General features: G+C 40.2%; 3 protein-coding genes across 3 annotated transcripts; all 3 read left to right on the top strand.

Annotated features, from left to right (window-relative positions):
* Positions 1-42,242: 42,242 nt before the first annotated feature.
* Positions 42,243-73,599, top strand: LOC109435473 (fatty acid desaturase 2-like protein FADS2B). The gene is made up of 12 exons (XM_019713408.2): positions 42,243-42,835; positions 50,886-50,996; positions 54,402-54,599; positions 55,900-56,001; positions 60,938-61,063; positions 63,622-63,682; positions 66,369-66,445; positions 66,646-66,743; positions 67,729-67,825; positions 69,615-69,694; positions 71,612-71,737; positions 73,191-73,599. Exons 1-12 carry the CDS (start codon positions 42,515-42,517, stop codon positions 73,240-73,242), a joined length of 1,449 nt encoding a protein of 482 aa, XP_019568967.2. The 5' UTR covers positions 42,243-42,514; the 3' UTR covers positions 73,243-73,599.
* A 13,270-nt stretch (positions 73,600-86,869) lies between these two features.
* On the top strand, positions 86,870-87,886 carry LOC109435474 (putative olfactory receptor 5AK3). Its single transcript, XM_019713410.2, has one exon. It carries the CDS (start codon positions 86,957-86,959, stop codon positions 87,884-87,886), a length of 930 nt encoding a protein of 309 aa, XP_019568969.2. The 5' UTR covers positions 86,870-86,956.
* An 11,308-nt stretch (positions 87,887-99,194) lies between these two features.
* On the top strand, positions 99,195-100,175 carry LOC109435475 (putative olfactory receptor 5AK3). Its single transcript, XM_019713411.2, is given in 3 exon segments — positions 99,195-99,360; positions 99,363-99,507; positions 99,509-100,175. Coding segments are annotated over 3 exon segments (978 nt in total).
* Positions 100,176-144,179: the final 44,004 nt, after the last annotated feature.

A 144,179-nucleotide genomic window follows, 5' to 3' on the forward strand; every position in this document is an offset into this window, starting at 1 on the left:
TGCTTCTCTGCCAATATTTCAAAAACTTCATATTATCCACACGCAGTGTACTCACCTCCTTAAGGGTATCCTTTATGCATCTCCACAGGAAGATACACAGGAAATGATCTTCAGAGGAAACTATCATTTTCTAGAAGTAAAGAGGGACCATTCAACTCCCTCTTGCTGGTGTTAGCCTTTCCTGAGAGACAGGACTATCTAGGTACTTGGTGAAGGAGACAAGTCTCCCATCTTGAAGAGCCTGGGAGTAAACAGACACTCAAAGACCTGCACATTGATTCATGTACTGCACAGAATAAGGAACATTTTCTTGGGAGTTTTCAAATAATTTAGAGCCAGATCCCAAAAGAACTAAAATCTCAAGAGCTTACACCTGAAGGGACAAAATTAAAATGATCTCTCTGGCATCTGGACCAAGTTTTTATTTCTAGCATGTTTTTTTCTTAAAGAGAGGATTCTTTAAAAAAAAACAATGTAGGTTTGTTCCCTCTTTGGGATTCTCCTTCGCCAAAAGGGAGCCCTCTTTTCTATCAGTGGGGAGTGATGCATTGAGCAGCCAGAACCAGCTGGGATGAAGTAATTTGCTGCCTAGATTCTGGAGCCACACTGCCTGGGTGTAAATCTCAATCCCACAGTTTACTGGCTGTGTCACTTGGAGCAAGTTTCTACACCTCTCTGTGCCTCATTCTTTTAATCTGCAAAACAGAGAAGACAATAGCTTCTAGTTCACAGAGATGCTGGAAAGATTTAATGAAGTAATACATTTATAGGACTTCTAAGAGTGTCTAGCACAGAATCAGCACTCCTTAATGTCATTTATTATTATTAGGGATCTATAGCACAGCTGGGGAGATAATATCTAGACCTAAAAATAAACCAACAGTCCAAAGTAGCAACTGCTTATCTCGAGACAAAAATAAAAACCAATCACTTGACTCCAAAGGAAGGACAGATCACGATAAGTGGGAGTAGATGAGAAAAATTTCAAAGAAGGAATTGTCTGGAAAGACAAATTTTAGATAACTAAAGTCAGGAGACAAGGTATTCCAGGCAACACTGCTGAGGTGAACACATGCAAGCGACCAGGAAGAGAAGCACGGACATTTTGGGGATGGAAGGGTCACGTGAGAAAGAAGAAAGTGTAGAGTCTGATGACGTAGGTTGAGCTATCTCAACCACCACCATCTCCGAGAACCTTATTGTTTATCCTGCATAGTCACAGGATGTGGAGCACAGCATAGGGAATAGAGTCAGTGGGACTGTAACAGCTATATACGATGTCAGAGGGGTAGTAGATTGGGGGAGGGGTTATCACTCTGTGAGGGGTATAAATGTCTATTCTATTGTTTTGTACACCTAAAACTAATTTTTAAAAAAACAGCTGATATCTCATCTATCAATCCCCATAACATTTCATTGGTAGCTCATTTTTAACTCCTATTAAGTATCTATCTTAGGAGGTTTCCAGTAACTGATGTTGTCTAAGTATTTGTTGAATTAGTGAAAAATAAGCCCCCCATCTATAACTCATAGTGGTTCACATTTAGCAATTAGAATTATGTTATATACTTTTGATTAAAGATTCCAGGGAAAAGTATTTGTCCTTGTTATTCTTTTTAAAATCAATTAAAACCAATAAGAAAAAAACAAAAATACATTTATGAAAAAAGAAAATCATACTGTAAAACTAATAAAGGAAAAGTAATATGGAAATTAACAAGCAAGGCAAAAGTAGTCTATTAACAGAGAAAATTATTTTAAAAATTGTTCTTTATTACATTTATAAAAATAAAAACATCCATTCTGGAAACAGCAACGTTGAAAAAAAATAACAAAATTATGTCAGGTGATGGGAAGCTGGCTGAGCCCAGGAAAGAAAATTATATGAGACTTGTCATTCACATGAAACAAAACAAACAAAAAAGTGTGTAGGCACTACTTAAAACGATCATGGACATTGAAGACCTGTTTGAGAAAAATTTTTTTAAATAAAATTTTTAAATAAAGTACAACTTCAAAGTGTTCAGAGAGAAAATGATCAGTAAGACAGGAAGGAAGATCTAACATACAAATAACTGGTTATCTCTGAAGAAGAGAGATGTAATATGTAAAAAATTTTCTGAAACCTAAGATCTATATCTATGGAATAAATGAAATCATAATACCGTATCTTAACATTCCCAGCTGTTTATTTGAGTCATATTTGTAGTTTCTCCTGAACTTGGAACAGTAACTTAAAATAAGCCTTAGCCACATACTCATAGGGCATTCCTACCACATCATGAGATTGCCTCGCAAATTACCAGCAAGCAAAAAAAGGAAGTTTGAAATCAGATGTGATGTAGATGCCTGATCTCTGCACTGTACACCTGAAGCTAAAGCTGAACAATAATGAATGTCAACTGTAATTATATATATGTATATATATACACACACACACACACACACACACACACACACAAAGTGGAGTACAGCATTAGGAATAGAGACAGTGGAAATGTGATGGCTGTGTGTGACGTCAGAGGGGTAGTAGATGGGGGGCAGGACGTTATCACTGTGTGAGGGATATAAATGATAAATGTCTAACTATTACATTGTTTTATATACCCGAAACTAATTAAAAAAAAACGAAAAAGTAAATGCTTTAATAATACCCTAAAAAAAAAAAAGAGAAGAAAATCAGATGTTAGCTAAATTTCAAGTACTATAGAAAATGTGGTGGAGATGCTACTTCCCTTTGTTACATTAGTGAAAGTGACAGACTGCACTGTGCCTCACTCTTGTCACTTCAGTGCATGGCAGCCAGCTTTCACTGCTGCCACCTGCATTTACCTGAGGTCTTCTCTTCCCACTACTTACCCACCACCCAGGGAGCCGAAAGTGCCATAAAACAACAACAACAAAAAAGTTAATATGTTCCAGGAACAATTTGAACCAAAGACTGATTCAAAGAAATGGGGAAAATGAGGCAAAAGTGAATGAAGAACAGATGGAACAAAAGAAAATAAAAAACAAGATGGTAGATTTACGCCCAAGCATGTCAATAATCACTCTAAATGTAAATGTGCTAAATACCAATTAAAAAGTAAAATTTATGTTGTCATTTAAAAAAGCAAAATCAACAATATGCCTCCTAAGAGAAACCTACTTTAAATATGAAGACACAAATTGATTAATATTCAGAGGCTGGAGAATTATAACTTTGTTAATACTAATCTAAGGAGACCTGGTGCAGCTAGATTAGACTAAGTATATGTCAATGCAAAGAAAATTACCAGGGATAAACAAGATAATTCCATAATGATAAAGGGATCAATGTGTCAAGAAGCCATAATCCTAAACATCTATACACCTGATAACAGAGCTTCAAAATACATGAAGCAAACATTGATATAACTGTAAGGACAAATTAAAAATCCACAAATAAAGTATGGGATTTCAACACTGTTTTCTCAATGATTGATACAACATATTTGTTGAGAAAACATATTTGGTAGAATCACAGATGATTTTTACTGTCTTTTTTTTTTTCCTTAGGTATATTTTACAAAGATTTATAATAAGCATAATTACTTTTGTCCTTTAAAAATCAAAGTGAAAAGTTCTGAAGATAAGCTTTTGTCTAACTGCCTCCCCATCCCCACTGAATGATTGCTAAAGGACTTGTATCTCTCAACACAGACATCTGTGATTTGCTAAATGACTATTACAGAAAGTACAGTGTTTTCTACATAAATAAGCAGGGCTTCTCCAGTGTTTTAAGAGAGAAAGAATGGCCCTGGTTCCTGCTCAAGAGAAGACCAAAGGTCTTATAGCGGCAGGTGGGGGCAGACCTCTGCATGAATGACTGCGGACTACATTTAGACAAGAGAGAAGAGACAGAATAAATCTTCTTTCAAAACAAAAATGCTGTTCAAAGTCATGCTGCAGTGGAAAAGGATAGCAGGAGAGACTGTGGACCTCTCTGGACCCTGAGGAAGTATTCGTAGCATCAGCCATATTGGTGTGTAGAATGCAGGAGTTGTATATATGATGAGGGATAGAAAAACACTTGGGGTGCAATAGTGAGCCTCATATGCCTAACAGGAGGCTCAATGAAACTTATGTCCCCAGATGCACGAAGGTGGGCTCTGTAGTTACTCAGAATACCAGTCCTTCAAGCACCAGTTCAGTTTCCTGTTTCCTTTGGCATGAAGCTTCCCCTGTATCCAGGTATCCTCTGCCTGGGCACTGGGCTCCTTCATGTTTCAGCAGGACTCCTCTCATTGTGGACATCACAAGTACACATAAAAAACCATGTTTCAAGGCACAGTTCTGTACTGCATAGAATTCTCCTTGAGGTTGACCTCTATTGGAATAAGCTCTGTATCCCTCCTTCCTGTACTGCCGAGCACAAAAGAAGAACTTACATACGAGGGTATACGAGGTCTGACAATTAAGTTTGCGAATTTGTTGGCAATGATGTTGCTCACCTTTTTTTGATATCAGAGGGATTATTCATTATGAATTTGTACCAACTGGACAAACAGTTAACAAAGTTGACTATTTGGAAGTGCTGAAAAGGCTGTGTGAAAAAGTTAGATGACCTGAACTTTTCGCCAACAATTCATGGCTCTTGCATCACGACAATGCACCAGCTCCCATGGCACTGTCTGTGAGGGAGATTTTAGCCAGTAAACAAATAACTGTATTGGAACACCCTCCCTACTCACCTGATCTGGCCCCCATGACTTCTCTCTTTACCCGAAGATAAAGGAAATATTGAAAGGAAGACATTTTGGTGACATTCGGGACATCAAGGGTAATACGACGACAGTTCTGATGGCCATTCCAGAAAAAGTGTTTCAAAATTGCTTTGAACTGGTAGACTAGGCACTGGCGTCAGTGCATAGCTTCCCAAGGGGAGTACTTCGAAGGTGACCGTAGTGATATTCAGCAGTGAGGGATGTAGCACTTCTTCTAGGATGAGTTCGCAAACTTAATTATCCAACCTCGTGTATATTTTTTCAAGTGCCACCTTTAAAAACCAATGGCATATTAGTGTCAGTTGCACCAGGAAGAAAAGGCACCACTGTAAACAATGAAGGAGGTCAGGAATCAGCTAATCCAAGCTTTAGTGTCCTGGTCTATAAAATAGAAATAATCACAGAATCTGTTTCACAGGATTATAACAACGTCAAATGAGAAAACTCATGTAACAGTCTTAGCACATTGTCAAGCAGCAAGTTGCCAATAAACGTTAGCTATTATTATAATTAATTCATTAAGAAATAAGACTAGAAAAACCAGAGCTAGAAGAAATCTTTTAAGCATATGTTGTCTTAAATCGGAACTTCCTGAGATCAAACCCCAGCTCTGTCATTTACTGGATAGATTACTCGCTCTCTCTTTGCCGGTTTCCTCATTTCCAACTAGATGTAATTGTTTGATCTAAGTGACATAATACATCTAAAGTAGTTAATAAATGTCATTTTGTAAAGGCAACAAATATTTGGTAATCATGATCAATTTTCTGGCTATTCTGCAAATGAGGAAACCAACCACTACCCAAAGCAGTTGGGACTTGTCCAAGGTCACAGAGCAAGTTAGTGTCATTGTTGGAAATCGAATTCATGTCTCCTGACTCCCACCCCAGAGTAATAAACACATAAAATAGCCTACTAAGATCTCAAGACAAAAAGTCCTTACCGGAATGAGGCTAGATCGGGCTATTAAGAATTAAGAGTACACTGAAGCAGCCTTCAAAACCTGGGCAATGACAAGAAAAGACCAGTAGGTGGCAGTACATCCACATACAAAGAGGTGGCTGTATTAATAATCCGGTATGGTCAGATTCTTTTCCTCTCCCTGCTCAAAATCACACCAGAAAATCTAAACTCGACTATCAGTATCCTGACCACACCACAGTACGTACCTCCTTTGCCTGTGTAAGCTTTAGACATCCCGAATTATGAACTCCACTACCAGCTCAGAACAGACTTTTTCATAACGGTTTGTTCTGGAAATCCTTATTGTTAATTAATTGATTTGCTGAAGCAAAAACAACCTTTTAAGAACTTGAGGGGCATCATTGCATCTAAGATTTACCCATTAAATCATTCTAGTGTTTATCAAGTAGAAAATATTACCTTATGTTTTATAGGGGGCTCATGGGGGTAACATTAAGACGCCTCACTTCCACCCCCACAGCCCGTCTCCTCAAAAAAAAAAAATTTCAAAATAAAAGGAAATTAGGATTGCCCGTTCTGAGAGTAAAACTATAAGGGCGTGAAAAATAATTGAGAACAAAAATACATAAAGTCATTTTGAAAGATCTCTCCTGTTACATTGCACAGAGACAAGATTAAATTATTGCCTTATCTGATGATAGAACACAACCATCAGAAGAGGAGTTTGCCAGTAATGGAATCACCAAAACACACAAATGAAAAACTCTAAAAACAGAGGCTAAAGGTGCAAGTTTCTATCCAAACGTGTTAGATGGGACAAGGAACTCTGACATACCATTCTGGTGGCAGCGGAGCCAGATGCCACCAAATATGCAAGTTCTAGCCACAACCCCCGGCCCCATTTCCATATCCACCAAGCAAGCGCCCAGCTGCCATGAGGCACCTCACAGACACGCAGGTAGCTATCCCCCAGGTAGCCCAAACGAATGAGGCCCATGAGAGCCCACCGCCTATGAAACGAAATGCCTAGTGATAAAGTCATACACTGGTACTCTAACTTCATGTGTCTCTCTTGTGAGCTTTTGGGGGCTTTTAGGTATCATTCTTTTGTGATATTCTTTGGCTCAAGTTAGAAGCCATCTATCCAATTACCCTTGATACCAAGATTCTGTACTTGAAAACCGAACTAGATCCTGGATTAGACTAGAATTGTCCAAAGTAAGTACCGTGTTTCCCCGAAAATAAGACTTAGCCGGACGGACCATCAGCTCTAATGCATCTTTTGGAGCAAAAATTAATTTAAGACCTGGTATTATATTACATCCAGTCTTACATTATATTAAAATAAGACCGGGTAATATAATACCTGGTCTTATATTATATAAGACCCAGTCTTACCATGTTTCCCCAAAAATAAGACCTATGCAAACAATCAGCTCTAATGCGTCTTTCGGAGCAAAAATTAATATAAGACCCTGTCTTATTTTACTATAATATAAGACCAGGTCTATAATATAATATAATATAATATAATATAATATAATATAATATAATATAATATAATATAATACCAGGTCTTATATTAATTTTTGCTCCAAAAGACACATTAGAGCTGATTGTCCAGCTAGGTCTTATTTTCGGGGAAATATGGTTTTTTTTGTAAGATCTTTGGGTGACTACTCAGCTTCCTCTCATGAAACTTCAAGTCCTTAACTTGCAAACTTACTAAATCTTCTTTGGTGAATATGCAACTTATTTACACACATACTCTTAGTTTTCTCTTCTAAAGAGATGGAAATAAATGATCACTTGATGGCTATTAACTTGCCACTTAGTCGCTCTCTCCTGGCCGTATGGGCAATTGCACAATTGGATAATATCAGAAAGAATCCTAAGGTCAATTGGTGAAGTACATTCCAAAGAGAAGCAAAATTGGTGTAATATTGCTGTAGGGCAAATAAATTGACAACTGAAAACCCTGTTATAATTACACTTTTTTTTCCAATTCAAAGGTTATTTGTGTTAATCCTCCATGCCACAGCTCCTTCCTTCCTTTCATTGGCCAAGACAGTGAAAAGTGATTATCTCACTGATTTCACACAAAGAACTTGCTTTCCTAGTCAGCTATATTTGGGTGACTGATTTATTCATGGTCACATAAAATATTTAGCTGAAAAGCACTCCAGAGATTATAGAATCCAATTTCTTACTAAACAAACAAGAAAATGAAGGTCTCACACAAGCAGCGTGATTCATGGTCATGTAACTCTTTGGTGGCAGAGGTCCAGGCTGACCATAGGAGATACTGGTGCCATGTTAGAAATGACCTCAATAAAAATAATATTGAGGTTTCTGAGGGTGGAATTGATGCCAACTTAAACTGATCTTTCCAGGTTCCAAAGTGGACTTGTGGTCACAATAATCTACATGGCATCATTGGAAGTTTCCGCAAAAGTCCTTGGTGGCTCCATTTAAGAATCTATGCAAACACCTGATCATTTGACTTACCTACAGTCTGGCAATGTCTGACATGCCATGATTAAAGTAGCATTACTTTTGCTTAAGGTTTTATCCACCTGTTATATTTGGAATGCGAATGCACCTGGGAGATGCGTCACCAGTCAGTCAACATTCAGTAACTCTTCAAGGTGAAAGAACTCCTTTCTCTCTAAAGACCAATCTGTTAATTCATTGATTTCTTTGATGGTGCATTTAATGAGTACTGACTCCTCGGAGAGACTATGTGAAAAGTTGATGGAAATGAATAAGACAAGACAGTTGTCTTCACAGGTATCACAGCCTACTGGGGAGACAGGAATTTAATACGATGCGATGTTTCATAGCAGTTTTGTGAAACATGCTCTTGCTGCTGCTGAGGACGGGGAACTAATTTTGTTTAATGAGGATGGGGCAGAGGATAGGAAGGTTACCTGCAGCTATCCACAGTGTTGATGGGAGAATGTTAGAAAGAAATAGGAAGGCATTCTACGTCTAAGGGGATGGGGAAGAAGGAGTGTGGAGGGAAGAGGAGAACGCAGAATCAGGCACTGGGGTTATTCAAAGGCTGACCCCATCGATTGCCCATCTGACCTCATCTAGCTAAACCTAAGATTTCCTTAAGACATGAACTGTATCATATTCCAGAGTGAATACAGAATAACGTAAAGCATCAATTACACAGGGCCAGATCATTGAAATGACTCATGAGACTCCAGTTCAGCAGGAAAAAGAACATCAGAGAGGTCCGGGACCTCTGCACACAGCTCCCAGAGTCCTTCCTCAGTCACACAGGATATGCTTTGTATTTGAATCATGAACTACTGAGACACATGCAAGATAACTTGGGCTGAGGAGAGTCAGTCTTGTCACAGGGGTGCTCTTTATACCCCTTTAGTTGTATCCCCAAAATTAGGCGGCATGCCTAAGAGGTATAGAAGACACCAAGAGAGCATAACAGAAACCAGGGGCAAACCATCCATCTGTTTTTGTATCAACAAAGCTAATAAACTAGTACAGATGACCCACCTGGTCTCAGACGCCAACACAGGAATATCTGTCACTTCTTAGTTGACTTCATTCCAGTCTGGCCAAGGTTTAGCACCTGGAAAGGAGCATAGGATTGCAAGTGGTCATTTGAAATCAATCCTGTATTTACCACATTCCCTGCAGTTTCTCAAACCAGAAGAGGACAATTAAAGGTTAACTGGTTACAACAGTGATGGGGAAAACATCTTTTGGTTGTATCCCCACCCCTAATCCCTACATTCTCTCATTTCAAATATTTCCCTTTCAGCTATTATTTAGACTCAGAGATGCCTGAAGTCTTCTTGGCCACCAGCTGTAACTGAAACTGGTACCTGCTCTTCCTGCTGGGGCCAGACTTAGTTGCCACTAAATACATCCAATTCATGGCTGACCACTGTCTTCACTGTTGGTAGAGGTGCTGGGTCCCTTCTCCAGCCTCAATAACCATGCTGCTCTCAGGCACAAGGGGAAGAGTCACTGCTTCCTCCCTGCCAAAAATGAGACTTTTTGACTTTCTTCAATAGAGGTTAATCAAGTTAAGGCTAAATACTCTGGGCTTTGGCTGCTAATGTGGGTGTGCCCACGTATACGCTTTGGAGCCTCTGGTATGAATTCCTTTCTACTCAGATTGCTACAGTTCACAGGGGGAGCTTGGCAATGACTGAAAGAGAAAGGACTATGAGTCAAGGGTAGAACACAAAGCAGACAGTATAAACATGCACAAGTCCAGAAATGTCCTCTGTCTGTGAAGATTTGCAAGGTCCTCTCCAAAGAGCTATGGATGGACTCAAATCCATTAAAATCATTGCTTCTCTCAACGACTGACTCACTGTCCTAGAAACAGTGTTTATCAGGGTGGACTGTTACTAGGATTTAGACAAGTTAACAACATAGATCCTGACTTGAAAAACACTATAGCATGCCATTCTCCAACCACAAAGACAATAGTGCTTAGAAGCTCATAAGTAAGCAAGCTCAGTTTCTGATTGAGCAATATATACTTAAGATTTATTCACTAATGTCAGGAATTAACCCTATGCTAAGAGCAACTGTTAATTGACTCTAAACATTACTCAGCAACACGGGAAGCACATCTCACGTACAATAGGACACAGAAACGAGGAAGAAACTTGGGGAGCGCCCCAGAAAGTGGTGACGAGTAAATGTCATCCCCACCCCACAGCCAGCCCGGGTGCAGCAGGTTAGAGAATACATGTCCCTGGTTCCTTCCCAGTGGGGTACAGGAGGCCGTAAGGAGGATGGCCAGAGTCACACAGCGATTTACACTCACCCTCTCCCTGGGAACCCCAGAGCGCATGGATTAAATCCCAGTAGTTAGGGTTAGAGGAAGAGTCTGGTCTTGGCGACAGACACTAAATTCTATTCTAATGAATTTGCTCCAGATCAAAACTATTCCCCAGCCTCCAGGTTTTCCAAAATGAACTGTGATACCTTCAGCCAGGCTCCACCCAGCAGCAATTCCAGAATCCTCAAGGATAAAATGACATTTCAATAAAAGGCTAGAAAAGCAAGCTAGGTATTGACGTCACGCCACAGGAATACACAAAGATGGATCACAGTAACAGTGAGATAGACGAAAACTGTCATGTTTCTAGGTTTACAACCTTCTCTCCTCAACAATTTATTTTTTTTTTTAATTCTTCTAAAGTAGAAAACTGCGTGTCTCCTGGAAGTTATAAGTGCTAGGAAATGAGAGGAAAGGTGGAGAATATTTGCTTTGAATTGGAATTTGATAGACATTTGGTAAATGTGAAAAACAGTTCCTCCCTTTGAAGAGCTGAAAATTTTTTTGAAAAAGAAAAACAGGAAGGTGTTCACAAAAGACGTATGGATACCCAATAACACATGAAAAATGTGTTTAAACAAAATTGTATTAAAACAAAAAGCATCATGTTTGACCTACCAAAATGGCAAATGGCAGCAGGAGACTCAGGAAGGCGCCTCGGCCCCTGGGGCTCAGTCCCAGCTGTAAGCAGTTCACTCGTCTCACTGAACTTTTCTGCTGTGTTAATTTGTGGTGGATTTGCAGCTTCTACCCTCCCAACTAGAAACGTCCTCACAGGGAGGCTCCTGGTACAAGATTAACATGACCTTCATCTTTACACCAGTAGGGGAATAACGGAAGCTTATAAAAAGAAAAGATCGTTTGCAATTGCAACAAAATAAACTTAACCAAGGATGTGAAAGACCTATACGCTGAAAACTATAAGACATTTTTAAAAGAAATTGAAGAAGACACAAACAAATGGAAAGACATTCCGTGCTCATGGCTTGGAAGAATGAACACAATTAAAATGGCCGTATAACCCAAAGCAATATACAGATTTAATGCAATCCCCATCAAAATCCCAATAGCATTATTTAAAGAAATAGAACAACAACAAAAAAAAATCATCAGATTTGTATGGAACCACAAAAGACCCTGAATAGCCAAAGCAATTCTAAGAAAAAAGAACAATTTTGGAGGTATCACACTCCCTGACTTCAGCTTGTACTACAGGCCAACAGTAATCCAAACAGCATGGTACTGGCAGAAGAAAGGACACAGACCATTGGACTAGAACTGAGAACCCAGAAATAAATCCACATAAATATGGACAGATAATTTTCGACAAAGAAGCCAAAAACATACAATGGAAAAAAGACAGCCTCTTCAATAAATGGTGCTGGGAGAATTGGAAAACCACGTGCAAAAGAATGAAACTGGACTGCTATCTGTCACCAAGTATCAAAATTAACTCAAAAGGGATCAAAGACTTAAACATAGGACCTGAAACAATAAACTGCATAGAACAAAACATAAGTACTAAAGTTATAAACCTTGGGTTCAAAGAGGATTTTATGAATTTGACTCCAAAGGCAAGGGAAGTAAAAGCTAAAATAAATTAATGGGACTACATCAAACTAAAAAGCGTCTGCACAGTAAAAGAAACCATCGACAAAACAAAGAGGAAACCAACCAAATGGGAGAAGATAGTTGCAAACGATGCCTCTGATAAGGAGCTAATATCCAAAATATACAAGGAACTCATACAACTCAACAACAAAGAAACAATCTAATTAAAAAATGGGCAGAGGACCTGAATAGACATTTTTCCAAAGAGGACATACAAATGGAAAATAGACATATGAAAAAATGCTCAACATCACTAATCATCAGAGAAATGCAAATAAAAACCACAATGAGATATCACCTCACCCCAGTCAGAATGGCTATCATCAACAAGACAAATAGTAACAAGTGTTGGAGAGGCTGTGGAGAAAAGGGATACCCTCATACACTGTCAGTGGGAATGCAGACTGGTGCAGCCACTGTGGAAGGCAGTGTGGAGGTTCTTCAAAAAATTAGGAATAGAATTACCATATGACCCAGCCATTCCTCTCCTGGGTATCTACCAAAAAAATCTGAAAACATTTATCCATAAAGATATGTGTGCTCAGATGTTCATTGCAGCTTTATTTACAGTGGCCAAGACATGGAAACAAAAGTGTCCTTCAGTAGATGATTGGACAAAGAAAATGTAGCATATATACAGAATGGAATATTATTCTGCCATAAGAAAAGATGAAATAGTGCCATTTGCGACAACGTGGATGGATCTTGAGATTATTATGCTAAGCAAAAAAAGTCAGACAGAAAAAGTCAAGAACCATATGATTTCACTGATATGTGGGACATAAAACTGAAAACAAAGGAACAAAACAAACAAATGAAGAAACAAAAACTCATAGACACAGACAATAGTTTAGTGGTTACCAGAAGGTAAGGGGGGCGGGGGGTGGTAGACGAGGGTAAAAGGATCAAACATATGGTGATGGAAGGAGAACTGACTCTGGGTGGTGAACACACAATGGGATTTATAGATGATGTAACACAGAATTGTACACCTGAAACCTATGTAACTTTACTAACAATTGTCACCCCCAATAAACTTTAATTGAAAAAAAAACAATTAAAAAAGTAAAAGACCCATTGTCATTGGGGTTTGTGAGGATGAGTGCATCAGATTTTAAGGTTTACAGCTATTGGACACAAACCCCGAAAAGGGTATCACGGTCTTCAGGCGATCTGTTAGCCTTACTAGCTTACATGCAGCCCCCTTTCCTGGTCTTAGGTCATAATTTTTTGTCACACTCTCTGTCTAAGAGGATTCACTTAGCTAGTCAGTGAGCCTGGCCATCTGCCCATAATTTATGAAGCTGTGTTGTATTATAGTCATTGTGACTATTACAACTCACATAAAGGGATGAACTCCTTGGGGGGAGGAGGGGAAGGTGGGTGTAATTTAAAAAAAAAGTCAATGAAGAAAGCAATTTCCAGTATTGGAGATCGAAATGAAGAACCTGGGAAAGTGATGGTTCTCAAACTAAAAATAAAAGATTTGCTTGACTGTAGGAGTGGAAGATCAAGTTTACTAATAGCTTCCATGTCCTAGGTGATTGAGTCCAAATACTCCACGCAGAACTAGAAGAATGTAACAGAACTATTTCAGTAAGTGTTCCAAACAGTGAAAAAATGACTCATCAAGTGAGAGACAACAGTTCTGAAAGCTGAAAAGGTGGTGTATTTGTCGTGTGAATATAAACACAGGAAACAAATGCCTCTTGAAAGAAGCTCTTGAAAGTACTTAAGAGCAATGTCAGGAACTAACAAATTACACATTCTTAAATTATAAGTGATAGAGGTACCTGCCCACAGTTTACCATTGAGTAAAGTTCAGTAAGAGCCTTTTAGGAACTGTTTTTGATTGCTTCATATAAATTTAATTGAAGAAAGAACATTGACTTCCTTGTTTTGTTATTTTTGTGGGGTTTTTCCCTAAATTGAAAGGCTAAAGAGGCTCATCATGAAGGAGAGGAACCAGAATAAATTATCAATACAGATAAAATATACCTGTATTAGATGAAAATGCTTTGGCATTCTCAAAGATACCCAAGCAAAACGAGCTTCAGTGTTTAAAGCAGGTAAGGGCTGACTAATTCATCTTCTTTGGGGCAACGCAGCAGGCTTATTATTAAGCTTGTTCCACCACTAAAAAAAACCCGTGGCATTCAGAAACAACAATGAGAGCTTACTGTAGGCATATCGGCTGTACAAAAGAGAGATAGAGAGAGACAGAGCTAGAGATAGAGCTACAGAGAGAGAGAGAGAGAGAGAGAGAGAGACAGAGACAGAGACAGAGACAGAGACAAAGAGAGATAGCTCTACAGATAAATAAAAATAGAATGATAGAATGATAGATGATAGATAGATAGATGATAGATAGATAGATAGATCGATCGATCGATCGATATAGAGGGCGGCAGAGAGTGGGGGGAGAAAGGAGAGAATCTTGGATAATGCCATGTGGAATTTAGTAATATTATTTATTTCAGTAAAGATTACTTTTATCATATATTTAGAGAATTACTAATGTCCAAAGGAATCAAACCCTAATTGAAAAAATGGAGAACAGAACATTCTCAGAAAATGAAATATAAAGGCAACCCTAAACATATGAAAAGGCACTCATCCCTCTGGCAAAACAAAAAAATGCAAATTAAGACTATACACTGAAATAACATTTCTCATCTATTCAATTGGCAGGAATTCAAAAGTTTAACACTATACCAGCTACTGGGGGAGCTGTAGAGGAACAGGAACTGTCTACATTGCTGGTGAATATGTTTCCATCTCTAAGGAGAGCAACTTTGTAGTATCTATCAACATTATGAGTGCATTTACTCTTTGGCTTTGGTATTCTACTTCTGGAACTTTATCCAACAGGTACTCGTGTATGTGTACAAAATGACTTTTGTCAGTTATTCAGTGAAGTATTGTTTGCAATAGAAAATATTAGAAACTACCCAAATGTCCATCAGTGGAACCGATGGACTATATTGCAATGAAAAATGCAGAAGTGCTCTATATATTGATCTGGAAAGATGCCCAGTACGTATCAATAAAAACAAAGTGAAGAACTATGAACATACTATGTTACCTTCATATAAGAAAGAGGTGGGCGGGGGACTAACAAATACATTCATGCTTACATTTACATTAAAGAGACACTGGATACACTCAAAAAACTAATAGACGGTGTTACCAATATAAGGCCCTGGTGGGTGAAAAGGAGTAAATAGAATGAGAGGTAGAAAGGAGGTTTCTCAAGGTGTGTGGTATTGATTTATGATCTACATAAATACATACCCTATAAAATAAATAAAACCCAAAAAGGCTAAAAGAGTCAACTTAAATTTTTCAGTAAGTATTTGTTTTGTAGTTTATGTGGGACAATGTAAGGGACACAATGCAGAAACCCTTTCATGGCGGTCTTCGATCTCTGAGTGGTCCACGAACAGATTTCAAGGTGCCTGTAAAATGGTGAAATGGAATACAAAATGTTGGATCTCTTTGCATATGTGCATATGTCTAGGGGAATTGTCCACAGCTTTCATCAACTATTCAAAGGATCCCATGATCCAAAACAATGTGCTAAGTCAAAATTAGGGATCCATACAATTCTCTAGCCTTATTCTTCCTTAATGTTAAAATACAGTATAACTTGGTGTTACAAATATGAGTTCTGGATTCCAGAAACCTGGGATCACCATCACACCTCACCACTTACTAGTTGTGTGTCCCGGGGTAATTTATTCAAGCTTCCTGGCCTCAATTTTTTTATCTGCAATAGAAAGAAAATATTAAAGTCGACTTCAGGTTCTACTGTGAGGATGAAATTAAATAATGCATGCAAAGTGCTTAGCAAAATGCCAGACACATAATCAGAGTTCGAAAATATTGCCGAGTGTACGTAATCATTGAACTGAGTATTAGTGCTGTGATTACACTTTGGAAGGGAACAGAATATGCATCGAGTTTGGGTCATGATGAATTTGAGGTGCCTGCAGGATAACTAAGTGGAGATACCTGGCAGAAAATTGGATTTAAAAGCCTGGAATGCTGGGAAAGTTATGCTATGCTATTATATTTTTATGTGATTCTTTGTTTCTCTCCCTTGATCTCATCTAGTTTCATGGTCATATGCTGATGGCTCCCCAATTTACATGAGCAGCTTAGATTTCTTCCCTAAATTCAGACTCCAAATTACCTACTCAACAAATATTCTTGGATGCTTTATAAGCATCTCGAAATTAACATGTTCAAAAATGAACTCCTGATCATCCCCTCCTAACTGATCCACTTGCAGCCTTCCACGTCTTAATTAATAGTCTTTTCATGTTTCTAGTTACTCAAGCCCAAAAGTTGGCAGTCATTCTGATTTTCCTCCTCCTCCCCCACTCCCCATCCAAATCCATTCACCAACACTACTGCAAAATATATCCATATCCAATTATTTCCTACTCCCTTTCTTCTTACTACTTTGGTCCAAGCTACTCTGGTCCAAGCTCTGTCCCCAGAATTACTGTGTCAGCCTCCTAATTGGTTTCCCTGCTTCCACCTTCCCCCACTAGGGTAGCAGAGTAGACTCTCAGCCCAGCAACCAAGTGAGCCTTTAAGAAAAGAAATGAGACCAGCACTCTGCTCACGACCTCAATGGCTCCCGTCTCACCAGGAATTCAACCAAAAGTCCTTTCCATGCTCATGGCCCTCCCCCTTTCTTCCTCTTACCTCATTTGCAAATTTTCTTCTCTTGGCTCATTACTTTCCAGCCCCACCGACCTCCTTCCTGCCCCTCCAACATATACCAAAAACGGTCCTGCTTTCTACCTGGAATTCCAGATATCCATGTGACTCACGTGTCCACCTCCTTCAAATTTTTGCCCAAATGTCACCTCAGGGAGATGTTTTCTGACCAAACCAACTTAAATGGCAACCCCCACGGTCCCTCTGTCTTCCTTTACTGTAGTTATTTCTCTGCAACATTTGTTACCAGTTAACATATTATATGTTTCACTGATTTTACTTATATAACTAAGTGAAATATACAAGACAAGGGTGGAGCCTTGAGAACAGGGAAGACCACAGGGCCCTCCCTGCCAGCACAGTGTGTGTGTGTGTGTGTGTGTGTGTGTGTGTGTGTGTGTGTGTGTGTGTGTGTGGTTTTAGCAAAATGAGGTGAGGAGTTATTTTCCAACCACTTTGCCTAATGACACCGTCTTATCTGGACATTTCCAGGCCCTTCAATAGGAAATTTTCAGGTGCTCATTTTTTGGTTGATTACTTCCATTTCCCACTACAAGCATACAGACTGAATTAATGAGGTAAACAAGCTGGTAGATTTATATGCAACGTTACAAATGTTATGCAAGGAATCTTGAAAGATTCTGCTTTGCTTTTAACAACATAACAGAGAGAAGAGACCAGGTGACCACCAACTGAGGAAGCCAGCAGGTTGAAAAACATCTAGGTTGGTGGGAAAGTTCTGTAGAGACCAGGGAGGAGGAAGACAATGTACGTTCTCACATGTAAATCCAAGAGACACACCCCATTCAAGTCTCCTAAAGCCACTTCCCCATCCCTCAATTCAGTTGTGTTTCACGGGTTGAACTCAGTGTAATGGCCACTGCTACTCAGCAACATAAGGGCTCTTAAGCTGAAATCAGTTATAGAAACAAAATATTAAGATACAGAGTGTCTGCAAATCTGAGAGTCGTATGAATGGATACCCACCCCCCCATTTGAAATTTGCAATTCAACACCAACAGCCTGGATTTCTGTAGGGTTTCCTGATGGCTTGTGTGTCTGGGCCTTCTTTGTCAGGCTAGCCTCTCTCACCCTGAGGCATGGCATTCTTCCATTCTTTCTTTCATTCATTCATTCATTCATTCACTTCTCTTTCAATTTTTGTACTAAATTGGGGAAGCTGAGGCACAGCAAAAGGAGTCAATTTAGATAAAAGACAGGGTGCCAACCCTCAGAGCCACCAACTGTGCTCTGTGACTTTCCTGAATCTTTTTCCTTATCTGTAAAATAAGGATAATAGACCTACCTTTGAACTAGTAGTATTTGTATTAAATAAGATAATAAATATGAAAGACTGATGCATTTCAAAGTGCTCTGTAAACTTAAAGCATTGTTATTACGGCTACTAAAAAATACCATCAGTTCACTGCCCTCTGTACACTACTGGAGGCCGCGGATTTGAACGAGACCTATTCCCCACCTTGAGCTTTTTATACTCAAATGCAGCAATGCCTCTGGTTCACCTGGTTTACGCTCTGGGTTTCTGGCTTATCAGAAGTCAGTTTATTTCATGCTGGGAAGGAAAAAGTTGAGACTGAGAAAAATCACAAGGTTTGGTTTCAGTCTCTTACACTGAAATGAGTCACTTGATCCTCTACAATTCCTTGATCCGTGAAAGCAACCCCTGCACAAAATGCTGTTTTCTTGCACACCAAGTAGACAAGAAATATAACACACACACACGAACTGAAGTGAATATCGCAGAGAGCCAGTGCCTTCCAAACTAACGTCTTGGACATCTCTGTTATGCTCTGAAGTGCAAAGCAGAATCTTTCAAGATTCCTTGCATAACGTTTGTAACGTTGCATATAAATCTCCCAGCTTGTTTTCCTCATTAATTCAGTCTGTATCCTTGTAGCGGGAAATTGAAGTAATCAACCAAAAAATGAGCACCTGAAAATTTCCTATTGAAGGGCCTGGAAATGGCCAGATAAGACGGTGTCATTAGGCAAAGTGGTTAGAAAATAACTCCCCACTTGTGCTAAAACCACACACACACGAGTATGCATATATGTTATATTCACATAACAGTATAATATACATTTTAATAAGCATGAGGATAAGGGCCTCACAGATCCCACCGTGCTTGGATATGGGGAAAGGGCGCCCAAAGGAAGCAATATGTGAATTACAGAGAACTTAATTTACACCACGACACACATATTGTGTTTAAGTGTCTAACTCCTTTATGGCATTCTGAATATTTCTCTATGAAACCAGAAAATCAGAGTTATAAAATAACTATTTGCATGCAAAAAAACCTATATATGTATATATGTAATGCAGGGTCTCTGGTCCCGTTCCTGCTCCCGGCAGATGGACACAGAGTATGGTGAGGCCAAAAAGGAACACCAACGGAGCCATAGATAGGAGAGTCATACCACTATATTCTCGCTGGCGGCTGGTCGAGACACAAAAGCAAACATCCGCCAGTACCCCAACCAGGGGTCTTCCTGTACCACAGTCTCGCTGGCAGCCGGAAGACACACAGGAAGCAAACATCCACAAGATCCACTACATGGTGGTACGTTCCCAAGCAAACAGTCAAGTGGTCCGTCAAATCAGGGATAGAAGGCAATTCCCCATAGTCCACAGTCATTCACCAGGGCTGTACGTTGGCCTCACATGTGTGCCCTCTCCGCAGAGCGAGGGCTCCAAGTCCTCCCCAACCTGTGGGTGAGGGACGACCTTGACCTCACCCGCATCATCCACTGAGGACTCAGCAAAGCATTTCCTCCCAGGATTACAAATCCCGCATGTGGGCTGCCTCAGCAAGCACTTCCCAGCCCACACGGCAGCAATGACCCTCGCTTTCTCCAGCCCATGCTGGTGGGGGAAACAGCTATGTCTTCCCACCCCTCCACAGGGGTCCAGCTCTCCGGCAGATAGCGTTTCCTGCTCCCTGCGCAGCTCCTCACGGGTCTCCAGAAACAGAGCTTTCATATGTATAAGCTGCTCCATTACCGCTTTGGGGAATCTGGCCAGCATCATACCCTGCTCTCTGCGCCATGTGCAATGCAGTGTCTCTGCTCCTGCTCCCCACACAAGAACGCAGGACATGGTGAGGCCAAAAAGGAACACCCACGGGGCCACAGATAGGGGAGTCATACCACTATATTCTCGATGGCGGCTGGTCGAGACACAAAAGCAAACATCTACCAGTAACCCAACAAGGGGTTTTCCTGCACCCCAGTCTCGCTGGCATCCGGGCAAGACACAGGAAGTAGGATCAACAGGATCCACAATCTGCTGACCACTTCTCTGCCAACCAACCAACCAACCTGCAAGCTGCAATCCGCACCAGCTAGCACAGCCGTGCCAGTTATATTAGTGGCTAATGGCTAACTGGTACAGCTGATGGCCAAACCAGCACCTTTCCACGTGAGGCCAAGAGCCTGGAAACTGCTCTCTGGAACTCTGCCCCAAATATAGATAGATAGATAGATAGATAGATAGATAGATAGATAGATAGATAGATAGATAGATAGATGTATATATGTATGGTTGTTTTTCTCTACTGCTTTCATCCTCAATGTGACATCAAGTTCAAAAAAATTGCTTTCTTAAGTAGGAATAAAAAGAAAACACAGACTGGGTATTCTCTCCAGAGACTTTGCACAGAAGGAGATAGTTAGGCTCCTTCTCTCTGGTAAGATGCGTAATTATGAGCAATTATCTGACAGCGAGGTACAGCAGCTACATAAATGCTTTCACCTGAGCCTGCATCGTGGGGTGGGGTGGGGCACAGTTCTGGGGTTTCTGTATGTTTGGGAACAAAGTGAAACTGAGATTGTAATGAGCCTGAGAGAACACCAAAATTCTAATTAAATATGAAATGTGGGTCCAGGGAACAGGAGAATGGCCTTTCTTTTAGAAAGTCTTTCAATTTTCATTAATTCTTACTCCAAATGCTAGCCATCTAAGTCTTACTGGTAAGTTTAAACAAGGAAATATATTCTTACAAAGTATTGTTTGAATAACTTAAGTGGGGAGATAATACCCAACACAGCCTGATCCTTGATGTATAGCCCATGATAGAAATGACTCAAATCAATTGAGCCCCTTGCATTGGGTACAAACATTCATGCGTGCGTTCGTTCGTTCGTTCGTTCATTCGTTCGTTCGTTCGTTCATTCAAAAAATATGTCTTAGACATGAGTTATGGTTCTGGGTTCTTGGGACTTACTGTGATAGAAATAGACAAGCCCCTCTTCTTGTGATGTTTATAATAAAGGAGTCACAAAATGTCAAATAAACAAAGAAAAGAGAGAGAAAGAGAAGATTAGCTAATGAGAAGCTACAAGGAAATCAAAATAGAGCAATAGGCCAGAGGCTAATGAGTGAAGCAGGGACTGTATTACACAAAGCGGCCAGACAAGCCTTTTCTGAGGAGGAAATTGACGTTCAAGCTGGAGTTCTCCGAAGCCCAGGAGTAGGTAGCACGTCACACAGAAGGAACAGAAGCATCAATGACCTGAGTCAAGGATGAGCTTGATCTGTGTGAACAACTAAAAGAAAGCTCTAAGTAGATGCTGCCTTCGCCCCATTCTATAGATGAGAAAGTTGAGGCTCATGAAGTTTAAACAACTCGCCCAAAGTTACTTGACACATATTTCACCACTGCCGGGAATTTTTTTAAGTTTATTTTTACTTTTTAGAGAGGCAATTTATCTACATTTTATTGAAGCAGTATAAAAAGACATTCATTGGAAGTTTTCTCGCTTCCCCTTTTTCCCTGTCCACACCATCCCGTCCCTCATCCCTAGCACTAAAAGTGGTTTAGTTTTGCTTTCTTGGGTATTAGTTAAGTATTTATGCAAGTGAAAAGAAATCTTTATTCTGTTCCTGCTTCCTACAATACAATATGTTACATGACCTGTACTGTGCTTTCCTGTTTCACTTAAAAATATATCCAGGAGATCTTTCCATGACAGTACCTAGAGAGCTTCTCATTTTGCCGTCTACTCCTCCCTGGTAGAAGTGAAAAATAGTTTATGTGATCATTCTTCCATTGGTGGAAACCCAGGTCGTTTCTAGTTCTCTACTAGTACAAACCGTAAGTAACCTTGCGCATACTGCACTTTGTGTGGTGAACTCACTGGGTCATAGTAATTGATGAGTCAACATGTTGCCCTCTACCGGGATAATAGATTCCTACTCCCACTAGTACTTCACTGAATGTTTTCCTGAAGAATAATCAGAAGAGTGTTTTGTAAACTTTTGAATTTTTGCCCATCTGAGAGGTGAGAAATGTTATCTCTGTGTTGCTGCTAACTTCTGGCAGCTCTATTTAAAGAAATCACCCTTTTGTCTGGGACGTGAGTTGCAATTTTTTTTTTCAATTTGTCATTTGTCTTTTGATTTTTTACCTATGAGTTTGTGTGTGTGTGGGGGGGGTGCATGTGGGTGTGGGTGTTATTGTTGTTCATTTTTTATTTTGGTTTTGGGATTTTTTTTTTTTTTTGCTTGTTTTTTTGAGGTTTTTTCTTTTTTTTTGCCCCGTGGAAGATTTAATTTTGTTTTTTTATTATGTTTTTGTTCTTTAAGATGATCAAATTTATCAAACTTTTGCTATGGCATAGAGATGTTTGTGGCATAGTTACAAAGGTTCTCTCTAATTCAAGAGTATAAAAAAAAATCACCCACGTGTCTTCAACCAATATTTTGGTTTGTTTTTTTTTACGTTTATATCATCCAGGTATATCCAGAGTTTATCCTTGTTTGGTAACAAGGGATGGTTCTATCTTCCAAGAACTGTGACATGAATTCATTTGAGACTTTACTCTCTGGTCATACCCTAAAGTCAGGCAGTAGCCTCAAAAATAAATCTACCCAAACTCTAAAAATATGTATTCGACGCATTCAAAATTAGTTTAGTGGCAATAAGTGTCAGGGGTTTCTGCAGGGTTCTTGGCTGGCTATTTTGGAACATTCTGTTATTCTCCAGCTTGTTCTTAGGACTAGAGCCCAGTAAGTAGGGTGCGTAAAAGAAGTCACTAAAGATGAGACTGAACAACCGCCCCCGGCAGCCTTCCTTTTGTATAAAACATCGGCATGTGATGGGTCCCTGAGAGCCACCTTCACTTTCTATCAGAAAACCTGGGTTTTAGTCCTACCTTGGACCCCTCCAAGTCCTGAGATTCAGACAAGCCACTGCATTTCCCTTGGCCTTCGTTACCTCAACTATAGGAGGAGTTCAGACGCTTTTCTGTCTGATGTTCTTAATATTAGTAAGTTACTTATGGTCTACAACAGTCTGGCCAGAACTTGAATCCAGTGACATGTCTGCTATGTTGTCAAATTCTAAGTGTGGTGATAATAAAACAATAGGCATTTACTGCATACCAGACACTGACTGTTCTAAGCACTTTTCCTGTATGAAAATATTTAACCTTCTCAATAACACTGGGAGGTAGATACTGTCATTATTCTCATTCTGTAGATAAGGAAAGTGAGGCACAAAGTTTCAAAAGGCACCCAACACAAGAAAAAATGTGACAGAGGGAAAAGTGAGACAGAGGAGAAAATGAGAGCAGAAAGACATAGTGGTGATAACCCATTGTGATTAAAATAGCTTATGTTTGTAAATTTTTCAAAAACATATGATCATATGAGCACATTTCTGGGTCCTCCTCAGGGCCTTGGAAGGGACCAATCCAAGAGATGGGCTTCCAGGCAAATTTGCCTCTGTAGGAAGGATTCTTTGGAACTTATGTTTTTAGAGATTTAAATGATAAGAAAGAAGTGAATCACGCAAAAATATGGAAAAGGTGTATCTTTAGAAGAGTGAACCACTAGTGCAAAGGCTGATAGCAAGAATAGATTTGAGATGCTTCAGGCATTGAAAGAAAACCCCGTCTATGAAATGCCGGTTCACTAGCAGCTCCATCTTTCTCACAACTCAGGAGCACCAGGGTGGTAAGGAGCTCAGTGTGTAACTTCTGCCTAAAAACTCATGTATCACTATGATGAGCTTACAGGAACATCTGAGCTCACCTAATAATCTATAATGCCCACTTATTTCTGACAATGTCTCGTGGAGCCCCAGAGGTTGGAAGTTTACACAGAGGCTGAGCAAGCAAAGATTCAAGCTCCTCTCTCCAGCTTCCACCTCACCACTACATGTTTCGTATATCTGTTTCATATCTTGGGTTCCCCAAAAGGGTTTATTTGAACCAAGGGCTCTATCACTGGGAAGAACTGAATACTCACTGAACCCCAAGCCCGTCATTTGATCTGGGAGGACATGGAATCTCAGAAAGCATAAATGGCTAGCCCAAAGCCATGTGTAGAGAGGGACAGAGCCTTTGCAAGAACTCCAACCTCCTGATTCCCTTTCCAGGGCTCTTCCAGTATCCCATATTATACCCACTCCTAATCTCCAATAAACTCTTTCAGGTAGCGGCCATTGTCTTAAACCATAGCATAGTTAGAAGATGATTTTCATCGATTTATATTCTCTGCCTATCTTATGAGACAAAAATAGAGATCTACAGAACTTGCACAAGGAAAAAAATTCTCCATTTGCCAAAGCAGAAGCTAGGAAAGGAAAAATGAAACTTTTGCAGCTATAATTCTACTCATTGAAGCTTCCATGAGGAATATCACTTCTGGCATCTCCATAAAAGAGTTAAGGGATGATGCCTGTGTTTGCAATGAAATGGCTGGTTGCTGTCAGCTACCTCTCCCCTCCATTCCCACCACCCCTACCCGTTTTCAAGTCCTCGTTACCTCTCACCTCAAACCGTTTCACAAACCTTCTGATTGTTCTCTCCAGTCTTTCCCCATGCCAGTCTGCCCTCCACAGTCTTGCCCAATTCTTCATCTTTTCAGTAAAGCTCTTCTAAAAACACTCCCCTTCACATCATCTGAGGCTCTCCACTATATAAAATTGTAGAAATCCCAGACTCCCCAAGAATTCTAAGATCCAATCACCATGGCATTCAAAGCCTTTCACAATCCAACACTAACATTATAATTCCCATTTTACCTCTGAGTTCCTGCTTTCATTCATGCTGTGACCCAGAAACTCTGAGTGTTCTCAGTCCCACTCCGTACTCTATATTTTTGCAAATGTAGTCTCTGCTCCTCTTATTACCTCTGCCCGCATGTACTCCCCTGGCCACTGCCAGTGGAAAGCTTCTTTATCTTTCCTAGTCTCCTTCTGTGTTGTCTCCCTTAGGAAGTCTTCCTTGATCATGTCAAGAAAATGAGAATTCTTCCAACTTTCCTCACTCCCCACACTAAATTGTTTATACCACTTTCATGACAGTTTTAAGATGCCGCTTTGTGTTATCGTCATTTGTGAAATTATTTTGTTACCATTCTAGATTGTGAGGTCTCTAAGGGCAAAACTAATCAATTTATCTTTATATCTCCCAAAGGCTCTAATATGATGCCTGGGGTGCGGTGAGTGTCAGTACTATATTTGATGAAAGGAAAGTATCAACAGCTCCCGTTTAGAACCAGCCCATAGAGAACAGGTCAGAAGTTGAAGTGAGATTCCTTTATGAAATATCCAAAGGCTGTGTCCAAACAGAGAGGAAAGGTGGAGGGTCATTGCCCTGCAGCTTGACAATAAATAGGCATCCAATAAACTTAGTCATAGCTGAATGACACGGTGTCAAAATAGAAAGAGTTTCATCTATGAAGTCAGATGCAACCATGTCCAAATTCCAGCCCAGTCACTTCCCAGCTATGTGACATTGAGCAGGTTCTTGTTTATTCTGAATCTCACCTGCAAAATGAGGCTAAGGGTTAGGTGTGAAGCCTGTTTGAGACATTGCAATTCACATGTTGGAACCTAGTAGTCATGCGGTAAAAAGTAAAAACGACTACAAGAATCAGAAAATCAACTACCAAGCTGAATGCTTATCACTGAACATCATCCTTCAGAAGCAGGAGACTGCCATTTGCAGTAGCAAACACCTCTCAGAAAACAGAAATTTGGGTCTTTATCTTGTCATCTGAACAGTCTGTTAGCCCTTCAGAAAGCCCCTTTCTCCCTCCGTGAGAATTTGTTATGCAGGCTTTGCAATTATCATCAGATCTAAAGATGATGCAAATGACAGAGTGTCAACAGCACATCCAAATAAAACTAAAATGAGTGTATCTGGAGTGAAAGACATAAGGACACTTCTAATTATGCTGGGAGAGAGTAATCAGGGACGACACAAAATAAGTCACAAGGCTTAGCACTGCTAAGATGAGATGGGAGCTGGAAGTTTATTTTCACTGAGACGTGTGCCCATCCACCCTGCCTCCCACCATCATAGAGAACATATTGTCGACAGAGTAGCATGCGAACATCGCTGGGTCATAGTGAACCATTGACCTATTCATTCATTCTGTAATCAAGTACCGAGCACTAGTGAGTGCCAGGTTTGAGAAATGCAGGAATAAAAAAGGCATGATCCCTGCCCTCCAACAATTCACAGTGGAGGAAAGAGAAAACAACGATGACAGTGCAAACAAGAGGTGACAGAAGCTATAATCCCACTGTGGCCAAAGGACAGTGAGCCCACAAAGAAAGAGCTCCAACTTTATGAAGGTTGATCATGAAAAAACAAAAGTGCTGCTTAAACTGAGTTTTGAAGAATGAACATGAGTCCCTGCAAAGGCAGGATGCCGTACATATGCCAACGCACAGCGTCTTCTTGGTGACTCTACACACAGTCTAGTGCAGAAGCACAGAAAATATTAGGTTGGTGCAAAAGTAATTGTGGCTTTTGCAATTCTTTTTAACCTTTTAAACTGCAATGACTTTTGCACCAGCCTAACACAAGAGTAGCACATGGCAAACCACAGGTGGGTAGATAGCACACACTGTCCCTTTCTTGTGTATCTTCTAACAATCCCCAATGTAATGCTTGGCACATACATTCTCAGGAGAGAACATGTTATTAAACCTCACGTTATCTGTAGATTTAATTTCCCTATGTGATGAAGCAGAATCAGAAATATACTTGGTCTGTGGTCAGACAAGCAAGAGGACTGAAGAACTTACTACAGCTGGGAATTCAGACATAGCTTCTTTTTACGTTGCAGATGGAAGGAACCTTAGCCATTCGCCAATATATTGGTCCTCAATTTGGCACCCTCAACTACGCTGTGAAAGGTTTCATGCCATTTGTAAAAAGAAGGTGTATGTTAGAACGATGAACTTATTATGAAGTTCCTCCATGCCTTTTGGTACTCAAGTTTTGTGTTTGTGGTTTTGACCATCTTGACACCAAATGATCAGCTCAAGCGATAACTGTTCCCTTCTATTTCAGTAGTCTTTGGGATCCCCAGGTCCTCCAGTGTGAGAACAACTTTGTTTTGATACAATCTCTCAGTGCAAGATAAGGCTATGGGGACCCACAAAGGAGAACTGGCTTTATAACGCATTCAGCCTTAATTCAGCAAATTCAGCCTCCGATGCCTGGATCAATGTCTGCTGCATCACAGGTCAGCCGCCAGCCACCACTCCCATGGCTTTAAGGGTCTCTAAGTACAGATCCAAGTTTATAATTCACAATGGTGCAATTTGCCTTTATGAGTAGAGTTTCGGCTTCCAGTTTATCCTAACTGGTTCAGCGCCTCACCTCTCTGAGAGGCAAGCAGAGAGGGTCAGGATAAATGACTCCAGCTTAGGATAATAAAAATAGCTTTTTCAAAAATCCATACTCCCTGACCCTCTTATACTATAGAATTTGTGATTTCACACATATGAGGGGGATTTTTCTTATATTCTGATGGGATGGTATCATGAAACTTCTGACCCTAAATAAGTATTGCTTTTTTTGTTCATTGAAGGAAGGTAGTAATTGCTTCCCTATTAAGAAATTTTAAAAGCAGAGCAGTCAATCAATTTGTGCTGTGCTTTACATACATCTGATACTTAATAAGTAGTTTCTGAATGGATGATAAATGAATGTTACCTAAAACACCCATCTAATGCAATAAATAGTCTAATTTAGAACTGGGAGTTGATTGAACTACAGGGTGTGGCAATTCATGGAATTCTGAGAACCTGGCTCTTCAGCAAAATTACCCAGGGAGCTTTTGGAAAATGCAGACTCTGGAACCCCACCCCACACTAATTGAATCACAATGTTCACAGGCTGATACCCAGAATTCAACATTTACAAAAGCCCTTTAAGTAACTTTGATGATTATGTAATCTACCCAATGAACTCTTGCCATATTTTTCAGAGCAAATTATTTTAAGTTAATATGAAGGAATCAGCTGCCATAGTCAATTATAATCCTACCTGAGACATAAGAACTTCCAGCGTCAAGGTAACTAGGACCAGGTCTCCCTTTCCTTAGTCCAGCTATTTCCTGTGCTCAGGAGCCTCCTTATTCGTTTATTGAACAGATAAATGAATCTACCATGCTAGACCTGGGGATATAACAGTGAACACAGCATACATGGTCATTCTCTCATGGAGCCTGTAAATCTCAGTCACTTGAGTATCACAAGAGTTCTATCCAGGAAATCTTCCTGAATTTATAAACTTGACTTTTTTCTCACCCTTGCTACAGACAATCTTTTTGGCTTCCCAGTCCAAATGGTGGAAAGCAACCATTGTCAACAACTCTTAAATGTTTATCTCCTCCATTCAAGACAGTAGTCAATTCCAAAAGAAGCTCACTGGCTCAGGGCGGGTTGGGTAAGTCTCCTGGACCAGCCACTGTAGCCTGGAGGAGAGGGGTCCCATGACAGGGGAGTGGTTGCCCTAATGGAACTATATCATCAGAAAGAGGTTGGGGCAATTACACTAGCCAGAGATGATAGACAGACAATTTGATACATTTCAACCCCACTTCTCTGAGGGCAATTCATGCACCTCAGTGCTTAAATGCTGTGCCATTCATCTGTTTGCTGTCTGAATTTTGGCTCTGTTCAGATAATTAAGTGATTGTAGTCATTCTTTCATTATTCACTCATAAAGCATTTATTAGGCACCAACCTGGTCCTGGTCCTGAGGATAAGAAGAAGAAAGAAGCACAGTGTTATTTCTCTTGGAGCTCACAGTTTAGTGATGGAAGCAAACATTTAGACACATGATGATAATTTAGTGTGATGGAGTCATGTGTCAAGTACCTAGGAAACACAAGAAAAAGTAGAGAAATCGTCACAGATTTCCTTAAATGGGGCTTCATGGAGTTTTCTAGGTTAGGTTGAGTGAGGAGGCTCCCAAACAAAGCATACTATCAAAACAAAGATAAGGCCTGTGTAGCAGAAGCGAGTTTCATGGTTGACAGGTAAAGTCGTAGCTGTGGCTAGAAGATCAGTCACTTTGTAAGTGACTTACCAGCCCTAACACTTAGGAACTGTGTAAACTTGGGCAATTTGCTAAACCTATCTGTACTTATCTCATAGGATTTCTGTGAGAATTCTCTTTTCTAATGCATGTGAAGTGTTTAGAATAGCACTGGCATTTCTTGAGTGCTTAATAAATATTTTATTATTGTCATCATCATCATCATTATTACTTCAAACAAATGTGCTAGTACCGGGTATGTTTATTTTACTTGTAAGAGGAGAGCCCCGTTTGTTTATCATCATACCACACAGATTGTGATTTGGACGTGGCCCAGGGTAAAGAGTGGTAAGTTCAAAGATCACATGGATTAGGTTGCGGGCAAGGTCATACAGGATGAGCAGAGGAAGTTCCCATGTAACCTCGCTCCCCACACAACCACATGTTGCTTTTGAATAGTTTTATAGTCTGATCATGAGGTGCCAGTTCCACTTTGTTCAGTTAAAGACTCTAATTGACCACACCAGTCATTCAGCCCAGTTCCCACCAGGGAGGCTGTAAACCAGAATCCATCGACATTCTTCCAGAAGAATGTTCCAAAGCATGAGCCAGTCTTAACAACACCACACCACACCACATGGACAGTTACATTTCAACTTTAGAACTATTTCGTACATACTCTTAGGACATTGGTTCAAGGGATGACATCAACGCCCTCGTGGGTTTTGGTAGGAATTACAGAATTCTTTCTATTCCTTCCTCTCTTTTCTCTATCGCATCAATCAATTACCAGCAATAAGGACAGTAACATTTTGAACCAGAAAATCCATCCCAGAATCACAGTCTTTGCTAATTCTAGTTACATTTTCTCCTGGCTTGGCCGCGGACTCCAACTTTTTCAGGCTTGCTTCTTCTGTACAAATAATGCTCTTTCTGTTAAATCTGCCAGTCACTGTACAGGTGGTTGGAAATGCAAATATGCAAGTCATGGTCGGTGCCCCTTAGTAAGGGGTCTCTGTGTGATAGCAAAGTCAGACGATTAAAGATAGATCGCATACTACAATGTGGTAGGAAGCAACGCAAGGATGGCACAAAATAGATACTCAACAGTGCATGTTCAACAGATACGTTTATTTATTATACTGAATCATATGAAACTAATGATATTTGACTGGTTTGACATGCAAAAAATGGCACTTATTTATGATTCAATCCAATACAGAGTCTGATAGGATTAAGCATAGGGTTTTATGGGAGTTCAGTGAAATAGTTACACGGGCCAAGGAGCTGCCTTTTAAAAATTCAACTTTATTATTTTTCCTGGTTAAAAAAAAACAAAATATCAGAAGAAGGAATTCAGTTGTGCCATCTCCCTGCTTCCACTGCCACTCCTAACACCCAGTCCACCATCATCTCTGACCCGGACCTGCTCCAAGAGCTTCCCAACTGGTCTCTCCACTCACATTCTTCTCTGGTATCTTTCTACAAAGTGTCCAGGTGAGTGAGCTTTGAAACATCTCATCTCAGACCATGTTCTTCAGTTACTTAAAACCTCTCAATGGTGACCAGTTGTATTTGAAATAAAATCCAAACCCCATCAAGGTATGGTCTTGCATCTGTTACCTTTTTCCCTCTTCCCATGCCACTGTCCCACTCTTACTCAAAGGCTCCAGGACACAGGCTTCATTTTCAGTTCCTCCAATAAGTGTATATATATATATATATATATATATATATATATATATATATATATATATATATATATATACACACACACATATATACACATATATATGTGTGTATATATATCTGTGGATATATATATGTGAAATATATATAGATATAGATATATATAGATATATATATATGACTCAGGCCTCAAAGGAAGGATTTCTATTGGAATAAAAGAAAAAGTTATATAAATTTCAACTTCATGTCAAAATCTTATTAACTAGGAGTTGTTGTTTATGCCGTGCCAACAAAAAGCAAACAAGCATGCCATTTTTATTAATCTCATGGTACATTTTCCTGTAGACCTTTTGAATTATTGACGATAGAGCTACTTTCTCCCCTTTGTATTCTTCTCTTTGTTCCACTGCTTTTTGGTTTTGGTTGGGTTTCGTTTTCTACCCAGAATCAAAGGGACAAAGGGCATGTAATGAGCCCTGACCTGGTGATCTTGTCTTGTCCCACTCCACCTGTCTGACCTATGCTCTCATTTGGGCCTCTTTCTGACCTTTACACAGAAATCCTAGGCTGCCTAGACATCAGAGTTTTCATCACAGGTCCCTTGCATGCTGCCACATCATCTGTATCAGTGAGTATTTATGGAAAACAAGTATGGGTTCAACTCCAAACCATATGTGTGTGACCTATCAAAATATCTGAGCTAAGGACCTGCCAACTGAGAATTTTTAACTAAATGTCTTGGGGAGAGGAGAGGTGGATAAACATGCAAGAAACAATGGAATAATTGGCCCAGCAGATATTTAGCACCTACTATGTACATGCAAAGCCCCAGGATAGCCATCAAGGACTAAAATCTAAACGGAAAGATCAGCAACCATGGAGGAGAAGCACGAGTCTTGGTGTCAGAAGACTTCTGCTTGTGTTTTCATATTAACAAGGTTTGTGGATTTAGTGAAATGTCTTTCTGAACCTGTTTCTTCATCTATAAAGTGTCACCAACACCTACCTCCAAAAGCCACATGTGGGTGGGGAAGATTAAATGTAGGTGAAAGAGTTTTCTAAATTCCAAAATGCTTAGCTGTGATGATGATGATGAAGAAGACGAGGATGAAGATGATGGAGTGTTTGCTGCAGGCCAAGCACCGTGCTAAATATTTTAAATATATTATTTCAGTTCATCCTCGCCAACGTATCTGTGAATTAGATTCTATTAAAATCTCCATTTTATAGATGAGGCTGAGAGAGGCGACAAATTTTTCCCAAAGTCAGTGAGCCTGTTTAATTTTGAAACTTAGGTCTATCTAGCTCCATAGTGAATACGAAATTACCACGCTATATGACCAAACGAACACCCTTATCTTTGGGAAGTATTCTTATTAAAAGGTCACTGACCTTGGGCTATAGACCCTGTGAGCTGCCTGGGTCTATAATTTATTCCATGTATGACACTGGGGAAATCCCAACCTCATTGCATTTCACCTGTTAAATGAGGAGGTTGAACTCTCGGCTCTCGCTGGTTCATGACCTCTAGGTCACTTGACATTCTATGATCTTTGTTCTAGTTGATATGTCAGACAGAGTTCATTAGGTAATTAACAATCCCAGTCACCTTGGCTATATGCCAAATGAATGGAGCAGACTATAGCTAGCAGACGGGTTAAAGGAGAAATATCTCCAAGAGCTATAGCAGGTAGAGAGGGCTTTTTGGACAAAATGGGCCTGAACCATTCACTATTTTTCTCCATAGACACTATATACAAAGATTTTATTTTTACTTAACCTAATGTGATGGCATGGCCTAGCAAAGGCCAGCAATTACAACCCCTTCGGTAAAAAAGAGGAACCCTGTAAGCCCCAGAAAGAGTCAAGCAGGGAGACAAGTTGGGGACTGCATGCTTACTGCAGACCACCACAGTGTGAGGACAGCATTTTGTCATCAGCTATGAGTCAGCCAAAAGTTGTAGCCAACTGCCCAAGAGTTGTTCAGAGTTGAGTCGTCCATCCTCAATGGGGCTTATGGGAGCCTCCTTCATCCACCCCATCCTTGCCCTTGTGGAAATTATCGTAGAAGGTAGGAATTGCCTACCAGGGGTGATTTTGTCTCCCACTAAACAACTGGCAATATCTGAAGAGACGCTTTGAATGTCATGACTTGTCGGGAGAGGTGGAGGAAGATTCGTACTGACACCTAGCGAGAAGGTAGGAGCCAAGAACGCTAGTAAACATCCTACAAGGCTCAGGACAACTCCACCCACCCCCACTTCCCCTCCAACAAAAATAAATTATCTGGTCCAAAAGGTCAATAATGCTAAAGTTGAGAAACTCTGATATAAGGGAACAGCGATTACAGCAAAAGAAAAGACAGCTAACTCACTAAGGACAGCCACAAATAGAAGCATCTTATTTCTAGTCTCTCTTGCCTCCTCCAGTATCAGAGGTAATGGAGAGTCAAGTACCTTGAGTCACTAGGCCAACTTGCACAAGGTTTTTGGGGTCGTGTAGGAAAAGCTTTAAACTGAGTATGAAGTTGACTTTTTTAATAAATTTTTATTTTAAAATAATTTAAGACTCATGAGTACTAGAAAAACCATGAGTCCTTATTCAAAACATAAGTGTTGCAACATGTTTTGTTAGATGCTTTTTTGATATTGACTTACATTTCAACTATAATCCTATGTATCGCTCCTCATTACACATTCTCTTCACTTCTAGTTTCACTTTTTTAAACCTTTAAAACTCCACTTCCCCAGATTTCTTCTTTTACCACCTCCCTCAAATATACATAAGCCCGTCATAAGAGTCTTTGTGTGTGTGTGTGTTTTTTTGTTTGTTTTAAATCAATGGACCTTAATCTATTCCTATCACTATTCATTTTGCACTTTTTACCAATTATGCACAAAGAAAATCCTTTCAAGTTGACTTGTCCTTTTGACGTATCCTCATCAACTTTGAATACATCCTTACTTCCTGGCACAAAAAGATGTCTCAGGTTCACTTTCCCCGCTCCATCCCTTGAATCAGACACTTAGTTCATGTTAATAAGAAATTGTATTTAGAAGCTAAGATCTTGGAGTGATGTAAAAGTCTCCAAGAACTTGAATGTGTGTCTGTATCCAGAGAAGTCCTCAGGGTCTCAATTTGTCCAGAGAAGATCATAATATCTAATTCATATTAAACCTAATTCTAGGCCTCAAATGTTGGCAAGAATGCCCCAAATCAAGCAGCGTTAATGCTACCCCTTGCACCTATATAAGAACCTCAGGGTGTTCTTGGTACTGAGGGAAATAAAATGATAGAAGATGCCCCAGTTTCATTTGGTGGCAATCACCCTCATTATTGTAGATTGTTCTGCTACACAAAACTATTTTTTAGCAGTTAACATTTATTGGTTCTTCCACTCTTCCATGCTCTGAGCTAAATGCATTTTCTTACCCCTCATAACAACCCCATAAGAAAGGTACATAGTACCCCCACTTCCCACTCACTTGCTGTGTAATGTTGCCACGTAGCAGCCTACCTGTCTGTCCCCTCGTACCTGCCACTAAAGAAAGGAGAGTCTGTGAGACGGATCCTTTCAGGGATTTTACTTCACTTTTGTGCTTACACCTTATGTCTCCCTGTTTGGCCCCAAAGGATGGCTGGTTAGTCAATGACGGGTAAGATTCCCCACGGGGGGAACGACCTAAGCCAGACACAGTCACGTGGGGATCATCTGGAGAACTCACTGGGTTGATAGAGGTGGGCACAGCCCCCACCTTTCCCCGTCTAAGGAGAGCTTCTGCCTTTGTAGCTGCATTCCTTCCCACAACCTGCACAGGAAGAGATTCAATGGTGTGCTCTCCATCTATTCATATGCATAAAGGTTTGTCCCTTGGGGCGGTACATACATCCTGAGACTTAAGGGTCCAGCTGCCTGCAGGCAAGGGTGATTGGTTTGAATCAGTTTCCTAGTATAATGTATGGAATTCACAGATCTTGAGATTAACAAGCTTTACTTCATTTGTTAATCAATCAAATCTATGCGTTGGTTCGGGGCTCAGTCCTTGAGGCTGGAGTCCCTTGGCCCCGCTTGCTCTCTATTCTTGGCTACTGTATTTCTTACCCCTGAGCCGCCCTCCTCGCTTCCCACAACTCTTGTTGCACTGGACGCGACAATGTAACTTAGCACTAGTCACTTGCTGTCTCTGATTATCCATTTTCTCTTATAATGCAAGATGAAATTAGGCAGCTCTTCCAACTCTGACATTTGACTTATCTCTTTCTTTATTATGTATAAAACAAACAAACAAGAGACGGTAATAAAGGAGGTGGGAGGATTCCATCTTATAAATTGGTTCTATTTTTCTGGACTGACCCTATATGAACATTTATTGGCCTAAAATAACTCTGTTACTTGTTCAACATACTGTGATCTTCTCTGGACAAATTGGGACCATGAGGACTTCTCTGGATACAGACACACGTTCAAGTTCTTGGAGACTTTTTCATCACTCCAAGATCTTAGCTTCTAAATACAATTTCTTATTAACATGAACTAAGTATCTGATTCAAGGGAGGGAGCGGGGAAAGTGAACCTGAGACATCTTTTTGTGCCAGGAAGTAAGGATGTATTCAAAGTTGATGGGGATACGTCAAAAAGACAAGTCAACTTGAAAGGATTTTCTTTGGCCATAATTGGTAAAAAGTGCAAAATGAATAGTGATAGGAATAGATTAAGGTCCATTGATTTAAAACAAACAAAAAAAAAAAATCCGAAAAAAACCATGAGTCCTTACTCATAAAGACAGGTAGATAGATAAATGTCCTTCACATGCATGAAAGAGATAAAGCAAATGTGGTAAAATTTTGACAATTGGTGAATCCAGATCGTAGGTATATGAATATTCATTTCCCTATTCTTGCATCTTTAATGTAGATTTCAGATTATAAATATTTGTGTGTGGGGGGCGGCAATAATTGGACCAAGTGACTTAGTTTTTAAATGACTGTGAACTATGGGCTTCAAAAACTCTCTGGTAATAAAAAGTTTCATCTCTCTTTGAAACCAAGAGATGCAATGATCATTGATCAGTAAAATCTCACCCTGATCATCCATGCATCCTTTTTGAAATGTAATTAACTCTTTCACACAGACAGCCTTCACATTCCATTGCATTAGAACGCTAAATTTTGCCGTCCTGAATTCCTATGAAAGGTAAACTGTTTTGATATGATGCTTAGTATGTATTTAGTTAGTAAGTTTCTAATGCTAAGTTCATAGTAGAGGTGCTGAAAATGAGGCGGAAAGTGCTTGAATTCAAAACAACCAATAAATTTACTTTAATACATATTTTCAAAAAACCTGTCAACCTCCTACTCACATACTGTATGAATTACCATAGTGGATTTCTACCTTCGCACAGACATGTCTAGATTTTGCAGAGCAGCTGACTCTGGCCAATTAAATCAACCATATTCGATGTGAAAAACACAGAGCGAGGGAGGGAGGGAGGGAGGGAGGGAGGGAGGGAGGGAGGGAGGGAGGGAGGGAGGGAGGGAGAGACAGAGAGACAGAGAGACAGTGAGAGAGACTCATACACATGCACTTAGGGCAAGTACCATTGAGATCTTGAGAAACACAGGTTACTTTTCTTTACAACTGAAGAGACATGGTGAAAAGATATACTTTATTAATCTCTGAAAGGTCCACAGAAAGGCAGAAAAAAAGGAGAATGAAGAGAGAAGGAGGAAAAGAAAAGGATAGGGAGAGGTGGAGAAGGAAAGGAGCAGGACCCAGACGTCAGTTGTGGGACAGTGTCAGTTTCGATAAACGAGCACATTGTAATAATATTGACCTACACATTTGACCCCATGCATCCACAATGGGTACGTAGGAAGGGTGTATAAACACCTCTAAATGTGGCCTCCATGATCTTGATGCCAAGCGCCATTATGCAAGGTTCACCAAACCCGGGGACCATGGGCCGAGGTCTCATGAAACCACACGGTCAACCTACAGTATCTTCCAAAATTGAGATGAGATGACACTGGATATGACTGAGCAGGAAGCAAAATTTCCATGAAGTTTTAAAACAAAACTGCATTAACCAGTCACTTGAAGCATCACGACCAGGGTATGCATTTATTATCCTTGAATATTGGAGTCTTTAAGAGGAAAATTTCAAGAGGCCTTCTCTGTCTGCACCACTTGTGAGCTATCTGATTTCTGGCACAATATTTAATCTCTCTGAATCGGATTTCCCCAGCCTGAGAAATGGCGCTAATTACAAGCTAATGATAAAGATAACAACAATAATACTATTATGTTATTGTTGTATTAATGATAATAACAACTATTATATCAAGGTCACCGACAAACTGAAACTCAGTCCCATTCCCCTGGTCATTTGCTCGTGTATTTATCCCCTTGTTTAACAAATATTTAGTGAAGACCTAATCCTAGGCCCGTCTTTACAAATATAGTGATGAGCCAAACAGGCAAAATGTCTGCCCTCCTGGACCTTAGGATTTAATTTCCTACTCTGGCCTTTTGCCCTCCTCATCAATTCTTTGATTAAATCAACACAAAGTGTTGGGTGTCCGTCCACGTTTCCTTCTTAGGAACAGGCCTCCATTTCTCTTTTCTCGCCATGAAGTAACGGAGTGGCTGAGACCACAAGAATATATTGAGTCTGCGAGAACCTAAGGCCATGCTACCCCACTAGAATCCTGCCCAGGGCAGGACCAGGGCCAACCAGCTGTGTGCTGGGAGCATCTGTGACTAAAGCAGTCCTTCCTGAATGTCTGCGTTGAGATATTGAGATTCTTCAAAGCCAAAGCACCAGTAGATAATTGGGGGTGTTTCTCCAACGAGCTTTGTTGAAATGATAAAGCAGCACTTCAGAACAGTTGCCCTGGGGAAAATGGGCGTGTAGCTAGTTCATACAGTCACTCCACTCACACAGAGCCAGGGCGTGCCCCAAGCCAAATGAACCTTTCTGGAAAGCTGATGGATGATAGAAATAACTACATTCACAGGCACTTAGATAATGTCACTCCTCAAGGAGCTCAAAGCACTTGATAAACGGATAGGTAGGTGGATGGCGACTAACCATAGTGAGTCAACATTCTGCATGCTTCTGTAGTTAATAAGAATGGTTACATTTTTTCTGTCTGTGACACACTGGATCCAGTTCCCTTGAAGAATTTGGGAAATCTTGCACTCACTGTAAAATCGCAGTTATCATAATAACAGGTTTCTGCTGTAAAACCACACTTCTACTTCCATTATCTCTTATGAGCCTCACAGCCCTTCAAAAAACAGGCAGAATGGGTGCCATTCTACCCAATTTAATGGAGAAGGAAACTGAGGTGCAGAGAGGATAAGTGACTTCGATAAAGATGTTCAGCTTGTAAGAAGGAAAGAGCATAAAAGAGGAAAGACCCGTCCTGCTCACCCTCTGTGCTATTTTCGAAGAAATGCTTCTTTCTCCATTAGTAGAGTTTGAATCCTCAGGACCAAAAGGTGGCCTAGACTGGCATCCAAGCCTGTTAAAGAATTTCTTTTTAAAAGATTTTCATTTTTTCACCTGAAAGAGCAATGCTCTGGTTGTGAGGACATGACTATAGGATTGCATATAAGATGGGCCTTTTGTGCTGGTTTATGACATTGCAGAGCTGGAGAATGGTCACTCACTGATTTAAAAAAAAGACAAGGAGCCTGGAGGAGAGATTCGAAGTGGCAGAAGGTGGCTCAGAGAACCACACCCGTGACAGCTCAGCCTGTTTGCTCAGTCTGTGGTTTGTACTTTGGTACTTTTTCCCACTACTTTAGTTACTGAACTGATACAGGCTTGTCTCTTTTTTCTTGCCCATTTTGCTGCCTTCCCACTTTCTTTATGAAAACAGAATTATTGTAAAGATGTCCTGTGTGGCAATAGCAAGTGCTCCTCAGATATTTGCTCTGGTTGAATAACATGCTGACTTAGAGATAAGAGAATAATACCAGCAGCAAACATTTACAGAGACTTGAATACATGCCAGGTATTATCGTAAGCACTTTATATGAGTTAACACATGTAATCTGCACAAAAGAAAATCTATGAGGTATTCAGTATTATTAGCAGCATCCCTATTTTGGAAAAAAAAAAAAAAAACTCAGGTTAAAGTACTTGTCTAAGTTTATAGAGCTAAACGCAATAGCCCTGGATTTTGAATCCTGAAAGTCCGACTCTCAAAAAGAAACTAAATGCTTGGCGGGGCAGGGAGGGCATTTTGTTAATCTGTTTTGTTTTCAGCAGCAATCCATACAGAGAAAAGGACTTTTTGTTAATCTCTCATCTCCAGGTTATCCAACATGGCAGTTAGAAAATAATAAATTTTCTGTGAATCTTTGATAAATCATATAAAGAGAAGAAGGTCCTTGACAGCAGAATAAACGTCTATAAGCCCCTGATGAGTTTCAGGCTGAGGGGTGGGGCTGCAGGGATTCTGAAGGCCCTGTGTTTGGTCTAACCTGTCTGGCCCAGGGATACTATGTTTGGGGTGAGCGTGTGCAGTAAGCAGACATGGCTATATACATGCATTGCACGTACAGAAAATAGCTAGTAAGCCCCGCCTTGGGTGGAGATTGTAGTATTATAATGAGGAAAGTTCATGTAGAAGACATCAAGTGTCCTCTGGTCCATTTCAATTCATTTTCTAGTAGCTTTTCTTGTCTCTTCCTTCTGGCCTTGAAGGAAAACATCTCAGGCAAGCATCATTAGGAATCAATCAAACAAACTTAGCAAACGTTTAGGTAATCTAGTTCTTAACCCTTCCGTACCAGCTAGGTAGGCTACAATTTCTTTCACATTTATTCACCTCTTCTACCATTTTCTCTTCCACCCACCCCCTGCTCTGTCTCTCTCTTTCTCCCACACAATGGAGTAAAACAAGAAAGGAATCCACGGGAAGTCAGTTCCTCCTGAAAGAAGATAGAACAGAATGCCTACCCTAGAAAGTCCCAGATGTCGGCCCTTTGCTTTTGGGGTGGACAAAAGGTGGAATTAAAAGAGCCTCACCTTCCATAGTCAAACACTTTTGGTCTCTCCTCCTGGGCCTTAATAATGATGGTTGTTTTAATAACAACATTTCTTTAAAAACAAAATGAAGTGAGGCCCAGGGAGCTGAAAGAATAACTAACAGACACAGATGACTACATTCCAAAGCAAAAATAAAACACGGGCAATAACAACCATAACAGCTGCTACATCTATGCCATATGTCCAAGAATTAGTAACCAGGCTAGCTTTTTCCCATATATAATATAATTTATCTCCTTCACAAATTTATGAGTATAGTTTTTATTCATCCCATTTTCTAGAATAAGAACACTGAGGCACAGAGATAGTAAGAAGCTTGTGCAAGAATACTCAGCTTAGATATTTCTGGCTCCCAAGTTTATGTTATTTCCAGGATTGTAAACAGCCTCCTGGCTGCCAAAACAAAACAAGCACAAGTGTTTTAAAGGAATGTAGCTATTTTTATAAATCTATTTGATATCCAAACAGGCACAGACAGGAAACTAACAATTACAGAACCCCCAATACACCACCAAGTGTTTCCAATAACACCAATGGAAGGATGTGAAGGTCTTTAGCTATCTCCCCCAATGCGCGCACACACACACACACACACACACACACACACACACACACACTTCTCACCAGTGTGTCTGTATTATGTGATATAGCAAAATGACATTAGCTCAAGCTTACATAAAGTGCCAGCCAATTTCCCTAGACAAACCCCTTACCTTCCCCCGCAAATTTCCAAACTGCACACTGAAATTCTGGAACGATCTTGAATTTATGTACATAACTTACAAATACCAAATGTATATATGTTGGATTTATTAAACTCCCATACAGAAATTATGGGAACTACTGAGGGTTTTTGTACTATAACACTTGTGTTAATTTAGTGTAATCCTGAGAATTGTGTTTATTTTTTCATTTTACAGACAGAGAAATGAAAGCCCAAAGAAATAAGGTAATTCTACACCTAATAAATGGTAGAACTCAAATGTAATCCCAGATCCATCTAGCTCCAAAATCCATGCTTTTGCTTTCTTTCCTTGGTTTCCTATTTAAAAACAAAAACAAAAAACAACAACAACAACCCTGCTTTTTCTAAATTATGAAAGTAACCTGTATTCATTTCTAGAAAATTTGGGAAAGACCATAAAGAAGAAAGAAGAAAAAAATGTCAATAATGCTGTAATCCAAAGTGAACTAGTGCCAATATTTCAGCATTTTTCCTTCCAATTATATACCATTCAGTAAGCAGAATATTATCGACTAAATTATTTCACTTATTATATTGCAAACATCAGTCCATGCCATTAAAAATTATATAAAAACTTCATTTTAAATATCTGCATAATATTAAATATATACATAATAAATCAGCCCTCTTTATTGTTGAGACAATTAGGCCATTTCTGATTTTTAACAATTATAAATTGTACTGGAATAAAACCCTGAATACATAAATCTTGGGCTGATTTACTTAGGACTGATTTCCAAATATAAGAATGGGCTTTTTCATTATTTTATGTTACTGCTTTTTTTAACATTAAGACCCTCCCCCCTACCATCGCCGTCACCCAGAATCTCTTCTTCTGCCTCATTTTTAACCACTGAGTCAAGTTATTATCATATCTACATAGACCCCAGGTTCAGCAAACAGAGCAAAGAGGTGAGGACTTGGAATCAGAAAATCTGGGTTTACTTCTCACTGACAGAGCGACTGTAGCTCACCATACCTGAGGTCTTCAGCCAGTGTTTTAACACCTGAAAAATGGGACACCAAAAGTATCTCCCTCAAAAGATTAATGTGAGGATGAAATCAGATAAAGCATGTGCCCAAGGTTTTGTAAATCATCACGTGTTCTAGCAAACATCAGGTACCATTACCTTTAGGTGTGTTGACAGATTTAGACAGCTTTCAAAGGGAAATAAAAGAAGAAAACTGGTTTACCATTGAGCTGCCTCTTTGGTAAATCTAAACCTTTCTTTAAAAAAAAAAAAAAAAAAAAAAAGTCTTTTAGAACAGTTTAAAAGTCCTAGGGAGAAATAACAGCTGTCAAAAAGAACATTTCCCAAGTCCACCCAGCATTGATGTCATCCTGGGGATTTTGAAAGCTTCTGCTCATGTGTTAAATTAACAAATCTAATTGTGTCCATTCATGGCATGTCAGAGAGCGTGCGAACCCAATCTACCTGGCTGCAGAGAGGAGTTTTGAGACGAGAGCTTAGCCCCTCCTCCCTGGGGGTGGGCAGCAACATCCTGCCACCCTACGATTGGCCCCAGCTCTTTGCTGAGGAACATTTAACGATGGAGGATGCTGCTAGGAGACCAGCCAGCAGGGAGAGGAGACCTGAAGAGAGAAAAGTGGTCTCCCGTCCCAGGAAAAGAGGTGGTCCAGCCTACATCAGGGCAGAAAAAATTCAGGACAGACAGAAGCGAGAGGATGGGGATATGCTCACTCTCAAGTTTGGGAAGAGATAACTAGGCTTCAAAAAGTGTTCTGTGCAGGCACCATACTCCCATGCAATAAAAGAGGAGGAAAGGGTTAGTTTGTGGTCCCACCACAGGTGAGTATTAGAAGTTTCAGGAGTCCACCCAGAAATCTCAAGAGTTCAGTGACGATGACGTTTGAAGAAAAGCAAGCCGGCAATGGGAGCCAGGTAGGAAAGAGTGAGCCGTACCTGGGGGAGAAGCACCAGGCAAGCGGGAAACCAGTAGCGAATGGGAAAGCCCAGGTCTCCGTAAAGCAGGAGGCAAATGGGAAGTGTGACGTGCCCAGGAAAAGCCTCAACGTGTACAGCTGGCAAGAGATCCAGAGACACAATCAGGAGGCCGACCTATGGCTGGTGATCAATCGCAAGGTCTACGATGTTACTGGCTGGGTCGACAGGCATCCAGGTGGACGCCGGGTCCTCAGCCACTACGCGGGAGAAGACGCCACGGTAAGGACAAAGCTCTGCCTTCTTTCTGTTTCAGCTACAGGGTGGCTGGGACCTTGGCTCTCTTCCCAAAAGTACGTGTTCAAGCTCCACAATCGCTCACCTCCTCCCAAACCAATTATTCAGGATTCTTATCCAGCAAGCATTTGGAAGCAATGTAAGCCTCAGGGCCTAGCTATTATCTGGACCAGGTTTGGGATGAGCTCAGATGTTGATGTTGGAAACTGTGTGTATTCTGACATTGGTTTTGTTCTTGGTGTTCTGTTTTGAAATGGAGTCACTGTTTTGTAAGGAGAAAGTTACAAATAGGTGAGTAAAATCTAGGGGGGAAAGCACCGAAGTATAAGTTCTTCAGACTCTTATAATTGGTGTGTCTTAAAGAAAGCCAGTGATTCATCTGTTAGGCATCAAAATGTTAATAACGATGATGAACACCTACAATTACATAGGCTTTTGGGCTTTGCAGAGCTCTTTTGCATCATATAGCTCATTCCATGTGATACAGGTGGTACAACCCACTTTTATGGAAGAAGAAATTAAAATCAGAGATATTAACTCATTGGCCCAAGGTCACCCAGCAGCAGACCTCAGATTCAAAACCTTTATCTTTCTTAACTTTCAGTCTTTCCACATTTTTTTTTCATTTTTTCTCATCACCCTCCCCCACCAAAATGGCTAAGGCAAAAAAAAAAACACCTATAGCATTTATTGCATCCCTACCTTAGACACATTCAAATACATTTCCTCACTTAAACCGCCCATGAGGAAGGTGGATATTTTCCCCATATTACAAATGAGAAAATTAATGTTCAAAGAGGCAAATAATCCACACAGCCAGCAAGTAATCGTGCCAAATTTTGAAATCAGGTAAGTTTTTTACCATAAAGCCCTTTATGCTGAGTACTTACAAGTAAAATGTCCATTTAACATTTGATAGGGAGTCCTCTCAAATCCTTAAATGCATTTGGGAAGCCCTTTTAAAATAGTCCATAAGGAAATTTGTTTTATCCCAATTAGGAATTTTATTCTCCACATTATGCAGATGAAGAAACGGAGACTAGGAAGACTCAATGACTAACTCAAGATCAGAAATTAATGTATGACTGAGCAGAAATTTAAACCCAGGCTTTTTTTTCTTTTCTTTATTGCCCTTGTTTTTAGTTTAGTATGTAAAGTCTCCAACTGGTTTCAAAGTATAGGATTGAAAACATTGTTTCACTAAGAGCCACGCTGTAAATGATGCTAATAATAGCAAACTACACAAGCTCCTGGTAAATTTGCAAAGTAAGCAAGGTTTTGTCTTTGAATGCTATGGACATCTCCCCCGCACAGTCCGAATTTCTCATCTCCCTTCCGTAACCAGGTTCTTCTTTTTCTACCATCTCACTGTCTTGATCCTGCAGTCAGATGATGGCCTTTCTGAAAGACCCTATTACATCCCCACTGCTTGTGTCAGATCTGATACTTTTCATGAACAAAGTTCAACCTTTTCTTGGGATGAGAATGCACTTGTAGCACAGGGTGAGAGTATCCGGTGTGTCCGGAAGATAGGCGCTGTGTAGGAATCTAGAGAGCTGAGGGTAGAAGAATCAAGATGGAAAGCATGCGTGCAAGAATAACACGAGAAAGAGTAACAAAAATACAATGAAAGAAAACACTACAGATCCCTATCTAGCCCATCCTCCCATTCCCACAACTCAGAGAAAATATGGATGATGCTCTTGTATCACAAGTCATAGAATTAGCTCACAGGATGTGCTGGCAAAGATGTGGGTCTCGGCCACCTTGAAAATCACAGAGAGACTCACTCTGCTTGACGCCGCTCGGGTAATAAAGCTGTCATTTGCTGATCACTTTTACCTCCCAGAAGTTAGGGAAAGACCATGATTCGGCATCCAATTCTAGCCAATGAGGAGGAATTGATTAATAAACTAGAAACCATCAGAAGCCTAGAGGAAAACATCATGCCTTCTTAGGATTTATGTCCTGAGAGTGAAAATCCTGGGCATGGTCAACCATGTACCTTTGACTTCGGGAAGGTAAATCCAAAACTGTTTAGAGAAAAGATTCTCCAAAGGAAGACGGCTCAAGAAGACTGGAAAGTAGCAGGAGAATTCTGACAACCACCATACTCCATGGCTACTCAAAGTCTGGGCAACCTGGGCTTTGGGACCACGCACGTGAACCTGGGAAAGTTACTGGACTTATCTGAGCCTCAGTGTCATGACCTGTAAAAGGAGAATGACACACTCATCTCACTGGTTTATGGTAAATGGGACTGATGCTTGTAAAGTGTTTAGTACAATGCCAGACACTTTAACCACCACTTACTAGGCGTGTCCTGAGGAGGTTGCTGGAGATCTTGGAGCCTGGCTCCCTGGTCTAGAAAGTGAGGATAACAATCCCTTCACAAATGGCCATGCTTGTGTTTTATCACTTAATTCTTCTGAGAGGGGTTATAATTTTCTCCAAAGAACTTTACCCAGAAAAATAAGTCTATAAAAGAGAATTGGCACCTCAGCTCTTATTATTACACACATGAGTTACCTGATTGTTCTCAAACTATATGATTTAAAACTAATGGAACAACGCTAATAACTAGAATCCAGGCCCAGTTCTTCTCACCTGGAACAGCTCATCGGGGAAAAGCCAGAGATAACCTATAAGTCCAGGAAGACTTGTTTATATACATTACAATATATCCATAGGATGTATTATTTTGTAATCATTAAAATGAGGATTACAGAGCATCTCATGACAGGAAATATACACGAATAAATAGATAGCCACAAGTTTTAAGGCAGCGGTATGTTCCAGACTCAACAAGAGAAGTAAGTGCAGTCTCGTGATGCGTGAGCATGAGCTACATGTTCAGAACAAAGAGAGTAGGTGTATCATCCTGCATGCTGGTCAGCCCACTCTATCTCTGGACACCACTGTCCAAGGGGGACACTGAGAAACTCAAGTTCTTTCCCACCAGAGTCAAAGGCCAGCATGACAGGGAAGGGATGACAAAAAATTAGAGGAAACAGAGCAAAGTCCATTTCAACTATTTGGAGGACTACAGTGTGGAGGAGGGTAGATTTGTGTGTGGCACCAAAGGAGAGCACCCCAAATGCCTTAGGACGCATAGAGCCAAGAGAGACAGACTGAAGCACGGGGAAGGAAAATGTGCACAGAGGAGTACAGGAGTAAGTGACCAGCCAGAGTGGGCAGCCCACGTTTCCTTTGTCTTAGCACAATATTGGCAAATAGCATGTGCTCAGTTAATTTCAGTGACTGTCAGGGAATGAGGACAAGAAGAGGAAAAAGAGGAGAAGGTGAATGGAAGGGAGAGTTAGGGGAAGAGAAAAGAGAAGGAGGAGAGGGAGAAAGGGTCTTGAGTGCTGAGCTAAGGAGTCTGCGTTTTACCCTCACCGTGTGTCTTCTTCTCCTTCAGCTATGCATGACGGCGCTTCTCTAATGCAGCATCCCTCCCAACCCACAACCGGGCGACAAAATCAACTGGGGTTTATAAGGAAAGCACCGTGTTTCCCCGAAAATAAGACCCAGCCAGACCATCAGCTCTAATGCGTCTTTTGGAGCAAGAATTAATATAAGACCCGGTCTTATTTTAATATAATACCAGATATAATATAATATAATTAATATAATATAATATAATATAATATAATATAATATAATATAATATAATATAATATAATATAATATAATATAATATAATATAATATAATATATATAATACCGGGTCTTACATTAATTTTTTCTCCAAAAGACGCATTAGAGCTGATGGTCCAGCTAGATCTTATTTTGGGGGAAACACAGTAGTAATCGGTAAGAATTGCATCTTTTCTGGGTTGCCAAATGTTATAAATAATCCAATTCTCATTTAAACAATGGTTCAAGTTGGAAAACGGATAAAGGAGTAGAGAGAGAGGGGTGAGCAGCAACGAAACTGCCCAAAGAGGTGGGAAGCAGTATCTGTGGTTGAGTTTTGACTATTCTGGTGAGCTTTTCGGAGGTGAGTCAATTAAGGTTCCAGTTGTCTTGTTTTGTGACTAATACATATATTCACCATTTGTCTTTTATTTTCTGAATTTTGGGAATTTCAACCCACCTCAGATGAACTAAATAATGATAATATAAAAATGCAGTCATTTATTGATGATTGATACTAACGCCTAAGCTTGTAGCCACTAGGTTAGATCCTCAATAAGATTTTAGAATAAATAAATGAAGGAATTAATGAGCCCATGGGGCAGACTGGGGAGTATTATTATTCACACTTAGGAAAAAGACCTAGGCTTGAGAAATTGGGTCATTTCCCCCCTATAAATGGCCTATTCCTGTTACCCTACACTGTGCTTTAGTGTGAACGAGGAAGGCCCAGTCTTTGGGAGGCTGCAGCAGATTTGACAGACAGAGTGCCTGCTGGGTTTCAGTCCATCCACGTGCCCTGGGCTCGGTGCCTTCCTGCTGGGCACAACCTAGATATAGCACTTAAGGGTAAAGGCAGGACTTTGTCTCGGGCCTCCTGACTTTGCATACTTTTCACCTCCCCCAGGGATCACACAGATTCTACAGTGAAGCACATCTCTTCATCCCCCAGTAAATAACAGCAAAAGAATAGGAGGATTGCCAAGCTATTTGTGAAAGCACAGTCACAATCCCATCTTTCCTAGGTTGGTACTGTTTTGGAAATAATCAGTTTTGAGATAAGCTCTGACATACATTTATGACTAGGTTAAAGAGTAGAGATGCTGCTTGGAAAGGAAATCAGAAAGGCTAGCAGATGAAAATGAGAAATGCGACAGCAGCAAAAAAGGTCAGAAAATGAGGGATGCTGAGGGTATCTCTTCAGACCTGTATCCTCTGAGCTCAGCAGTTTGATCCTCTCAACATTCTCCTTGTTAGAAAAACCCTATATTCACCTGTGCATTCACCTGCTCCCTTATTCCTTAGGCATCCATTGATCACATGCCATATTCCAGGCATAGCGCTCGATGGTATATATAATTTAATCAACAGGATATGGTCCCAGTCTTCAAAAAACTCAAAGACCACTAGAGAAGGGATAAATACACAGATTTTTTATAACATCATTTGAAAAGTTCTAGGCACAAAGTATCATGGGAGCCCAGAGGAGATCATAAATAATGTTCCTGCATGAGTTAGGGGAGGCTCGTATTTCCTCTGGATCGTGAAGGGTGCAGAGGAGCTTTTGTGTAGAGAAAATGGAAGCAAGCAATCAAGGCAAAGGAAACAATATGTGCTAAGCCTCAGAACCATAGAGGAGCATGGAATGCTTATTGAATGGGGAGAGATCCAGTGGGCAATATGGGGAATGAAGGGTAGGGTGAAACATAAGCCTAGAGAGGAAGGTGGGAGCCAGAGGCAAAGTGAGTCAAGTGACTAAAACCTAAGGTGGGAGACACCGTTACTATCTGTTCAGCGGATACAAACTGATTTTAGCACCATCCCCCAAACAATCTGGTGTTGCTCCTCTCTTGGGATGCTTTTCAAAAAAAGAATTATGCATGTCTAGGTTGGAATGGACTTTAGAGCTTCATGGCTTTAAAGTCACAGAGCCCTGAGTTCAAATCCTGACTTCACTATTCACTGTGGCATTTTGGCCAAGATGCTTCTCCCCTCTGAGGGTTGGTGTCTTTATCTTCACCACGGCAGTGATGGAACCTCACAGAACTAAGATGAGGATTATGAATTGGCCCATAGAGTGCCTTGTACATAGGATACACTCAATCACTGTTGGTCACATCACTTCTCCCCTTCACGTTATCCCTTCTCCTTCCTTCAGCAGGAACATACTTGCCCAAGAATGTTGATGACAGAACCCGTTTTTGCAGGTCTTTCAAGAAGAGGATTTCACAACTTATTCCATATTCAGTCTCTGTTAGGAAATTCTTCTCAATCAAATATTCTAAGACTACCCAAGCTTCTTTGCCAGACTGCCCATCAGTACAATGAACAGAGCTCCGCAGAGCAGGGCAATGCCTACTATTCTAGAAGACTTTGTAGGTCTTCAGTACCTGTTATCACAGTATTCATCTGTGCACTTGGTTGGGGCTCAGAAGAAACAATGAAGCCAGGAGAATGTTATTGTCAGCACTGTTCTAGGACTCTGGATGACTGCTCAGTGGAAGACGAAATTGCAATAGCTTACCTCCCCTTTACACTCTGATCTTAATCTGTCAGAACGTTTTTCATCCTCATCTGCTCCTAAACAACAAGCAGAACATGATTTCTCAGTGTGGATCACCCTGAAATACTTTAATCACCTTCTTATTCACTGAATGACTCTCTACCTGGTTAGAGGAACTAAGGTTTAGAATCATTGAATATGACAGTTAAAAAACACTTTTAAAATCATATACTTTAGCATTTTCCAAGAGGGTCAGAGGAGGTGTGCAGAGCAGACTGTTCTAGCAGATACAAAGCCTTTTTACATCATTGAATCTAGGAAAGTAAGTCTAAAAAGTTGATATTTCATCCTTCCAATTAACCTTATTCATTACACAAGCACCTTCTTACAAGTACACTCATATGTACTTCTTAGATATAGCTAAAGTTGTTTTATGATTTAAAGATGGAGAATTCATTATCTTCACTAAAATAATTCAGAGCTCACACCACATTAGGCATTAGAATATAGGCATAAAAAAAAATCTCTGAATTGCTGTCTTGAAGAGAAGGTAGGTACTGTGTTTCCCCAAAATAAGGCTTAACCGGAAAATAAGCCCTAGCATGATTTCTCAGGATGACATCCCCTGAACATAAGCCCTAATGTGTCTTTGGGAGCAAAAATTAATATAAGACCCGGTCTTATTTTTGGGGAAACACGGTAGTAAGTTCTTATCACTAGAAGTATACATCTAAGAAAGGTAACTAACATGTATTGAGAGTTTACTACACGCCAGTCAGATTCTGATTAATGCACTTTGTCCTTATAATATCTTTTTGCATTGAGCAGCTATTATCATGACCCCCACATCAGAGAAGAGAAAAGAGGAGCAATGAACAGGTCAAAAGACTTGTCCACAATCATAAAACTAATAAGTGGTAAAACCAGAATGTAGACATATGAAGGCTGCTTCAGGGTCCATTTTCTTAATCCGTGCTATGCAACGCCAGCGCTGCACAGTAATGTGTATTGTTCCCATGCATTCAAGTTACAACCCTGGTTATAGTCCTTCATTTTAATCACTCCCCTTCCCAAAGCCATCATAACAGGAAGTCCAGTATCTTCCTCTTGGAGAATTTCCCTTAAAAAACTTTTAAATCCCTGACCCAGAAGAGACTCTTACTTCCACATATAAGCAGGACAGAGGAACCACTGCTGCGTCTCTTAACCACTTGGAGTTGTTACTATAGTGGGACCTGAGATGGAAAAATACAGTTGGTCGACTCAGTTCCATGCCTGGCTGTCACAAGCCCTGCAGAGACTGCCCTAGTGTTTCTTAGGAAGAGTGATGAGATGCCTTCAGCTTTAGCCAAGAGGGTGATACTTCAGACAATCCCACACTCTCTTACACATTGGTGTTAAGCAACCATCAACTTTAACCTGTCTTTCGTTGGAAATAACTTAATTCCAGGGCTTCATTCCCCTGGTCCTTGGCTAAGGACCAAGAGGCAGACTTTGCTGGGAGATGGGATTTGCATAGCCAGTTTGGGTTGCTGCAACTTCTACACCAAGCCTAATGCTGGACTTTAAAGCTGTGTCATGGCCCATAAACTCAAACCAACCCTCTCTTCTGGTGCTCGATAAAATAAATAGCAGTCTCTTCCAGTGCTTGGGGATAACCTAGCTGCACTGCACTGGAAGCAGGGCATTTGGTAGGCAGATCCCAGCTTTCATGAAGGATTTCTGGGGGTCATTTTGCTCAATCAACTTGAAACATCAACCTGGAGTTAGAAGCAGATGCTCCATAACAGAGTGTGCGCTGGTTCCCAAGATGGGCACAAGATGCAAGAAAGGGGACTAATCTGTCATAAGCATGTCTCTTCTAAACCTCTAACGTTTCTCTCTGATTTACAGGATGTCTTCAGAGCCATGCACCTGGAGCTTGACATTGTTCAACTGTACCTTAAGCCACTGCTCATCGGAGAGCTTGCCCCGGAAGAGCCCAGCCAGGAGAGAAACAAAAACGTGAGTGAGGTCCCAGGACTCAAGAATATGTGCAGGGGGCTGGCCCGGTGGCTCAGGTGGTTGGAGTGCCGTGCTCCTACTCCTAATGCCGAGGTCGCTGGTTGAAACAGAGTGTGGGGGAGGCAGAAGAAGGGGAAAGAAAAAAAAAAAAAAAGAATATGTGCAGGGATGGGGCTAAGGTATATTTTAGGTCCAACTTACCACATTTCCTTTGGTAAGCCAGCCATCATGCCTGGGTGGGCCTGTAATAGCATGAAAGAGTGCATGCCACCTATTTTAAAACAATGTCATCTTCCCACTCAGAAGTCTGAAGTCTAAGTGAAACAAAGGACTGGAATTTTTGGTCTCCTGCCAAAGAATAATCCCATGTCTGCAAACACCTACTTCATGCCAGGCAACTCACACATATAATTTTTTTTTCAGTGATTGCTTGTAATTATTTGTTTAATGTCTATGTTCCCCCCACTAAACTAAGTTCCATGAGAGCAGAGAATATGTCTATTTTGCTTATCTCTGTGTCCTCACGACTCATTTCCACAGGATCAGACGTGTAGTAGGAACTCCATAAATAGCTGTTGGATGAAAGATGTGACTATATCCTAACTACAGCCCTTTTTACACTTGGGGAAATTATAGTCCAGGGACAATAAATTAGTTTCTGAAAGTCCCACAGCTGGTGTGTTGAAGCACTGGGACTCCCAGTCACTTCTTTCTGGCCCCAGTTCCTTAGGTATTCCCAAGGAAAGGCATTATTCTTTCTTTCTCTAGTACTTTGGCTACCTGAAATACTGTCTTCCAAAGCACAGGGTCTCTATAAGACTAAAAACACACTAAGATGGTTTTACATAGAGCTTAAAGGAATTTTAATATTGAGCATTTCCATTTTTTTGCAATTTACTTTTTTTAAAAAGCTTACATTTAATTCTTTTTTTACAGCAATAAAAACGTATTTACTGGCTTGTTAGTTTTTCTTATTATATTAGTTTCAGGGGTACAAAACAACATAATGATTGGACATTTACTCCCCTCACAAAGTGAGAACCCCCCCCAATTCTACTACCCCTCTGACATCAAATATAGCTGTTACAATTCCATTGACTATATTCCCTATGTTGTACTTTACATCCCGTGACTATGTATTTATTTGTTTATTTATTTTTAAATTCTAGTTGACATTCATATGGGGAATATAATCAATAATGTTGTAAAGATCATGTAGGGTGCCAGATGGCTACTGGACTTATCACGGGGGGTCACTTCATAGATTGTGTAGATGCCTGACCACTGCACTGCACACCTGAAGCTGAAGTAGAATAATATGGAATGCAAATTCACTTGAAATAATTTGTACAAAGTGCTGGTCCATCTACACTGTGAGGCAGATAGGAGAGGATGATGTTTCCCCACTAAGAAACGAGGAAGCAAACTCACAGAGGGAATCCGAAGATACAGAACTGGTTATGTGCAGACCTGACACAGACACCTACGTTCACCCCTTAGGTCCACCTGCACCCCTCAAGGCTGTGTCAGGAAGTGTGGCTCTGTGTTCAGAGGCGTGGGCCCTGGGGGTGGACAGCTTAGACTCACAATAGCCCCGCCTCACATTGCATGGGTTTAGGACAGTTACCAAACCTCTCTGAAGGTCACTTTCTCGCTCTATAAAATAGCAACAAGAGTACCAATGTCGCAAGCGGTACTGGGAGATTACTGACAGAGTTCGAGGCATTTACAGTGCTCAGAACAGTGTCTGGAGCACAGTAAGTTCCAAATACATTTTAGATGCTATGATGATCGTGAACTCAGTGGTGGCACTAGTCGCTGACAACCCTCCAGATATGTCCACTTCGTTTAGAGAAGGAGGCTCCAGGTGGGAAAACGAAGATGATGCAAAGCTTAATTGCTTTTCCTAAAAATATTTTCTAAGGAAAAGAAAACCCCACTAAGGCTAAGATCTATAAGCTAATCATTCGATGTTTAATGGTCTACCATAAATTTTCTTTAGTTTTATATACCTATGTATATACATACATATCTCCACATAGATACACTAAAGAAAATTTATGGTAATTACCTCCAGAGACCAACACAAAACAACTATTCATTGTTTTTAGACAATGAATAATTATCTTATATTTAACCAGATAGATGTACTTAGATAATTAGTGTTTGGGCACAAAACTAGGTGTCAGGAAAAATAGGTTTAAGTCCAGCCTCTGTCACTGAATTGCTGATAATTTCAGTCACTCTTCTGGGCTTTGGTGACCCCTTCTCTGTACAATAAATGGGTTGGAAAACATGACACTCTAGAGGCACTCTAGAGATGACCTAGTAAAATTATCTATGGCCTCCAGAATTCCAGGGTTGATGAGGACTTGATAAATGAGTCCGTCCAGACTTTTCCCAGGCAGTGAATCCTTTCAAAGTGGCATCAGTGGATTTTTAAATGGAATTTTTGGCTTCTAGAATTATGTTTATATCTTTTCTTTATTTCAAATTTCTCTCCTTACATCTGAACAATCCTGATCTCTTTCTCGTACTATGGTCACTTTCTCAACTGTGCAGGTTTCAAACACATTATAGTCATTAAGCTAAGAGGTAGTTCTTCCCAGCCCTTGCATGAACTCTCCAGTGTGATGTGGCAAGCTTATAAAGCAATGCTGGCATCGTACACACACATACACATGCATGTGTGCACAGAACCAGGACGCCTCCCACCAGCAGACACGCTAATGCGACCAGGGACCCTGTCTTGTTTCTGGGGATCCACTGAGCAGCTCACAGGAACTACATTCACGGAGCCAATCTAAGTAACCTATATTTGTCTATGTTCATTGTCTTCTATGAACGAACCCTTTACACATATAAACAACTGTAGAAATCAGTTTATAAACTGTACCAATAACTATAGTAACACAGGTCCACATAGACAGCAAAGTTCCCCAAAGCATAACCAAAGATCAATCAGCACCGGAAATAACACTGATGGTTTAGAAGGCAACTGTTAGGCTTCCATATCCCTTTACTGATCACCACCACACACACACACACACACACACACACACACACACACACACAGTCACACACACACACTCACACACACACACAGTCACACACACACTCTCACACACACACTAATTGTGAGTTCCATAACAGTTTGAGGACAGTTTACAAATCATTACCCATCTTTCTCTTCTCTAGAGAAAAAATAAATTATATTTTTCAAAGGTTTTGTTTGTTCATTGTTTTTTGTTGTTAATGCTGCCCAATTAAATTTATTAATCTAATAAGTTTCTATTCATAAAATTAAGGTACTAGTAAGGTAATAAAACAGACTGTTAATTATGCTCATTTGCGTTCCCTTTCTCCTGAAGGAGCTAATGTCTTCCTTGAATGTTTATTTCCCAGTCCCAGTTGGTGGAAGACTTCCAAGAATTGCGGAGGACGTTAGAGACAATGAACATGTTCAGCGCCAGCTTGGTGTTCTTTTCTCTTCACTTCATCCAGATTTTGATTTTGGAAGCCCTGGCTTGGCTAATGCTGTGGTATTTTGGCAATGGTTGGCCAATTACAATATGCATTTCCTTTCTTCTCACAATTTCTCAGGTAAGCAGGTATCCTAAGCTCAAGCAGGGGCTTCAGGGAGAGGCTCAGAATTTTTTCTTCTCTCTTTTGATTGGTGTCAGCAGCTGCCTGACACCTCCTGGCAAACTACTCATGTGTTGGACACCAGTAGGTTATCAGACTGTGCTGGGCCTCAGTTCTCTTGTCTGTAAAATGGGGATAACAATGTTTTGTGGAAACATTCTGAAGAGGACTGAACAAGTTAATGTGTAAAACACCTAGTACAGTGACTGGTGTAATGTAAGTATTTAACTCAGGACAGTTGCTGCTCTTTGCCCAATTTATCCACACAAGTTCAATAACTGAAGTTCCGTTCTTGGCCCCTCTCTTTGTCTCTCATTCATTAACCAAACAAAATTTATCAATGCATCAGACCATGGATCCTTCAAGAGCAGAGACTACATCTTATGACATGAGAATCAGAATGTACGGATTCTGCTGTATATGACAACCAGCACGTGACACATAGCAGGGCATTTGATAAATCTTCATTGAATAAAGTGTGATGCTCTGAACATAGCGATCTATGAGCACACTTTGTTGTGGGCACATGGGGAAATGCACCTGGCCCCTGTCATCCAGTGAGGGAGATTGTCATTCAGATATCTAAACATATTACAAGACACGATGGCACTGATGCCACAGAGAGGAATGGCATGTGCTGTTGGACCAGGAAGAGGCATTTAATTCTAATGAAACAGCTATGGAAGGTTTCGTGGAGAATTAACGTCAATGTCAATGCCAGAACTGTTTTAAGTTAACTTTTTTGTTGCAAAGCCAGTTTGCACTATCCTTTGAAAAGTGACTTTGGAGGCAAGAAAGGAAGCATACACGTGTTTGGTTCTTAGCATAAGCCAGGCCCTTCGCGTACACTGAAGTTACACAACAGCCCTATGAGTAAAGTGTTACTATCCCTGCTTAGCAGGTGAAGAACTGAGGTTCAGAGCTCCTGAGAACTTGTCAAGAGTCGTGTAGCTAAAAAGTGAAGCACAGTTTAGAACCCAAATCTTCCTGACTCCAAAGGCCATGCTCTTTCCACTCCACTTTGGAAGATTTTGACAGCAGCAACGACAGTGTTCTAGGCTAAGAGAACCACCTGCACAAAGAAACAGAGGTGGGAGAGAATGCGACATGCGTGGGAGATAGAAAGGAAACTTGACTTGAGGTCAGACCAGACCTCCCACTGTTCTTCTCAAATGGGCTCCTGAATCAACTAGCGGGCATGTTTATTAATTTCCTCTTGCCTTCCCAACTTCTCTAAGAACAACGTCATCTCTTCTAGGCTCAGAGTTCATTTTTACAGCATGACATAGGACATCTTTCCATATTTAAGAAGTCCAAGTGGAACCACCTGATGCACAAATTTGTGATGTGTCATCTCAAGGTACAGGATGCTCAAGGTGGAGGGTGGGATTCTCAAAGGTCATTTCCTAAAGGCAGTGGTTTCCAAGTTTGTGTGTGCGCTCAAATCAGTAAAAAACGTTTGTGCACAACCCACAAATAAATGTAGATATACTAATAATGTAGGTACTATATATACGTTAATGTGTAATATTACGTTATAATATGTACTAAATTTAGATTTTTAAATTTTTATGAAATGGTTTATAATATATATGTTAAAATTAGAATTTTAAATTTCTATGGAAAAGGTTTATTTGTATTTAAGAAGGTGTAATATTTTTTTCTTACCCCAATAAACTATTTGGCCCAACCCCTGGCATCCCCCATTAAGGAACTACCTTGCAGGAGAAGGATTATGGCTTTAAAAATGAAGACGTGCCATGTAATTCATGAGTGGGAATATTCTTAGAAGGGCTTTGAACATTTACTGCTGGGAAGCTAGGGGAATCCAAGGCTGAATAATCCGGGAAATAAAGGAAAAGATGCAGGAGAATGGATAAAAGTGAAGAGAAAGAGGAAGAGTGGGCAAGGTAGGTCAGATGGCTCTGTTCCAGGGTTGAGGATTGCTCAACCCAGAATGATGGAAAAAGCAGGTGGCAGTGATGGCAGGTGGTCTTATCCCCGCTGACATAAGCTCCTGGAGGGCGTGCATACTGTCCTATGAACAACCGCGATGCAATGCCCAGCAGAGTGCCCAGCACGTAGTAGGCCATCAGTAAGCATTTGTTGAATGAATGGATGAATGAATGAATGAACCAACCAAGGTCTGCTAAGAGTGGCTTCTAGTCCTGACTCTGTCCGTGCTCACTGAGTGACCTTGAGTGACTCACTGTCTATCTCTGGCCCTCGGTGTTCTCGTCTGTACTATTAGGAGTTAAACCAGGTCTCTGCTTTTCTACAACATTCTAGGATTTGGTGACTATGTACCCTGGCCCAGAAGGGTAAGAAACACCTCAGAGCCTTCCACTAAGCCAACTCCTTGCCTTCAAGCAAGGCCCTCTCAGGAAAAACTGAAGTCCCAACGCAGAGCCTATTTGTTTTTCCTTAATGCAGTGGTTTTATATTCAATTAGGAGGTATTTGGTTAGAATCACCATCACATCCTACCCTGTTCTCAGTTGGGCAAACTGAGGCTTAAATACATTAAAATAACAGAGAGTTGGATCAGGATTCATATTAGATATATGTCTGTCCCCCCAAACAGAGTGAATAATATGCTGTCATTTTATGTGACAAGTTTCGTGTAATGGGAAAATTCTTCCAGACACACTATGCTGCCCTTTATCCACCAGTGTTAAATGGATGAAGTGTTTCTAGATTCACTCAGAAATCTTTATCAGAGAAATTAAGCAGAGATGGTTTCTTATGTCATTGTAAGATTCAGGTAACAGACCCTCCTGCCCTCCCTTCCCTACTCTGAGGAAGGCGAAGGAAAAATGAGACTCATCTCCCTGGAGATAATTGGCAGTTGATTTGGTGCCAGTGTATGAAATGTGTGGAATATTTCAAATAATATTTAATAACATTTAAAATATTTAAAAGCTGGTGCTTTTTTAAAAAAACATTGATTTCCCATTGGTACAAATTTATACACAGCTCTCTCACTATAAATTGTGTCTCCAGAAACAGTATAATCTTTTTTTTTTCCAGTTTCTGGTGTACAAAACGATGTAATAGAATGTTGTAGAAAAGCAGAGACCCAGTTTAACTCCTAATAGTACAGACGAGAACACCGAGGGCCAGAGATAGACAGTGAGGCACTCAAGGTCACTCAGTGAGCACAGACAGAGTCAGGACTAGAAGCCACTCTTAGCAGACCTTGGTCAGTTCATTCATTCATTCATTCAACAAATGCTTACTGATGGCCTACTACGTGCTGGGCACTCTGCTGGGCATTGCATCGTGGTTGTTCATAGGACAGTATGCACGCCCTCCAGGAGCTTATGTCAGCGGGGATAAGACCACCTGCCATCACTGCCACCTGCTTTATCCGTCATTCTGGGTTGAGCAATCCTCAACCCTGGAACAGAGCCATCTGACCTACCTTGCCCACTCTTCCTCTTTCTCTTCACTTTTATCCATTCTCCTGCATCTTTTCCTTTATTTCCACTCTTCCAGGAGTAATCAGCCTTGTTGGATTCCCCTAGCTTCCCAGCAGTAAATGTTCAAAGCCCTTCTAAGAATATTCCCACTCACGATTTCACATGGCACATCAATTGATTACACATCCAGTTACTCTCCCCCCTCCCAGAAAAGGCACCAATATTGACAGATATTGTGAATCTTTGTAATTTTCCTTCACTACCTGTGGGAAAAAAAAAAACAAACATATACATTCCGGTCTTCGTGGCATTTGCACAAAATAAAAATGAATAGTCTGAAAATAAAGCACAAAACGTCTGCATACATTTTGGACTTCTGCGCAGTGTTAAAATCAAAATGGACTCCCTGTAGCATATTTCTCCCCACCCCACCCCCAGTATGTATATTTTGTAAACTATAAGAATCAAGTGTTATTATAGGGATAAAGAAGCAGAATAGTTGAAATTAAGACCTTCTCTGAAAATCTGGTCTATACTGTTTCCATGACTACATCTTAAAACACTTTTGGGGGGAGGAGTGTCAAGCACATTATTTCTTGTAATCCTTCCAAGAACCTCATCCATTTTACAGTTGAGGAAATTGCCCAAGGCCACACACCTAGTAGCAGGGCTTAAAACGCAGGATGGTTTTAATCCAAAGCCTGGATTCTCTATACTGGCCCAAGAAAGGTCCTGACTTGGAGGTGAGGAATGACTTAGGGTGGCTCCTGTATGGAACTTGGTGCCAGGGTAGCCTGTTTTGCATGTAGCTGATAATCCTCACTTCCCCATGGATCACTCCCTCCTTTGTCTCCGGCAACTGTACTTCCAGACAGAAGGGCCAGCGTGAAGCCAGCTGCTTTAGATCACACCCACAATCACCCTGACCACTGTTCTAAGCTCTAGGACCTTGATTTGTCAAGATCCGCTCCCTTACCTACCACGAACCAAAACCTGTCTGTCATATTATCAATTTCCATAGATACTCATTGGCTAAAGGGTATAGTCAGGTAGTGAAAGAGGCCAAGATATCGGCTCTCAGAGGATTTAATTAAAAAGAGAGAATCATTGCTTATCGCAGCGTGCTTACTTAATTGTATACTGCTCCCATTAGATTATATGTTTCATAAGTGTGGGAACCCCACTTTATCATGTCTATCTTTACATTCCAAATACTGCTTAGCTTGGTATTCGATATATGGGACATACTTCAAAATAAATAATGAATGGGTGAATACACAATTGTAAGAGTGAGTGAATGATATACAATTTGATAGGAGAAATGCATTCTGTTGGAGCCCCAGAAAGGGGAATAGAAACGATAACTACACGTTGAGTTTGAGATATCATGAGACATCCAAAAGGAAATGTTTGGAAAGCGATTACCCTTTCATGCATGAGATTCAGGAGAGAGATCGAGGCTGGAGAGAGAGAGATTCCACTGTGAGGATATTAGGGAATGTTAGAAGTGAGGAGAGACTACTGCTCCTAATGGGCTCGGGGGTGGAGTGAGGTTGCTAAGAGAAAGACTGCAACAAAGACCCTGGGAAGGCAGTGCTAGCACTTACAGATTTTCAAAAAACCCGTCCCCTGTACAATAGATGTATAGTGTCCAGACCATCATAGTACAACAGAAAGAAAATCAAGTCACATTAAAATGACATGAGTTATTTTAAATTTCCTAACAGCCACATTTTAAACAGTAACTTTATTACTCTATATATACTCAAATATCATCATGTCAACAGGTAATCAGTATATAAATTATTAAGACATTTTTCATTCCTTTTTTCATCCTGAGTCTTCAAAATTCAGTATGTATTATACACTTATGGCCCACCTTAATTTGGTCACATTTCAAATGCTCAATAGCCACACGTGCCCATGGCTACAGTTTTGGACAGTGAAGATCTAACGCATGTATAGACCAGTTATTGGGAGATGTCAAATACACTGTAAAAACATACTGCTGCTTATTCTTCTGGAAATGATTAACACAATAGGGGAAAGGAGGGGAAACTGAATATTTCAGTGTGCCAACCTTTTACATACAACATTTCATGTCTCCGCAAATGACCCACAGAGGTGAATATCTTATACAATATTTACATGCAATTGAACCTTAAAGAGGGTGGGTAATTTGCCCAAACCACACAACAGTATTTATACATCTCATATATGAAATGAGGTTGATGTGCCTCTAGATCCTGTGCTCTATTAAGATCTTCAGACTCTAATTCAGAGACATCAAAATCACAAACAACCTAATCAGAGATGATTGGAGCTTGGCATCAGCTAAACTATTTTTATTCTCGTTTACTTTTACGAGAGCATTGAAGCCCAGACATGCAACGATCTGAGCCAAGTCCCCCTAGGAGATCACTTCAGATCCATGATTCTTTGAAATATTCATTGAAGTAGGATTCCTGGGGCCATTTTTTTTCCCAAAAAAACCTAATTAAAGTCTTGGAGCTAAGGTTTCTTTTTCTTTCTTTAAAAAAAAAAATAGGAAGAATACTCTCTGCCCCACTTACCTTCAGAATTTTTTTAAAATGAGAATCAAAAAAACAGAAGGATGGAAAAACATTTCATTTCAACAGATTTTTGGTTTTTTGGTATCAGGTGTTACTTGAGCAGGAACTTATGTTCCTGAATCAGATAATTATTTGTTTGTAGGCTTTGAAAGCCTCTGTCCAATGAATCATTCTTTGATCCAGCAGTGGGGTCAAGTTATGTCTCATTCTGACTTTACAGATGCATGCAGAAAACTCTGATAGTGAGGGATATTTCAGGAGAGAAATCTCACCACAGCTAATGAACACTCTCTTCTCCTCAGGGCCTGTCAACAAAGTGGTGGAATCACCGACACTTCCAACATCATATAAAACCAAACATTTACCCAAAAGACCCAGATATTGATGTGGGCCCACTTTTCCTGATTGGAGATTTGCAACCTGTCAAGGTATGTTTAGAAATCCTAAACACCAGAAAATGTTCTTGGAAGTGGTTCTTAGAAAGACCTATAGCTAGTCTTGGAAAGATCAAGCTGGAGGTTCCAGCTTCATGCATGTTCTTTGTAAGTCCAGGATATAGATTTAAAATAACTGTTGTAAAATTAGAAGGATACGTGGAGTGCATGACTCTATGTCCTTAAAAGTTATTTCGTCTAACCTCCTAGTATAAGAAATACGACAACCCATATCACTCTGCTCAAACAATCCTGGTGACAAACAGATCCCTGCCAGTTCCTGTCAGTGGCTCTGAGGCAACACACACCGATGTTAGATAGTGAAACTAGGTGACTGAGGTTGGCAATGACTCTCCAAAGTTCAACAAGGATGTGGAGACATTCACCCAGAGAAGACAGGTCTGTACATTCCATCAGCACCAAATCACAAACACCTACGAGTAAATATCTAGTTATTTCAACTAATTCTAGCTCAGTTAGAAGAGGCTATGCTGTTATTTTCAGTTCATGCTCATTTTGGTTCATTTATATATGAACTATAGCCCAAATGCCTTGCAAGACAATTAGAGATCCCACCTCTAATTTGGACTTCTTAAACAACAGAAAAAGGAGAAAGGTCAACTGCACAATTTCTTACTTGCTGCTATTTTTCTCAAAACTCACCTTAAAGTTATCATGTAAAGGACCATCATCAGGTTTCTTAGGAGGAAGTCTTTCAACAGAGGAGAAATGAGGATATCCACTGATATGTGTCTCCTCAAGGAGAAATGATGGGTCCTGAGAGCTGGGCACTTAGGAAGAGGCTGCTATCTCCTTCTAGAAGAATTTAGGAGTTTCATACAAATAAGAGTATAGTTTGTCAGTTGCTGCCTGGGCATGGTGACGCATAAACCAAAAATTTACAACTTTTTGAAAATAGGTTTTCCTAGCTTTGGGAGACTCACTCTTTTCCCCAGCTGATTGGGAAACAGTCTCTTGCCTAGATTTTGAAAAACACTCCTTGGCTGTAATCATGAATCAGTCGCTTTTGACCATGGCTCCACAAAAAATTGGACCTCTCTGATGTTTGTGAACTCCATGCTCATCACTAAAATTGTGACATTTGTCTTCTCTAATCCCCTCCCCCCCCATGAAAAAGGGAGACTTATGTCACTGACGTTCATGAAGCAGCTTAATCGTCTCCAGAAGTGCCTTCTTTAGAGCTTCACAAATGATGGGGCCCACCTCTCCAAGTTTTACAGCTACTCTTGGGACATAGCCCTAGAATCTTAGGGATCTGTACAGTGTAGTTTCAAAGCTACTGTATAAAACATTACTTAAAATTGTTTAAACTGTAAAATTCAGTGTTGCACATCAAAAAGTAGTTCTGATGCGTCCTGAACTCTTCCTTTCTTCCCATGTTACTGCCAATCTTTCCATCACTTTCTTTATTCATTCCTTCAACAAGAGTTAATTAAATCTTGTATGTGTCAGGTCCTGTGCACCTGGAAGACTTTAAGTCCTCCTTTGAAGTGATGCTCAAAATCAGCCTTTCACCTCGGTTCGCCAGCTTCCAAGCATTTTTCACGAACTCCCTTTTCCCAGCACTTAAATATTTGGAAGTTAGAGAATAGCTGCAAAGAGCTGCTATTACTTCATCACCATGACATTTCTTTTTATTTATGACAGTACAAGAAGGAAGGACCAACCCTACTATCCAAATAAGAGAATAACTATGTATCTAGGTAGGAAGGTATTGAAAGAATAGGAAAAGCAAAAGTCAAACACTGTCTATGGTGTAACTAAGTGAACATACAGCAAAAATAAAGAGCAGGACGTGAATTACCATTCATTCACTCATTCCTTCAATTAAACATTTATTGAATGTCTGCTAGTTACTTGAGATAAAACCATTACTTCTGTACCTCCTCTCAGGGTATTTGCTGAACATATTAACTAAGGAGACCCCTAGAAAACGAATCAATTTCCCAGTAGTGAGATTATATATAATATCATTGTGTCATACAAATAGTAAATCATAGCATGAGATCCATGATGAGAATACAAAGGAGGAAAACAGGACAGATCAGAGAGGCCATACCTATATCTTTTATCACATGACAAATAAATATCTGTTGAATGAATGAATGCAAATGGAGACTAAGCTTCAAGCATAATTTTAAACACCACAGTTAAAGAAGAGCTAAACAACAAATAAAAACTTTTCAGAAATGTGTCTTTTCGATCACTACTCTACTCCACATAAGGACAAAAAAATTCAAAATGGCTTCTATGGGAATTTTTTTAAGTGATCACAATCCCCATAGTCAAATGGAATAAACCATCCATGCAAGAATTATCTACAGTTAAGTAAAGCAAAAAGATGCTACAGTATTTCCTCCCATTCCAGTTCTGCTTCTTCCAGTGCCTCAAGTTTAACCCAATGAACTCTGATCAGATGACTCTTTCCATAGAGATTTTAGACAGAGAAAGAAAAAGAGAGATAGAGATGTCCTTGAGTGTAATGACCAGAGTGTTCTCTCTTATTTAAGTTGTATTCTCTCTCCATTCAGTATGGCAAGAAGAAAATCAAATATATTGACTATGAAAAGCAGCACCTGTACTTCTACCTGGGTGAGTCTCCTTGGAGCCACGTTCCTTATCATTCCATTTCCTTGAAGCAAGCAGTTGTCAAGCCAGAAGTCATGACTGGAATCCTCTCACAGAGAGACCAGCCCATATCATATTGTAACTGAGAAAAGCAGCATGTCTTATTTCAGACTTACTGAGAGCTGATAATCTGAAAAGGCCAATGGAGACGCAAATAGAAATTTGCAATAGGCATCTCATCACTCTAGGTATTGGGCAGGGTAGGAGATGCTATAAGAAAGATGGAAGACAAGATGCCAATTAAGGGGTCTTGTATGTGGGACTCTCATTGTGGAAAGACTAAATACCTATCAATAAGAAAAGAATAGTGGTATTTGGAGAGGGAGGAAAGCAAGATAAAAAACAGAATGCTGAAACACTGACAGTATGATGCCAGAAAAATTAGAGACCCAGGCATAAAAGGCGACTATAGCGCTTCCATGTGAAGGAAAGCTGGCTGTTTCCATGGCTTTCATAAACCTGTAGAAGATATTTTGGTGAATAGAGACAGATAGATGATAGATAGGTAGATAGATGACAGGTAGGTAGATAGATGACAGGTAGGTAGATAGAGGTAGATAGATGATAGATAGATAGATAGATAGATAGATAGATAGATAGATAGATAGATAGAGGTAGATAAGAGAGAGAGAGCGAGAGAGAGAGAATAGATCTAAATGTGGGCTGTAGGTCTAGGCTTGAAAGAAAATAGGGTAGCTGAATAATGCTGATATCAATAAAAAAAAAAGTCAGGAGCAAAATGCTTTGCTCTTAACCAAAATCAAACTCATGATAGCTCACAAAGAAAGTTTTGTGGAACCCCAAAATATGTTCATCTAAAACATTTGGGAAATAAACCCAAATCAGGGAAGGGTCCAAACATTTCCTATAGATCAGTGATTCTCGACCAGGAGTAGTGTTGTTCCCAAGGGGACATTTGACAATGTCTAGAGACATTTTTGTTTGTGACAAGAGAGGGAGAGGAATGGTACTAGATCCAGGGGATAGGAGCCAGGGATGTAGTTAAACATCCTACAATACACAGGAGAGCTACTAACAACAAAGAATTATGTGGCCCAAAATGCCAACAGTGTTAAGGCTGAGAAATGCTGTTACGGATGATCTGATTTCCCCAAATGTTGGCTGCCAGTGGCCGTCTCTAACATGCCTGAACAGGATAGCCTGTGTGCCCATTTCTGGAGATATGAGGGTCAACTGCCAATGGTGCCCCTCCCATTGCTGGAATTCTGCAGCCCCATCTATGGTAGTCACCTGCTCCTTCACTTGCATGACCAGAAAGAGGAATGAGGACATCAGTGCCCCATTTTGAAAGGCAACTGATCCTCAACCCAATCCAATGTGGGTTCACATAAGAAAAAGTTGTTAGAGTTTCTTTTTCTGAACGCTCCTCCCCTAGCTGCAGTGGTGCTAGATGCCCTGAGCTTATAAAGAATGAATGAATGATGTGGATCCACTGCAGAACGCCCACCTCACAAAGCTCACTGCCCTGAGCAGCTGTTTCCTTGTGTCCTTTCCCTCCAAATGCCAACTTAGCATCTCAGGTACAAATTGAGTCATACTCAAACTGTCAAAGAGCAGCAGAGCAGGACACTTGTTAAAAAAAGGAAAGACAGATTTTATTTAGGCTACTGCATTAAGGGAGAGAGACTTCAGTATAAACTGAGCTCAACGCTGCTGAAAAAGAAAAATGGGGGACTTTTTAAACACTGTGGCCTGCTAAAGGAAATTACCAAAAGATGTTGAGGGATGAGAAAGTTGGTCAATGGGATTAGGTCATCTGTGTCTGCTAACCGGTGAGTATGGCCGTGAGGCTCCTACCCTCCCACAGATACTGGGAGACAGGGCCCTATCCTTAATGATTATATTTCAGAGGGATGACTCCCAGGTTCTTGAGGAAGACATTTCTGGCTTGTAAAAGATACATCTCAAGGGGACAGAGAAAGGATTTACAATTGTAAGATTTCTAACATAAATGCTCTAAGAAAAGGAAGGTCATCCCAGGGAGGTGACCCTGAGCTGTCAGAAACTATGCCAGGGCTTATTCAAGTCTCTTAGTGTGGATGGTGGATGAAATGGTTTGTGCTCAGAGTTTGCAGAGTTTGAGAGTTTGCAGACCAACACAAAGCCTAGTCAGGAAGTGAACTCAGAGGACCTGACTAAAGTTTGGTCAAGGAGAGAGTCTGCCAAAGCCCAAAGGGCCTCCATAAGACTCCTTTGCACTCTATGCAGCCTCCCTGGTCCTGGGGGAGAAGCCAGCAAATAATTCTCTGGCTGGGAAATGAGCACACCTTCTTTATTTCTCCCATCTGGCCATATTATGACAGGGCCCAATCCTACAGATTGTGAAGGACTGAAGGATTCCATGGACCCTGAGAAAACTTAAAAGCTCACAGCAGAAGCTTGCTTAGGATGCCTCCATCAAGAATGATGCAGATCTTCAAAGATTCCCTAGGCTCCTTGAGGGAGCTTGAACAAAATTACTGGTTCACCCTCAAAGACTCAAAAGGCCCCATGGAGTTCACCATGCTTCCCTTCTCCAGGGAAACATTGCAGAGGTGGCGTGTTAAGGAGGTAGACTCCTGCTAACCTACATTGATGTCCCATTCTGCTCATTTATTCACCATCTTTTTTTGTTGTTGTTCTTTTTCAGCTGGGCTTCCCCTCCTCATGCCTGTATATTTCAACCTACAATCCATGCAAGTGATGTACCTTCAAAGGCATTGGGGGGTGAGTAACTTGACTCATTCTCTGAAGCTAAAACAACTAGAAAGCAGGAAGTGAAAAATGCTTGGTCCCTTCCAGATAGAGCTTCCTTGAATAACAGGACAAAAGATTCAGCCAGTACATGAATGGACCCTAACCCAAAGAAGGGGAAACCAATGAAATTGTGTTCAGGGCATCTAATTTTCAAGCACTTCTCTCTACAGGATATTGCCTGGGTCAGCAGTTTTTACATCCGCTATTTCATCACATTTGGCCCTTTCTATGGAATCTTCGGAACGGTGTTGCTCATATATTTTGTCAAGTAAGAAAGCAAGAACATCCTCTTATTCCCATAACCTAAATAACCCTTTTACCTTCCTTATCTAATCTATTTATGATTAGCATAAGATTATAACACCATGAAAATGTAAAAAAAAAAAAAGTTGAAAGAGTTGAATAATAAGAGCTCCTTAGGGGAAAAATATTCCCAATCTTTTCTTTCTTCCCCCACTTTCTTAACTCCCAATTGCAGTATTCCACCTGATCACCAAATCCTTTAAAACTCTAATCCAGTTGGACATGATAATCTTTGCCAAAGATAATGGAAGGAAAGGAATTTTTTAAAGTTATTTTATGACTAGAGATTTTCCCAATACCAAAATGACTTTCCACTGAATAGCCCTCTTCAACATCCCAATTGATTCCCCCTCATTATTTCACTTTATTACTCTAAATCCTATATAAGCATAAGGACAATGATAGGTAATATGCCTCAGACACTTTTCTAAGGGCTTTGCATGCATTATCTTATTTGATGTAATCCTCACGCAGTCCTGTAATGTAGATAGTATCATCTTCATTTTTCTAGGAAGGAAGTTGAAGCTCAGAGAGATTAAATCACTTGCCCAAGGCTATGGTGCAAGTAAGGGCCAGGGGCAGTGCCAAACCAGAATTTGAACCCAGCTCTATCTGATGATAAAGCCCAGCTGTCAATCACTTTGCATATGCTCTTAAGTTACTTAGGTATCTTTTGATCCTTGCACTGATGGTACAGCAAACTGAAGCACTGTTCCCACACATGAGGCATCAAGACAGGTCATGTGACCAAATACCTAGTGTGTCATTTCTAGATACTTGTATAAAGGGCCTCCAAAGATAAAAATAAATGACCACTACTTTATCGGAACCTTTGAGTCCCTTGAACTTCCTCCAATACTCAGCCAGCTCTGCCAGCCGTTATGCAAGCCCAGTGACTGGAACCATAACACCTCAAGAAGTCATCACTTCCTCCTTTTATTCTCCACAAGGTTTCTTGAAAGTCCCTGGATTGCGTATGTTACACAGATGAGCCACATACCAATGAAAATGAGCGAAGAGGAGAACCGAGACTGGTTCACTACTCAGGTGAGAATGAAGTTCCTAGGAGAGGATCCTTCAAAGCACACTGATTTAGAGTCTGGTTACTTTCCATAATAAGAATTCATGTTTATCAAATGCTTGCCAGACACCAGACACTGTCAAAAGCCTGCATGTAGCTACAAGCGATAGTTGCTATGGTTATTCCCACTTGACAAATGATAAGAAGTTGAGTAACTTGCATAAGATCACACAGCTAATAATTGGTACAAGCAAGTTTTAAACCTAGGCAGTTCAATTTCAAAGATTTTGCTCTAAACCAAGGGTCAGTAAACTACAGTCCAAGGCCCAGATCCAGCCCATTGCCTATTTTTGCAAATAAAGTTTTATTGGAACACAGCCATGTTTATGTTATCCATGAACACTTTCATGTTACAACAGCAGAACTGTGTAGTTGTGACAGAGAATTAAAATATTTACTGTTGGCACTTTACAGAAAAGGCTTGCTGACCCCTGGTTCCATATGACACAGCCTTTCCAGTAAATCTGAGACTCCTAGAATTATGGAATGAATTTTATACCTAGAAGGACCCAAGAGCACTTCATTTCATTGTATAGAGAGGCCTCATAAGGAGATTTGACATGCTCTCCAAGCACAGAGTTATGACCACTGCAGAACGTCCCTGCCTCCTAAGCCTTCCACTAGCTGGGATGAACTGGAGCATCCGGCCAGAGTACTGCTTCCTTCTCCAAGCTCATCCCCAAATTCAGTGGGCCTCCCATGAGGCATAAAGTAGTGGTTCTCAAGCTCTTTGGTCACAGACCCACTTTATACTCTTAAAAGTTATTGAGAACCTTAAAGAACTTGTGTTTACACAGGTTATATTCATTGATATTTACTATATTTGAAATTAAAACTGAGACATTTAAAAAATATTTCTTATTAACTTCTTATTAATTAAAATAAGAATAAAACAAATACATGTTAACAGCAGAGTGATGACACTATCCCATGTTTGTAGCCTCTGGGAAAATCCATTGTACTAGCATGAGAGAATAAGAATGAAAAAGGCAAATAGTGTCTCAAAAGTATTATGGAAATAATTTTGACCTTGCAGGTCCCTTGAAAAAAAGTCCCAGGGAACCCCAAGTTTCTCTGAAGTACACTTTGAGAAACACTGGCATAGAACAACCACAAAAATAACATTCAAAATGGCAACCACCCCAACTAGAACTAAGCCTTAGAAAGGCATTCAACAAAATAACCTTCATAAGTGTTTTTAATCTTTGCAGTTTGTAGAAGCCTACAAACACCTTCTCAGGATAAGGCTTTTTAAATGCATAAAATAAAATGATTAGATTACCAAGGAAAGTACTTACAGTCAATGCACTTCTATGCACAGAACCCTTGGTTAGAAGCCTTGAATGCCTTATTCCCCACTTAGAAGTCCTTCAAATCTACTGTGTAGAAATGGGATTCTAACCCCTATAATCTCCACCAGATTCCTATAATCCCACTTCCATCTGCCAAATCCTCATTCGTTGACACCATAGTCTTTGTATCCAAAAGCTAATGGTGACTCAGTCCCCTCAAATCCTACACACTTTTTCATACCTACTGCCTTGTATATACTTCTTAGCAAAACGTCGTATTGCTTTCTTAAATGTAAGCTCCTTGAGACCTGGAATTGTGTATCTTCTTCATTCCTCATAGTTTCTTACACAAAACAGGAACTCAAATACTTGTTCAATGATTGACTTAATGAAAGAATAAATAAATGTTTTCTCCGTTTGACACGTGAGCTTATTTACATCTAACATAAGCTTGTCTTTGCAGGTCTTGGCCACGTGTAATGTTGAACAGTCCTTTTTCAATGACTGGTTCACTGGACATCTGAACTTCCAAATCGAGCACCAGTGAGTGATAGAAACCGTCCATGATAGGGGAAAGGGCTGTCACTTGTAATAGCCACCCATACAGTCCTGAGCAGAGCCCAAGGCTAGGATCTCAGAGGGGAAAAAATGAACCAGAATTCTCTAAAGGCTGCTAGCTTTCTAGTAACACCAATGGTAAGGAAGGAAAGAAAGAAAAGAAGTGTGACAACATGGATGGACCCAGAGGGTATTACGCTAAGTGAAATAAGTCAGACGGAGAAAAACAAATACCACATGATCTCGCTTATATGTGGACTCTAAAGGACAAAATAAATGAACAAACAAAACAGATACAGAGACTAAGCTGATGGTTACTAGATAAGAGGGGGATTGGAGGGCTGGGTGAAAAAGGTGAAGAGATTAAGAAGTACAAATCGGTAGTTACAGGAAAGTCATGGGGAAGTAAAATACAGTATGGGGAATATAATCAATAATGTTGTAAAAACTGTATAATGTCAGATGAGTATCAGACTTATCAGGGGATCACTTCATAAATTATATAACTGTCTAACCACTATGCTGTACACCTGAAACTAATGTAAAATAATATTGAACATCAACTATAATTTTAAAAACTTATCACGGGATATGTAGTACAGCATAGGGAATATAGTCAATAATATTGTAATAACTATGTACAGTGTCAGGTGGGTAATAGACTTACTGGGGTTATCACTTTGTGACGTATATAAACGTATAATCACCATGTTATTTTGTACACCTGAAACTAAAAATTTTTTAAAAATTTAATTTTTAAAAAAACTAAACTAAGTAAGAGAAAGGAAGGAAGGAAGGAAGGAAGGAAGGAAGGAAGGAAGGAAGGAAGGAAGGAAGGAAGGAAAGAAGGTGTAACAATCGTGAGTAAATGGAGTGAAATCTGAGGGAAAACATCAGCGATTCAGTTTCCAGATTCCTGTTAATCTAGGAATTGATTGTTTCCTTTGCATTTGGTTTGTTGGCAAAACCCAAGAAAAATTATAGCACTTGGGTAACCAAGTTGTGTTGAAACTTAATTGTAATTTAAAAGTCTATCTGTTATCTATGTATTTAGATCTGAGGTTACAAAATAATCAACAATGAAATCCAGACCCTGCTTCAATTTCCAACTAGTATCTGGAAGTACTTTACCAATGGATCAGTTAGGTGGATATGCCCTAAAATAAGAGAAAAATGATAATACTTTGAGGGTCGATCTCTCCAGAATATTCAGGGGAGAGACGTTCCACATCCTCTTTGTCTGAGCCATATCTGTGATAGTCAGAGAGGGAAAGAGATCTTATACCTATTCATGGAATTTTCTTATGCTTTTTCTCATGTTAGTCCTTTAAAATCTCAGCAAAACAAGACAGAATTATTATTCATATTTTATCAAAGAGGAGGTGAAAACCCAAGAAAGTCATCTGGCTGATTAGTGAAAACCTTGAATAAAAACCCGTCTTTCCTCACTTTTTAATCCTATGCTAGGACTTTCCCCATATACCATAACTATCACATATTGACTATTCACCTACTCATGATGTAGAAGTTAGATAGATAGACACAGACACAGAGAAAGACACAGAGATAGAGGATGGATAGCTCCAGCTCTCTAGGTAATTCAGAATGGTAGAAAGCCCCATACTTTCATTCGGGCTGGCCAAAGATAAACATTTTTGATGGAGCTAATACTTATTTTCTTTGTTCTTCAAACATTGGCCACCCACAGGGCTTACCAAGGGTTAAGAGATGAGATAAGAGTGCTTGGTAAGAGTTTTTGAACTTCCCGGAATGCAAGTACTATGAAAGGTCAAGGTTGGGTCTGCATTGCTGATATAATTTTATTTAGTGATGGGTCAAAGAGAAGTCCATTGGGTTTCTCTGTAAGTCTAAGTTTCATGTCTCCTGTCTCTGTTTCCCTAGTCTGTTCCCCACTATGCCGCGCCATAATTATCACAAGGTGGCACCCCTGGTGAAGTCACTGTGTGCCAAGTATGGATTGCAGTATGTGAATAAGCCTTTGTTGAAGGCATTTGGAGATATTGTCAGGTAATAACAGAGTCTCCTTGACTCACAGCTCTCATTTCCCATCACTGCCGGTTCCCGACCAATTCGCTGGCTTGTGAATCATTCACCCAACAACCATGTATCATCAAGGGGCACCTGTCTGCCCAGCGTGGACGTGAGACTCCAGGGAGTAACATCAGCAACCGCAATGATAATAATTCTTACCATTTACCTCCTGCCTTCTAGTGAAAATGTCTTGCTGCCCTACTGAATTTCAAGCTTCTTAAAAGCAGGACTGTGTATCATTTGTCTTTTACATGCTTTAGAACTGAAGTGGTAGGAGGGATTGTCGAATCATCTGGTCCAGCGTCGCAAACTTAGATGCCCAGGGTCCAGTGGAACATAAATCTATGAATCAGGCAGGGGTGACTGATCCCCTGTATACTGACTCCAGGGGTGACTGACCAACAGTGGTGAGGCCTCAGGGAACTGAAAATTCATAGTCATCTGGAAGAACCCACAATTCCCTGGTGAAGATTGTGCTGGTCAAATTAACAGCCAGTGACCTGGGTTGGATAATGTTCTTTTTCTTTTAGGATTGGGGTGGGGGTGGAAATCACAACAGTGTTTTGAATGAAGCCAACAAGGAGAGGCCCATTCTGGTCTGATCCCTGACTAGGGCTCCAGCTTCACACTCTACCACTCCCCTCCTCCTTTTCTGCCTCCAGATGTCTGGCCTCCCTTTGTTTGCTGCTTCCCCTGCCCTTTGCCTTATCACTTCCTTTGCCACTGTTTCTTCTGCCTAGAATGTTCTTCAAAACCATTACCTCTCCTCACATCACTTTGTCAATATCCATTCATTCTCCAAGGATCACCTGAAATGCCTTTTCCTCCTCTCAGTCCTCCCTGACCTCCATGACTAAGTCCATCACATGCTCTTGCAGTACCCCCTTCTCTTGATTCACGATCTTTATCACAATCATGACTAAATAACATACTAGGTAATACATCATTTAATATGTGTCTCCCAAGCTAGACCAGGAACTCCACGTGGACAGGACTCACCTCTGTCCTATTCATTGCTGTATCCCCAGAGCCTAGAAAAATACCTTTCCCATTATAAAATAAGGTAGGTAGCTGGAAATAGGACGGGTTGATATATAATTGTATGCTTTATCTCATAGAAACTCAGAAAAGGTTTTTTGTTTTTGTTTTTTTTTTAAGACTAGAGAAAAGACAGGTGATGGTTTGGGGTACAAAGAGAGTAAATGCCAGAAAAACTCAGTCTCCTCCATAAAGGAAAGGTGAACTCACCTGCTCAATAACAATTCAGTGTATTTGACTCCCTCCACTGGGCAACAGAGAAAGACATTTTTCAGATAGAGCTGAAAATGACAACACAGCCTCAACCACATAAAAGAGCGAATGTTCCATGGAGCAGCTCCTGTTCCATGAGTGTCTCACCTCCTAACGATTTTGTTTACTCCTCCCACAGGACCTTGAAGAAGTCCGCAGCCCTCTGGATGGATGCTTACTATGAAACATGACGCAGAACGTCAGTCTCGACGTGCATGTAAATCCATCTCTGTAGAGGGCTGGTGAATGTGCAAGAGCTCTACCTGTCAGTACCACTAGGATACCTGAGGGTGCCAGGATGGTGAATTCCAAGGACATATAATAACCCCTTCCCTGAAGATTTCCTCTGCAAATAAGAAGCACAGGAAACACATGATGGCTCTGGCCGGTGGCAAAGGGAAATGGGAGCCCAGTGTTTTTATTTTTTCAATAGGATCTTGAACTTAGTCCAACCAAAGAGACCTTAGTCAATTCATCTCAGTCACTGGGGCATAAACAGGAGTCATGGGAAAGCTTTACTGATGAAATGGACATAGAAAGAAATAGGCCACGTAGAGACCTCCAATGGGGCACTTTTCAAAAAACAGTGCAATTGATCTTAGAAGAGAATCATGTATTTAGAAATTTCTGTTGAAGCACTGATTTTTTTGCTTATTCATTTTTAAAATGTTTGAGCTTTTTCTTTAAAAATTGAGTATAATTAACATTAAAATCTCTTTCAATAGTTCAATATTCATTTCATATATTCATTATTGTACTGCATATGTGTAACTGAGGTGTATATATGTTTCCAAGTTATAACATTTTGTAAAGGTGCTTCCTACATTCAGTCCCAATGACAACTGATCAAGCAAGTTAATGTTCTATATTTAAAGCTGACTTGTGCTCTGCTAAAGAACAGACTGTCCTTGAGTATAAGATGTGTTGGCCTAATCCCTAACTGCCAGGGCAGAACTACCAAACTTCACTATTGGGTGACCCTCCTGAAGGGAAGGGATTTGTTTTCTATAAGGTAGACCCCAGGCTGAATTAAGGCATTTTCAAGCTTAACACTGAAGTAAGCCTGTTTTCAAAGTGTTTCAGTGCTAGAAAGATGCATGCGCATGCCAGCAGCATACTGATGCTCAGTGTCTGCTTTTGCTCATGTATTCATGGGGGGCAGGTTCCAGCTGACCTTAGATGCATGGAGCTTTCGCACAACAGCACAGCCTCCATCCCAGCTCCAAGCAAGTCAGCATTAGGGGTTTATCTGTTGTCTGAAATTCTACCAGGCAACACTTCCTTCTCTTCTCCCAAACTGCAAAATACTCTTTTGGGTTGTTTTGTTTCTTAACTTAATACTAGGGTTCTGGAGCAAAGACTCTTGACAGAAGGGAGTGTGATGACTTGAAAGGAGCACTGGGGCTGAGGCAGAGGGAGCGGGGCCCAGGGTGGTACAAATACGTTAAATTACCCACAGGTCCTGGGGTTAGCCATTCATATCAAAGCTGAGAAAACAAGAACCTGGTCTTCTGGGAGGACTGAGCATTGAAATGGTCAGAGTATCCGTAGGGAAGGTGGGTAGGGAATTAAAAGGAGGAAAAGCTGCCGGACTTCATGATTCTTCATAATGTATATTCTGGATGGATCCGACAAGAGCCCAGATCCCCCCGGACCCCCCACTGCTGGATCTCCAGATGATTTTTCCTGCCTGAAACCAGGGTTATGAGTGGGAGTGGAACACACTGGTGGGTTTCCTCTGTCTCCACTGATCCAACTTCCAGAGACGCTCAAGCATCGTTTGTTTTCCTGGTCACTAGAAATAGCAACCAGACCTCTCCCTGGACGCACTTCCTACCTCAAAGGCATTCTTCCCTCAAGGTTGAAACTAGCCCACTTTGCAGTCCCCCAAATGGGGTTGGGGTGCATGGGGAAGGGTCAGTGCAGGCAAAGTCTGTTGGCAATCTTGCATGTGGTAAGTCATGTGACGATATTTCTATTACTTGTTCAATAGCTTCCCAGAGGAGGGGAACCAAGGCCAGTTACTTTAACAATTCCCCAGATGGCTGAGCACTGAAATCGAATTTAGATGCTCCATCCTGCAGGTCAGTCCACTTCTGCCCTCTGTACTATGGGGCTCTGCTCTATGGCTGTATGAATGAAGATGGCTTAATGGGCCAGGCTTCTGACTCTCTAAACTAAATGACTCCTGAGAGTTATGTTACAGCCCTTCTTGAAACTCTTCAAAGGATTCCTGTAGCTCTTGGAATAAAGACCAACCTGGAAGATTGGCTTTGCCTGCACTGGCCCTGCCCCATGCACCCTGCCCCACCCTGTGCCACTCCGGTCTGTCCTCTGCCTGCTTCAGCCCTACTGGCTTCTTTTAAGTCATCACTGTCCCTTGTGTCACAGCATCTTTGTTCCTAAACCCAGTGTCTGAACCTCTCTGTCACCCTCCCACCCTCCCTGCTCTCACCTGGCTAGCTTTCACTCACCTGTAGGTCCCAGGGAAACATCTGCACTAAGTCATGGCCTCCTGTGATACACTCTGTAGCAATTACTACGGGTATAATTTGACATTCATTTGTGTGATTCCTTTATTAATTTGTTTGTCTTCCGCCCTAGCCTGCAATAAGCATGAGAGTAGGGACTGCCTGACATGTTAGAGAAACTCAGTATAGAAGTGCTGAAGGAAGGGAGGAAGGAAAGAAGGAAAATACAATTCTTGCTAATTAGATAGAAAGGTAAATTTTATCTAATATGTGAAAAACTGCTATATTCTAATTCTGAATTATTAACAATTCTTACCAATACTTCAGAGCATCTACCAAGCAATAAGCACTGAGCTACACCCTTCGTGGGCATTATTTCATTCAATCCTCATAACATCCCCATGGGGAAAGTCCTATAATTAATCTCATTTTATAGATGAAAAACTTGGGGCTTAGGGAAGCCAAGCGACTTGCCTGATGTCACAGGTAAGAGGAGGTGGAGTAGAGTGTCCGGTCAGGGGTGTCTGACTCCATAGCCAACGCTCATTAATTTCCATGCCAGGAAATTCAAAGTAAAGGAGAATTAAGTGGCATTAGGAGATGTGGGCAATTGGCATTTCTGGAACATCTCTAATAGCATCCCAAAAGCTTATGGGATTAGCATTAAGGTAGTTATCTTTCTAGCACAGCAAGAGGAAGTGCCCCAGGAGAGGAAGGCAGGAGGAGTATGCGTGACAAGCATAGTGGCCACGTGGGAAGGGTCCCTGTTGACTAACTTCTACTCACTGATCCTCACGGAGTATCCAGCTCAGAGGAATTTCACTTGGGAGTCGTCAAGCTGAGATTTAACCTTTCAGAAAGGACAGACACTGCATTAAACATGGGAGAACAGGTTGAAAAATGGATTTGAGATTTAGTAGTGACTTAGCATGAATTCGACCCAAGGAGAATTCATCTTCCCTGTGGCTATCTTTCTGTGACCTTCCCTGAATTCTATTTCCTTTAAAGCTGTACTCCTATTGGCAACATCAGGCTGTGAGAATTTGCATGCATTTTCAGTTAGATGTTAGGTAAGAGTGACTGGATTTGAAGCCAAGAACGGAGATTCTCATTTCAGCTCCTTAATTTAATATTCCACAATGAAATTGGCCAGCTCATTTATGCATTTCATATCTCAATGTGTAAAACAGGTGTGGTGCATAATATTACGTGGCCTAGGTGCACCATAGTATGGTAAGAACCATCAAATGAAGTAAAGAAAATGGAATAGTTTCATAAGCTGGAAACACCCATCAGAAGCTGATTATTATTATTATTATGAGGCTTCCTACCAACCTAGGCCCAACAAAAGCAAGAGAGGCCATCAAGTCACACAGAATGGAAAGACGCTGAATCATTTTGACAATGACGGTCTGAGAGGCTTTTCCCAGATGAGAGGCTTATGAGTCACGAGCAAGAAAATGATTTCCCCTGTCACAACTAGTAACACCCAGGAGTCACCCTCCATATCTGACTGTCTAAGATCCCCTGAGACCAGCATCCAGGTCTCAGTCTGGAAAAATAGTAGAGAGCCAGGAGTTGTAGTTATCCAAACATCTGGTTAACCATGTCAGTGCACAGTTCTCAGGGGTGGAAATCATGCCAAATATAAGTATACAAATTAAGCACTCAGTATTGCTTAATCAGCATATTATGAAGGACTTTCTTGACTATTTCCCTGCTAATTATCTAATCATCAACCTTAAAGAGGCAGAAAGTATAGGAGATTGAACTTAAACTCTGTGGAGGGCAGGAATATACTCAGGTACTTTTTCTTTCTCAGTATCATTTATGAAAGTATGCAAAGACACTAACGTTGAAAGAATTTTACAGTGAACATCTGTATAGCCAGCACCTAAATTTCAACTTGAACATCTTAGTAAACTTTTCATTTCATACCTACCCATCTACCTAGCTCTTAATCCATTAATGCCTTTTATTGTTTTATTCGCTTCAGGGTAAATTTCCAGGAGCTTACTTTTAAAAAATAAACCCCGGACTGTGCAAGCAACAAAGTATATCTCTTCTCTTCAATAAAGAATTGGTAAAAAATGTGTAGCAGCGTCATCTTTGGGGGAATTTTAAGGGAATTTTGCTATGTTAAGGGACTATAACATAGTTAACTTTCTGTAAAATTAATTATGCATATATTTATCTTTCATTTTCTTTTATTGATGCATATATATTTATCTTCATCCTTCTCTTTCATTTGGCAACAGTTGTTGAGCACCTTTCATGTGACAGATGTTGGGCTAGGCGATGTGACTAAAAGAGGGAGGAGCCAGACTCGTGGAGCTTACCTTCTACTGGAGAAGACAATCAATAAACAAGTAAATATAGAAAACCCAAAATGATTACATATAAAGAAAATAAAAGGTTGTTTGTGAGATAGAATGATAAACAGGGGACTAGTTTGGATCAGAGGTCAGGGAAAGGTGAATGTGAGAAGCATGTGAAGGAGACTGTCCTGAGATCCTGATGAGCAGGCTCGTCAGAAGCAAGTGCAAAGGCCCTGGGGCAGGAACACGCTTCTGTTGAAAGAACAGAGTAGGAGGTCTGTATGACTGTGCAATAGCATGCCATGTTTTTCCTCACTGTCACTTACCTTCATTTCTTCATGAGTGTGTTTTGCCTTGGCTTTTCAGCAGCATTCAAAAATAATTTTCTATTATTTGTATGAGCATAGTTTTCTCTGGGAAGTCTTCCCAGATTTAACTGACCAGGTTAATTCTCCCTTTATATGCTCTTGTGGCCAGTGTACCTCACTGATACAATTTATTTCTGCCTGCACATCCACTAGACTGGAAACTCTCTGAGAGCAATTACCCTATGTGCTGTTACTTACTCACCATTTCATGACCAGCCCCAGCCCATTGTTTGGCATTAAGTGGGTGTTCAATAAATGAGTTAATGAATAATTAATTAGTCAGAACAATGGTAGATAAGTCTGGAAAGTTAAATTGGGTTCATATTGAAAAATATCAAAAATGCGAGGATGGAAAGCATATGCTTGGTTTAGTAGACTAGATGGGTCTGCAGAGAATCTTCAAGCTGGAGAAGAGTGGAATTGCAATCGGGCTCTGGAAAGACCCTTCTTGAAGCCAATAAAAGGAAGATTGGAAGAATGAGTGGCATAGAAGTGGGAGACCCGCTCGATGATTATTGCAACAGCTTGGGTGAGAGAACCTGTGTTTGAATGTTGGTACAAACTGTTGGTACAAACATAAAACAGAAAGGAATAAATAGAGGCACATTATGGAGGCTGGATCAATGGAACATGGTAACTAACTAAACATCGGGGAAACCTAAGACAACCCAAAGTTTATATTGTAGGTAATGACATTAACTAAGAGAAGAAAAGTAGGAAGTGGAGCAAAGACAAAGGGTTGCTTTTAAACACCTTGAGTTTACATTATTGGTAGAAAACCTAAGTGGAGCTGTCTAGCAGGTAGTTGGAGAAAATGCTCTTTTGGACCTTGGAAAAGGAGAATGGTTAGAGGTGTGGCTAATTAACGTCAAATACGGAGAGAATGCATTATAGAGAAAAGCCCATTTAATGTCACTTAACTGCTCAGTTTGCAAAAGTTAGTTGGATTCATCTCAAGAAGGAACTAAACACCCAGCTGAAACAATGGACACTGAACATGTTGCCACAGCATTCTAAAGGATTATTTTGCTCATGTTTGAAAGTTTGTCATCATTTTTAAAAACAGAGAGAAGGATTTTACATTTGCATAGCACCCCAATTTTTCTGTAATGGAAGAAAAACATGAAATGAGATTGTTTATATGAAACATAAGGGTAAATGGAATAGGTTGTTCGTCTCCCAAGATGACCCAAATGGAACTATGGCTGCCCCAAGCCCCGTCCAGCTAAAATGAAAAGTGAGGGGATCAGCAGTCAGCATGGCAGGATGTCCCAGCACATGGGTTAGAAAGTTCTGGTCTACCCCACCTCAAGGGACATGTCTGGACTTCACTGCTAGTCCTACAGGCAGAGATAGCGTGTAGCCACTTCAATTGTATCATTTATTAAAAGGTGGATGGGCCGGCCCGGTGGCTCAGGCGGTTGGAGCTCCATGCTCCTAACCCCGAAGGCTGCCAATTCGATTCCCACATGGGCCAGTGGGCTCTCAACCACAAGGTTGCCAGTTCAACTCCCGCATGGAATGGTGGGCTGTGCCCCCTGTGACTAACAATGGTAACTGGACCTGGAGCTGAGCTGCGCCTTCCACAACTAAGATTGAAAGGACAAAAACTTGACTTGGAAAAAGTCCTGGAAGAACACACTGTTCCCCAATAAAGTCCTGTTCCCCTTCCCCAAATATAAATAAATAAATAAATAAATAAATAAATAAATAAATAAATAACGGTAATGTGCTCAAATAACATTTTTTTAAAAAATGTGGACATCCTACCATGTCAGTTGGTAAATAGCCACTACCTTCTACCCTAAGTTCCACACCCCCCTCTCCCTGAAGCCCAATCACTCTGCCAGGAACCACTTCACCACTACTTCAGAATGGGGGTAACTGGGTGCCTGGGTAGTACTTCTCCATATCTTTTAAGTCCTGTTCAATGTACCGAGAAAACAGCTTATTTACAAAAGACTAATATCCAGCCCAAAATAAAATTTAAATTCTAGACCTCAGATGATTTCAGTTTGACCATTACCTCCCAATTAAGAGACACAACCAAAGCCACAAAAATGTTGCTACCCAGTAACAAAAACAGTAAATAGTCTTTCTTCTCATGACAAGCATTCCAAAATTTTTTCATCACTGCTGCCTAGAAGCCAGCTATCATTCCAATGCTCTCTGCTCAGTATGGAGACCAGAACAATGCTGAGGTGGAGGGAATTGGTAAAGCCTGTTGCTTTGAACCCTTTGCTCTGAAACTGAAAAAAATCTCACAAGAACAATTTGGATCCTTGTTATTGGGACAAACCCACGCAAACAATAAGTTTGAGTTCTGGTGCATTACTTATTGGAGGAAGGACTGGGCAGAGCTAAAGAGACAAGAAAAGGCTGCCCTAAGCCAAAATGGGGAGTTTCTAGCCATGGGGGGGTGCAAGGACCCTAGCCCAGAACTTGGGTTCTTTTAATAGTTACACATCTTCTCCTAACTAACGAAGTCATCATGAGCTAGACCCCTCTTCTCCAAAATTATCTCCTTTATTCATAAATGATGAGTGAAATACAGGAATTATTTGAGGTTTTCAAAATACAATGCATGTTTCAAGTGTCAGTACCATCCTGCCACCGGCCAGCTGTCAGAGACCACCGCATTCTCTTCTCAAGTGTTCTCTTTGCTGCCCCTCTTCTTCCCTCATCAGCACCCATTCAGCATTTCCACAGCTCCACTCCTTACCCAGCATGCACTGTGCCACCGATTGAAGGATTGAACCTCTGACACCTTTTGTAACAAAATCCCTTGGCCCTGTAGAAATCATGAAGCATCAATCATTTTGGACAACAGAAAAACCCAGTAAAATGCTATCACTATAAATCTCACCTTCCACTGTTCATAGAACTACTAAATGATCATGGGATATTATTAGCTTAGGAGAAAGGCCCCTGTCAAAAGATATTTTAGGAATCGAGGTCAAAGCATAGTATCAGCTGACATGAAGAGGGAGACCAAAATGAATCAGAGCCAGGTGTCCAGAGAAGCCACACGTTCTTTGTACAGCAGGGTGGAGTGGTAATCAACAGGGAGGTGTTTCGGTGAAAAGGATCAATGCGCCTTACTTTTGGTGCCTCCATAACAAACTGCTGACTGTCTAAAAGGAATGGGTTTGAAACTAGTTACTCCTGCTCTTGCAAAGCTGTTTGGTACCTGCTTTGGGTACCATTGTGGAGTTCCTGCTTCATGTCTACAGGAGCCTGTCAAGGACCCAGCTGAGCTCAAGCTGATGGACGCCGGCTGGCCTCCCCTCAGGTACTTTAAGCAGCTAAGGGACCAACTGGAATGGGAGCTCTAGTGGTTTGGTTTCGGGTTCCTTGCAGCAAGCTCCCTGGGTCCCCACCCGCCCCATGCTGCTGCGGGTGCTCCATGGAATGGTTTACTCTGCGACTCGCTATGAGAAGGTCTACAAAGGGGTGGAAGGAATCCAGTCTCCGTCTCCTTGGACCCTTTGCACCATTTTCAGTTTTGCCAAAGTCCTTTACAAAGACTTTTGAAATCCATTTTATGTTTCAATTACACTGAAGGTTGTTTTGTGGGGGTTTTTTTTTTTACTTAGCTGCACTTTTTTCTTAACCTAGGTCTTCTATCTTTTCTATCACAGTTAAATGGCACCACCATTCACACAAATGATCAGAACAAGAATCTAGGAGTCCAACTTCATTTTTCTCTTTTTTTCACTTCCTGTGCTCAAGCCAAAAGCAATTCCTGTAAATGCTACCTTCTCAAAATAGTGCAACTAAGTACCATTGTCTCCATTTCCTTTATACTAACTGCCCTAGTTCAAGCCACTATTATCTCCCAATCAAGAAACCTCAGAGCCTCATGTATGGTCTGCCTGTTTCCTTTCTTTTTTTTTTTTTTTTTTTTTTTTTTTGTTAGTTTCAGGTGTAGGTAACAATGTAAGTTACAAACTGAAAACCCTCCGCCCCCAATCTACTACCCCTCTGACATCGTATATAGCTATTACAATTCCATTGCCTCTATTCCCTAGGCTGCACTCCACATCCCGTGACTATATGTATATTTGATTATAGCTGACATTCAATATTATTCAGCTTCAGGTGTACAGTGCAGTGGTCAGCCATCTACATCGTCCATGAAGTGGTCTCCCTAACAAGACAAGTGCCCATCTGACAAGGTAAAGGAATTAGAAAGTACAAATTAGTAGTCACAATATTGCCACAGGGAGAGGAAAGACAGTTTGGGGAATATAATAAATAATGTTGTAAAGATTTTGTAGGATGTCAGATGGGCATTTGTCCCCGTTTCCATTCTTACTCTTATAATCTATACTCTAATCAGCAGCAAGAACAATCTGTCCAATGCAGTGATTTAATGTCACTTGCCCCACTTACCCTGCAATGACAATCTATCACTCTTGGAAGAAAATCCAAATCCACCAAGACCCACAAGGCTCTACATGATAAGGCCCTTGCTGGGTCTCTGACCCAATGTGCAATGTGTTCCCCTTCAATCCTTCCAGGCTGCTTTCTTGTCCTTGGAAAACACAACCCACGCTCATTCCAGTTCCAACTTTACAGATTTTGTACCACCTTTACCCTCAGTTGGGTTTGCTTTCCCACTGTACCATCTCCTTACAGAGGCCTCCCCTGAATGAGATGGTGTCTCCTCTCAGGCACTGACACGCCACAGGATTTTATTTCCCTTCCAGCACTTCTCCCTGTCAGGAATTGTCTTGCTTATTAGTGAGTTTCTTTGTTTATGGTCTGTTCTCCACGCACACCAGGATGAAAATCCCATGAATCCTATCCATATGTTCCTATTTTCTATGTGTCCCCAGTGCCTAGCACACAGTAGGTGCTAATGTCTATTGCATTAACATTGAACATTTAACATAGAATCACTGAATTTATGTGTCTCCTAGAGAAGACAGAAGATTTCTCCATTTTGGTTCTTTTCAAACTTCGGGTCTGGCTCAGCCTAGCGGCTGAGATCTTCAATTCTGGATTCAAACTGACTTATTTGAATTCCACCTTCATCCTGTACTATCCGTGTAGTCATGGCTGACTCACTTCACATTTCTGAGCCTCAGCTCCTTTACCTATAAAATGCAGCTAATGACAGTACTCAAGCCATAGGGTTGTGTGTGGATTAAACATGACAACACATGTAAAACCTGTCAGCCCAGTGCTTTGAAATGGGAAGCCCTCAGTACCTATTGTCACTGGGACCAGGGTTGGTTTTGTGCTCTGAGTACCCTTGGTCATCATTATAAAGTAAAAGGGGTAGCTTTCTCCACCAGAGACTGTGCCTCTCTCATTTACATACATGCATGTATTTGTTCCATGAAGAGTTTGATACATACTAGTTCCAGACCTGTGCTAGGTGTGCCTGACACAAATACGATTAAGTATGTTTGTCTTCAAGGAGGCCGCCACCCAAAGCAAATACATGATTCATATTAGTAATTAGCACATAAGGACAAAGGATAGATATGTGCCCATTGGCTATGGGAAGACAGAGAAAAAGATCTAAGTCACAAGGGTGGGGAGGGAACAGATGCCCATGTCCCTGAACCAAGCGTCAAAGGATGAGTTATGCCTCTGCATTTGCTCTTCCCACACCACTGAGGCAGCCCTGTCTGGGTCATTAGCCCTCTTTTACAGATGGAGAAACTGAAGTTTAAGTGGAAGAGTAAGTGGAGGAAGATCCAGGATGCAAAACCAGGTTTGCAAAATCCAAGATCAGCCCCAGGTTGGAACGGATGGTCCCCAAACTCACGGAAGTAAACAAGACAAAAAGTCCCTAAAGGACAGAAACGTGATAAAAAAAATTTTTTTTTAATGGTCTCAACTGGGTTGCTCAACACAATTATACACTCACCCCAGCCCCTAGTGTCCATGGTTCTCATGGGAATAGGTCTTATTCTCACAGCCCTCAAGAATAAATCCTTCATTTGTAACAAAAGTAAAAATGTCACCTTACGGCAAGTGTAGAAAGGGATATTCTAACATAAACACAACCTTTTAAAAAGGAACTCTTAGTGTATTTTTCTAAGCAGACACTCGCTGTTGTGTCTAGAAGGACAATCCAAGCTTGGAAGTCAGAGAAATACACCAGGAATTTTATCCTTGGTTCTTTGCAGACTTCAGAAAATCAGAAGTGGCAACAGGAGCTTGATCTGCCAACGGGTGAGTCAGGAGCACTTGGGACATTCAGTACCTAAAACAATGCCTCAGATATTGCCAGTACTCAGTGTGCGACTGAAGTCATCCATCTTCGTTACCAGCTAACACTTGGGAAAGGGAAAAGTCAGGTCTACACTCAAAATTTACTGAAGAATATCTTTGAGTAGAATGGTGGTGGCCAGGGGCTGGAAGGTGGGGGAAATGAGATGTTGGTCAAAGGGTACAAACTTCCAGTTATAAAATAAATAAGTCCTGAGGATCGAATATAAAGCATGGTGACTAGAGTTAACAGGACTGTATTGTGGTCTTGCAAGTTGCTGTAAGAATAGAGTTTAAATGCTCTCACCATTACAACAACATGGTAACTGTGTTAGATAAAGGATGTGATAACTAGTCTTACTATGGCAAACATTTCACAATATGTACGTGTATCAAATCATCACATTACACACCTTAAGCTTACACAGTGTTACATCCCAGTAAAGTTGGGGTAACAGAATATCTCTGAAAGAGATACAGGAAAAGTCTTGTGATTTAATATGGAAAGTGCTACTAATTCACTCCTTAATTGCGACACTCCTTAATTGTATATAATGGGAGTGAGTTCCTATCGCCTCTTGCCCTTAACTTGTTTTTGTTCCAAGTACTTCTTCTGCTTGGAGTTGCCTTCCCTAGCCACACTGATCTCCACCTTACACAATCCCAAACATATTTCTAGAACCAATTTTAAAGTCACTTATTTCAGGGAAGGTTCCTAGATCCTCTGACAAGATGAGCTCATCCCCTAAACTAAAGTAGAACAACATTCGGTTTTTACCTGTTTTTGGACACTGTTAACTCTGAGTTGTGTCACAGAGAATCACCGTAACACTTGAACTTGAAGACAATGGGTGTAACTAATTCACCATTTTAGTCCCTAAGTCTCTGAACATTGTTTTTAACAACTGAGATGCTCAATTTTTACTTTGGACTGAATTGACCTCTTTTAACCCTTGAAATGGTGCTACCCTTGTTTCTCTGATGTCTTATGAAGGTGTGGCTTTGATTTAATAAAACTGGAAACATTTTGACTTGATGTGAGCTATATGTCTGTAACCTGTGCTTAACAGCAATTTAAAAGGTATAAAATACATACCAAAAAATAGTTAATAATTACAAGAAAGGCATACAAAAGATGCAATGAACATATGTAACCAACAAATAGCTATGGATATAAACTATCACCAATACCATTGAAGCCCCATTATTATACCTACTGTAATCAGTCAATAAGCTCTTTTCCTCAACATTACATTTTTAAGACATGAGTAAAAAAATGTAGCTCTTGTGATTTATTTTCACGAATGCATAATATTTTTTTCTATACAATTACTTATTTAATCATTAGTTGTTTAGTTTCTTTTCAATTTTTGTCTATTATAGCACATGGCTTGATTTACAATTTTAAAGTCCAATTTGACAATCTTTGAGTTTTAATGATGAGTTTAGTCCACTTATATTTGCTTTTCTTTCTAACTCATTTAAATCTGTTTGTGCCTTCTCAGGTGATTTCTATTTGTCTTGATAGTTTCTATTATTATTTTCATCTCCTTTATTATGTTTATTTTGATTGATTGACTTTAAAATTTCATTGATTCCCCTAAACTTAAAAGAAACTTCAGTTTTATCTTTTCTAATTATAAAAATTATATACATGTAAGTAAAAGTCTAAAGTACACTAATTTTTGAGTACCTTAAATCTAATAAATCCTCCAATCCAACACATTAGTATTAGCTGATATTTTTTGTTCACTTTTCTATGGACAACATTAATATTTTATACCGCCTCTATTCCAGTTTCCCCACATTTACCAATTTCTAAGCTCACCATTTCTTCTTGCTTCTGAGATTTTCTTTGGAGATTATGTTCCTCTTTTCTGAGCAAGTCTTTAGAAGAATATTTAGTGCACAGCTCTTGATGGTAAACTCTCATGTGTTGCTGCATGAAAATGATTTTTAATCTATGTTTTTCATTAACTTTATTTTTAAATATAAAGCCTTCATAAGAATTAAAATGATAGTACAAGGAACAGTGGCATACACTTCACCTAGATTAACCAATTCTTCTTTCCATTTTGTTTTAGCTCTACATAGACAAATTTCAGGAGTTTGAAACAGGATTAAACTGATAAATGACTGAGAAAAACTATAGGTTATTGAAAGTGTTCAAAATCAGATTTCCACATTGCTTTAAACCAATATAGACACCTGTTTAATGTAGTAAGCACGTGTTTTAATCTATGTTTCTTAGAATCACATGTATTAGCAGTCAGTCTTCTTCTATGAAATCTTCTTCATTTTGAAAATGAATTCATGGCATATCACATTTGTGGTGGTGGTTTCTTATAAAGAAAATAGAAGAAATATTTGGAAAGCAAGAAACCCTGTTGCGTTTGCCATGAAAATGCAATTCAAAAAAGTGACGTGAAATGAGCGAGCCTTTTTTCTTTCAAGCAGTCACAAAGATTTCCCTTCTTTCCCTGATCTTCCTCTTGGTCCTTTCTGGATTTGTTGGTAGCCATGACACAAGGAAATAGCACTGAAGTGGCTGAATTCTTTCTGCTGGGATTTGGTATCCAACGCCAGTTTCGGTATGTCCTCTTCATCGTATTTCTAGTTGTCTATGTGACCTCCATGGTGGGTAACATTGGAATGATTCTACTCATCAAGACAGATCCCAGACTTCAAACACCCATGTACTTCTTCCTACAACATTTGGCTTTTGTTGATATCTGTTATACCTCTGTTATCACTCCCAAGATGCTGCAAAACTTCATAGTGAAAAATATGTCAATATCATTCAGAGGTTGTGTTGTGCAATTATTGGTTTATGCAACATTTGCAACCAGTGACTGTTACCTCCTGGCTGCTATGGCAGTGGACCGTTATGTAGCCATCTGTAACCCGCTTCACTATCCCATCGTCATGTCCCGAAGAGTCTGCATCCAGTTGGCAGCGGGTTCCTATGTCGTTGGCTCAGTAAATGCTTCTGTGCACACAGGTTTTACATTTTCACTGTCCTTCTGCAAGTCCAATACCATCAATCACTTTTTTTGTGATGTTCCACCCATCCTGGCCCTTTCATGCTCCGACATTAACATCAACATCATGTTACTTGCTGTCTTTGTGGGATTTAACCTGATGTTCACTGTGTTGATCATCACCTTCTCCTATGTCTGTATCATGGCTGCCATCATAAAGATGTCTTCTGCCACAGGGAGGAAAAAAGCCTTCTCCACATGTACCTCCCATCTGACAGCAGTCACCATTTTCTATGGAACCCTCGCATACATGTATTTACAGCCTCATTCTAATGATTCCCAGGAAAATATGAAAGTGGCCTCTGTGTTTTATAGCATTGTGATTCCCATGTTGAACCCCCTGATCTACGGTTTGAGAAACAAGGAGGTAAAGGAAGCTCTAAAAGTGATGGGGAAAAGGTTCTTCTAGGTTGGACCTAAATTGTTAAAATTCAGCACATCAAAGCATCCAGTAGAGATGTTTGACCACCATCTAATGTTTCTGAAATTGGAAATACACTCACATTTTAAACCAATGCTACCTCTTTCAATAGATAAGTTCTTAGAATTAGGGAAATATAGTAACATCTCATGGGACTAATTTTCCCTTGAATATAGTTTAAGAAACATATCTCATACTATCCATGAAGAAGGACTTTAATTCAGGTTATTTAAAATATTAAGAAGTATGTATAGACTTTACAAAGTAGTTACTTGTTTCAAATACTTCAGTTTTTTTAATAGAAAAACCCCAATTTTGTATATAATTAATATTAAAATTGAAGTCCATTATTTTCCATTCATTTTAACAAGTTCACTAAATGGTCTACAAAGGGGCTTTTCATATGTTCTGTTCCAATTACTGCACAAACCCAAATGTAAAATAAACTGCTTTAAAAAGCACCGTATGAATATATGGTGATGGAAGGAGAACTGACTCTGGGTGATGAACACACAATGGGATTTATAGATGATGTAATACAGAATTGTACACCTGAAATCTATGTAATTTTACTAACAATTGTCACCCCAATAAATTTAATAAAATTAAATTTTAAAAAAAAAGCACCGTATGACTCAGACTATTATACTTTCTACCTAATGTTCCCATAGTAGTTACATTCTCTAGCACTTGAAAACACTTATTTCTTATGTGATGTTCTGACTTATTTTTGTCATTAGTTACCCTCTCCATTCTGAATCTATCTCTTTCTTGTATACAGTAAGAAAACATCTGGAAATATTTTCTATGTTTCTCTCCAATAGAGACAGAAAATCTAGAGTATAGATCTAAAAGCCTAGGATCTAAAAGCCTAAACAATGGTCATTAATTTACAAGAGTTAAACCAATCATTTTAGTCCAGACAAATAACTTAAATTCAATGAGAAGTTGAAGGGTGGCCAAGAGCCCTTTGAATCAGGAAGATAAACTGTTGACAAAAAAGCTTTAATAGATTTAGGGTAAGTGATGGAAACCCAAACTAGAGATGCCATGTTAGGTAGCTGAAAAAGCAAGTTTCACTTTAAAATAACATCAGTCAGTCTAATGAACTGGCAGGAAATTGAAATGTACTGTGAAATAACACCACAAGGAGAACTGGGCAAGAGAAGATACATTTTTCAAATACACTTAAAGTCTAAGAGAAGAGAAAAAACTTAACCTGAAATCAGTGTAGGATGACCAGAATCTCCCCAGCAAAAACACTGTCTATATAAAGGAAGAGATCTTCTGTTCAGGACAGATTCAAGTATCTCAAAGACCAGGACCAGGGACAATAGCTGGAGGAGGGTCATCAGAATTTAGACAGAGGATGTCTTGAGGCCCTAGAGGGGAAAACTGGAGACTAATGTACAGCATGGTGACTATAGTTAAAACACTGTATCATATACTTGAAATTTGTTAAGAGGGTAGATTTTAAGCATTGTCATCAAAGGAAGGAAAGAAGGGAGGGAGGGAGGGAGGGACGGAGGGAGGGAGGGAGGGAGGGAGAGAGGGAGGGAGGGAGGGAGGGAGGAAGGAAGGAAGGAAGGAAGGAAGGAAGGAAGGAAGGAAGGAAGGAAGGAAAACAATGTAAGGTGATGGACATGTTAATGTCCTTGATTGCGGTGATCATTTCATAATGTATACCTATATCAAAATATCAACTTGTACACCTAAGTATATACAAATTTGATCAATTATACCTCAATAAAGCTGGAGAGAAAGATGGTAAAACAAAGAAAAACTTAATACAAGTTAGGAAGTCTATGACTAATTAGAAATCGGGCACAAAATGGAGAGTCAGATAGTAAGTACTGTGTTCAATGCTGAGGTGAAAGAAAGCCCAAAAGTAAATATGCTCTGTGACAAACAGACAAAAGCAGTGAAATCCCTGAGGCTTATGTGAAGAAGGAAACAGATGATCTGGATTTTAACCTGAGAATGATTAGTGAATATATATATATTCAGTAAATTACAAAGTTTTAGGCAGGTGATACAAACTTAGAAATCATTGTCTTTGAAAAACAATGTAAATTTTTAACTTTTATTTAAGACAAGTTGAATTTTTGAAACTGTGTAGTAGTTCTGGTATATTAGGTTATTAGATTATTATTTATTATTAACTCAATAAAAATATTTGAAAAGTCTGAAAAAAAAAAAAAAAAAGCCAGCACCACAGCATCTTAAAATCTCTGGACTCTCCCTCTTCTGCATCCTTCTTCTAATGTTAAGAACTCTTGGAAAATCCAGGGTGGTCCCTCCATCTCAAGGTCAGCTGATGAGCAACCTTAATTCCTCTGCCATGTGATCTAACCTACCATGTTTCCCTGAAAATAAGATCGGGTCTTATATTAAGGTTTGCTCCAAAAGACACATTAGGGCTTCTGTTCAGGGGATGTCACCCTGAAAAATCATGCTAGGGCTTATTTCCGGTTAGGTCTTTTTTTCGGGGAAACACGATAGTCACAGATTCCAGGGATTAGGACGTGGGCACTTGGGGGAACTGCTACTCTGCTGTCACAGGAGCTGTCTGGGCAAAGTGTACAAGGGATCGCTGTGTATTAGTCCTCATAACTACATATGAATCTGTAATCAGCTCAATTAAAAATCCATTGAGTGAAAATGTTTGTTAATTTATGCTGCAGTTAACTTGATTTTCAACGGTGTTGATCACCACATATCTTCTCATTCACACGTAGCTTCCACCATCCTGAACTTGTCCTCTGCTACAGGGGAAGACAAAGGCCTCCCCCCACAAATGTCTTCCACCTGACAGCTCTCGCATTTTCTCTGGGGCCCTCTTTTACATGTATGTGCAGCCTGGGTCTGCCAAGTCTCAAGAGCAGGAAAAAGCAGCAACCATATTTTTTGGCATTATAATTCTCATGTTAAATCTTATCTACTACCTATGAAATGAGGAAGTAAAAGAATCTCTACCACAGGAATGAATAAGCCCTCTTGCTTGGGCATAAATTGCTACCCAAAGTAGCAAGGTAGTGGGTGCTCTATTACATTTGCTGATATCACACTGGCCATATAGCAAGTCACATGGCCAAGCCCGATTCAAACAGTTGGAGTAACTGACTCTCCCACTTAATGGAAAGATCTGTAACATCACATTGTAATGGTGTGGATGCACTGAAGGAAAGAATTTGTGGCCATTTTTTATAATCAGCCACACCACATTTCTGCCCAGAGTAAATTTGTTTTTAGCTAATGTCCTAATTAGGATGTGATTCATACTGCCACAGGTGTGTGTATGAGAAATTCTCTAATTTAGTCTTTGTAAACACAATGATAATTTGTATTTTTCTCATTATTGTATCCCCAGGCATCTATTAATCGTCAGGAATATATTAGGTGCTTATTCAATGCTTACTGAATGAATGAACAGAGAATACACACTGAATACTTGACTGTGGCCACTACAGTAAATAAGTTGACCAGCCAGAACCCAGTACACCTGACTATTCTTCCAGTAGCCCGCATTTTATAAGGACTTTGCAGGTCTACCAGCTGTCTGTGAGACATTGTGATAGAAGGTTAATTCTTCAACCAAAATTTGAAGAAAGGATTAACAAAAATCATAGGGAATATAGCCAATGACATGGTAATAACTATGTTTAGTGCCAGGTGGGTACCAGACTAGTCAGGGGGATCACTTCATAAATTACATAAATGTCTAACCACTACGCTGTACACCTGAAAATAATATTAAATATAAAATAATATTGAAAAAGAAAGGATTAGCAAAGATGGCTAACTTTATAGAAAATATTAGTCTAGACCAAGACGGATGAAAATGTGGCATCATACATAAAAGATTCAGACAAGAGTAACATGCAGAAGGGAATCCCTACAGATGATGAAAGACAGAATATATTCACCACCCCTATGTGTATTCACTAGCGGTGACGAAATATATAATACTTCTTTTTCTACCCACTGTACATTCTCCCCTTAGTCTATCCTAAAAAGACTCCAGTGTTATGTGGAAGGTGATGCAGCCAAAAGAAACAGGTATTTACTTCTCAGCTTCCATTGTAGTTAGGGTGGTGTGTGCCTTAGTGTACATTCCTGAGATGTGACTTTGGGTAAAGGAAATGCATGTGGGGGTGCATAGTGAAGAATTCATTACCTAAAGAAAGGTCTGGCCTTTACCTTCAGCTATTGGGATGTGATCTCTAAGCCCTGGAATGCCCTCCTAATAGAAGTGTCTCTGCCTGGAGGCTTTGGCCACTGGATGGTCTGACAATGTGATGTATGAGGAGGGCTTTGGAATAATGCCCTATCAGTTCCAACCTCCAGAGAAACTGGAAACAAACGGCATTACTTAAACCTTCAGGAGGGGTTGGGAACTGAAAATCAGCCACATGAGCAATATGCCACAGAGCTCCAAAGGAAACTGTGGATACCCAAGGCTCCGGTGAGCTTCCCGGCTTGGCAATACTCCATGCATCTGGCCACACATCGACACTGGGAGGGTAATGCATCCCTGAGGACCATGGAAGCTTCAGGTATGAAACCCTCACACACTTTGCCCTATGTATCTCTTCCTTTGGCTGGTTCTAATTTGTCTTTTTGCTGTGGTAGAATTGTAATTGAATGTATAGTGCTTTCTTCATGGGTCAGTTCCAACTTTGTTTCAAATTAGCATAGATTAAGCAGCTTATAAACAACAGAATTTCATTGCTCACAGTTCTGGTGGTCAGAAGTCTAAGATTAGGGTGACAGTAAGGGTGGGCCCGGTGAGAGCTCACTTCAGGGTTGCAGACTTAAGCTTTTCACGGTGTACTCACACGGTAGAAAAAGGGCGTGAGAGCTCTGTGGAGTGTCTTCTCTAAGGACACTAGCCCCACTCGTGAGGGCTGCACCCTCATCACCTGGTTAGTCCCCAAAGGCCCCTCCTCCTAACACCATCACATTGGGGGTTAGGATTTCAACTGATGAACTTCGGGTGGACACAAACATTCAGTCCACAACACTGAGTCATTTTAATGAATTACCAAACCTGAGGGTGATTGTGGGGTTGCCTAAAGTGCAGCCTGATACAAATGACAGTGGCTCTGGCAACCCTTGAACTTTTGACTGCTGTCTGAAGTGACATCAGTCATGTGGGAACTGTTCCCTCTGACCGTACAGTTTGTTAAACATTTTGAAGGGGGTTATTCCAAGCAGTAGAGAGAAGGAGCAGGAGGAGTGAGATACAGAAGGACCAAAGCAAAGAACGGATGAATAACGTAGCTGGCTTACACCCCAGGAACGGGAGCTCAATCTCACAGGGGACTTGGATGAACTATGTAGAATGTCCCACAGAATTACCTCTCTGAAGGGCAAGCGGGTAAGACATTTATTCGGTTCCTCTCCCCCATGGCTAGAGGGTTGCCCGAGGTCTTCCACAGCTTCTGAGATATTCCTGAGCAGAGAAGCAGCGAGAGACCATCGGAAAACTTCCACTCGCAGCGCAGACAATGCTGCTACCTCAGAGGCACAGAAATCAAGTCGCTGAGAAGACGTAGAGCAAGACGTTTCTGCTGCTCCACGTCACACAGTTCTAGCCAATGAGACGTATGCAGAAGTCCACTGGACTTGGGGAAAGCTTTCATTTTCCTGATCAAGAGTATACATGTGGTTGGCACCCTACCCTGCAGGACCCTTTCTCCTGCTTTGACAGAGAACAGGTTCTCGAGCACTAGAGGAGACGTGCTAGATGTGAGGCAACCAGCGTATGGGGAACACCAAGCAAATGATAGAAGTGCAAATCTTGACTTCCAAAGTATTGTTATGAAGGAAAAATAAATCCCTGTTTTTAAGCCAAAGTGGGTTGGGTTTTCTTCTGCTAGCAGTGGAACACATTCCTGAGACACTGGTCCTGCAATTAGTAATATTGAATGATGTCAATTCACTAGGCTTTGGCCATAACTCTCCTTCATAGGTCTGTATGTTAATTAAAGGGCTACACTCACTGAATCTCCTTTCAGACTGATTAAAGGTTTAACCGTGGCAGCTTTATAGCCAAACACAACTCAAAGTCTCTGGCTCCACAGATTACTTTCTGAAATATTCTGATGATTTAAAGCGCAATGGGAAGAAAAGGTAGTCTTTCTCCAGGGCTGATTTTATAAATGTATACATGTTTAGAAAAAAGAAAGGATCAAGAGTAAATTTTTTCTTTAAATAAACAATGGTTAATGCGATAATATACAACATGTTCAAATAGCACTAACTCTGTTTATCACACTAGGGACCATATGTCTTTAAATTTAGATTAGCTTTGAATTTCTTTTTTTCAGAGAGCTATGGATTTTGCTGATTATGTTAACCTAAAAACAGATTTTTAGACCTATGGAAAGATGCTCAACCTGATTCAAAACAAGAAAAATTTTTAAACCAAGTTGTTCTTTAAGAAGGCAATACACACACACACACACACACACACACACACACACACACACACACACCTATGTAATAACAGTAACAGAAATTAAGTGTATCCTCTCTAGACAGCTTAAATGTTCTTCAGCAGAAAATAACTACTGAACATTGTTGATTCCAATGCCGTCTCAGCCCTTGGAACATAAGATTCTCAAGGGAGCAAGTATTGATCTCTTAGGCCCCTATAAACTCCCCAGTTAGAAGGAACCACACAGAGAGAGACAGTGGTGGGCAGTGAGCCTGGACCAGATGCAGAAAGAGAAGCTGGACGCAACTCTGGTGTAAGTAAAACAAAGTAAATGCCACTTTCAAACACAGCCATGTATCATCCTAGGGTTTTCTGGAAATGGGGGAACAATAGGGTCAAAGCCAAAATTCTAGCAAGTTTCACCCCCAAGACCAGGAATAATCACTTCATCTCCGGTGACATCATGGAAACGGAGTGAATTGGGCTGAGTGTTGTCTGGGAAGGATATATAAATGAACACATGATAGAAAGATTAAATGAAGGAATGAATATTATATGCCTTTAGTGTATTATTTCTGTGTGCTATTATGCAAATAACACATATTATGCAAATAAAACATATTATTATTATACGTTATTTGATTGCTCATTCTATGCCTGGCCAGGTGCTCAGAAGTTTGCATAAATCACCTCACTTTGTCATATCATTATAAAGACTTTACTTCTTCCTCTTACTTTGTAAAAAAATTAAGCTATTTTTTTAAGTGAAGTTTATAAGTTTAAAGACTTTCTCTCCCTATTCCCATCCCCAAGGATAACCATTAAAACATTGCTGTGAATCCTTCCTGAGCCTTTTCATAGACAAAGAAAACTGAGAAAAAGAGAGTATGGGAGTGAAGGAACATTTTATTTTTAAAAGGGTCCTCCACACTTAGTGTGTCATTCTGCAACTGGGTCTGCTCCTTTGATAATATGACAGGAGCACCTTTCCATAAGTGTACATCTTTATCGCATTTTTTTCGGACTATGTATTAATCCATAATAAGAATCTACTCTGATTGATTTAATCCTACTTACAAACTTTTGCTATTGCAAACCGTGTTACAATGCCCATCATTATCTTCTATAGGTAAGTACGGGTAAGTAATTCCGTGATCCCATTTTATAGAGGATGGAACTGAGGCTAAAAGGAGGTACTTTCTTTGTCTCTATAAAGTAATGGGACCAGAAATCAAACCCAGGTCAGCCTGTTTCCTTTCTACAGCTGCACAGTGCTTAATACAAATGAACCTTCAGAAACATCAGGGTTCAGTATAGGCTAAGCACGTTCAAATTACTCGGGTGTGTGTGTGTGTGTGTGTGTGTGTGTGTGTGTGTGTGTGTGTGTGTGTGTTGTGTCCCTTGTTCTGGTTTTCCACAGCTTTTGTAAAAGTTCCCCCAATATGTCATGCATTTTATTTTAATTCAAGATGATTAAATTGATATGGTAAATGTCATTACCCTATCAAGATTCTAATTTAAGTGGACCTACAACCAATTCTAGCTTCCTCTGACAAGTGATTTACCCACTGGATGGAAGCCTCCTCGGAAGAGCTGGATTTCATCCATTTTAATTTGCAAATTTACTTGAGGAGGCAACTTGCACAAATTTGTTGGCCCTTAGGCCTCACTAAATTGTAGAGAATTGTAAAGAATTGTTTCTTGTTCCAACACTACAGAGTAATCACAAGATATTTCTGTTTATTTCTCAAGATATTTGAAAGAACCAGGCTATCAAACACAGGTTTAATTTGCTACATTTCCCCCCACTAAAGGCACATTCTTATCTAAAACTGACCATCTCATGCATGGAGCTACGGCTCAGTAAAGGGGCTCTCTACTGATATACGGGGGATGGGTGTGTTTTTTTGTGAGGAATTTTTGTTATTACATGATGGTCAAGGTGTACAAAGATACATTAAAAGTAATGTAACAACCACTCTACATGTAACAACCATCTACAAGTTAGATGTAGCCACAATCTAACTTCTGCAACTTGCTTCTTGTTACTCAGCATTCCTTTGGAGAGATTTATCTACATAGATGTTGTAGCATCAGCTTACTGAATTTCCAGTGATTTGTTTCTCCTTCTTCTATGATGAACAATGCTGCTATGCATATTCTTGAGTGTGTATATTTATATGTATACATATTCATACACATACACATACACATGTGTGTATGTTCTTGTTTTTGTGATTACAAGTTTTCTAGAATACATACCTATAATGGAAAGTCTGGACCGTAGGGAGGCATATATTTAATTTTACTAATTACTCCAAATTTGTCTCCAACATGTCTGTGCTAATTTACCTTCCCACCAGGAATGTGTGACCCCACAGTCTCACCAAAACTTTGTATTTTAGACTGAGTATAAAATCATCTTTCAATACAATGTTAATATACAATTACCTGATTACTAGTGAGTTGTATTTATTTTCACATTTCCATTTCTACATTCCCTTCTATAATTATCCTGATCATGTCTTTTGTGAATTTTTCCCTTGAAAATTTTATAGAAATTATTTATTTATACTGGACATTTATATGTGTTGCAAACAAATTTACCTGACTAAATTTCCAGTCAATATCCAGTCTTTTCTTTTTTATAATGGTGGTATTTTTAATTTAGATACAGTTAAATTTTCAGTGCTTTATGTTTTGTATATTCATGTCTTACTTAAATTTTTTCTGCATATCTAAGTCATAGATACTCTGCTGTTTTACTCTCAAAGCTTTACAATTTAAATCTTTAATCCATTTGGAATTGATTTTTGTAAAATGTAAAGAAGGAATACAATATTATTTTTTCATCTGTTTAAGCATTTGTAGCACCACGGTTTAATGGGGTACATTTATGTTTTCATACATTAAGCATCCATAGCCTTGTGGGCCTGTTTATAATTTCTTTTTCTCAGTTCTGTTGATCTGTTTGTCTGCGCTCACACTAATCCCACACTGCCTTTAGGATTTTATCTTTATAACAAGTTCTGATACCTGGTAGAGCAGGTTCTCGCCTTGTTTTCCTTTAAAACTCTCTTGGCTATTTTTAGCTCTTTTCTCTTCCATATACATTTTATAAGTTTGTGAAGGTGCTCATAAAATTCTCTCAAACATTTGATTGGAATGACATAGAATTTATAAAAACATTGGGAAGAAATGTAATGTGTATGTAACTTCATCTTGATTGCGGATTGAAAATTACATTTTCCCTTGCTTCTGAAGTTTCTTTCTTGCAAAGGGACCTCAATTTGTGTAATTGTGGGCTCCCTCTCCCGATTTCTTTCCCTCTGTTGCTAGAAAAGAGTCACATGGCTGATTGGTAAATCTGAGCACAACCTGGCATGCTCTGCTCTGCCCTCATCCTCGTGGAAGCAGCCAGCCTGCTGAAGCCCAGGTTCCCCAGCAATCCAGAGGCACTTCCCTCAAAGGATGTAAGAGGCCTCCCTCAGTCACTGCCACCAAGACTGGCTGGAGAAGCCCGTCTAGCTGTGGTGTTCAATGGCAGCAAGTAACTTGACTAAGAGAGTCTTCCCCCAAGTGTCTAACGGTGATACCAGGGTCTCCATATAGACAGCATCTTTCATTGTTCAAATCCTGGGAAAGGCAGAGAAAAGCTACTCACTAGAAACTCCTGTGAGACCCCAGCAATCATTTGTTTCATACATGGATGGATTTGATTGTGGGTGTATATTTTTAAAGCTGTTTGCATTTATATTCACAAGTGAGACTGGTTCCAATTTTCTTTTCTCAAATTTCACTTTGTTACAAGGTTACATGAGCCTCATGAAATGAGTTGGAGAATGAACTCTTTTGGAAGTTATGGGAAAAGATTCCATAATATTAGTATTAGTTGTTGCATAAACATTTGGTATAACTTTCCTATAACATAATTTGGGCCAAGTATTTGTGTGAGTAAATTTTAAAATAACAAGTCAAATCACTTAGTGGTTTAAAAACATTTAAATAGTTTGCACACACACACACACACACACACACACACTGACTACTCTTTCTATGCTGTTAGTCTGCTTTCTTTTTCAAAAATAAATATTGAGAAACACAAGTAGCATTGTTCAAGTTATATATACATATAGATATAGATATATATATATATGCATATATATATAGATATATATATGAATGATATAAAGTGTCATGGTATGACAAATACCTTGAACCAGCAGTCCAATATAGAAAGGAAAATTTTCCTGGCCAAAAACAATTAAGGAAATACCCATGTTCACAAGGAATTAAGAACACGGAAACATCCACCCACGTAGAATTAGTAGAAGTTTACACTGGTGTATACTTTGATAAAGGACCCCACATGCCCTGAGTCCTTGATTGCAGAGAAGAGTTACTAGGAAGGGGAAAAGGATAAAATGAAAATACGGAGAGAAGTTGGAATAAGATCACACAGAACTCTATAAGTACGTCAAGATTTCAGATGTAATGATTAGTATTTAAGCACATTGGGGTTTCTAATTAAAATGCTGAGAGCATAAAAGAAAGCATAATTAAATAAAAGTATGTTTTTATATGTTCCCTAATTGATGTATGTATGAAATGCCAGTCAATTGGTACCATGAGAACACAGCTACTGGTCCATTATGCAGATGAAATTATCTAAGTCAGGTGTCAAGGTTCAGCCTTTACAATATGTCAATTATGTCATAGAAAATATTCTCTGACTCACTATGAAACCAAATATTATACCATTTCCAATTCCAGAACTAGTTACCACAATGATCTTAGTTTTCTCTGCTCTTCTTTCTTTGTACCTTTTCACCTGATACTTAATCTTTGCTGGCCATGGAACAAAACAATGGAACTCAAGTGACTGAATTCATTCTCCTGGGATTTGCTGGTCAACACAAGTCTTGGCATATCCTCTTCACAGTATTTCTAATCATCTATGTGACCACCCTAGTAGGTAATATTGGGACAATCCTACTCATCAAGGTTGATTCCTGCCTTCACACCCTATGTACTTTTTCCTCCAACACTTGGCATTTGTTGATCTCTGCTACACCTCTGCTATCACTCCCAAGATGTTGCAAAACTTTGTCGGGACAGAAAAATCCATCTCATTCATAAGATGTGTGGTACAATTACTAGTCCACGGTTTTTGCAACAAGCGATTGCTATATCCTTTCAGCTATGGCAGTAGACCGATATGTGGCTATCTGTCACCCACTCCGCTATCCAACACTCATGTCCCAGAGAGTCTGTATTCAGTTCTTAGTTGGTTCATATATCATGGGTTTCCTAAATGCCTCTGTAAATGTAAGTTTTATTTTCTCACTGAACTTATGCCAATCCAATAAAATTAATCACTTTTTCTGTGATGAACCCCCAATTCTTGCCCTCTCGTGCTCCAACACTGATTTAAACATTATGCTCATAATGGTCTTTGTGGGGATTAATCTGACATTCACTGTGCTGGCTGTCATCTTTTCCTACATATATATCCTGGCTGCCATCCTGAAGAGATCTTCTGCTGCGGGGAGGAGAAAAGCCTCCTCCACATGTGCCTCCCACCTGACGGCAGTCATTTTCTATGGGACTTTGTCTTACATGTATCTACATCATGGGACCAATGAGTCTCAGGAGCAAGAAAAAATGGCATCCGTGTTTTATGGCATTATGATCCCCATGTTAAACCCCCTCATCTATAGCCTGAGAAACCAAGACATGATAGAAGCCCTAAAAAGGATTGGAAAGAAGTGCATCTGGTTTGATCCTCAAAGGTCTGTGCTTATAAACAACCAGACCAACGGTGCTAATTTTTAAGAAATCAAAACCAAAAAATCAAACAAAATAGGAAAAGTTGCTCATTTTTACTGGGACCGAGCTGCAAATTAAAGTAACAATGAGATAATTACTTGATAGTGATATGACTGGCAAGAATTGGAAAAGAATGATAACGCCTATTAATTGCTGTGATGTAAGGAAAATGATGCTTAGAACATATTGTTAAAGGAAAATTGAAGTGTTATTTCACTTTAGGAGGAATCTCGCACTATCTTTTTAAAACAAAAATAACCTTCAATTCAGAATTTCAGCCTTGCCAATTGATCTATGGAAATAAAAGTTCCAGCCCATAAGGACATGTATTTAAGGATGTTTATTGTAGCATTGCTTAGGAAGATAAGACCAAAAAAGTGAATATTCCTCAACAGGGAAATAAATCTGTATTGTTGTAATTCTAAACTCTGTATCTATTGCTGCACAACTAATTTCCACACATTTAGGGGCTTTAAAAAAAAGTCACAATTATTATCTTATAGTTTTATGGGTCAGGAATCTGGATACCACTAAACTGCCTCCTCTGAGATGCTACAAACAAGGTGTCACCCAGGACTGGGAACCCATCAGGAGGCCCCAGTGGGGATGGACCTGCTTCCCAGCTCCCTCGTGTTACTGGCAGAATTCATCTCCTTGCAGTTGTAGGACTGAGATTCCTATATTCTTGCTGGCTTTCAGCCAGGGGTTGCTCCCAGCTCTTCAAGGCTATCCACAGTTCTTTGCCACACAGCCCTCTCCATAATCCCTCTCATAACACAATTACTTCTTCAAAGACAGAAAGCCAGAGACAGGTAATGAGTACATACAAGGTCGGACAATTAAGTTCGCGAACTCATCCTAGAAAAAGTGCTACATACCTCATTGCTGAATATCACTATGGTCACCTTCAAAGTACTCTTCTTGGGAAGCTATGCACCAACACCAGCACCTAGTCCACCCTTCAAAGCAATTTTGGAACTTTTTCTGGAATGGCCATCAGAGCTGTCGTTGTATTACCCTTAATGTCCTGAATATCATCAAAATGTCTTCCTTTCAATATCTTCTTTATTTCAGGTAAAGAAATAAGTCATGGAGGCCAGATCAGTTGAGTAGGAAGGGTGTTTCAGTACAGTTATTTGTTTACTGGCTAAAAACTCCCCCTCACAGACAGTGCCCTGTGAGCTGGTGCATTGTCGTGATGCAAGAGCCGTGAATTGTTGGCGAAAAGTTCAGGTCATCTAACTTTTTCACACAGCCTATTCAGCACTTCCAAATAGTAAACTTGATTAACTGTTTGTACAGTTGGTACAAATTCATAATTAATAATCCCTCTGATATAAAAAAAAGTTAGCAACATCATTGCAACAAGTTTGTGAACTTAATTGTCCGACCTCATACACATGTGAACAACACCCTTCACATGCTCAAATCTTGCTACAATTTCAAGAGCCAGTGTTTCCCTAAAGTTTTCCCAGCTCAACACTTTTTTCCTGCCAACTTTCTACCCCTGGAAAGAATTTCTTCTTCCACCGAAGACCCAGAGCACTTCATCTGTATCAATAATATTATTTATTATTTATAACTCCCTACCTAAATTATTTATTTCCATAAAAGACCCTCACTATAATCTTCTATAAGGCAGTTGAGATACATTTTTTTCAATGAGCTTTTAATATCTGGTGCAGAGCCTTAGACACAGTAGGTATTCTATAAATATTGAATGAATCAATGATGACAAAAAACACTAAGATGGACAGCTCCCCAACTGTAAGTTATATATATAGCCTACACTATTGGTCTCTAAATACCAGTCTGTGGACAGCAGCATTTGAAGGACCGGAAAATGCTTTTTAAGTGCAAACAACTATAGCCCAGGCCTGGAGATATTGATTCAGTAATATTAGACAGAACCTAGTGTTTATAAGTATCTATATGTGCAGAATGTTGCTTTAATTGCATGCACCACTGGAAAGTAGTATTTAAGAGCATAGGATTTAGAATCTTTTAGAATGTGGTTTATGTCCTAACCCTACCACTCACCAGAAGTGTCCCTTTGTAAGTTAAGTAAGCTTTCAAACCTTGTTTCTCAAAATAATGCCTATCTCATGAGATTTTTACATTTGTTTTTAGTAATAGATAATGAATAGAAATCACAGTGCCTGGCACTAATAAACCCTCAATAAATGTTAATAGTAGTCAAAAAGATTATTTCAACATAGGTGTGACAGATGGTACAAGAATCTCATCTCACACACACACACACACACACACACACACACACACACACACACAGAGTCAGTAAGAAGTCTCCCGGGGCGGCCGGATGGCTCAGTTGGTTAGAGTGCGAGCTCTCAACAAGGGTGCTGGTTCAATTCCCACATGGGAGGGTGGGCTGCACCCCCTGCAACTAAAGATTGAAAACGGCAATTGAATTTGGAGCTGAGCTGTGCCCTCCACAACTAGATTTGAAGGACAACTACTTGGAGCTGATGGACCCTGGAGAAATACACTGTTCCCCAATATAGTCCCCAATTAAACAAAAAAGAAAAAGAAGTCTCCCAAGGCTTCGACCATGAAAACTTTCCCTTCTGGGGTGCTCCTCTCTCCTTCAACAGAAAACTAACTGAGAAAGGTCATTTCCTTTGATCCTGCCCCAGCACCTAGGGCCACAGATGCTCCAGTTCGACCCATAGCCCTCAGCTATAAAATCTCTCTGCAGAGAAATGACTGGATGGGCAGTCAGCCTGCACTAGGCTGGGAAGAAAATCTAAAGCCAAATCTGCTGTATGTAAAGCAAACTGCATTGTTCCTATTCAGCCGAGCATTATTCCGGCCTATGAGGACTGTAAACTGTACAGGGTTAGAGCCAATATGTCAGCATAATTCACGGCAAGGTTCAGTAGTGTCATCTTATCTTCAGCAAAATAAAAATATCAATGGAGAGAGGAAATTATTGATGGTATGGAGAAGTTACAAAACAGCCGTGGAGATGACAACTGACATACTAACAATAATGTTCCCAACTGAACATAAACAGCCTTTGCAGAATATAAGCACTAATTAGACAAAGCCACCCCATAACTGAGACGGAACCAGACACTCTGAGTATGTCTGAAACAAGACAAGGACTCTCAGCCACCAGAAAAATAGCTAAACACTCCCCTCTTCCCACTGAAATGAGTAAATACTCCTTCTTTACCCTCTTTGTTTTTCCCCTCTCTTGGGTATAAATTACCAAAATATCCAATCATTGAATTTCTGATAACACTCAAACCAGAGCTTACCTCCACTTCCTAAAGCCTTAGACTCACCCAGCACAAGCCTAAATCCTAGAAGAGGCCTGCCCAAGTCCCTCTCATCCCTCACCAGGTCCCTCTGGGGTATGCTGTCCCTTTCTGCAGCCCACGAAATAAGCCTAACTTTGTCTGAATGCATGTGAGCTCTGGGTGCTTTTTGGCTATTGGACAGTCATGGTGTGACCTGTGCCAAGTGCATCTATTATCTCTCAGGAAGCTTGCTTTTTTTTTTTTGTTATTCACTTTTTTATTCCAAAAGAAATTAATATGCACCCGTTACTTCTTAAATATAGCTGTATTTAAAGTTAAAAAAAAGGAGAGTCTCTATGTCATATATTCTTCCTGATGGTGTTTTCTTCACACACACACACACAGTTTTTTTTTTAATTAAAAATCAGTTCACATCCCACACATTTTTTTTCTGCAAAACGCTTTACTCACTTAATGGTATGTTATTAACATTTTCCCTAAGAATGCATATAAATCTTTCTCATTATTTTTAGATGTTTCATGGAAGCACAAAATACTGATTACCTCTGACTTATTTTAACATTATCCAATCTATAGCCAATATTTTTCTATAAGAAAGCAATATTGCATAGAATCCTCTTTGTTTAAAATAATTCTTTTCATCAAAAATTTTTTCTTCAATTACCATGTGGCATTCAATATTCCATCTCATTTTATCAAAGATTAAACTGAGATTCAGGGAAGTTACATTTCTTGCCCAAGATCACATACCTATGAAATGGCAGTTCCAAGATTCAAATCTAGACCTTTCTAACTTCAATGCTTATCTATTTTTCATTGCTGGCCGTATAAAATAAAGCTTCAGAGTAACTTGGGTACAGTATAATTTGGACAAATTCAAAACACTTCCATTATTCATCCCATTAAAAATCGCTTTCAGAATCTCCCCTTCTGATTAAAATGGATTTACCGTCCTGCCTGAAACAAGAAAAAGTGGACAAAATACATGAAATAATAGTTTACAAAACACTGTACATCAGGCAATGAAGGACAGTGATTTCTGAGAAGCAAGAAACAAATGAGCTCTAAAATGTCCCCAGCTTTCTGTCTTAAGAAAGTTTCAGACCACAATAGAGAGAGAGAGAGAGAGACAGACAGACAGACAGACAGACAGAAACCCTTCAGAAATTCCTAAAGGAAATGGAGCTGATACTCGGGAGAGACCAAGGCAACTAGAGCGTCCAGGACAGAATCCTGAAGAAAGGGAGTTGTACAGACAGAGAACCCCAGCATCTACAGAGGATTCCCCTCAATTATTTACTTGAGTACTGATTTGTACACATATGTGAGGAAACTAGGGAAGGAACCCTGAGAGGATGGTAGGTAACAATGCTCAATGCTCAGACAAGGCTGGGAATAGTGCCTGTTGGCACCAGACTGGAAAACTTTAAGATTCATGACACAGGGAGAATTTGAGATCTTGCTTCCCAAGAATGTTATAGGTTTGGCTCAAATAAACTTATAAAAATTCAAAAAAAACTCATGATGGTTGGATGGAATACACAGAAAAGGCTTGCCTCAGTAGTGGGAGATAATTAGCCCTAGACAGAATTGTGCTCCAGTTACAACTAACAGATCTGCACAGCAAGACTGAAATGGATCAGACAGTTTCCAAGCAACTCAACTGTGCTCCAGAGCGCAGCTCAGGGATATTTATAAGGATACAAACACATCTGGCACCAAGCATGGAAACAGCCACAATATCTGGCATCCAATCCAAGATTACCACACGTGCAAAAAGCAGGAAAACATGACCATAATGAGAAGAAAATATGACGGTGAAAACCAACCAAGAACTGACAAAGATGCCAGAATTAGCAATCAAAAACATTAAAAACAATTATTGTAATTATGCTCCGTATGTTCAAAAAAGTAGAGATATGAAAGATATAATGAAAATTACACTGTCAGAAGGTAAAGAAAAAGAAGGACGAGGAGGAGGTGGAGGAGGAAAAGGAAGAGGAAGAAGAGGAAGAGGAAGAGGAGGAGGAGGAAGGAGAAGGAGAAGGAGAAGGAGAAGGAGAAGGAGAAGGAGAAGGAGAAGAAGAAGAAGAAGAAGAAGAAGAAGAAGAAGAAGAAGAAGAAGAAGAAGAAGAAGAAGAATGGCACCGGATAGGATTAATTACAGAATAAACATTCCACAAGAAGTAATTAGTGATCTTGGAGACAGAGCATTGGGGACATAGCAACAGCAACTGTCTGGGAGGCATAGAAGTTCCATGCCCTTTCCTCAACCTTGCCCTGTACATCTCTTTCATCTGGCTGTTCCTGAGTTCCACATTCTTATAATAAACTGACAATCTAGTGAATAAATAAATAAATAAATAATAAAATGAGAGAAAGATGAATCAAAAATCTAAATGAGCAATGGTGAGCTATGGAACAACTTCACAAAGTAAAACAGGAGAAACAAGATTGATATAAAATTTTCTTCGAAAAATAATGCTGAAAATTTGATGAAACTATGAAGCCACAGACTCAAGAATCACAAGAAACACCAAGCAAAAGACAAATCCCAAAACCACACCAAGTCACCCCAATAAATTTAATAAATAAAAAAAGTAAATTTTAAAAAAAAGATACATCATAATCAAATTGCTCAAAACCAGAAATAAAGGGAAAATCTTACATGCACCCAGAGGAAAAAAAGATACACTATGAACAGCAAAACAAAAGTAAGGATAAAAACAGAATTCTTGTCAGAAACAATGGAAGCAAAAACACAAGCACCCAAAAAAAAAAAAAAAAAAAGGACAGCAAAAGAAACTATCGACAAAATAAAGAGGCAATCAACTGAATGGGAGAAGATTTTTGCAAACAGCGGCTCCGATAAGGTGCTAATATCCAAAATACACAAGGAACTCATACGACTCAACAATAACAAAACAAAACAAAACAACAAAAAAAACCCAATTGAAAAATGGGCAGAGGACCTGAATTGACATTTCTCCAAAGAGGACATACAAATGGCAAATAGACATATGAAAAAATGCTCATCACTAACCATCAAAGAAATGCAAATAAAAACCACAATGAGATATCACCTCACACCAGTCAGAATGGCTATCATCAATAAGACAAATAGTAACAAGTGTTGGAGAGGCTGTGGAGAAAAAGGAACCCTCATACACTGTTGGTGGGAATGCAGACTGGTGCAGCCGTTATGGAAGGCAGTGTGGAGGTTCCTCAAAAAATTATAAATAGAATTACCGTATGACCCAGCAATCCCTCTCCTGGGTATCTACCCAAAAAATCTGAAAACATTTATCCGTAAAGATGTATGTGCTCCGGTGTTCACTGCAGCTTATTTATGGTGGCCAAGACATGGAAACAACCAAAGTGTCCTTCAATAAATGATTGGTTAAAGAAGTTGTGGTATATATACACAATGGAATACTATTCTGCCACAAGAAAAGATGAAATAGTGCCATTTGTGACAACATGGATGGATCCTGAGATTATTATGCTAAGCAAAATAAGTCAGACAGAAAAAGTAGAGAACCATATGATTTCACTGACATGTGGTATATAAAAAAGTGAAAACAACAAAGGAACAAGATAAACAAATGAAGAAACAAAAACTCATAGACACAGACAACAGTTTAGTAGTTACCAGAGGGTAGTGGGGGAAGGGGGTGGTAGACGAGGGTAAAAAGGATCAAATATATGGTGATGGAAGGAGAACTGACTCTGGGTGGTGAACACACAAAGTGATATATAGATGATGTAATACAGAATTGTACATCTGAAACCAATGTAACTTTACTAACAGTTGGCACCCCAATAAACTTTAATTAAAAAAAAAGACTAGTTGAAGGAAGACACCAAATTTTATTCACTTATATTACAAACTCTCCTCAAGGAAGCATCTTGCATAAAACTTGACTTGCCGTGAAGTTGTCACTTATTTTGTTCCTAAAAGGTTACTTGGCTGTGGATATCTATGAATCAAGGAATATGAAAGAATCAGGGATGTCAATAATAACCGATGAATTAGTATGTGTTCTGCGCCATATACCAAGGTCGGATTCTGACTTTAATCTTAACGATAGAGAATCAGTTCTAAGATTACTGATGTGAATGAAGATAAGACCTCTAATGATTTACCAAATGAACATATTGCTTCGTTATCTACAAGCAACAATCGTAAGCTGCCCACAAACACCCTAGAGCTATTGGTCACAAACAGACAGGTAAGAGACTAAGAAGCTTCCAGTGTCTTACCTGTCCGGCTCTGACCAATGGCTTTCAGAAGCTTAGCATTCTGTAACAGCACATGAGGATTTAAATCACCATAAAAAAAAAAGATTTCCAAATAGCCCTAGCTTTGGACTTCACTAACTACTAGAACTATCAAAACTGCTGCTGATTCGATCGCAACTACCTTCCCTTAAAACATTCTAGTGATTCCTTTTGACTTTTTTACTTCTCACACGGTTAACTTTATTTCTCTACGTAGACTCGTTTTTCCTTCAGTACAAGCAAGTAATATTTCTACCCAAAACTGTAGGAATCTACATGACAGCTTTTTTTCTTTTTCTGGTAAGTGACACAGGGATCAAAATAATTTTAAAAACACATTGTGATTCTCAACTCGACTCACAATGTGTTTTTAAAATTATTTTGATCCCTGTGTCACTTACCAGAAAAGGAAAAAAAGCATCGTGAAATGCATTCCTTCATTCATCTATTTCTTATATTGTTCCTGTGAAAATGGAAAGCATGTTATGGGCTCTCTAAATACAATTTTTTTTGACACGTTATTCAGGAAATTTCAACCTATTGTAACACAAAGCAGTTTTTTTCAGCCGTCAGTCTGTAAAAGCGATTCTAATGTTGAAAGACCCATTTAATACGGGAACATAAGCTTCCCATTTGAGGCAAATTATTCTGCAAAACTTCATCATAGATTATCAGAAACTGAGGTAGCCTCAGTCCGTACTAGCATGAAATCCAGTGACTTATAAAAGAATGAAAGGTAAGAGATGGACCTCCTTGATCCTAATGAGTTTTTACATTTTCTGGTGGACAGTGAGCATAAAGGGAAGCTGGGAACTTGGTAGAAAAATGAGACCTTTGCCCTAAGAGTTGTAAAGAAGAAGCTGGGAAGAATTAAACATTGGAAGTAAGCCTCCTACAAAATCATTTTACAGAAGAATTCTGGAATCATAGCAGCATCATTCCGTGGACAAATTTCACGAATGTTCTTCTTTCATATAAGAAAGTTTATTATACGCCTGGAGAGAGAATCAGAATTTTTTTTTTAATTAAAGTTTATTGGGGTGACAATTGTTAGTAAAGTTACATAGCTTTCAGGTGTACAATTCTGTATTATTTCATCTAAAAATCACATTTTGTGTTCACCACCCAGAGTCAGTTCTCCTTCCATTACCATATATTTGATCCCCTTTACCCTCATCTACCACCTCCCTCTCCCCTTACCCTCTGGTAACCACTAAACTGTTGTCTGGGTCTATGAGTTTTTGTTTCTCATTTGTTTGTCTTGTTCTTTTATTGTTTTTGGTTCATATACCACGTATCAGTGAAATCATATGGGAGAATCAGAATTATTATTAGCTAAATATTGGTGTAAGATTTCTATGTGCCAGCATATAAAAAATGCATTACCTCATTGAACTTTGACAAAATAATCCCCATTTTCAGATTTTGAAAATCCTATAATCCTTATTTCCACATTATTTAACTCAGAGCAGTTAAACAACCTGTTCAAGCCACATAACTAAGTGGTGGAACCAGGATTTTGATTTAATTCCAGGGTCTGCATTCTTGACCGAAACAATACATTTTTTTTTAACTTAAGGAAAAATAACTTAACTGAAATATTTTTTCTAATTTGCATATCATTTCCCCCCACACTTTCTAGGGAGGTATAATTTACATAGAGAAAAATAAGCCATTCTTAGACACATTCCTTCGTCATATCTACAAGAGTCAGCATCCCGTGAGTAGCTGGCTCAGAGTTCATGGCATTTTTAACAAAGCTATTGTAGATATGTGTCCTACCTTTTCATTATCCTTCTTCAAGTTCAATGCCATCGATCACTTTTTCTGTGATGCATACCCAAAGCTTGATATTTCATGCTCCCACATTTCTATCAGCATGACGATTATTGCCTTCATGGGGTTTAAACTTGAGTACTGCATCAGTTGTCATGTTTGGTCTTCACATTCTTTTACACGTATATCCTGGCTGCTTTCCTGAGGATGTCCTCAAGGAGAAGACTTTCTTGCTGTGGTTCTCACGTAACAACTGGAACCATTTCTGCTATAGGACCCTCTCTATGTGGATTTTCAGCCTGATTCTAACAAGCTCAGAAGAATCTGAAAGTGACCTCCATGTTTTACAGAATTGTGATTCCCAGGTTGAACCTTTGATCTACAGCTCAAGAAACAAGGAAGTGATAGACATACTGATCATGATAGCAAGTAAGTGTTTATGAACTGGATCTCATTTCCTAATATTAGGTACAAAGAAGCACACAAGCAAAAGTTTTTTTACAAGATGTTATTTGCCTGGAGCAATTTTTCCAATGCCTAGAAAACATGTTGAGCTTCCTAAGTCCCTAAATTCAAGGATTTGATAATATAAAAGGTTCTCAAAGTTTCACAGAGATGGATTTATCTGGAGGGGTAACAGAGCCTTTCTGCCTGATGAAAAAGCTTCTGTTGCTAATGACTGCTCTTTATAAAAAGTATGAAAAATCAGCAGTCAACATGCTGCAGCAACACCATTCAGAGTATTTGAAAACCAACTAGTGCAATATTAATCTGAGGGAACCAACATCAACTTGCAAGAAAAGTTAGGATAAAAAAGGGAACCAATTTCTCATGCTCTGGGAAAACAGGCAAAAGACCATAAAATCATTTGAGGTAGATGCAGGTAGTTGGGGGTGGCGCAAAAAAAAAGAAAAAACATTTAGCAAATTCCCATGAAGGTCCAGCACTTAGCAGAACCTCCAGGGGCAGGAAGTAACAAGAAACTCTCCCCAGATCCTGTAAGTATAAAGCACTCATATATCCCATCACCCAACGGTGCCCAGATGCCCTCTGCCAAGATCTGAAGCCATTAGGGACCTGGAGAGAGAGGAGACTGCAGGCTGGATGAGATGCTGGCAGCCATGGCCAGCAGCAAGCCACCATACCGAAGGCTTCCGGCTGGTTCTGCCCCCTGACATCAAGAGTCGCAGCATCCTGGCCAGTCACGGGCTGGCAAAACGGGGAAAGCTCCTCTCGCTTTGACACTACGTCTGACAGCTGTGTCAATGCAGAGAAGTGTCAACAAAATTTGCCTTAGCCCCACATTTCCCAAAATGGAATCCAAAGAACTTATTCCTACAGGATGCTCAACATGAAAAGGATTCCAAAGCCAAGTAATCAACACCAGATTTCTTTACCAAGGAGCTTTCCAGAAGTATGTTACTTAACACTGTGCATTGTGAATCTCTAAGAGAGAAACCACGTAGAGCATTTTCCAAAATGTTGGGTCACAGGATGCTGTTTAATCTATGGACTATTTACTATATTGTCTCAATCCTAAAATGCACATTTCTTTCATGTTTTAACATTTCTTATGTTGTGATTATCTTAAAATCCACATGTACATTTAACAGAGCAATTAAGTTGTCATAAAATTGATGGTAAATCTTTCAATCTACATATATATATATATATATATATATATATATATAATTTAATAAATACATTTTTAACAGCTTGGAATCCACATTCCCTACAGTACAGTTTTAAAAATACCTGTTTAAAAAAAAAAGAATTAGCTAAATGCTTTTTATAAAAGACTATTGAGGTACTTGCTAGAAAACATCATTTAAAGAATATCTTCAGCTCTAAACAGAATACCACATTTGTATATAAATAATCAAAATTCTCTTCAATCATTAACACAAATACCTTAAGACTTTTTAATAGGAAGCAGGTTATTTATCCTGTTCTAGTTATTATGGATGTTAAGTGTCTTTATTTCTTTAAAAGGTATCCAATGAGTCAGGCTGACCATTTCATACACTCTATCTATTTTGGTAAATTTCGAGTCTTAGTAATACTTATTACTGTCATTATTTACTAACTTTATTGTGAGTCAGCTTTCTCCCTCGCCTAAGGGAAGTGAACCTTGTAAACACTTTCTGGAATCCCAGCTCGTATTTACCCAAAGAGTGGAAGTGAATTCCAGATGTGGTGTACTTCAGATCCAAGAATGGTTGGCCTTTCCTACCCATCACCTCTCCCTGACCATACCACCCCGAGCAGGATACCAATGATGGTCTTCAAATAGCCAAATGTTATCGTCTATATTAGTTTGCTAGGACTGCACCACAAACTAGGCAGTTTAAACAACAGAAACGTGTGGTCTCACAGTTCTGGAGGCTAGAAATCTGAAATTAAGGTGTTGGCAGGATTGGTTTCTTCTGAGAGTTCTGAGAGAAGTCGCTGCTCCAGAACTCCTTGCCTTGTAGTGGCCGTCTTCATGTTTACATGGTATTCTCTCTATGTATGTGTCTGTCTACAAATTTCCTTTTATAAGGACACCCACCCTAATGGCCTCATTCTAATTTGATTAAAATCACTCTATAAAGACCTAATCTCCAAATAAGGTCACATGCTAAGGCGCTGGGGGTTAGGACTTCAACACATGAATTCTGAGGGGCTCACAGTTCAACCCATTCCACCATCTACATACAGTAAAGGCTGCTCTACTGTTCAGGACACCAAGAATCTTACCCAGATACATTCTTTATTCTCTCTTCCTTTCTTGGGAGATGAGTCTCTGCGTGGCAATTGGGACCTATCATGGCATTCCAGATTTATCGGAATTGCATTTTCCCCTGGCCAGAATGTCTCTCACACCCTTCAGAAAGAAATGTGTTAAACTAGGTACTAGCCCCTTATCGGAGGCACTGTTTGCTAGTACCTAGTTTAATCTTTAAGAAGTAATTCTTAAGCTTTGGAGACTAAATAGGGGCTGCCATAAAAGGCTTCATTGACTCTGAAAGGACAGAGGATGTGAGGGATGGTTCTGGGGTATATAATCTTGGACTTCTATGACACAGGAATAGGAATGGGCTGCAGCTTATTTCAGTAGATGAGATCTCAAGCTTTGGAGTTGACTATACATAGACTCAAATATAGGCCAAATCTCTCATTACTAGTACAACCCTAGGTATCTCTGAAGCTCAGTTTTCTCATCTGTAAAATGGGCATGTACATTAACTTTTGGTTATTAAACACATACTAGGGGCTAGTATCCAGAATATACAAGGAACTCATGCAACTCAACAACAAAAAAACAAACAACCCAATTGAAAAATGGGCAGAGGACTTGAAGAGACATTTCTCCAAAGAGGACATACAAATGGCAAATAGACATATGAAAAAATGCTCAACATCACTAATCATCAGAGAAATGCAAATCAAAACCACAATGAGATATCACCTCACCCCAGTCAGAATGGCTATCATCAACAAGACAAATAATAACAAATGTTGGAGAGGCTGTGGAGAAAAGGAACCCTCATACACTGTTGGTGGGAATGCAGACTGGTGCAGCCGTTATGGAAGGCAGTGTGGAGGTTCCTCAAAGAATTACGAATAGAATTGCCATATGACCCAGCAATCCTCTCCTGGGTATCTACCCAAAAAATCTGAAAACATTTAGAGATAAAGACACGTGTGCTCCAATGTTCATTGCAGCTTTGTTTACGGTGGCCAAGACATGGAAACAACCAAAATGTCCTTTGATAGATGAATGGATAAAGAAGTTGTGGTATATATACACAATGGAATACTATTCGGCAGTAAGAAAAGATGATATAGGAACATTTGTGACAACATGGATGGATCTTGAGAGAGTAATGCTGAGCGAAACAAGTCAGACAGAAAAAGCAGAGAACCATGTGATTTCACTGATATGTGGTATATAAACCAAAAACAACAAAAGAAGACAAACAAATGAGAAACAGAAACTCATAGATACAGACAATAGTTTAGTGGTTGCCAGAGGGTAAGGGGGGTGGGGGGTGGAGGGTGGGAGATGAGGGTAAGGGGGATCGAATATATGGTGATGGAAGGAGAACTGACTCTGGGTGATGAACACACAATGGGATTTATAGATGATGTAATACAGAATTGTACACCTGAAATCTATGTAATTTTACTAACAATTGTCACCCCAATAAATTTAATTAAAAAAAAAAAAAAAAAAAAAAAGATTAAACTAGGACTTCAGAAATGGGATTTGTGAACTTCCTCTTTTTCAAGGATCCTCCCCCACCCTCACCCCCAATCCCAACCCCCATACACACACACACACACACACACACACACACACACGCAAACACGCTTGCAGAGAGAGAGTTCAGAAGCTCTTTATAAGTACTAGGAATGAGACCAACTGTTTGTCATGAACTCAGGTGGCCTGTGGCTTCTTGCTTCCCAAGAACTAGGCGGCTGATGAAAGGAGAATATCCCCTGGCCCAAGAAACCCAAGCTGCTATTTCAACTGCATCTATTTCACATTTCCAGCATCTGCCAGTCCTGGAGGCTACAAATCCCAGCTCTGTGCTTGACCCACATGCTCATTTACCTAAGCTCATGAACCGAGTCAGCATGTTACTGGGGTCTTCACAGTTAGCTCGTTAGGGATTTCTTCAGGTTAAGAGCTGTCTCAGCAGGTTTTCTTCAGTCAGGAACATCAGGACATAGTATAGCCTCCCCCACCACCACTGTCCCTTACTATACTCATCATCAATACAAGAGACACTATGGCCCAGCTCAGCAAAACATGGGAAAGTTTCCCAAGACGCATTCTCTTTAATTTGACATCAGCTGATGACTATACCATAAGAGATCCCAATAAATGAGAGTTGGCTGATTGAGGCAGTGCCCTCTACTTGGTTAGTGTTCTTATCAAATACTCTCCTTTAACTCACAGAATTATCATTTCCTTTCCTCAATTTCTGCACCAGAGATGAGTCCAGTGTCCAAAACCCTGCAAAGTACTTTTTTATATGCCATCTTATCTGACCCTCACAGCAACTCTATGAGTCCCTCTGTGTCTTTCACTCCTTTTACAGATAAAGAAAACGATACTCATGATGGTCACGAGCTTTCCAAATCTCTCATCTAGGGACTCACAGGCCAAGATGGGCTTTTAGGTTTTTTGGATTCTTCTGTTTTCTTTCCACTACAACCCATTGCTTTCTGATTCTCAACGTTCCTTTTCAACTCTAGCCTCTGTGATTCCATAAGTCTTACTTTATCATCCCAACTCAATTTTCAATCTTACTTGATGTTCCCTAATCAATTTTCAGAAATTTATTTAATGAATGTGTTTGGAATGGAGGTGTAGTGTCAGATTCTGCAGTTAGGTGGGGGCACAGAAATGAGAAAAATAGACAGGACTTCCGCCTTCCTGAAGTTTATAACCTAGCAGTGGTGACATAACCAGTCCAGGACGTTGCTGAAGAGACCAAAAGCATGGTACCAGAGAGGACATGACTCAACCATACTCGAAAAACATGTAAGGTAAAGGGCCTTCATAAGAAAAGAGAAAGTCGGGATTTAATTCTAAAGTGTGCATCAAGAAGACTCTCAGGAGCTTGGAGAGATGATTCAAGAGGCCAAAGGGAAGCATCTTCAAAGAGAACACCTAGCCTTCTGTTTGCAGCAGGTGAGTAAATATGTGATGATTAGCTCATTAGGAGAACATTGTTATCTACCCTTTGTAACATGTGAAATTCTCAGACTGAGCCAGACATTGGAGCTTCTGGAGTCTGTGTTTTTATAACACTTATTCATAACAACAGTGAGAGCCAGAGACAGTCTGACTAATGCAGCTCAACCACTGGGGAAAGGCCCCAGGCCATCTGTATCTGGAGCCCTTGCCCACAGTCCTGCATCTCTAAATCTCACAGGGTCTTCGTGTTCTCATTTATAACATGAGGACTGTAATAACCTATTGAAAATTATCATTAGGAGAATTCTTTGAGAAAATGTAGTCAAATAGGCTACAAAAACTCTTCTTATGTAAGCCCTCCTAGAGACCCTGTCTTAAGGTTATTTTAAACTCAGAGCTACCATTTTTAGAATAATAAGGAAGTTTCTGTCATCTGGTTTGAAGAATAAAGTTTCCCTTTGCAAGAATCCATTGTTTTTAGGGAGAGTCTTTAATTAGCACACCTAGTTTTGCAGATGTTAGGTGAGTGTTTGTCTGTCTGTCTGTCTGTTTGTTTGTTTGTTTGTTTGTTTGTTTTGGAGAGGAAGACCTGAGTAGGATAGCTTTAGGTTATTGGCTGAAATAGCCAAACACTGAGGATTTAGGATTGACTAGAATACTGGAAAAGTAAGGAGATGTCACTTCCAAGATTTGCAAGATTAAGATTACAAAAAGAATCTGGCTTTCATTCTCATTCTCTCATTCTCATGCTCTCTCTCTCTCTCTCTCTCTCTTTCTCTCTCATTTCTCTCCCATCCCCCACTCTCCCGCTGAAGGAAGCCAGCTGCCATGTTGGGAGTTGCCCTATGGGAAGACTCATGTAGAAAAGAACTGATGTCTCTGGTCAACAGTCCTCCAGGAATCCTGCCAACAGTCATGTGACTGAGCTTAGAAGAGGCTCTTCCCCCAGGACAGCCTTGAGATAAGACCACAGACCTGCTTTATCTATAAGAGACCCTAAACCGGAAGCACTCAGCCAAGCCATGACTAGATTCTTGATCCACCAAAAGTGTGAGATAATAAATGCTCCTTATTTAAAGCCACTAAGTTTGGGGATAATTTGTTATACAAAAATAGAAAACTCATACAGTCACCAATCAAAAATGCCTTTCAGAATCCTACAACTTTTGGAAAAATCTTTTCCTTCTTGCCCTATATCTGTTCCTCACTCTACAAATCACCTTTTGGTCTGTCTTATTCTTTAAAAGTCTACTATTTTTCAGACAATGTACTGGTCTAGAGAAGTAAGCTCAGAATTTGGTAATACCAATAAATTGGTCTCTTTTCCAAGAAACCATATCAGTATCCAAATCTCAAAAAGCTTTTTCCCATGAAAAATGTAGTCCCTGGGAAGCTGTGATAAAATATTTTTATATTTTAATGTATATATTTTAGCATTTATATTTATGACATGTTTTATATATAATATGTATAGTTCCCATATGATTATATTTGCTGTTACATTAAATTCAGATAAATACATATTTCACATTAATAAGCCTGGACTATGAGAAGAGAAACAAAGTCTATTCAAAGTCCTGGAACAGCTGTCAAGTGAAAATTTCTTATGAACCCAGCAGACTCCCAAGAGAACCATTTGAGGTCATTAGCTGACATTTTTAACATCCTTTTCACCCATTCATCATGTTCTTCCACAAGCCCCAGCATGACCGTAACGGGTAAGTGGCTTCAATTGCTGAAAAGCAGGGGGCCCAGCCCCATAGGAAGGGTCCCCATGGCGACTCCACTTTTAAAGGTCACAGCTGCTGCTAGAAAAAGTGACACTATTGTCACTAGCGGAGCCTCTATTAATGATTCATCAGTCCTGTAAGGCTTCCTCCTGGATCTGAGTCCCTCACTGGTTTGGGGGTAGACATTAGGTTAGTTCACGTCAGCCTCCAAATCCCTGAAAATTAACCAGTGGATTTTTAGTCAAATCAATGCCAAAAACATTTCTGTGTGTATCTGTTTACTAGGTGCAGGGGGAGTTGGGGAGAAGGGAAAGACCCAAAGACGACTAAAAGTCAAAGGTGCTTCCCACACATTCTGAGTCTGTGCGGACCTGAGGAAGGTTCAGCAATACTTCTATTATCAAGACCTCAAAACCCCAGGGTCAGAAGCTGAACACCTAGAGTCTGGATTCCAGCTGTGCCAGTGGACACTGCATGTGCAGGGGCGGTTACTGTCCTTCTGTTACCCTTGGTTTCCTCATCTGCACAACAAACAATTGGGACTAGACCAGGGCTGCTGTGGAGGGCAGAATCCCAGGATGGCCTCCCATGACTCTCACCCCCTGATGTGCAGGCCCATGAGCACGGTGGGGTCTGCTCATGCAATGGGGGTCTCACTCCTACGAGTAAGTTGGTTCTGAGGGATTTTTTTAAAGGTGTTATGAAGGTCCCAAATCAGTTGATTTTTCAGTTAATCAAAAGGGATGTTATCTGAGTTAATCAGATGAAAGTCCTTAAAAGAAGAACTGAGTCCTTGAAAAGGGATACTTGGAGGCCTGGAAGAACAGAGCTGCTGAGTAGTGAGGGAGCCTGTGAGACACCCATGTGACAAAGAACTGCGAACAGCCTCTAGAACTGAGATCGGCCCCAACTGACAGCAAGAAAAAAAAAAAAAAAAAAATGACCTCAGTCCTACAACTGCAAAGAAATGAAACTGGCCAACAACTACATGAACTTGAAAAAGGACCTGAGCTCCTGAAAGAATATAGTCCACCTAACACCTGATTGCAGCATTGTGGAACCCGGAGCACAGGGCTCAGGTAAGCCATGAGACTTCTGGCCCATAGAAACTGTGAGATTTCATATATATTTTTTTATTTATATACATTTATATATATAAATATATATAAATATATATGTATATATACATATATATTTCATAGATGTTGTTATAAGCCACCAAATTTGTGCTTATTTGTTACACAGTAATGGAAAACTAATATAGATTCTAAATGAGTTCCGTCTTGCCTGCTGCTTCTGATGATTGATTATGTCTGCCTAGAGCACCATACTGAAAAGGATTCAAAATTTGCATCTACGTTCAGCTACAAAAAGTGTCAACATTGATTAATAATGTCTACCATGGATATTTATCAATTAGGACTCCTCTGGTTGCAAGCAACGAAAAAAAAAAAAACACACACATTGGCTTAAGGAGGGAAAAAGAATTGTTAGGTCTGGTATTTCTTCAGCAAATACTTACTAACCCTACTATGTGATGAACTTTGCTCTAAACACTGAGGTTACAACAGAGATGAAGGCCCCACCCTCACAGAGCTCACATTTTAGTAGTTTATAGAAACAAGAAGCCCAGGGATGGAGTTGGCCTCAGGCAATGGCTGGATCCCCTTGTTCAATACACGAAAAAGTCAAACAATCAAGTTCGCATACTTTCTACTGTGCAAGTGCACATTGGAAAGTCTGCAAACTTAATTGTCCGACCTCGTACAATCTCCATATTATAGCCACTTTAGGCTCCAAGCTTATATCATCTCTACTACACATCTAGTGGGAAAAGATTATTCTTTACCTGGTTATTCAAGCGGATACCTCAGGATTCCCTCTTTACTGGTCCTGATTGGACAGGCTTGAGTAAGCCAATCACTGTGCCCTAGAAAAACTGATGTCCTAATGAGTCAAGCTCGGTGTTACAGACGGAGTGCTTGTGCCCTGCCCAAATTCATATGTTGAAGCCCTAAAGCCCAGTGCGATAGTATTGGAGGTAGGCCTTTGGCAGGCAATTGGGCTTAAATGAGGACATGAGGATGTGACCCCCATGATGGGATTAATGTGCTTATAAGAAGAGGAAGAGAGGCCAGAGTGCCCTCTCTCTCCTCTCTCCTCTCCCCTCTCCCCTCTCCCCTCTCCCCTCTCCCCTCTCCCTCTCTCTCTCTCTCTCCTTTCCTCCCTGTGAGAACACAATAAGACAACAATCTGCAAGTCAGTAAGAGGGTTATCACCAGGAACCAAATCTACCAGCATCCTGATCTTGGACTCCCCAGCCTCCAGAACTGTGAGAAAATAATATCTGTAGTTTAAGCCGCCCTGTCTACGGTACTTTGTAAAATCCACCCGAGCTGACCAAGATACTGCCTCAACCACCAGCCCTCGGGACAGAGACTTCGTCTGCACCTGGACTTGGACTGTGGGAGAGCTGATTCTTGAGCAGGATATCAGGGTGCAGCCACCAGAGAAACAAAAAATAATCAACATCCAACACAGCAAAGGAGTGAGGAGTGGCTCCAAGTTCACCACGTGTTTGGTCTCTGGGTAAAAGATTATCTCTAAAGTCCTTTAAAATTCTAAGACTGGACAGTATTTCTTCTTCTACTTTATTAAGTTTTATCAATTTGGCATCTTAAATGGACTATACATTCAATGTAATCAAAGAAAAATCAAGTGATACCACAATCTAAACAGCAGAAGGCATATTTTCCAAGAAATTTCTAAACCACTGTCTACACTCCACCCCATATCCTAAAAACCATCCTGAAAACCTGCCATCTTTCTTCCTGCTGTAATTCTATGTGCCATGTTTATTTGGTTTGGTGTACACATAGATTTCTTGGTGGAAAGGAGGGAAAGAGGGACAGAGACTCGGGTTTTGGAAGAGAGACTCCAACAAGCCTTCAGTGGCAGGATCATGAAGGAAGTCACGGATTGTGGAAGAACATTGCCAGGACCACATCAATACCAGGAGAACCCCTACCTTCCCACCAAATGCTTCTCAGTTCCCCCACAAATTTAAAGAATCACAGTGACAAGGGTCTCAGATCCAAGGCACCATCTCTGGTAACCATGTGATATGATGGAAATAGCATGGAAGTTAAAATCAGGCAGACCTAGGTTCAAATCCTGGCTCTGCCACTAATTGTGAGATCAAAGGAAATTTACCATATTCTTTGGAGCTCTGGTCTCCTCTAATGAAAACTGTGATAATGATACCCCCCCTACAAGTTCTTGGGTGTTTGAATGATACAATAGCACTCATGTAATGCCTAACAGACACCCAGTAATGAAAAGACGTAATAGAGATTGAGCCTGCACTGTGGCATAGAAAGCACCCTGGACTGGAAGTCAAGAGTCCTGGGCAGCCTACAGACAGCTGTGGAGGAAAGTTAAGACCTTTGAGAATGACATCGTACCATTTGCGACATGGATAGACCTAGAGGGTATTATGCTAAGTGAAATAAGTCAGACAGAGAAAGACAAAAACTACATGACCTCATATGTGGACTTTAAAGGACAAAATAAACAAACAAAACAGAAACCGGCTCACAGATATGGAGAACAAACTGATGGTTGCCAGATGAGAGGAAGGTTGGGGGGCTGGGTGAGAAAGATGAAGGGATTAAGAAGTACAAATTAGTAGTTACAAAACAGTAACGGCATGTAAAGTGCAGCATAAGGAATATAGTCAATAATATTGTAAAAACTATGTATAGTGCCAGGTGGGTACTAGACGTATTGGGAATATCACTTCATAAATTATCTAAATGTCTAACCACTATACTGTACACTTGAAACTAATATAAAATACTATTGAATATCAACTATAATTGAAAAATAATGATAAATAAAACTAAAAAAAAAAAATGACCTTTGACTGTGGAGCCACACTGCCTTAGTTAGAATCTCAGCTCCAATTGTGGAAGGTACATGAATTTTACAAATGACATGAACTTTAAAGTTACTTGAACATTCCATGCCTTAGTTTCCCTCTCTGTAAAACGACAATGATAATAATATTATAGTTTCTAATTCATAAGGCTGTTGTGAGAATTAGAGTTCAATGGGTTTGAAACAGAACAGTGTCTGACACATAGTTCACACTCAGTAAATGTTAGCTATTATCATTATTATTCATTCATTCTACACACAGTTGTTGAGAATATACTCGTATGCTAGGTGCTAGAATTGCGTAAATGTCTATATGCCTGTCTCTTCCATGGAGGAGCTCAACACAAACAGATAAACAGATTTTTAATTGCAAAATGAGGTCATAATTACAGTTATAGAAGAAAACAAATGCAAATGCCGTAAGAGCCCAGAAGAGGGAGCCTAACACTGAAAGAAGGAGGGAAGACTTCACCAAGCAGGGAACACTTCCACTGCATCTTACGTTGACAGGCTATGTAGAGAAAAAGGCCAAAAAGAATCCGGGAAGTGGGGAAAGCAGTAGAAAAATTAAAAACAGCTATACCTTAGAAACATAGTCTGAGTAAAAAAGAAGAAGAAGAAGGAGATTTATAATGCTATACAATTTTTGTAATATAAAAATGTGTACACAAACAACAGCCTACCTTTTGCAAAAACACATACAAAAAAAAAAAAATCCTCATGACACATACTGAATGGAAGTGGAGAATCAGGGCTTAAAAGCATAAATTTAAAAGGATAAAAAAAGCAAGATCATGAACACCTAATGGTGATAATGTAACATGAACTAAAAGCCAAAGGGGGAGGGTGGCGAGGGGGCTGGGGAGAGCAAAGAGACCAAATGCAGAATATGTGAGGATTTGCCAGTGACGTATTGCATCTGACATTTGAAAGAGTCAGATCACTGCTGGTAGAATAAGGCATCAGATTGTTTCATTTGAATTCTCAAAAGTAATGTTACAGGCAACACACACACACACACACACACACACACACAAATGTGGAAGGAGCACAGGCCTACCTGAGCCATCAGGAAAGGGGTTGATTCAGGCCCGCACCAGCCTGCCTGGTGCTCTTATGCAATAGAAATAGGTGCCTGCTCCCCTGGACAAACACTGACAGCAGGCACACAGCTCCACACATGCCCTTAGCAGGGCACCCTGGTGCAGGATGCCTAAGAGGGGGCCTAAGAGGCGACCCTGCATTGGTTCTTTGCTTTCACCAATCCTCCAGAAAATAAAAAATAAAAAAATAAACTAAACAGCCCAACACTCCACACGAAATAAGGAAGCAAAACCATAGACGGTGCAGATGGTGAGAGCATCCTGTATCAGCACATCCAAGAGCACTGAGCCTCAGCAGCAAAGGAGCCAACCTCAGCCTCCCACATCAGAACATTCCCTGGGCTTGAGAAAGCCTGCCTCTTGCAAAACGAGATAACATTTCATCTTCTTCAAATGGAAAGTCTACAGTGCTGCTCTAGGAATAGCCAGGTCACTGCATGACTCTTTAACCTCAAATCATTTTCCCTCTGGCCAAGACAATTTGACCCAAATACTGCCTTTCTTTCTCGGGCCTAGAATATTCATGAAGAAGTTTTCCCGTGTTCTAAACTTTGAAGAATGGGTGGATATTAACACGTGGCAGAAGGAGATAGCAATGGAGGATGGGATATGGAGGGATTCATGGGAACAAGCAACTTTAAATGCTAAAGAACAAATCATAATCAAAGTGGTTTACTTACTTGAAAGAAAGAAATAAACATTTAAAAAGGGGCTTTATATCTGACAACCATGTCACAGTGTACAGGGCTAGGGCTTTTATATTCATTAGTTCATGGGATCTCCATAACAATCCTATATAATTAGTATTAAAAATTATTACTGGTGCTGGAGTAGGACAAAGGGAAGGGACTTCATGAGGTTAAGGGTGGGAAGGTTTAAGTCTCAAAGTAGGGAGGCCATGGCCAGCTCCTTACAAGAGGAAAAAGCATTTTAACTATAGAAGGACATGACAGGCAATATAACAGCTGTTAGGGTCCTAGAATTTGCAGACAGATGGAACTGGATTCTAGCCAGCTAGAAGGAACTTGAAGAAGTCCATTACCATTCTAGGTTTGTTTTCTTATTTGCTAAATGGGATATAACAATAATTCCCATATCATAGGGTTCCTATGAAGGATAAATGTTTATAAAGTGCTTCACAAAATGCCTACCACATAGTAAGTGTTCAATAAATAGAAGCTATTATTCATTTGTGGATTCAGATACTATTACTGCAAGGGCTCAGTGCAGCCCAGGAAATAAAAGATGAGTGTGGCTATAGTGTTGAGATAGAGAGAAAAAGTAGTGGAACATGAAGCTGAAATGAAGAGGGCAAAGTCGGCAGAGGCACCACTTTATGGGCCATGGTGAGAATCAGTGAGAAACCTCCAAAGGATTTTCATTTTGTTGGGGTTGACTTGTCAGAAACATGAGAAAGAGTGGGATAACTTGTGCACCTGATATTTTAAAAAGATGGCTCTTGCTCTTTGTGTGGAGAATGGTTGAGATGGAAAAAAATGGAATGGGAGAGATCCAAGATGGCAGAGTAGATGAACACTGGGCCTGCTTCCTTCTGTGAACACATTAAAACTACAACTAAATTATAGAACACTCAACCTGGAGAACCACCTGAAGTCTGACTGGACAAAAGTTGTATAACTAAGGATATAAAGAACAGGCCACATTGAGACTGGTAGGAGAAGCAGAGACTCAGAACTGGCGAACCCCAAACTTCCGTGCGGTGGTTGAGAACCAGGAGGGATATCTCAGCTTCAGAGGTTCCCCCCAGAACCCAACCCCAACCCCACACCGCCTCCCCTGCCCAGAGAACTGGTGCCCAGAAGAGGAGCTGTGAAAAACAGTGGGGATTCCAACCAGCCAGGTGGGACAGAGGCTGCAGGAAACACAGGGCCTCTTAAAAGGCCTGCGCACAGACTCACTTGCTCACAGGCACTCACCTTGGGCTCCAGCGGAGGGACTGTAACTTGGCCGGTGTCGGAGACACAGGGGGCAGACTGAGTGGTGTTGCTTCAGGTAGAGGGCCGGAGGACAGCCGCCATTTCCCTGTGAGGAGGCCCTTCTCCCGTGCAACCATCAGGCGGCCTCCATCATTCTTGCGTTGTGCCCGCCCACTACGCTTGTGGCCAAACCTGAATCTGATTGGTGTGATGAGCTCCGCAGCCCCACGCTGCTGACTCACTGTGACCCTGCCCCACCCAACTCCCCCAACACCAGAAGCACTTTCTTCAAGAGCAGCCAGCCCCACCGACATTGCACTCTTTTTTTAGAAAACTATCAGAGTCCAACAGACCATAGGCAGGCAGCAACAACTGGCTTCGGTGTGCTCTGACGCTTTTGCTGAGTAGCTTCAAGCTCAGCACTGGCACCAAACCAGAATTTACATTAATCTGGTGACTCCCTGAGACTCTGCCTCACCCAACTTGTATACCGCACAAGGCTTCATCAGTGGTTGAACCTTAAGAGAGCCAGCAGGTGGCAACAGGCCTTGGTGTGTCCTGGCTTTTTGTGGAGTAACGCCAGGCCCAGTACTGGTGGCAGACACCCTTGGTTTGCAGCATGGCCTCTCCCATGCACCTCCAGGGTTAGCACAGGCAGCGAACAACCGCAGATCGCTTTGTAGCTCTTACCAGATAGTCCCAATAAGAATATCAATTACGTTTTTTTAAAAAGAAGAGGAAGGTGGCTTTGGACCGAGACTTAAGGAATTCCAACATAATGATTGGGTTATGGAGGATAAGCCAGCAAAGGGAGGGAGAAACAGAGTGTTCTAAAAATGGAAGAAAACCCAGGAAGTGTAGAGTAACAGAAGCCAAGGGAAGAGAGAGTTTGAAGGAGTCAACATTGTTAAATGCTGCTGAGAATTATATAAATTGGTTGTCATAAATCATAGTTCTATTTGTTATTTAACAACTTAAAACTGAACATCTTTAATCAAGATTTTTTTTTTTAAGTTAAAGTTTTAAAAGTTTATCATTTGCCTAAGTTTATGCAACCAGGAAGTGGTGGCCAGAGTTGCAACTACAAATCTAGCACCAAAGCCCGTTCCATGGAGGTTTTCTGGGACTCTGCTGTCTTTCTTGGGAATTAGATGTGACTCTTCACTGTGGCACTATGATTTGCAAAACTGGAGGAATCTGACACTCAGAATTTGAAAACAGCATTTGTATCCTCTCCTACCAATGGTTGCACATATCAACAGAAGAAAATCATTTGTTGTTTCTATATAAGTGGAGACAATGGCAAAAGAGACATGATAAAACAAATAAGGAGGTTGTGGCATATGCCAGGATTTAACTCAGTTGTGCCTGTGGTTTCATCTTGAGTCTAGACTAGGATCAAATGCATGTGGGAAATTGGTCCAACTCCTGACCACAGTCTCTTCTCAGAATGCCACAGAGAATCTATACAGACACTTTTAAGAGGGAAGAAGGAGCCCAGCCCAAAAATCTTCGCTCAGAAATAAAGTCTTATTCGCCAGAAAGAAGCCACAATTCTGAGTTCAGCATAGTGACTATTACTCAAACCCATCCCCTCCCTACCTGCTAAGTCCCAAGAGAAGACCAAACGTCAAGTCTGAAAGTATCATTTCATCATTTTTCCTTCCTTTCAACACTCCTAGCTTCCTTCTCAATCTCTGCCTTAGGACCATTAGATCATCTTTGTTCCTGTTCACGTCAGTCACCCCATAAACCAAGGACTTCCAGTGCACCCCATCCACCAATTCTAATGCCTTTATGGCTCTGTCATATTTTATGAACTCACCTTCCACCCTTCTCCTTTTGCAATCATTTCACTATGACTCTGGAACTCAAGGTCTCTCATCAGTAAACTTCTCTGTATCCTCAAGCTCTTCTCATAATTCCCCTTCACCTTCTTGCCTTAGCTGAAACTGGTTCTTCTTTGAGGACATTGCAGCCTTCTCCAATGATGGCTATCTTCTCTTCTACTCCTTGGACCACCAGAGTTGGCAGTGGAGTTGATAACCTCCTTTCTGCTTCATTGATGTTTTAAGATCATTCTCCCTCCTTCCTCACCAAAAAAAATAATAAAGCTTTGAATCTCACATCCTGAAACTCTACCTACATTACCCGCTTTATACTGCAGTTACTTTCCTCACCCCTTTAAAGCCAAGTCACTTCTCCTCAATTCCTGAAGATGTTAGCTTCTGGATCACTGTCATTCTCCCCAACACAACTCCTGCCATAGATCTTATAAGTCAGTATCCCCACGGAAAATCCTTCTCATATTCTGGCCCCTCAGTACTTTGACACCCTCTCCACCATCAATTTTGTCCTTTTCTGGTCTTGCTCCAGGACTATAATTATCAATAATTACAACCCTTTGCATAATGACAAATTCAAGCATTCCAACCACCCTTCTGAGCTCCAACCTCAACAATTCTTTGACTGCACCTGAGCCTTCAATCTATTTATCCAACCACTCTTCACTGTCCCTCACGTCTCATTTCCTCCTTATCCTCCATAATCAATCACCATTGCCCACACCTTCAGTTCCATTGTCCCTGTCTTGCATTGTCACACTTACTTGGCTAAATCATAACTCTAATTCAATCCAACTAACTGCAGTGGCATCCACGCCGCTGATAGAAAAACATGCCACCATACTGGCTGGTCTCACTTTATCCTCTCATTATTCTCCAAGCTCCAATTGTTCTCTGGTAACCATGCAATATTTCCTTAGCCCATCCTCTCTCTCGGACAACTACTCCATCCCATCTCTTCTCTCTTTAAACCTCTAACACTGCTACTCCATCCTTACAACTAATACATTTGTTTATTTCACATAGAAAGAAGCTAAACTGAACTTCCACACCTTCCCTTCACCACATCTACCCCCTGGCCTGACTTTGTGCCCCTAAACTCCTACCATCCCTCCCACACGTATGCTACTATTGAAGGTCCACCCCTCTATTCATCCACCAGATTCTAGCTCCTTTGGCCTAATCAAGGACATGACTTTTCCAATTTTCTCTTCTCTTTCTTGCATCTTCAGCTTCCCCCTTCCTACTGCCTCATTCCCATCAACATATAAATCACGCTATTCTTTCTCCCAATATTACTATAACAACCAAAAAATCCTCTCCATTCTATTCCATGTCTTCTCTTTACAGCAAAACTCATTGAAAGAGCTGTCTAAACTCACGGTGTCTAAATTCTCTCCTCCCATTCTCTCTCAGTTCCACCCCTGTGAGGCTTTTGCCAAAACCACTTTTCTCAAGGTCATCAACAACCCCCACATGGCTGTTTCCAATGGTCAGTCCTCAGTCCTGATCTTACTTCACCTTTTATTAGCACTTAACACAGTGGATGACCTCTTATCCCACAAATACTTTCTTTACTTGGCCTCTAGGACGCTACACTTGCCTGATTTTCCCCTAACCTCTCTATCTGTTCTTTCTCAGCCTGCTTTGCTTGTTCTTCCATATGTTCCAGACTCTAAATAAAGAAGAGTCCCAGGGCTCAGTCCTGGAACCTCTATTTTTTATCCATATACACTCAGGGCTCTAATGCTATTTAGATGCTTATCAATTCCAAATTTATAAATCTCGCCCAGACCTCTCCCCTTTAGTCCAGATTCTTATACCCAACAGCCTGCTCTACATCTCTAGTTTTATGCATAATAACTATCTCAAATTTAACACATCTGTTACAAATCCCCAGGTATTCCCCCTAAAACCTGTGCCACCCACAGCATCTCTAATATCATCTAATGGTGAATCTGTCCTTCCAGTTGCTCAGGTTAAACACACTGGAATCATCCCTAATTTCTACCTTTTCCCACATCCAATTTGTCAGTAAATCTTCTCAGATATAGACTCTTCTTCTGCCTCCAGATAAGCCAGAATTCTATTGCTTCTCACCATTTCCACTGCTGTGATCTTGATCTGAGCCAAACCACCATCACCTCTCCCCCTGTATCATCGCACTAACCTCCTAAGTGGTCTCCCTGTTTCTGAATGTGTCCTACAAACTATTCCCCACACAAGATCCAGAAGATAATGTTAAAACATAAGCAGATCTTGTTTCACTTTGCTTAAAACCCTTCAGTGGGTCCTAAGCCAAGCTTCTCACCACATGCTCTGGAACTGAACAAGGCTGACCCATCAGCTCTCTGACCCCATCACCCATCACTCTCCCTCTCCCTCACGCTACTCCAGTCATGCTGGCCTCCTTGCCATTTCTCTAACATGACAAACATGCTTCTGCCTCTGGATCCTTGCCGTGGCTGTATTCCTTCTGCCTGGATTTGCCTTCTCCCAGATGTTGGCCTTCCTCACTCCCTCCCTTCCTCCAGATCTTTACTGAAGTGTTGACCTCTCACTGAGGATTGCCCTGCTCACCCTATCTAAAATTCATCCTCCCACACACACAATTTCTTATCCTGGGTCCTCACTTTTGATTTCCCTCCTTCACAGAAAGAAAATTGCTGTAACTTGCTGTATATTTCTGTTGTGTTAAACCACGAGTTTGATGAACACAGGGATTCTTCTCTGTTTCCTTTATTATCATCTCTCTGAAACTTAGAATGGTGTCTGGTGCACAGCAAGAGCTTGAAGGAATAAGGGAATGAGGGCACGAATGAGGAAACTGAGTCTTTGGAAGGTTTAGTCATCGCTCCCAAATTACAGGCTTAGGAGCTCGTAAGTGCCAAAACCAGAACTCAAGCCTCATTTCCGGACCCCTGTGCTTTCAAGAGGGTGACCTACCCAAGCCAGAATGGGGAGCTCTCCATCCTTGTGAGGCAGAGTCTCCCAACGTTCCAATTATTCCTGATTCTCGTAAAATATTCATCATATCATGAAATAAGCTTTCCCAGTGCCCCTTCTGGGACTTCCCACTCATCGTTACTGTACTAAATCACAATGACAGGACAGAAAAGGAGTTGCCACCCTATGAAAAGAGAAACAAGTTGACAGAGCCCTAAATTTCAATTAGCAATTCCAGAGAACAAGGGATTTTAGATGAACCAAGGTAGCCATTATCGGCCCTGGTGCAAGTGTTAAACCCATGGAGAAGATTATGCTTTATCTCAATACACAGGGCCACTGGGAAATAAAAGTCCATTCATGAAAATTGAACTTGATCTAACCCTTGCCTTCAGGGCACAGTTACCTAGAAATTCAGTGTTCTGACTGGCCTGGAAATTTTGTATTCTAACTAATAAAATGTACATGTTTTCTGAGCACTAAACTGCCTGCAAGGTACTGTCTTTTGCTGAAAGATGAGTGTAAAGATAAAAATAAGAAAATAATACCCTTTGTTGAATCTTAATATGTGTTGAACTTGAACTAAGAGCTTTCGGTATATCATTTAACCCTTACAGCAGCTCTGCAACATGGGATGATATCCACATATGACGAAGAATGCTGTTAGCTCATCTTCTTAAGGCCTCAGAACAAGTGACTGTCACAGTAACAATCCAAGTCCGACCACCTACAGGAAAGAAGATTAAGAAGTTAAGAAGGGGTAAGATTCAGATTCACTCATTATGTCCAGGAGCTAAGCTTTTTCAGGAGAAAAATGAAAAACCATCTACTCTGGTTTAAAAAAAAAAAAATGCTAATCATTGTAATGACAGATGCTAGTTAGGGAGAAAATTTATTCTGAAAGGATTTAGCTAAAATCCTCTATGTATACAGTATTTGAATCATGTTTGAATTATAGGTAAGATTGAAAATGTTGACATGAGGCAAAGGGATTTTCAAGGGCAAGAGATTCTACTTGAAAAAAGACAAAATTTTGAGTCAACTAAAGCAGCAGTCTGCATAAATGCAAGACTGTGATACTACGTGACCACCCCTTTCTCCAGAAAAGATTAATAACTTACCTCCACAGGAGGACTCGCACACTCAACTCCCACATGTCATCTGTTTGGAATTGTGAAAGGAATGGAGAGTGTCTGCCTCTAAAGCTCTCCCCTATTTGACCTGGACACCTCTATCTCCTTATCTTAATAGCTGAACTTCTGCCAGACAGATAGTCAATGGATTAACAGTCTTCTTCTAACAGCTAAAACTCCTACGAAAATTACAATCGATAAATCACACCTCACTCTGTATTGATTTATTCCCTGTGGCTTCCTCCTCACCCAGCTGGAAGCTAGCATCTGAGGCACAAAGAGTATTGATGGGACGGGAGAGGAAGAAGTCATTCTAGAACCTGGAGTGGACCCCAAGGGGCAGGTCTGAGTGAGGTCCTGAGGCTGAGCTATCAGTCAGTAAGCACTTAAAACACAGGAAAGGAGAGGCAAATGGTAGGGGGAGGGAATGGTTACAAGGGACAGAAACCCAACTCAAACTGGCCTAAGCAAGTTAGGGAATTGATTGGATTGTGTCTCTGGACTAAATTCTGGCAGGTTTGTGCTATGGCTAAACGTGCACGCTTCCTCACCACAAAATCTGAGTTTAGATCCTTGCTCAAATCCTTATTCACTGTAGGACTTTGGGGATATGATTTAACTTCTCGGGGCTTTACTTCCCTTGTCTGGGGAAGGGAGAGTATGATAATAACCATGGGTTTGAGTGAGTTCATGCATGTGTCATGGGTTGAATTGTGTTCCCAAAAAGACATTTTGAAGTCCTAACCCCTAGTACCTCCAATTTCTGTATTTGGAAATAGGATCATTGCAAATGTAATTAGTTAAGATGAGATCATACAGGAGTAGAGTGGACCCTTAATCCAATAGCACTGCTATCTTTATAAGAAGAGGGAAGAGACACAGGCACAAAAAAGCCATGTGATCATGGAAGCAGAGCTTGAAGTGTTGCAGCTTCAAACCAAGGAACACCCAGGGTCACCAAACGCTCTAAGAGGCAACGAAGAATTCTCCACTACAGTTTCAAAGAGAGTGTATTAATTTGCATGAGCTGGTAAAAAAAAAAAAAAAAAATACCATAGACTGGCTCAAACAACAGAAATTAATTTTCTTGATGCTAGAAGTTCCAAATCAAAGTCCAGCAGAGTTGGTTTCTGCTGAGCGTTCTCTTCCTGGCTTGCAGATGGCCACCTTCTCACTGTGTCCTCACATGGTAGAGAGAAAGAAAGAGAGCACTCTTGTGTCTCTTCTTATAAGGATATAAATCCTATCAAATCGGGGCCCAACCCTATGATCTTATTCAACCTTAATTACTTCCTTATAGGACCTATACCCAAATACAGTCATATTAGGGGCTTTGAGCTTCAATATATAAATTTGAGAGGGGTGTGGTGGGGATACAATTCAGTTCAGAATAGGGAGCACAGCCCCGCCAACATATTGAATTTGAACTTCTAGCCTCCAGAACTATGAGACAATATATTTCTGTTGTTTTGTTCTAAACTGCCCAATTTATTATAGCAGTCCTAGGAAACTTATACAACCTGTGAAATGATTACACTTATGTTTAGTACATAGTATTTAATTTAAGTGATGTATTATTATTACAATCAGGCACAATTCAATCCAGGTCCTCAAGCAATGTTCAAGAATTTCTCTTCAGAAACTGGTACATTTATATAATAGAGTATTACGCAGCCATAAAGAAGAAAGAAATCTTACCATTTGCAACAACATGGATGGACCTAGAGAGCATTATATTAAGTGAAATAAGTCAAACAGAGAAAGACAAATACCATATGATCTCACTTATATGTGGAATCTAAAGAAAAGAATAAGTGAATGAACTAATCAGAAACAGTTTTGGAGACATAGAGGAAAAACTGAGGGTTGCTAGAGGGGCGGGGGGTGGGGCTAAGGGGGAAGGTGAGGGGTTTAGAAAATAGTCGGTAACCACAAGATGGCCAAGGGGTGTTGAAAATTAATTTGGGGATCGTAATCAATAATGTAAAGATTGTGTAGGGTATCCGATGGACACGTGTCCCATTTGGGAGACCACCTCAGGGATGATGTAGATGCCTGATCTCTGCACTGTACACCTGAAGCGGAACAATAATGAATGCCAACTATAATTATATATATATGTATATGTATATGTATATGTATATATGTATGTATATTGTTACAGGAAGCGGAGTACAGCATTAGGAATAGAGACAGTGGAAATGTAATGTCTCTGTGCGATGTCAGAGGGATAGTGGATGGGGAGAGGGGGGTTCACACAGTGTGAGGGATATAAATGATAAACGTCTAAGTATTGCTTTGTCTTGTGCACCTGAAACTCATAAAATTATATTTTAAAAAAAAAGAAAAAGAATGTCTCTTCATCTCTGTTTTGCTCTCCTCTGTGTTGGCTCACCCTCACAAGCTCTCAGGTTGATTCACCCTCATGGAAGCCCCTGGAAACTTCAGCTTTATATGCTACCAGCTTAGCAGCCCCAGCAAAAACAGAAAAAAAACACGTCTCTTTCCCAGTACTTGCAGCAAAAGTCCTGGAACTGAACCTCATTGGTCAGAATGAGGTCACATGGCCCTCCCTAAAACAATCATGATAGCCAAAGGATGTTGTGCTTTAGCCAAACATGTCCACTCTGCAGCCATGACTGGACCCCATTTGAACTACATAGACTGAGAACGAAAATGGATGGTTTGGAAAAGGAAAATCAGGCTGCAAATACCAGAAGGGGGACCAAAATGCTGAGGAGGCATAAACGACAGATAATTGTCATGTGGGATTTCAGCAAACTGAAGTTTATAAACATCTCTGAAATTCCCATTGTGATCATGATACTATACTATTAAGAATTATTGGTTGCAAACAACAGGAACAGGATTAATCAACTTAAACAGAAGATGAATTTTTCAGAGAGTCTCCGATAGTTTACAAAGCTGAAAGGAAGGCTGGAGAACCAGAGTTGGGCAAGAATGAGTAATGCAAACCCTGAGCGATGTCTTGCCTGTGTCCCACCAGTCAGAGGACACAGGGACCATTGATTTCTTCATCCCTCATCTGGCTCCTGTGCAAGAGGTGGGACCCTTCCACCTACCTACTTAGGATGCCCCCCAAACAAGTATGGTGTTTGGATATTGAGTTGACAAACAGAAAGATTCACTGCAGTTTTCTACTTACACTGAGGCAATGGTTGGTCATGAATTGAAAAAGGCCTAGAACCTTCCAGAACCTGGGATGTGAAATGTTCACATTCATGCAAACATGGGGAGAGACCTCTTTATAACCAACCAACACGAAGTCAGACTGCAACACCAAGCCCAGAGAATGAGATCTACTTTTTGGAGGAAGGCAAAGTTCTGAGAGCGAAATGGCAGCAAGAACACAAGGATCATCTTGACAGGAGCAGGGGAATAGGAGTGGGGGTTAGAAAAGAGAACTCTAGAAGCAACAACATGAGTAAAGGCATGAAGAAAAATAGAATCAGGCGAATAAAACAGGGAAGACTTTTTCTGACTTGAAGAAATTTGTTTTTTCAGCAGCATTTCAGTGTCTCAAAGATTATCTATAAAAACAGCTGTTATCCAACAGCTACTGAAGGTTTGAAATAAAGGAAAACATTCCCACGCCAACTCTGCTCTCGAAATAGAAGCTGAGGAGACACAAAAATGCTGAGGCCTCAATGGCAGCCTGAGTCGAAGCTTTTCTTTTTTTTCTGTTTTTTTTAATTAGTTTCAGGTGCACAAAACAATGCAATAGTTAGACATTTATCATTTATACACAGCATCCCTATGTTTATTGCAGCACTAAACACAATAGCCAAGACATGGAAACATCTGAAATGCCCATTGGTAGACGACTGGATTAAGAAACTGTGGTACATGTATACAATAGAGTATTACGCAGCCATAAAGAAGTAGGAAATCTTACCATTTGCAACAATATGGATGGACCTAGAGAACATTATGTTAAGTGAAGTAAGTCAAACAGAGAAAGACAAATACCATATAATCTCACTTATACGTGGAATCTAAAATCGAAGCTTCTAATAGAACAGAGTTTGGTGGGCTCCTGAAGGCATCACTCCTCTGTCATTGTTGTTTCTCCTGAGGGCCCACAGTCAGGGTGGCGGGGGGCAAGCATCCACCTGGAGCCAGAGCTAGCCTCCAGTTCCTCTGCACCCATGCAGGCGTGCCCATCTCAGGAACAATGGCAATAATAAAATAGTAAAAGTTCTCTCTAGGATTTACCAGAACTTGAACAAGGCTACAGCTATTCTGAAGAGCTTCACATGAGTTATAGCCTCCACAACAACCTTATTAATTAGAAGTTGCTCTAATCCCCATTTTACAGATGAAGAAACTGAGGCAGAGGAGGCTAGGTCATGTGTCCAAGGTCACGTAGGGTGTCCTGTCATTCTGCCTCTCACACTACACAAAAGAATAGTAACCAAAATCTCCATGGCATTTTGGAGTTTTCAAGGCTGCAGGACAGAGGGGCATGAGTGGGGACAGGAGAAAAGCTGAAAGTTACTAAATACTTGCAATGTGTCAGATTTTCTGCTAAAGCACTCTACATAGTCTAGAAAATAAAAACAAACTTAAAATCTATACTATTTAGAATTATTGGTTGTAAACAAAAGAAACAGGATTAATTCACTTAAACAGAAAATGTATTAAATGAATTAAAATCTATTCAGCAAATATACAGCAATGTGAATGTACATAATGCCACTGAACTGAACATTTTTAAATGGCTAAAATGGTCAGTTTTATGGGATACATATTTTACCACAATATACATTTTAAAATATATTAAAATATTCTTTTAAATCTATCAGGGACAGGCTAATGCTCTACAAGCATTAGTTCATTTAACCCTCTCAGCAGCCCTACGAGGCATGGCAGTTGTCATCCCCAGTTGACAAATGAAGAAGAAATGGAAGCTTCAAGAAGTGAAGTTACTCCCTTGGTTAGAGCCACCCAGCTAATGCATGCTTTCAATTTCACTATCCTGTGCTGTAGGTAGTACTATTAGTAATAATTAGTGTTATCAATTACTGCTAGTATTATTACTAGAAATAATAATATTACTAATAATACTCAGTATTATTAGTATAGGCTTTGAGGAAGCAACAGTGTTTTGAATCGCAACTGCACTATCTACTTGCTGTGTGATCATGAGTGAGTTACTTGACTTCTCTGTGCCTGTTTGCTGGTTCATTAAAAAAGGGATTAATAATAGTGCCTCTTTCACAGGATTGTTGAGTGGATTGAAATGCTAATCAGCTAAAAGTGCTTAGAGCAGAGCCTGGCAAATAGTAGGTGTTAAATAAAATGTTAGTGTTACTATTAAGCTTTTTCAAGTGGGAAATTAAGCTAAAGGGGCTGTGCAACTGGCCTGAGGCCACACAACTAATAAAAAAAGTGGAGAGAGAGTCTCATACCTTTGCTGGCCAGGGTGGGAGAAGCTGGATGTTCATAGGAGACATCATGACATGTCTCACAGCCATCAGATGACTGTTACAGAGGAACTTCTGGAAGGGATCTTAGATCAATGAAAGCTCAGGCACCTCCCTGGGTAAGGAGCTCTTTTATAAATCTGTAGAAAGTTAAAGCTGTAGACATTCTTTCCACAAAAATGCACACATGTGAAATGACAGAAACTTACAAACAAGTTCCTAGGATGCTCATGTGCCTGAAGTTCTCCTCCCCGTCCCCGTCCCTCTGGTAAGAACACCTGCCCTGGACAACCCAGCCCAAACCCCACTCCCATTTATTCCGATTTAGAAAGAACACTCCCAAGGAGGTTAGGGCAGGAGTTTCTACTTCTCTTTCTGAGTAAGTCTGGTGTATACAGGAATGTAGATTTTTAACAACCTTCCCAAGAGATTCCGATGCAAGAGCCACCATATTTTGAGAATCTCAGGTTCAGAGTCATCGAAAGTCACCAGGTACAATGAGGTCAGGACAGCGTTGGTGCTAAGAACTTATTCCACCTGAGGAGTCTGGACTCCAGCCGGTGCTTTATTTACTTTTCACAAACCTAAAAATATTCTCAAATGAATTAAACCTTTAAAACTTTTCAAAATACATACGTAAAGAAAGAAAGTCTACATAGAGGAAAACTAGAAGGAAATACACTAAAATATTAGTAATGGGGACACTGAGAAATTTGAATTGTGTCTTTTCTTCCCCTTCCACCTACTTTATTTATGTTTGCCAGCTTTCATACAATACATATGTAGTCTACATAATGAGATATCTTTGAGAGTAAGCCTAGTGTTTAATATGTATATTATTACATTTTAGTTTCTTGGACATTTAATTTAGAACATTAAACCGCTGAATTTATATTTTTCCTGGCTTCTTACTTTAAAAAAATATATTATGAATGGGCTGGGGAAACTGAAATCAATTTACTTGAAAGTGAACCAAAGCAAAGATAGGAAGGGAAACAAGATATTTGAAAATTAGCAACTCTGTAAAGAGTTACAGATGCAGGCCTAGAATTTTTGGACGTCTCATCACCCTTGAAGAGAAAAAGAAATTAATAGTGCAGGCTTGGATGATTTAATAAGGCATATGATTGCAGATTTTAGGTGCTTTGATAAGAATGCCATTAGGAAGAAGAAGGTCAGGAAGACATGAAACGCCTGCATCCTGGGAGTGTGATAACAAAAGAATGATGATGGAGCCTTACATCTGTCTAGCACTTACCAGTTTTCAAAACCCATTTATAATAATCAGCATTTGGAAAGAACCCAAATGGCCAACAATAGGGGAATGGCTAAACAAACAGTGGTCGATTAACTCAGATGGAGTACTTCATAAAGGAGACAATGGTGAAGCACAGACTGAGCTGACTCTGGAAATATATGTATGACCTCATGTTAACTAAAAAAAAAGTGCAAGGCGAAGTGGTGCCTCGGGACCTCAACGAGGCATTTTAAAAGGCCTATCACATTAGCTGCCTAGGCAAGATGGAGAAATGAGCGCTTTACTGTTAGAGAAAAGACTTGATGTTGAATTCCGGCTCCACCAGAAAGTAGCTGAGTAGCATCAGAGAGATTAAAGGCAATCTCCTATTTATACAGATAATGCATATCCATTTTCAATTTTTTTTAAGCCTGAATTGGTAAATTAACTTCCATAGCATAAGGATTCTTTTCTCAGAGATGAAAAAAAATATATATGTAAAATTTCTAATACATCTTGCCTTCTTGAGACAATCTTTCTGGATTTACTTCTAACAATTCATGTAATCTTTAATTTTACTACTTTCTTGCCAGTCGAAACTAAAGTCTGAATGAAGGCTTACGTCCAAAGAGAATTCACTATTTTTAACATTCGCAATCAATTTCATTTTAGTCTCAATTTGCATTGCATGTTAAATATCAAGTTCATTATCACCAATATTAGAACTTAAATTTTTTTTCAGTTTCCACATGCTAAACAAAAACTTTCATGACCAAAAGCTTTTCTAAGAGAAACAGTTTATTGCGCCAAACGCCAACCAGAAAAGGACCAGGTCCTGGGACCTGCAATCTAAACCACCAACAGCAGGGCTAAGTGGAGAAAACAAGCATATCTGCCATTCTGGAGTTGACAGACTTTTTTTATATACGTCTAGTAGGAGGAAGGAAAATATAAGTTGTTTTGAGAGACTCTACATTGGTTATAGATAAAGAGAGCAGGAGAAACTAAAGCGGGGCTCATTCTGGGCGAGGTGCAGAGTCCATAGGAAGAAAGAAGTGTTTGCTCCTTTGGTTGGTGGTGGGCAACAGTCTGGAAAGTTCAAGCATAAGCAAGAAGTGGAGGTGTCTGGTGGTTGGTGGCGCCTGGCTATTCTCTTTAGAAAATCGTGGAAACAGCCACCTGGAAGTTAATTCAAAGTTTCAGCATACATTAAATAAATGTAAGCAGCCTTTATTGGTTTTGCCCTGCAGTTATTAACTGATTTACCTCTCTTTTCTCTTCCTTCTGTCCTCTGGTCTGCTATAATTTAATTTAGGACATCTCAGAGTTTTCTCCTTGTTCCACACAAATCTAGTAAACCATGTGTCAGGCATGACAGTCGAGGCCTTGTTCTATATAACATTTCTGTCTCAGAGATTTCAGTGAAGAATAAATTCAAACATATGTTAAAGCTCTTAATACAATGCCTGACACATAATTTGTTCGCGATAGATGTTACTGAATTTTATTTGGCATGCTTGCAGGAAGATTAATAACAATGAGTAATGGTGCAGACCGAATACTGTTTTAAAAGTAGAACAGTGTTTACCCAGAAGAAATCCTTTGCTAACAGCACCAGGGTTCCTGGCTATGCTCACCGTAAGACTATATCCCGGCACCAAGTGGTGACAGAGAACCTCAGACCATGAAACTTGTGAATGGCATAAAGCCAAGAACAAGAGCAACTATCTTAAATCATGGAACAAAAATCTAGAATAATTTTGCCAAGGTCTGGTTTTAACATGCTAAGACGAATAATGAGAGGAATGTAAGATCTTCTATCTATATTTAAAAAAAAAAAACTAAATAATTTACTTTAGAAGGTACAGAAAGGATTTAGGGACTTTGGTTATAGTCTAGCTAAACCTAAAAAGTAATATCTAAAGTATATTTTTCAAATTGAGTGACTGACATCGCTTTCAGGCAATCCTTTACAGATATTACTTCTCTAAACCAATCAGAGTTTGAGCTCACACTCTGTGATAACAGCCAACCCTCTTTAAGTTTATAAGCATTGCCTTTTGCTTTAACTCTTTTCCTTGAATGCCAAGAATATTACGCAGGCCCCCTCTCTTCTGCCGGGTATGTTTGCCTTCCCCAGACTCTCACCTACGGCCTCTATATACTGCTCACTTTTCCCTTTGTGGTACTCGGCAGCTTGTGTGACATGTATCCTCCCACTGGGAACTAAATTAAGACATCAAAATCTTGTCACATCAGGCACCTAATAATCACTAGTTGTTTGCTAGCGCTGTTCATTTGGGATGAATTCAAAATTCTGATCCTGAAAGAAAGCTGCCAGTTTCCATTAACACTCATAGTCAATCCAAACACTTTGACTGGTAGCTAAGAGCAGCAAGCCAATAGGACAGAGGTTAATGGGACTTGACCCACACCTTGAACTAGCATATGCTGCTGTAAAGATTGGTGATCCTTCCCATCAGAGTCCTACGTAATGACCACTATGTGTTAGCACGGCTAACAGAAGACCTGGAAGAGGAAGGACGCAGGCTGTAATGACCTAGACATCATTATTATAACCTACATGATTGGTGCCAACCACACCCACCCCCTCTCCCACTTTCTCATCAATCTTCTTTCTAATCTTAAAATCGTCTTTCCTCTTTTTATTTGTTTATTGCCTTCCTCCTCAAAGTAGAATGTAAATTCTTAAGTGCAAGGACCTTGTCTTTCTTGTTATCTCCAGGGCCTAAAACAATGCCTGGCATTGAGTAGATGCTCAATAAATATGTGTTGGACTGGCTAGATGAAGAACTGAATAACTGAAATTTCCCAGCTGGCTTGGTAATGAGAGTGACTCATTGTCCGTCTATAGGCTTTTGTTTCTTCCTTTTCAAAAGGAGGGTTTGGGGCCAGTGTGGCTGACACTGCCGGCTGTCCATCAAAATGTTCTCTCCTTCTGTGATAGGAGAGCTACCTGAGTACATGGCTGCCCCGAAGTTAGGTGGCCATGTGGCTAAGTTCCTGCCAATGGAATGTGAGGGGAAGTGATGTGTGCACGCTGTACTGGAGGCTTTAAGACAATAGATGTACCTCCTCCATAGGCTCTTTTCTCCTTTTCTCCCAACTGGAAACAGCATGACAGACACCCAGTCTCTAATATGCATGCAGTGAGGACACCCAGGAAGGTACCAGAGCTGTCCAGCCAGCCTGGACAACTGAGAGCTTGGATAGAGCCCTCTTACTCACCCCAAAGAGAAAAATGAGCCATTGCATTTTGGGGTCTCTTTGTTACAGCAGTTTAACACCCTCCCTCACCCCAGTGAATACAACCAACAATGTCTGAGGACTCACTCCAGCTCAGAAGGGCTGACTTCATCTCATACAATCACTTACTTCATTTAAGAAATCTGTATTCTTGGGGACTATCATCATTTAAAAAGGATACACTTAACCCTTAGTCTTGTCTTAAGATTGTTTTTTATTTACATGAATGTGTGTTTTTTGGAGACAAAATTTAGTTTGTACCTTTGACACAACCACCAAGTGTTCAGCCTGGTAGAATGAAGGCTGAACACTGGGCCCCTCTATTAACCACAAAAGGTACATTAGCAATAATCATATAAATCACTGTCATTTCACATGGAGAACACTACATGTTCCCTCACAGTTTTGAAAGTGTACTAGCATCTGAGTGCTTCCCAAATTGTGCCAAACATACCAGAAATGGGAGATGAGATGTTTTAGACAGGACACTAACTGTTTTTTTTAATTTAATAACCACATACTATTTTAATATGTGTTTAATGTACTTTCTATTTATAGCAAATGGCTCTATTTCTCAATTAATGGGATAGTATAGTTTTCTTTAAAAACAAATTTAAGTAAGTGAAAAATGAGTTTGTTTAGAGAAAAACATGAGTAGGGGTCACCTCATTTATTTCCCTTTTCTCATGGATCATTGTCTTATGCCGTCTATTGCCCAATATCTGTAAACCATTGTTTTACATGTTTAGTTAGTTGTTTACGTTGTTTAAGGTGGGAGGGTAAGTCCAGTTGCTGTTACTCCAAAGTTCAGTTGTGAACGTGTTGAGTGTGGCGGAGGGCTTGCTAACACACATCTTACTAGGCTCTACCTCCAGAATTTCAGTAGGTCTGGAAGGAGTCCCAAGAGTATATGTTTCTAACAAGTTCCCAGGTGCTGTTCCTGCGGGTTGGGGACCGTCCTTTGAGAATCACTGGTATACTGTAATTTTCCGTGCCCACACACACACACACACACACACACACACTTTGGCCAATGGTCTTTTTATAAAAATATAAATCGGAAAGTTACTTCTCTGCTAATAATCCGGGATGGCTCCAGAGATCTATAGCATTGGGGATGCTGCTTTCCCTTCCCGATCTTTCCAGCTTTCCTTCTCATCCTTCCCCGCATCCCTGTGCTAGCCATCCGTGCAGTACCCTTACTTCGCCAGGTTCTCTTGGCCTCACCTGATACCTTTGCTCATGCTGGGTCCTCTGTCTGGCTGCTCCGGAGCGCGCCATGTTCTCACCCTTTGCACGTGCTGTGGCTTCCTCCACCTGGAGTTTTTTCACCTCCTTCTAGTGAATTCCCATTGAGCCCTGTTCAAATGTCACCTCCCCTCTAAAATTGTGCCCAACTCCGTCTTGGGGCCGTCCTGGCCTATTGTTCATATCGCTACTGTAAGCGCACATCACGCCTGCAATAATTACTAGTTTACATGTCTTCCTCCCGCCCCTTCTCTGGACTCCCAATGACAGCACGCTGGTGAGAGGGCTTTGGCTTGGGGGTCAGCCCGCTGGGTTCAAAGGCACCTCTGTCACACTCTGCTTTGGTGACTTTGACTTTAGTGAAGAACATTAACCTTTCTAAACCTCAGTGTTCTACACAGTAAACGCAAAAATACTTACCTCCTGATAAGTTTAAAAGAATTAAGTGAAATACTGTGTATCTTAGGTTGGTGCAAATGTAATTGCGGTTTTTGAGGGGTTTTTGTTGTTGTTGTTGTTGTTTTTTAACCTTTCAAACTGCAGTTACTTTTGCACCAACCTAATGCAACAGCTAGCACAGTACCTGTCCCTTACAAAAAGCTCAATAAACAGCGATTATCATTAATTGTTATTACTCACTTCTTATACCTATCGTATAATACAGCACCTGGTATATGTTGAATAAATATTTACTGAATGAAATAATTTGATTCTAGCATATACCCCTTGAAAAATAACTTATGTTTAAGAAAGAATATCTAATGGTGGAATACCTCACCTCAAAGAAAGCTGCTCAGAGAGATATTAGAGGACTTTTATGGATCTCTCCAGTCACATCGTGTAGACAATTCACCCAGCCAAGCCCTGTCTATATCTCTTGACCATTTATAACTAATCTGGATGGCCCACATCTCAGAAGAAGGTAAATGATCAGCAAAACAGAGATGGTCCCTTTTTTATTCAAGCTTCTATGCCAGAATATAGACAATTCTTTTAAAGAGGAATTTTTAGACTATGTGGGAAGACCTGCCTCTTACTCGGCTCCAATTTAAAACAAGCACTGGAATTGGAGTGGAGCCAAGGACTCTGACATGGATGGGTGAAGAAGTGAGCAAGCTCATTTCCCCATAAAAATGAACAGAGGGAGCAGTGGGAATTCTTCACATTGAAAACCGCCCAAAAGGAGAATTGAGGGAAGAGAGTGTGCTCAATCCCAAAAAAAACAAAACCAGAGTGATTTTCCTGTTATCGTCCCCACTGGCAATTACAGTGATAAGGTTGATGCTGATTCTTCACCCCTAAAGGACACAAAGAACTAAAGTATGTATTTGGATTGAGAGAATATTTTTTATACAATTACCTGGAAGTGTCAAATAAAAGTTGATTTATTTAAATAATTCTTGTGTGATAGCTTAAGAAGACCTCGATTTTCAGAAACTTAGACCACATTTTCAAAGAGCCTTGAGTGGTGATTTCTTTCTGTTACTGTCTTTATGTTTAAATGTCACCCAGGCAACAACTCTGCAGTTACTGTTACAGTTTGACAAGCATGGGTTTTCTGGGAAACCCATTTGGAAGCTGATTAATTTTTCAGATGTCCTTTGCCAGCAGCCCAGTTAATGGATAATGCACAGTGCAGTTGTCAAGCCACCCTAGACCAAAGGAGCTCATCTAGGCAGGTTTTGTTTCCTACTAAAACATAATTTATTACACTTATCTTTTTGTTGTGCGTTTCTATTTGCCAGGTATAAACGCATTTAGGTGATGAGTTAGTCTCATCAGGCTCAACTGAGATCCACCATTAACTAGTTAATAATAGCTTTCCTTGTTTACTCTTAGGGAAAGGCTTCCTACCTCTCATGTTGATACTCGGGGTCTGTTCACCACTCCACTTGCTCTTTCTCCTTCTTGACTAGCTAGACAGGCAGATAAGTTGCAAGACTGAAAGTCCTAAATTAAAACTGGCCACAGCACTTCTTGACCTCAGGAGCCTTCCAAATCCCTTCAGAATCTGGCCTTTGTTCAGCTCTTCAACGCCAGCTCTTCTCTTTCACTTTCCATCCTTTTCTGGCTGTATTGCATTTCTTTAAGTTTCTCGAACATGCATTGCATTGTCTTATTTCCATCCTTTGTACAGGCTGTGCTCTCTGCCTCAGACACTCTTCTCTTTCCCTTACCCCCTGCCACTCATCCTTCATGCCTCGATTTAAACCTCGCTTCTTCCTGAAGGCCTTCCTTGAACCCTAGACTGGCCAAGATGTTCCTGTAATGTGTCCTCAGGGCACCCTCTATTTCCCCACTTACGTAATTATGTTTTCTCTACCTAATAATAAGATCTATATCTGCCTTAGCCATATAGCTTCTCCATTACTGAGTATATAATATATATACTCAATAAACATTAACTGAATGGGTAGATCAATGAATAAATCAGCTATTCTAAACAGCTTCACATAGTAAGACAATATTCCCTTTTGTGCATGAATTAACCAAGGTCTAATGAGCTTAAGAGATTGGCCCAACACCCCTGTAGCATCCTGACATCGGAACTAGTATACAAGTCTCCTACTGGCAGTGCAGTGTTCTTTCCGTTATTTCAAGGATTACAAACCAAAATGTCCACTGGGGTGATAAGTGATATGAGAGGGGTGTAAGACCAGATGAGCTAGAGGAGACTCTATTATTTGGGTCCAGCCATTTGTTGCCAAAGAACAGGGTCCAGCATTGCCAGAGTTTACTCTCTCTCTCTTTTTTTTTTTTTTTTTTTTTCCAAAAGAATGGGAAATCCAGAACTTTATGTGAAATAGTCTGATTTTTTAATACTGGCCAAAAAAAAAACGTTTTGAATGTAATATAGTGTGCATTCCAAACAAAACACTCCTGGGCTAAGTATAGCCTCTAAGCCCCCATCGTGGCATGTCTACATCACTCTACACTAAGCTGCTTCTTTCTACACAACCTGGCCCTGCCTTTGGAGAGAACTTTCTGTTCCAACAACCAGCACTCGGGCAATTCCACAGTCACCTACTGCAGGAAAATTTCTTGAGAATCAAAAAGTTCAGTAAAAGACAGTCGCCTTTTCCTGGTAAGGGACACTGAGCTCCCCCGTCTCCAATTGCTTTAGTATTGATCCACCCCATGGC

The sequence above is a fragment of the Rhinolophus sinicus genome, linkage group LG06 (genome assembly GCF_036562045.2).
Source record: "Rhinolophus sinicus isolate RSC01 linkage group LG06, ASM3656204v1, whole genome shotgun sequence".
Taxonomy (NCBI): domain Eukaryota; kingdom Metazoa; phylum Chordata; class Mammalia; order Chiroptera; family Rhinolophidae; genus Rhinolophus; species Rhinolophus sinicus.

Coding starts and splice junctions, on each gene's coding strand:
- LOC109435473 (XM_019713408.2), top strand. CDS start 42,515: ATGACGTTTGAAGAAAAGCAAGCCGGCAATGGGAGCCAGGTAGGAAAG. Junction 56,002..60,937: donor TTGTGATGTGTCATCTCAAG/GTACAGGATGCT, acceptor TCTTCTCCTCAG/GGCCTGTCAACAAAGTGGTG. Junction 69,695..71,611: donor AACTTCCAAATCGAGCACCA/GTGAGTGATAGA, acceptor CTGTTTCCCTAG/TCTGTTCCCCACTATGCCGC.
- LOC109435474 (XM_019713410.2), top strand. CDS start 86,957: ATGACACAAGGAAATAGCACTGAAGTGGCTGAATTCTTTCTGCTGGGA.